This window comes from Lynx canadensis, chromosome A3 (assembly GCF_007474595.2).
Source record: "Lynx canadensis isolate LIC74 chromosome A3, mLynCan4.pri.v2, whole genome shotgun sequence".
In the NCBI taxonomy this organism is placed as follows: Eukaryota; Metazoa; Chordata; class Mammalia; order Carnivora; family Felidae; genus Lynx; species Lynx canadensis.
In genome coordinates this window covers 62924886-63041469 of record NC_044305.1, presented here as the reverse complement: position 1 = coordinate 63041469, position 116584 = coordinate 62924886, and the positions used below count along the sequence as shown (strand labels likewise).

The 116584-nt window shown below is 39.0% G+C and overlaps 2 protein-coding genes across 4 annotated transcripts; one reads left to right on the top strand and one right to left on the bottom strand.

Moving 5' to 3' along the window:
- Window positions 1-588: 588 nt before the first annotated feature.
- PLEKHH2 (pleckstrin homology, MyTH4 and FERM domain containing H2) lies at window positions 589-116006 on the bottom strand. Of its 3 annotated transcripts, XM_030310500.2 has the most exons (30): window positions 115931-116006; window positions 108506-108635; window positions 86081-86143; window positions 76588-76737; window positions 75120-75203; window positions 74229-74310; window positions 68850-69035; window positions 65217-66178; window positions 61896-61971; window positions 60356-60450; window positions 59621-59765; window positions 56743-56879; window positions 56532-56642; window positions 56288-56374; window positions 54067-54225; window positions 45842-45922; window positions 42067-42246; window positions 38082-38190; window positions 37039-37151; window positions 32142-32321; window positions 30069-30166; window positions 27948-28125; window positions 26660-26815; window positions 24724-24821; window positions 16028-16169; window positions 10890-11035; window positions 9709-9838; window positions 5487-5573; window positions 3657-3794; window positions 589-2693 (listed from the first exon to the last, which is right to left on the bottom strand). In XM_030310500.2, the coding sequence occupies exons 2-30, from the start codon at window positions 108626-108628 to the stop codon at window positions 2508-2510; spliced, it is 4482 nt and encodes a 1493-aa protein (XP_030166360.1). In that variant the 5' UTR covers window positions 108629-108635; window positions 115931-116006; the 3' UTR covers window positions 589-2507. The 3 variants fall into 3 exon arrangements, with proteins under 3 accessions (XP_030166360.1, XP_030166361.1, XP_030166362.1); XM_030310501.1 differs by lacking the exons at window positions 589-2693; window positions 3657-3794; window positions 5487-5573; window positions 9709-9838; window positions 16028-16169 and having other exon boundaries at window positions 10896-11035; XM_030310502.1 differs by lacking the exons at window positions 589-2693; window positions 3657-3794; window positions 5487-5573; window positions 9709-9838; window positions 10890-11035 and having other exon boundaries at window positions 16049-16169; window positions 24758-24821.
- Window positions 88150-89234, top strand: C1GALT1C1L (C1GALT1 specific chaperone 1 like). Its single transcript, XM_030309079.1, is given in 9 exon segments — window positions 88150-88212; window positions 88214-88308; window positions 88310-88339; window positions 88341-88379; window positions 88627-88815; window positions 88817-88866; window positions 88869-89030; window positions 89033-89173; window positions 89176-89234. Coding segments are annotated over 9 exon segments (828 nt in total).
- Window positions 116007-116584: the final 578 nt, after the last annotated feature.

Sequence of the window (116584 nt, the reverse complement as noted above, 5' to 3'; positions counted from 1 at the left end):
ATCCATGTGGCTAATTCTTCAGGATTATACTACAGTACAATTATGGTTTAAGTGTATTGTTCTAGGATCCTGGCCACCATGTATTTTTTCCTTTGGAAAAAATTTTCAGATAGTCAACTTATAAACACATTTTCAGAAGAAAGACTCTTTATAAGTTGTGACTAACTTTTCCTGTAAACTGAAAGTTAAATTCATTTCCAAGCTATGACACTATTTGACTTTAAGGACACACACACATAAAAACAAACAAACAAACAAACAAAACCCAGAACATTTACAATAAATGTTTAAAACACAGCCCATCAATTAGCTTGAAATAAGCTACTTATGGAGCTTATTATGAAATCACAGGAGAACCCCACAATTTATACATATTGTATATGTGTCAATATACATACGTACATCTTAAAGTTACAATTTGCCAAAACAGCTTCCTTTTATACGGATAAAACAAAGCAACACTGAAGACAAAGCATGAATGCAAGAGAAGGAGGTAATAACTACCATTTTCACTAGTAGTACACCTCAGCTTTGACAATGAAAACATTAGGTATTTCTCGAAGAGTATTCAAAAGATAATGCTCAAAATGGGTTTTGTAAATCATTTATTATGATTGAAAGGGAAGAAAATGATAGGAGACAAATATGACAATTAAACATGTAACGTTATTCTCTTGTAACCAATCATAATAACATACTTTGAATTTTTTAAATGGCTATATAAGTAATTTCCCAGAAAATAAAATTTTCACATCATCAGTTACAGAAAATTGATTTCTTTCCATCAAAATATTTTATCTCTGTTCTATCAAAAATAAATGCCACCATTTAAGCTAAGCCTTCACTACTTGTTCAAATGAGAAGATTTGGAGTGGGGTGTGCTTCCCCGATGGTGAAGTAGCTATTGCCTGGGAATAAAGTCCTCACACAGATGTAAGCTCTGCCAAGCCTCTCTGGCTTACCAACTAGTGATTACTGAACAGTTTCCTGGGAACTAAGAAACTCTGTTGGATGCCAGCCAAAAGACTCCTGAGAATCATCGCAAATTGGTAACTCGTTTATTCTCAAAAATCAACTTGCTTATGCAGAGAGTGGCTGTGGCTCAAAAGATTCGGGGAAATAGTAAATGGAAATCTATTTCTATGGGGTTTTTTGATCTTCTTTTTGTCATTCCCAATAAAGCAAAAATCTTAGCTGAGCAGTGTATTTCTTGGCTCTTCCCTTTCGAAGGACGCTAATACGAGATGGAATATTTTCAAAAGTCTTAGTGTGACAACAGTATATTGCCATAGGGAGAAAGCAGCAAAGAGGAAACTATGAAGGCTCTGCCAACAAATTAAATCAGCAGCTAACATTTTTTTTTTCAAATTGGTTAAAAAAAACAAATACCACACACAAAGTGATAAATACATGTCCAAAAAATAAATACAAATATTCTCCACATAAATAAAATTAAGTATACTCATGATTACTATTGCAATTAAACAGTTTTATAGTATAATTTTCATGTCTTATCACAGTTTCATTTTTATCATGAATACTAATTACTTTGTTTTGGCACATACTGGAACGAACTGACCACTCATGTATTCCAGCAAAGTAACACATTTCTAGACTCTCTCAACTAAAAGTTTACCTCCTTTGACAGAAGAATTCTTTCTCTTTTCTTTAAAAATATACTTTGGGGACATTTATACTAAAACCATAATTAAAAATGACTATACGAGGGCAAAGTTTTAAGCATCTGTTTGTTTTCAAAGATGTTATTTAACAAAATGAGGTCAAGATGACCCAGCACCAAATGCAAGGAAATGTGGGCAATATTCCAGTGAACTCGGGCCATCCAGTAATAGCCAAGGAATGTGAGGAGTCACTGTCTCGTTTTAAACTTTACACTCCAGTGATCCGAAAAGGTGACAGGCTGCACTTTCTAATACCACACAGGAGGCTCTGGTTACCTAACTCTTGTTTCTCGCGGTGATTCCTTGTGCCACAAGCACTGTGCCGGCTCTAAAACTGTGCCACTAAACAGCACCCTGCAGCTGTTGCTGACACTGTACATGTCCTTCCGAACACCATATCGTTCATTAAAAGCACACTTAATCACAGCACTTAATTTTTTGGCAGTGAGCGCTTCCAAATAATTAACTGGTTTGCCAAATGGGAGTTTGGTAGCTCCCTTTGCCAGAATATTTTTTTCAAGAGACAACACAATGCCACACTGCATGATGTGTCTGATGGCAAGGGACAAAGGAGGTGGAAAAAATGATGAATTCTAACCCATTTAATCTATGAGAATATCAGCACGTGGGCGAATTTTGTGCTTATGGTTCATTAGTCGTGTTCATTTGAATATTTAAGGATCAAGTGAAAGAGAGAAACGCCCACGTTTTTGAAGTTTGGAAAACCAGTGTGGGCGCAACACTGCCAGTGTGTCAACGCACTTATCTGCAGCTGATGCAGCCATTGGCTGGAGGACGGGAGTGAGGGTTCAGGCTCCCGAGCTTTCAGAGCAGAGTGGGGCCTTTGGTCGGTCTGCTGCTTGACAGCAGGGGCTGGCCTCCCGCTGCCCTGGCTTCCGGCCCCCGGGTCTGGGCTGAGAGCAGAGCCGGAGCAGAGAGGTGGTGAAAGGCTGCCTTTTGCTGATGGAAGTTGTTTATGTAACTGGCGATCAAAAGAGTGATTTCAAGAATCTAAAGCAAGAAAAATAGACTCGTTAATGCTCCGGAGAAGTTCAAATCACTTTCAAAAGAGGAAAGGGCTGGCGGTCTCCATATGTGCAAGTGCCCAGGCTAGCAGAATCCCCTCCTCTCCAGATCCGTGAAGTACTTACATGTTCAGCACCATCAAGGCACTGACATGTTCTCCTGCTGCTTAAACCGGTGGAAGAGTGGATCTTAACAATCAAATGTAGCGGCAATGTTTTGTGACGGTAAAAAATGTGACAGTAGCACAGGCTGCCAATTATGTGTGCATATGTGAATCAAGAACCTCAGTGCATAATATCAACTTTTTATTGAGACTAGGTGAAGTCCTGAGTATGTCTCAATCTTCTGCACTTACTGGCCTTTGCTTCAGTGTCTGCTATTGAAAAAAAGGTGTCAGATTCTAAAAAAGTAGTCTCTTTTGGTTGATAATTTTAAGACAATTTTAAAGTTTTAGGGAACTCGATGCTTCATTCTTTTACAAAAACTGGAATTACATACTAAAATGTAGCCCTTGTATTTATTGTTTTTACTTATCGACGTTAAAACTACAAAGGACAAGTAAAGTCTTAATTATAAAACCTCGCTCTTCCCACTAATGAGTCTGTAACTTGAATTACCCCAAGTAAATAAGATAATGTGTAAAAGGTACCTGACAACAACTTACATCAAGACCACTTATTTTGAACCTTCTGTATACCAGGCATTGGGCTAAGGCATTTTAACAATTCCATCATTTAATTCTTAAGCCAAAAAAAATAGGTAGCCTCCTATAATTTTTTAGAGGAGGAAACCAAAGCTTAGCAAGATGAGGTAAGCCAGAATTTAGACCTAGGATTGTCTGATTGTAAGTAAGTCTGTTTTCCCATCTGCAACCTACTTTTTGCACAATAAATGTGTTAGCATGAAAAAACTAGTATAAAAAAAGCTGGTAGAAAGGCTTCTACTCACCTTGGGTTTTGCCATGGCAAAAAGTAATTTCTCTGTTGGTTTGTCCTTTGAATGTGTATTGTTAATGACTATCATAAAATCATCTTGATGACCTCCAAAGGTCATTAGACTCTTGTACACATAGCTGATTATTAACCTCTTCAAAGAGAAGAAAAAGTTAATATCTTATATACTCTTTACTTTCAAAGAAAGATGAGAAATGATTAATAGCATATATTTCCATTAAAATGCTGATATCAATGAAACTAACTTAACATTATATGTTAACTATACTTCACTAAAAAAGAAAAATGCTGGTATTAATTACATATAATACAAAAAATTATTTCCTAAAAGAAAATCTGTTATGATTTAAAATAGTAATGTACTAATTTTATGGAGGCATCATTTACGTTTATAATTAAAATATAGTTTGATTCTGAAGCTAATAACTCACTGCAGACAAAACAGAAAATACAAAAAGAAAATCAAAAGCACCTATATTCCAGCATCCAGTAGAAGAACACGGTTAATACCTTTGTAAATGTCCTTCAAGATCTCTCTCTATACATATTAGGTTGAACCATGTGAAACTGATACTTTTTTTTTTGAAACTGATACTTTCTAAGGTAAAAAATGGTCGGTCAAATATCGGCAAAACTATATGGTTCACCCTGATATATAGATTTTGATATATATAAACAGAAATAGTATGGTGCATATTGTTCAAGATTCTGCTTCTTTTTAAATTTAACAGCAAATTATAAATATCTTCCCATGACAACAAATATACTTGTATAACATTATTTGAAATGATTTGATAGATAATCCTTTATTTAACCAATCTCTTATTGCAGGAAATTTAAATCATTTTTTATTTGTTACTATCTTGAACAATACTTCAATGCGTATATTCTGACATGTTTCATAATACACATATCTAATTATTTCTTTAGTTGTAAATCTCAATTAGAGGAATTGTTACTTCAAAAAAGTAAGGACAATTTTGAGAATATTTCCAAATTCTCCTGGGGAAAAGTTATATCCAGTTATATTCCCAGCACTGTAGTCTTGCTAACACTAGATATCACCATTCTTTTATTTATTTTTTATTTTTTTGAAGAAAGAGAGAGAGCAGGGGAGGGGCAGAAAGAGAGGAGGAGAGAGAGAGAATCCCAAGCAGGCTCCATGCTGTCAGTGCAGAGCCCAACTCCAGGCTCGATCTCATGAACCATGAGATCATGACCTGAGCCGAAACCAAGAGTTGGGCACTTAACCGACTGAGCCACCCAGGTGCCCCTACATTAATGTTATCTTAAAGATTCTCATTTACACAGGAAGCAATCTTCCTAACACTATAAATGAATAGTTGTTTTATGAATACAACCATGGTTGCAATTTAGTCATGGTATTTAGTATTTTCCTCATATGCAATTCAAAACCTGTCCAATCTTGTTTTAAAAGATTAAATAACAATCACAGTTGTATTTGTAAAAATGACTATTCATGATAGTATTAGGAAGAATGTTATGGGGGCACTTGGGTGGCTCAGTTGTTTAAGCATCAGACTGTGGCTCAGGTATTGATCTAACGGTTCATGGGTTTGAGCCCTGTGCTGACAGCTCAGAGCCTGGCGCCTGCTCTGGATTCTGTGTCTCCCTCTCTCTGCCCCTACCCCCATTCATACTTTATCCCTCTCTGTCTCTGAAAAAAGTAAACGTTCAAAAATTTTTTTTTAGAAAGGAAGGATGTTATCTGTGTATAAGAAAAAGCGTATGAAGAGATCATTACCTTCTATGTATGTACATTGAGCAATGCAAACAGTTGACTCAACGTGCAACTTAATCTTACCATGGAATTGTATTCTAAGACGCTTAAGCCATCCTCGTGGATAGCCAGCCACATGACAGTACTTCCGAGTGGTGATGGAGTTATGGGCTGTGAAGAGATGAAAACATAATAAACGCTAACTAAATCACAGAAATAGTTTTTAGTCACAATGCAGTGCAACATTTGCAACAACAACAGCAACTTATTTTTATTAAAAATACCTCCTGAAGGAGAAAAAAGAGAACACGAAACCTACAGGGGGAAAAATCTCTCCTGGGGCAGAGGCGGTGGCATGTAATGGAAAGAGCAGTGAATCTGACAGCAGGGGACCTGGGTCTGCGTTCTCAATCTGCCATTTATTAGCTGTACAATTGGAAATGCTACTGAATCTCTCTGAGGCTCAATTTCCTCATCTTTAACATGGAACAACAGTGTTTACATCTTATTTTTCTTTTGTGTTAAGAGGCTAAGAGTTAATAAGCTTGTTGGTTTTCTATGAGGACCAAAATCCTAATGAAACAAAATACATGTGTGTTTCTAAGGTGTGTAAATGCATACTTTTTCTGAAAGTTTATTGAATCTGACACTCAAATGACTCATAATGATAGAATAAAAAGAAAAGATGAAACTGTGTGATGAATGGTAATGAGAAATACCAAATTTTCCACTAAATTCCTTATTGTAAAAAACAATGAAATTATATTAATAAAAAGAATCTCTCACCACTAAACCCCAATTAAAACCCATGAATGTTTTCGAGCACTCCACAATGATTGCTCAACAATAAGTGAATTTAACAATGACTAAAATTCTAACAAAAACTTAACTACTTTTCCTAAACCTTATGAAAGTATGCTGAGGCCATAGATAAGCAACTGGGATGAATCTGTAGTATTTATACATATACTATATTTGTATAAGGTAAAAGTTATCAGAATCTCATGTATAAAAACCCCTGGGTTACTATCTACTGAGAGTCTGTTTGCTAAGGCTAGGCAAGCATTAAAAGGATGCTGGGGTGCCTGGGGGGCTCAGTCAGTGAAGTGTCCGACTCTTGATTTCAGCTCAGGTCATGATCCCAGGGATTGAACCCTGCATCGGGCTCCAGGCTGTGTGAGCCTCCTTGGCATTCTCTCTCTTTCCCTCTGCCCCTCCCCGTGCTCATGTTCTCTCTCTCTTTTTTTAAACAATTTAAAAAAATATATATGTATGTGTGTATATACACACACACACACACACACACACACACACACACACACACATATATATGATGCCATTTAACCTAAGCCATTGAACCCCCCAGTCCTTTGACAAACAAAATGTTGTTTTTATTGTCCTTTGGTCAAACAAAATATGGCATATACATGCAATGGAATATTATTCAGTTTTTTTTGTTTTTTTTTTTAATTTTTTTTCAACGTTTATTTATTTTTGCGACAGAGAGAGACAGAGCATGAACGGGGGAGGGGCAGAGAGAGAGGGAGACACAGAATCGGAAACAGGCTCCAGGCTCTGAGCCATCAGCCCAGAGCCCGACGCGGGGCTCGAACTCACGGACCGCGAGATCGTGACCTGGCTGAAGTTGGACGCTTAACCGACTGCGCCACCCAGGCGCCCCTATTCAGTTTTTAAAAAGAAGGAAATTTGGATACACGTTACAACACTGGATGAACCTTGAAGACATTCTGCATAGAAAAATAAGCCAATCACGAGGATGTAGAGAAAGAGGAACCCTTCTGCACTGTTGGGGGGAAAGTAAACTGGTGCAGCCACTCTGGAAAACAGTGTGGAGGTTCCTCAAAAAGTTAAAAATAGAACTACACTACAACCCAGCAACTGCACTAGTAGGTATTTATCCAAAGGATACAAACTTGCTGATTCGGAGGCACACTTGCACCCCAATGTTTATAGCAGCACTGTTGACAATAGCCAAATTATGGAAAGAGCCCAAATGTCCATCGACTGATGAATGGATAAAGAAGATGTGGTATGCATATAAAATGGAATACTACTCAGCGATTAAAAAGAATGAAATCTTGCCATTTGCAACAACATGGATGGAACTAGAGGGTATTATGCTAAGTGAAATTAGTCGGTCAGAGAAAGACAAATATCATATGATTTCACTCATATGTGGAATTTAAGATGAAAACAGATGAACATAGGGAAGGGAAGCAAAAATAATATAAAAAACAGACAGGGAGACAAACCGTAAGATACTCTTAAATACAGAGAACAAACTGAGGGTTTCTGGAGGGGTTGTGGGTGGGGGGATGGGCTAAATCAGCAAGGGGCATTAGGGAGGGCACTTGTTGGGATGAGCACTGAGTATCATATGTAAGTGATGAATCACTAAATTCTATTCCTGAAATTATTATTACACTATATGTTAACTAACTTGGATTTAAATGAAAAATAATAATAATTTAACAAAAGAAAAAAAGAAAAAAAGAAAAAGAAGCCAATCACAAAAGGACAAATAGTGTATGATTCCTCTTACATGAGGTTTCTAGAGCAGTCAAATACACAGAACAGGAAGCAGAATGGCGGATATCAGGGCCCCGGGAGAAGGGAGAATAAGGAGTACGGAGGTTTAATCTGGGAAGATGAAAAAGTTGTGGAGATGGATGGTGGTGAGGGGAGCATGATAATGTGAATGTGCTTAATGCCACAGAAACGTACACTTAAAAACGGCTAAAATAGGGAAAAAAGTTAAAACGGTGTATTTGATAGTATATATACTTACAGCCCCCGATGGATGCTATTAAGCAAAGGAGGTGTCTGCATAGAATAAAGAAAGAAGAGTAAAGAAAAGATGCCAGTCATGCAACAAGCAAATGCTACATCATTATTTAATAATATTTCTGTGCTAAAAAAGCACAGAGCATATAATCAAAGAAGAATATTTAGTATTCCTTCCGATGCTGAAATCAGAGTTAAAATTCAGTGTAAAATGCTACTCTACAGTTCAAATCTAGTCCTTACATTTGTAAAAAACATGTTCAACTCCTTGCAAATATATTCATTTCACAGATGTTTTAAGCATAATGACAGCACCCACTTACTCATTAGTATACAGCTTTCAGTACCAGGAGCAGAATTTCTTACCGCACAATGATACTGTCACTCATGGAATTAGAATGAGAAGATACCCTAGATTTTACTTTTCTAGTCTGAGTTGTCACTTACAGATGATAAAAATGAGGTTCAGAGAGGCTAACTGACTTGCCCAAAGTGGCACAGCTATTCAGCAAAAATGTATTACGTGGTATCTATATGCAAAGAATAACGGTGTGCACAAGATGAGGATTTTAGGATCAGTGAGTCTACACCCTCAAGATGCCTACAACTTATTAATGACGACAGACCAAACACATACACACATATACCACAAAACAAGGAGTATTTTAGGAGCCTGAGAGACTATAAAGTGACACGGTTCCACAGAAAGAAGAGTTCAAAAAGTACAGTTCTTCTCTTGGGGATTGGGCTGGCCACCTGCTGGCAGGGCTCACCTCTCCTTCCTCAGTATTCCCACAGCGCCCTGTCCCTGTCACTCTTAACCATGTTCACTCTACAGTGCTTGTTTGCGGGCCTGTTGCAACACTGGATTGTGGGGTCCCGGAAGTTTGGGTACAACCCATCTGAAACCATGGGCTTATGTATCTCTAGATACATAATGTTTGCAAACAGAAGTCACTAGACATTAAATAAACAAGCAAACGAGTGAGAGAGTAAATGATAAATGGGTGAGAGGATGCATGGATGCGGACAAGAAAGTGGAGTTCAGCTGCTGCCTTCAGTCTAGTGATGAGCCCGCAGAATGCAGGTGACTTAAGGTTGGCGGCAAGACGGAGAAGCTGGTAACACTCCTGCCCTTTCCTTAGTGTCCCTTCATGGTTTTCTTTTCTTTTCTTTTTACATTTATTTTAGAGAGGGAGGGTGTGAGCGGGGGAGAGGGGCAGAGGGAGAGAGACAGAGAATCTTAAGCAGGCTCCACGCTCAACTTGGAGCCCAATGCAGGACTCGATCCCACAACCCTGAGATCATGACCTGAGCTGAAATCAAGAGTCAGATGCTCAACAGACTGAGCAGCCCAGGCATCCCGCCTTATTTTCTTTTTAAAAGCTGGATATACTAAACTTGGGGTCACTGTGGTCACTGTTTTACTTCAGTGAACTGCACAGGGGCAACTATACAGGTGAACGTTTCTATTCCACATCTCCCTCCCATCCTTTCTTACTTTTGCAAGAAATAACTTGGCACCAAAGAATGGCCACTTCCTGGCTACTGTCAAATAAATGCGCACACAATCAGCAGCACTGTGTCCCCGGAGGGCCATCCATCTGGTTGACAGTCGCTGGCAGAGCTGCCTAAGAAAAGAACAGAAACGAAAACGCAAAAGCAAAAACAAAAACATAAACAGTGTATCCTCCTCCCAAGGCAAAGCTCTCCTTGAGCCAATCCTAGGACAATTGGGGTACTGAGGTGTCACCCAGGAGGAGCTGTGATCTTGTGACTCCCATCTCACCACTGTCCACCCTTGTCCTTTTGGCACATTCCTCTCACTAAATTCTCATACTATTAGTGCTTTCAGCATGATCCAAGTTCCCCATCTCCCACCCCCATTGGGCAAAGTTTTTAAAGTCTGATAAGCTAACATCAAACCTTAGTGTAAATTAGTTTTAAAAGGTAATTTCTCATTGGAATGGCTTTCATTTTTAAAGAGAAGTACAAGACATTGAAACCAAAGAATGAATCCCTAATGGGGGAATTTTAGGTACTACCACCCCTGGCTTAGAGAGATGTTAGCTGCAGGGGAGATGCCTTAAATAAAATCACAATGGCAACTGCTTACTTCTACAGAGAAAAGAGCCTGATCTTAAATGTTTCTATTTTGGAAAACTCATTGAATTGGATTTGCCTCTATTTTTAAATTGAATTACCCTTTCTTCATATAGTCTCTAAAACCAAAATTCCAAATTATTTGAATTCAAACAAAAATTTATATTAAAAAAATCTTGTGTAGGCAGATAGTTTGTTTTTATTCTAATCTGTTTATAATAGAATACCCCAAGAGATACAACTTTTTGGTAAACACTTCATAACACTAAACACAGTACTGGCCATTTTTTTTTTCTTTTTATTAGTAGGGTTAATTTGGACAAGAATGAATAAGATCAAATGAAAAGTAGATCTTCTAACTTAAGGTAAACATCTTTTCTTTAAAACTTTAAATACGGATTTTCAAGTTTCTAGGCCCATCTTAAATGAGAAGATCAATAACCTCTTGGTAGTCAACAGTATTAAAAAAATCTTAAGAAAATGATCACGTATGATTTTCATCTTTAAAATTTGAACAGAAAAATATCACCAAGAGACCAGTGTGACTCTACCCTTAAAGAGTCACAAGTACTTCCTTACCTTAACTGTTCTTCAGAGGAGTCATCTCTATACCTTTTAGGATAAAATTTTTCTATGACTTGTTTTAGAGTTTGATTTGCTTTGCACTGATTAGGAACATGCCCTGCTGGAGTTGAAAAGGGTCTTTCAAAATCTCCAATCTCCACCTAATTGCAAATCCAAAAAGAAAATAAAGGGTATTGAAGAGGTTTTTTTTTTTAATTAGTTTCATTGTTTCTGAACATTCTTTATAATATATAAATCTATTTGTCGTGATTGTGTGATTATGGAAATTACAACCATACATAAGTATTAATAAAATCTAAATTCCATTTGAATTCTAATTTAGAAAAAAATCTGTAATTCAAACATTTCAATTCCATTTCTACACCAACCACTCTTGGTTAATGTTGCCATCTAGTAGTATTTGCTAAGGGCCACTAATACTATTAGCTATAAGAGCATAGGATAATTTTTTGTTTTTAGGGTACTATTTTAGTTGCTAATAATAAAGCAAAATGGGAGCTAATAATAAAAGACAAAAGAGTTATAAAGCTATGAGAAATCTCAGAAAAGTATTATTTGTACTTAAGGGTCTCCACTGAATATGATGGGAGTAAGAATGACATTCTCATTACTGTCTTCCTAGATTTTCTGCATAAATGGTTCTGTATCCATCCACTTGCCCTATTATTCTGGGAATAGAGTCCTGTATTTCCCTTTCATCTTGAATGAAAGAATGTTCAATCCTTTCTCTATGAACAGACTACACAGATGCCATTCTCTACCACCCACCCATCTCTCTAACCACTCATCCACCCATTCATTCGTCCAAACCTATATGGAGTCTCCATTATATGTCAGGCACATATTAAGTGAAGTGAGAAAAAACAAACAAACAAACAAACAAAAAACAGCTGAGCACAGTTCCTACCCTCAAAGAGTTTATTGTCCAACAGAGGAGGCTGAAGTATAAACAAGTTGAGTATAAACAAGTTGTTTATATTTGTAACGACCCATGTCAAGTGCCTTATATAGGGTACCAAAGAGGGCTCAAGGAGGGAAATGGAGTGGGGACATTCAGATGAATGTCCTACTGATCATTCACATCCTTACCTACAACACTCCCCAATAAACAGATGGAGGGTTCCATCCAGACTAGGCTGGGTCTCCATCTCAAGGGGTTGTTCTGCCTCCAGGTAAGCTGTTAGCACAACCAGCCTCTGAGATTCTGACCCCTGTGGCTTCTATTTTCTAGCTCTTAGTCTGATCCATTGCCATCTAAATTCCTTAGCTGAACCTTACACTTACAGTGTATTCTACCTTTCCAGGTTCTCTGACCAGTTTCTTAGTTGTTGGTTTCTTGGCTTGGCCCTGCTATTCAATTCTCATCCTCATTTCCTACCTCCTTCCCTAATTTCCCCACACTAAATATAAGCTGTCCATCTGTTCTTCAAACATACTGAAATCCTTCCCCCAGAGCAAGCTTTTTATTGTCCTCACCTATCACCAGACCATACTTGGCACAACTATCTGTGAAACCTAAGAGCAAGCTTCATCCCCCAAGGAGATGGCAGTTGGACAACCAACAGTCACAAAAATAGGCCATTCAAGGCAACGTTTTCTCTTAGGGAACCGTACAGTGGAATCTCCAAGGTCAGTGTCAGGAGGAGCACATAAATGTTTGCAGGATAACTGAAAATCAACTCAGAGAGTTCCCAATATGACTCACATCGACACGATGCCCTACCAGACACTATGCACAATGATTAACGATCAGCTCCAAGAATTTCCTAAGAAAGAGAGTATCAACAAGGGCCTAAAGATAGTCAAATCTTCAACAGAAAGAACTTTTCTTCTACAGATCTCAGATTAGTATATTTAATTTGTCTTCACAAAGACTACTCTGAGGAAAAGAGTTTGGAGATATTATTTAATTTTCCTTTCATAGATGGAGAAATTATACTTTTCAGTCAGTAACATGTTCAGAATTTTCTAGGTGTATGCATAGTCTTACCTCCCTACTCTTTCTTCAAATTCATCTAAAACATGTTAGAAGTATATCTCTCTCAAAGACATTATAATTTTTCTCAGAAAAACTTTCTGATAAAATTAAAAATTGAAAGAGGAAGACTAACTTAAATTTTAGTGAAAATGAGAGTGATTTTAAAGAGATGCCTTTAGAGGACTAGAACCTAGAATGGCAAGGGATAGGAAATCATACCTAATCCTATAACCAAGAAAGTTTGTGACCTATTTGTCTTTTCCTTAGCTTTTCATTGCTTGCAAAATGAGAACCCTCAGTGCAGCAGGGATGCTTTAAAGTTTGGAGGACCATAAAATTGTTATAAAAAGTAAACTCAATTATTAACTATTCATTCATCCAGTGGAGAATGGACTATGTGTAAGGCACTGTGCTAGGTACAAAGATGAATAGGGACAGCCCTTTCCCTCGGGGAGGCTACAGCCAGTGGTGCGAAGCAGAAACGAATAATAATAAACCTTTGAGGTAAAGACAGTACCGTGCAGGACATGACAAAAACCCCAAGAAGGACACTTAACCCACGCAGGCAGAATTCAGGAAGGCTTCCTGGAATTAGTGACACCTCAGATGAAAATTGAAGGATAAATTGAGGGGCACCTGGGTGGCTCAGTCATTTAAGCATCTGACTCTTGGTTTCGGCTCAGGTCATAATATCGCAGTTATGGGTTCAAGCCCCATGTCAGGCTCTGTGCTGACAGCAAGGAGCCTCCTTGGGATTCTCTCTCTCTGCCCCTCCACCAATTGCTCTCTCTCAAAATCAATCAATCAATAAATAAATTTTTTAAAAAAGGATACATTGAAAGTAACAGGTGAAGGAATGGGGGTTGAGATGTTCCAGGCGGAGCGGACAAATAAGTACACAGAAGAGGTAAGAAAAAGTGACCCATACGCAAGTCAGGGAATTGTGCAGGGAACCAAAGTTTCCATTTTGCTGGAGCATAAAGTTCAAAGCAGGGAATATTAACAGATGACGCTGGAGAGGCAGGCGGAGTGCAGCTCACAAATGCCCTGTGTAAACAAGGGAATGACAGCGAGATCCACCTGTCGGCTAGACCTCCACCCCAATTCCAGAGCTTCCAAACAAAGCACCACGGCTCAGCCTCCCAGCCGGGTCTTAAGAAAATGGCGGCCCCCACTTCCTGTCCCTCTTTCCAGACGTTGCTCTTGCCACCCAACCGCCATTCTGTGCGGAAGCACACGCAGCCACATGAAGAAGCCACGTGTAGGTGTTCCCACTGATGGCCCCAGCTCAAGTCCCAACTAACAGCCAGCAGCTGATGCCAGACATGTGAGTGAATTCTGCAGCGGCAGAGTCACAGCCAGCCTTCGAGCAAGGCCAGCTGCGGCCATATGCAGCAGAGACCAGCTGTCTTTACTCATCCCTGCCCAAACTATTATGTTAAGTGGCTGAGTCCTGCTGTCCTTACTCATCCCTGCCCAAACTACTATGTTAAGTGGCTGAGTCCTGCAGTCATTTCTTTATGTAGCAATAGCTAACTAGAACAATCTCTCTAGCATCTGGGTGGAGCACAGATTTGTAGGGGATCAGACCAGAGAAAGGCTCATGAGCTAGAAGCCTGCTGCAGGAGAGCAGGCTGGACACGATGGTGGTCCGACACCCAGCAATGGTGACCAAAATGCAGACGAGTGAAGAGGAGAATGTATCTTAGAGTTACAATGGGCAGGATGTGGTGACTGGTGGGACCGAGTGAAAAGGAGGGCAGTCGGTGATGATTCCTGGACTCGAAGCTTGCATGAGGAGACAGCAGCACAGTGAAGATACAGAAGGTGAAGGAAAAGGACAGAAGACAGTTTGGTTCCTGCCAGGCCGAATTTAAGGAGTGCATGAGAGAAGTGAACTGGAGAGAAAAGATTTGGGAACCCCTGGCACAGGTGGTAAATAAAGAGATGTCCTGGGACGGTGTGCCCTGTGCAAGGACCACAGACTTCCGGACATCTAAGCCTTTGTCCCAATGACGTATCACAGAGTTGCCTTAACATTGTTCCTTAATTAAGCTGTGCAGAGACTCATTTGTGGTGGAGACTGTGAGCTGCCTCTTACGACTCTTCTCTCCTTTCCGAGTAATAAAAACCTTGGACTTACTTAGGAGCTGTGCTCCTTGCCAGCCAGCTAAGACCATATTTGCTAGTCTCCCTTGTAGGCTGGCAAGGCCATACGACCAAGTTCTGACCAGGGAGACATAAATGGAAGTGTTCTCTGGGTAACTTCTGGAAAGTTTCTCAAAGGAGGAAAGGCATGCCCTGCTTCAGCCCTTCCTCCATCCTGATGCCTGGGACACTGATGTAATAGCTGGAGCTCTGGTAGATCTCCAGGACCATGAAAAGGACATGTTAGGGAAAGAAGATAAAGCCCATGCCTCTGGCGACTCTGCAGAGGTGCCAGATTGCCTGTCTCTCTACGTGACAGACAAATACCTTTCTATTTGGATTAAGTCACTATTGATTTCTGCGTGTGTTTATAAACGTCTGAACTTAATCCTATCAGTACAATAGGTAAATAAAAGAAAGTGCTCTAGTCTTTTAAAAGACCCATTCCTTTTTTTTTTTTTTTTTTTTTTTAGTATTTATTTAGTTTTGGGAGGGCGCAAGCAGGGGAGGGGCAGAGAGAGCGGGACAGAGGATCGAAGCGGGCTCTGCGCTGACAGGCTGACAGCAGCAAGCCTGATGCAGGGCTCGAACTCACGAACCACGAGATCGTGACCTGAGCCGAAGTCAGACGCTCAACCGATTGAGCCACGCAGATGCCCCGAAAAGACCCATTCCTATTAGATTACTGAATGATTTCAGCACGGCATCTTCAGCCCTGCAGCTCTACACTGAAATTCCTTTACTAAATGCAGAGCCTAGTGGGATACTGTTAAGATAACTAAGAAACCAGGTTCCACGAGGAATACTGTCTCAGTCAACATCACCGCCGTGGTTGTCAGCAATTCAGAGTCAAACTGTAATTATATGCCTGTAAGTTTTAAGGTGTTAATCACAGCAACGTGAATTTAAAGAATTACAAGGTATATTGTTTTGCTATACTTCAATCAATGTAGAAATTAGGATCTTACGTTTAACAAAATATTACTTTATAAAACATGGAAGTTACCTGAGCTAAAAGAGCTGCCATTTCTAATGCCAGGTCCTTGTTCAGAGGAAAAAGTCCGTTTATTATTTGATCATTTGTCTGATACATTAACAGCAACTTTTCTCTATCAGTCTCTCCGCGAGCTTGCATTGAGAAATACAGTCTTAAAAGAAGAGGAAATCTTTCGTTACATGGTATTCTTACAAAGAAAGAAAGGAAAGACAAATCCAGGGGACTGATACAGGGTTATTCTAAGGTAGTTCTCTACGTGATACAAACTTAGAGCATGACTCTCAGTCCGTCTCTGTTTCTGTTTCATATTAATATTTCCAGCGAACAGAGGAAAAGCTGCTTTGAGGTTAAGGAATGCTTCTATGCTATTTTTTATGCCCTAAAATACCCAATCCTTTACTGAGGAAGGACCTAAGGTACTGAACGAAATTAAATATGCCCTTTCTTGTAAGGAATGCTGATGTAACCTTTCAATTCAATGGGCTGTATAAAAGCAATTGTCAAAACACTCATGATCTTTCCTAAATACCTTGGAAATATCACGGAAGAGAAAAATGAAGATCTGAATTCAAACTCAACATCAGGGGTGCCTGGGTGGCTCAGTCAGTTAAGCATCCGACTTCGGCTTAGGTCATGATCTCGCGGTTCATGGGTTTGAGCCCCGCATCAGGCTCTGTGCTGACAGCTCAGAGCCTGGAGCCTGCTTCAGATTCTGTGTCTCCCTCTTTCTCTGCCCTTTCCCCCACTCACACACACACACACTCTCTCTCTTTCTTTCTCTCAAAAATAAATAAACATTAAAAAAATTTAAAAAATCAACATCAAATTGGGGGTGGCAGTTTTCTCTGGAGGGTCTAAAAGATATTATTTGTACATTTTAACTTTTTTCCCCCCACATCCAGGTAAGCATCTTTAGGAGCTCAAACATAGTTTACATGTGGTTATTATTACTTGTTGAAATAGGAGATATCTTCTGTTTGCCTAGGAGGACTTCAGCATTTCAGTGATCATCTTTATTTATTCACTATGCCACTCCACTATTTGGGAGACCTCTGGGGGCTCTGACTTCAGGCTGCATACCAGGCACAGGGTGCTATAAATGCTGTAGATGTTACAACGATGGGGTGGGTAAGCAATACACTGCTATACTTGAATGTTGGCAGGACAACAGAGTGGCAGGAAAAGAGAGATTTAGATTCAGCATGTGTTAGGAATGTGCCCAATTAGCTCTAAGTGGATTTTCAGCCTTTTCCTCCCCACACCCTTCCAGGAGAGGACACACTGGCATCAGTTACAGTATCTTTCACACTAATTATCTCTGTTGGCAGGGAATCTCAGGGAAGCATGGTGGGTGGACTCTAAAAAGCTCTTCCCTCCCATGACTTTGATAATTCTTCCCACCCACCACACTTAGGAATCACCAACTCATGCAATCATTCAGAGTGGTCTCTGGAAAAAACAAATCCTAAGCCCTACTCATCTGTGACTGCATGATGATAAACTGTTAACTCACAGAAGACTATGGATGGGCAATAGAAACAGAGTCTAAATTCAAAATGCTACTAGGGTCCCTGGGTGGCCCGGTCGGTTAAGTATCTGACTCTTGATCATGGCTCAGGTCATGATCTCACAGTTCATGAGTTCGAGCTCCACATTGGGTTCTGCATTGATGGTGTGGAGCCTGCTTGGGATTCTGTCTCTCCTTCTCTCTGCTCCTCCCCTGCTTGTGCGCTCTCTCTCTCAAAATAAATAAATAAACTTAAAAAAAAAAAAGAGAGAGAATGCTATCAGCAAAGTGATATAAAACAAAGAGAATAAAGTTTAAGAAGAAAGCCCTCTCTTTTCAGCATAGCTTATTTCCTCCACTTGAAGTTAAGAACTATGTCTTACTCTGGTTTAAGTAAGGTTTTTAATAAAAGTTTGAATTGATAATAAAGGTAGAGGGAAAAAAGGACCAGATATGCAAACAGGTGCGGGCAAGAAGACCTAAAGTGCATTTTCTATTCTTATTGGCATGCTGGAAAGACGGACCTGGGAGGGGAAATGAAGCACTATGATCAAAAAGGGAAAAGCAATCCAGGGCAAGTATATAGGAAGACAATACGTACAATCGTTGACTGAAGCTCCTAAAGAAACAGTTTGCACTCCAACGACTGTACAAGGACTTGGAGAGAATGTGGAAAGGAACCAAAGAGTCACAAAAATGATCGAGAGTCAGAAACTCAAATCCACAGTCTTGGACAGACGAGGTGCCAGGGGAATGTGATGTGAGTGTCCCCAAAATGACCAGCTTCTAGGCACTCCCTAGTCCCAAAGAGGCCTGCAGCAGAGGAAGTGGGCTTCTCTTCTGCAGGCAGGGCCTGGGTTAGACAGCAGGGTATCTGCAAATGTGCACCTCCTTACTTGATACCAGGAAGCGGAATACTGTGGGATGGAAATGTTCAGGACCAGTTCTGACCCCTGGACACTGCTTCTGAACGCGGTAGGGCTCTCAGCGCTGCTGGGGAACCCTTTGTTTGCCTCCAACTGGCTCTGTATTTCGTTCCTAAGAGCATTTACATCCTACTGTCGTCTTTCTCCTCCCCTTGTTAACTTGCTGAAGGGGCAGCTTGCCTTCACCTTCCAGTTACCTTTCCGTCTCTCCTCCATCCACCATGGTCTACGGATAACACCGCTGAACTGCAGTCGTGAACCCCCCCCCCCACAACCCCTTGCCTGCCGCTGCCTCTCTGGCTACCATCTCAAGTCACCTGCTCAGAAAGCACCACTCTGCAAAGGCTTCCTCTATGGTCCCACAATGTCTTGTATATACACATGTTATATTCATGGTAAGAGCCAATATTGGTAGACGTTTACTGTGTGGCTAGATCCGAGTGCTGTACATTTGCCAACATACAGTCCTTCAGACAACCCTAGAAGTAGGCACCATTTCCATTTCATATAGAGGGCATCCGAGGCACAGAGATGGTAAGTGACTTACTCAAGGCCACACAGTGAGTGGGAGAGCCAGGATTCTAACCCAGGCAGTTTCTCTCCAGAGGCCCTATTCTTCACTACTCTGCTCTACTGTTTCTGTTACAGCATTAATGACATTGCTAAGATCTCATGTCTGTTTCTCCCTATAAACTGTAAGCTTCTAAAGGGTAGAAGCTTACACCTTTGAGCCCTCTGTTCACCTTTGAACCCCCAGGGCTTCCACAAGGTCTGGCACTGGAACACACTGAACAGATGTTTCCTGAATGAATGGGTAAATGAGTGATAGTAAGAATTGCCAATTATTTGCCAAAAAAGCCTGAAAAATCCCCTTCTGTAGTCTTGGGTAGTTTCCTCACCTGTAAGATGGAGATAATACTGATACCGGTCTCATAGGGGAGTCGTGAGGATTATATGAGAAGATGCGTACAAGGAGCTCAGCACCAGGCCTGGTGTGTGTTAAGTGGTCAGTAAATGTTGGTTATTATTATTATTATTACTACTTTTATCACTAGGGTTCTTGTCTAGAGGTCTTCAGAATCACAAAAGTCCCTTCATTCCGGAATTTTTTTGTTTTATTAAAAAAAATTTTTTTTTAATCTTTATTTTTGAGAGAGAGACAGACAGAGTGCGAGTGGGAGAGGAACAGAAAGAGAAGGAGGCACAGAATCCAAAGCAGGCTCCAGGCTCCGAGCTGTCAGCACAGAGTTTGATGCAAGGCTCGAACCCACAGACCGAGAGAGCATGACCTGAGCCGAAGTCAGATGCTTAACTGACTGAGCCACCCAGGCGCCCCTGTTTTGCTTTGTTTTGTTTTACGGTACAACAGCCTTTACTGTTTGCAACAGGAAGTGGAAGAGGACGGGACATGGGCACGACAGCTCTGGCCCCCCGGGGAAGTTTCAAAGACCTACTCTGTCTCTGTCCCCCAAAAAAGCGATTCTAGAAATTTTTTTAGTGTAAACATGGCTGGAAGAAATCGGATAAACTAGATGACCTACCAAGATGTTTCCTGGCTTAGTAGCCAATGGATGCAGGTGCTAAAGTGGCAGAGATGGGAATGTTCACCTATGCTCCAAAAAGTAAGAATTAAAAAGCAGTACTGAAAATAATCTTCTTTTTTTTTTTAATTTTTAATTTATTTTTGAGGGATCACAAGCAGGAGAGGGGCAGAGAGAGGGGGATAGAGGATCTGAAGCAGGCTCTGCGCTGACAGCAGCGAGCCCGATGTGGGGCTTGAACTCAAGAACCATGAGATCATGACCCAAGCCGAAGTTGGACGTTCAACCAACTGAGCCACCCAGGTGCCCCTGAAAATAAATCTTCTTAAAAAATGTTTATTTACTGGGGCGCCTGGGTGGCGCAGTCGGTTAAGCGTCCGACTTCAGCCAGGTCACGATCTCGCGGTCCGTGAGTTCGAGCCCCGCGTCAGGCTCTGGGCTGATGGCTCAGAGCCTGGAGCCTGTTTCCGATTCTGTGTCTCCCTCTCTCTCTCTGCCCCTCCCCCGTTCATGCTCTGTCTCTCTCTGTCCCAAAAATAAATAAACGTTGAAAAAAATAATTAAAAAAAATGTTTATTTATTTATTTTGAGAGAGAGAGAGAGAGAGCTAGCATGAGTGGGGGAGGGGCAGAGAGAGAGAGGGAAAGAGAGAACCCCAAGCAGGCTCCATGCTGCCAGTGCAGAGCCCGATGTGGGGCTCCATCCCATGAACCATGAGTTCATGACCTGAGCAGAAGTCAAGAGTCGGACGCTTCACCGACTGAGCCACCCAAACGCCCCTGAAAATAATCTTTTACTTCATAAACGGGGGTAGGAAGAGTTGTTTTCTTCAGGGAAGGACCCTTGCCGATTCCAGTTTGTTAAAAACATGTCTTGACTTTTGCAGTTTCAAATACACAGTAAGAAAGCAAATTAAACAAGCAGCTTAAGCATAAATAGAATTTAAATGTTAGTTTCCAAAGGACTGTCTATAAGAATAGGCTCAAATGCTATTAATTAGATCTTTAACCTCTGCATCTAAATAATTAAAATTCCATAACTTACTAAATATAAATACAAATTCCATGATAGAGAGCTGGTGTCTAGTTTCGCTTATTACAGGGCTGCTTGACAGATGAAGCATCGAGTCCTTGGCTGCATGATAGGTCACAGCCAGTCCCCCTTCTGTGTCACTGGAAATTAGGGCTCATTGTCTAAGCTATTTATACACATATGCAAAGTGCAACCATATTTAGAAGCATAGTACTTTCTCATAGCTGTGGCTAGCCAGCCATTTCAGACCTCTGTTAAAAATTAAACCTTTTGGTTGAGTTGCTTTTTTTTTCTGATGTCAAAGATATTGTCATGGGACTTTTTTTTTTTTTACAAGGCAATCAATCTTTATTATGTATTATTCACAACTCTCTTTGTCCCTTCTAGTGCCATTTGCTAGACTTGGATTATTACTCTAATCTCTGTTTCGAACTACCTCTCTGCATTTCATCCAAATTTAATTTGGGTTCTAACCATAGCTATCACAGACAGAATTAGTATGTATTAAGCATTCATAAGGTACACATTATTAGGAATAGTCTTAGACATGGAAATAATTCCATTTAGTTCCAATAAAACCAAATGAGAATTCCTGAACCTCTCTCCATAAAGATATATGGCAGGTCAAGTCCAGGAGCTGGCTGTCTTCAACAAAAGGTAACATTAAGAGACAGGGCAGCAATGGGGATCTCCAGATCAGTGCTTCTCGAAAGTCAGTATGTGTAAGAATCACCTGGAGAATTGCTAAAACACAGACTCTTTAATGTCCAGAGATTCTGCTGGACTCAGTAGGTCTGTAATGGTGCCCAATAATTTGCATTTCTTTTTTTTTTTTTAAGTTTATTTGTTTATTTTGAGAGGGGGGGGGGGAGAGAGAGAGAGAGAGAGAGAGAGAGAGAAATCCCAAGCAGACACCACACCATCAGTGGGGAGCCTGACACGGGGGTCAAACCTACAAACTGTTGAGATCATGACCTGAGCTGAATCAAGAGTCAGACACGTAACCACTGAGCCACCCAGGCGCCTCAATAATTTGCATTTTTAATGTGTTTCCATGGGATCCTGAAGTTGCTGGTCTAGGGCCCTCTCTTTGAGAATAACTGCTCCAGCAACCATAGGACTAAACCAAAATCATCTGGAAAGTCCAAGTCTTCCAGCCTGCTACTCTTGCCAGTCACCAAAGGACCACAGATAAAGGCTACCATCAGTGGAAATGGGTTCTTCCAGGAGAGCCTATTAGATTTCCATTAGCTAAGTAATCCTGCTTATCTCCAGGAAGTAGGATTTTAAAACCTTAGATATCAAAGCTTAACAGTCACCTTCTTGTTACTCAGAACTCTTGCAAATTGCCATAGTTCATGAGCGCCTAAACAGAGAAGCTCCAATGGCTCATGACCACCATTTATTCAGATCAAAGGAATCCATTCAAATAGTGGGTGGCCTTTAGTGGCTGACGGTAGGAGAAGAGTCTACAATAGGAATGCACCACATTTATTTAACCGTTCCCCTAGTAATAAACATGTAAGTCCCTTCCAACACTTATTTTTCACTGTTATAAAATCCATGGCAAGGAAGAAACTGGGGTATACTGGAATACTCTTGTTCATGCATATGGATATATCTGTGGGACTGATCATTAGAAAAAGAAATCCCAAATTGGATCAAAGGCTATCACATTCTTTACGTATATAGTGTCTTTACTTCTTACATTCGAGTTTTAGGCCTATGACCATCTTTCAAAAGCCTCTGAAAGAAGTAACTACTTCACCAGTAATTCTTTCATTCTCATATTTTAGATTCCTTATTTTATAGACTATAAGAGCCAAATAAAATCATCAAAATACCTTTTCATTTTTTTTGTACGGTTAATTGTCACCTGGTCAATGAACACTGTTTACTAAGTACTACCTTCTGCTGACACATGGAAGAAAAGAAGATATTTTTAAAAAAGAAGCAAGGAGGGGCGCCTGGGTGGCGCAGTCGGTTAAGCGTCCGACTTCAGCCAGGTCACGATCTCGCGGTCCGTGAGTTCGAGCCCCGCGTCGGGCTCTGGGCTGATGGCTCGGAGCCTGGAGCCTGTTTCCGATTCTGTGTCTGCCTCTCCCTCTGCCCCTCCCCAGTTCATGCTCTGTCTCTCTCTGTCCCAAAAAAAATAAATAAACGTTGAAAAAAAAAAAAGAAAAAAAAAAGAAGCAAGGAAAATCTAGTTTCTGATCATATGCCAAAGTATATTAAAATTGTATCTGTTGGGGGCCCCTGGGTGGCTCAGTCGGTTAAGTGTCCAGCTCTTGATCTCAGCTCAGCTCAGGTTTGTGAGTTTAAGCCCCACGTCGGGCTCTGTGCTGACGGTGCTGAGCCTACTTGGGATTCTCTCTCCCTCTGTCTCTGCTCCTCCCCTGCTAGCTCTCTTTCAAAACAAATAAATAAACTTACAAAAAAACTGTATCTGTTGGGAAGATATGTGCTCCAGGCCCACTGGCTTTTCCCCAGTTCCTGAAACCCTCCAAGCAGCTTTCCCTCCCTCTACAGGCTTTGGAACATCCTTTTCTATTCATTTCTATGCTGCCACTTCCAGCCCCCTTCCGACCCTGGCATAAACATCATTTCCTCAAAGAAGTCTCCCGATGCCTCCAGTCTAGGTCAGGCCTCTTCCTGTGTGCTCTTACAGGACCACATTCTTTTCTTTCAGAGAACTTAGTGTGTAATTATGTGTTCATTAGAGTTATTGTATGATTAACTAGACTATAAATTCAAAAGATCAGGAACTGTGTTTATGTCTGCTTCTGTTACCACTTTATTCAGAGCATCTAGCTGAGTGCCTGGCTTACAGGTGAAGCTCAAAAATTACAGAGAGAAAAAGAGGGAATCTGAAAGAATGAGAATATGAGTATGTGACTTCTTTTTTTTTTTTTAATTTTTTTTTTCAACGTTTTATTTATTTTTGGGACAGAGAGAGACAGAGCATGAACGGGGGAGGGGCAGAGAGAGAGGGAGACACAGAATCGGAAACAGGCTCCAGGCTCCGAGCCATCAGCCCAGAGCCCGACGCGGGGCTCGAACTCACAGACCGTGAGATCGTGACCTGAGCTGAAGTCGGACACTTAACCGACTGCGCCACCCAGGCGCCCCTGAGTATGTGACTTCTTAAAAGACCTGAGTGAACAGAAACATTTCTTCTTTTAAAAAAATTCCTTTAAGTTTTATTATTTAAATAATCTCTATATCCTACATGAGACCTGAACTCATGACCTTAAGATCAAGACTCGCATGCTCTTCTAACTGAGCCAGCCAAGCGTCCCAGAAATATTTCTTCTTACTACAGATCTCCAGTAGGGTATTTGAGTATTTAGTCTTTATGAAAAGATTGTGACGTTAAAGAAATTTTTGAAAGTGAAAAAAATTCACCCTTGTACCGACCACCCTAAGAGAGAAGCTATTCTTTCTTATAGTTTTTTTCTAATCTTTGTCCACATGCATATTTTTATAAAATACAGCCATCCATGACATGAAAAGACTAGAGCTAGAAACAAAATCTTATGTGACAGTTTCTTCTTAGAGAAGTAGAGTTTCCTTTTACAGAAAAACGAACACACAAACAAATACTGTAACTTGCAAGGCTATTCAATAGAAAGCCATAGGCGCATGATATGAGCGTAACAGTACACACATATTTTGGTGTTTGGATACGGCATTACACACCTGTTTTTATAAGTTAGACGAACAGTTCTCGTACCTTCCCATTTCCCAGGCTGCTGTTCTTTGGAAGCCTGTTCCCACTTAGAAATAATGTCACAAATCTAGAAGGGAAGTGGAAATTGGAGATTTATAGCAATTTTTAATTCAGCACTTTTGGGAGACAAGCATGTCTGCAAACTGAAAAATTTCCAATTAATATGATCAAACCAAATGGACTGAAGCCATTTGTTTTAAGCTCCGGTGTACCCTTGGTTTTAGATTTAATTATAAATTGCTCTTTGGTCCACTTATCCTTTTGGACACCCATTAACTCTGGACTGTAGCCATGAATTTCTTACTCAAAAAGGAATCTTAATGAAAGACCACATGAGAAACAAGAAGATTCCAGGAATTACTTCATAATTTAGTCACGGAAGAAGCAACTTTTCCACCTTCTGAGTTTATGAAGACTGGAATAACTGAAGTTATCTCAAAGACACTTGAAATATAGTCTTAAGATTCTTTGATTAGGAAAGAATAAAAATTCTTCAGGAACCAAATAAACGTTTGCTTGTTTTTCAACAGGTCATTTAGAGAATTATAAATAAAAGTTTTCACAACCATGTGATAAGCAGTTATTCAGCAAAGCCCCTAACGTTTACTCAGCTCAAGTCAACCAAAAATGCTAGTTTATCTTCTTGACTAATTATTAACAACAGTGCTCTAGGAATGTGTGTCTCAAAATTTGCATTTGAATTTGCTGAACTAAATAGGACATAGCTGGAGCTGAGGAGAAAAAGACATTCACTTATCTAGATTTCTCAATATGTAGCCACATAGGCAGGGGTGTAGGGGTGGGGGGATGGTAGCACACCTACCAACCAACATTCCTAATGAGCTAAGTATGAACTTCAACAGTATTCGGTGGAACCCCTTCAAGCCCCAACAGGTTGACCTGTAAGTGAAGCTGGGCTTTGATAGTTTGACGAAAGAACTGACATTTCATGTCCTCTAAACTTATGGCAGCTACTGCTTATGAGTCTGTTTCTTCTCCTATTCTGCCCCAATTCCTTCATCTTTGAATCATAGGGACACCTTCGCCCCGTAACAGGCACTTACTCCCGAGAGCAATCAAGGACCGTATCAAGTAGGGAAAGGGTCCAGACCCAGTTCTAGCTGTGTGATTTGGGGTAAATCATTTTTTGCTCTTGGGGTTCAGCTTCCTTGTTTGCAAAATAAGTGGGTTAATTCCGATCAGGTTCCTTATGGTTCCATATTCTCTATTTCTAACTGTTGCCATTGCTACCTGGAAACTGTGTTAGTGTCATTTTACTATGACCTAGGAAAGAGTTTTTAAAAGTCTTCCAATTTTCCATCTTCGTTCGTGATTTTCCTTATGTTTGGAATTCCTTCTTTATCTCCATAGGTCCATTTTCTACCCATCCTTCAAAGTCCAGTTCAACTCTTCCTTATTTTCTCGTGCTGAACTTACTCTCTCCATCTGTGGAATATTCACAGCACTCTTAAAACATTTATCACTTTCAATTCTAGTTTAAGGTTATCAGTGTATAAGGCTGCTCCTCCCGAAGCAAATCATAAGTTCACTGTGAACGGGGACTAGCCCAGCTCCTCCAACAGCGGAAAGAAGTATTGTCTTGTGAATGAGTACAATAAAAAGCTATTTTATTAGAGCTTCCATACGTCCACTCTTATTACCCTACTAGTTGGGGCATTGTTGCTATTACTAATCCTTCCCCTATCTTAACATGGAATATGTGTGTGTGCAGATTGTGTCAAGAATTCTACGACTTCAACAAAGTCCCGCAACCCTTTTTTATTGGGAAGATTAGATTACTTAGAATTTTTGAAACCTCTTGACCTAATAAGCCTTTTGCAAATAGCAAAAAGTAGCTTCTTTGCTGTTGGTGGGGTCTGCCTTCTTAAAAGGAGTCGGCTTTACCTTAACGTTTCCTTGAAGACAATGCTCTAAATCCTTGCCAGAAGGATCATCTGTGAATAATGCAAAGCCAGACTGTGTTGGCTTTCTCATGCCTGTATCCTGGTTCAAAGTATTCAAAAACTCTTCCACTGTGGTGGACGCATCAAATCCAACTACCTAAGCAGAAATAGCAACATTGTTCTCTTAATAAAAGCAACTATGTACATTTCAAACTTAACTTTCAAAAAGGATTTAAGGGAGAAACAGGCTATATTTGATGCATGATTAATGATAACGTATATTTATCTAGATGCTTAAACTCCCCCCCACGCCACAGCTCCACTGGAGAAAATTAATGTCATCTTAATTGCTAGCTTGCTGTAAGAATTCAGAAATCTTGGCTTCACCCAACAGACATGAATTCAAAATACAAAGATCATTTGACAGCTATAAACATCTTGCAGAGATATCATGCCTACCCGTTAAAAGCAAACCAAGAACTACAGTACAATATGAAATATTTAAGCAAATGAAAAAAATTGCACAAGAAATGCGCTTAAACAGTCACAGGAATGTAAGTAGAGCATAGGGAATATAGTCAATATCCTTGTGATAACTTTGTATGCTGACAGATGGTAACTAGACTTATCTTTGTGATCATTTAGTAATGTATATAAATGTCGAATCACCATATTGTACACCTGAAAGTAATTAACATTGTGTGCAAACTGCACTTCAATTAAAAATGAATAAATACAGAAAAATAAATAATGTCTGTTCCTTTAATATGCAGTTACTTATCTGAATTCTGTGATAAAAAAAAAACTCTGGCTACAAAGACTAATTGCCAGCTTTGGAACATGTTTGCTTCAGGTAATAAGCGAACATCAATATCTGAGAGCTGGAAGGGCCTGGAGGAGTTTTCCCACATAATTCCTGAGATCTGGAGACTTCAAAAAGACTAAACTTGTACACACCCACTGTCAGTAATTATTTTCTCATCTAGCAAGTACACTGGTTGGGAAAGGCATCAACCAAAGTATTTTTGATTTTTTCCATGAGAGTTGTAAGGGCAGTAAAATTCCTCCCTTATTTGGCTCAATGTGGATTGCAGTTTGAATCCTTCTTAGCACAATGGTTTCAAAACTCAGCTGTTCTGATAGAAGACGTAACATATTTGCACATTTACGGTCACTGCCAGCTGCTGACAAAGGTAGGTAGGCAGTCTCACTTCTCTGTGCCACAGAGGACACACGCACGATTCAAGGTTAAGCAAGCATGCTTTCATCAGCCAGAAAGTGTAACCCACCTGATAGATCCCATTCATGAAGTGCACGGGGATACTGAAGGGCAAAGAATGATGATAAGGGTTTCGAAGAAGGGTTGAAAGGATTTCCATCCTTGAGGGTCTTGCTTCTCTGTCTCCATTTTGTTGTGTTCTTTCTACGCACCGTTGGCAGTAAATGGCATATTTTCCAAATTCTGTCCTATAATATACAACTTAAGATAAAGCCTAGGAATAAATTTAAGACACCCTAATACATTAGGTACATGTACATTACAATGTATTATGCTAATTTTGACAATAATTTTTCTTTTTGATAAAAGTTGTTAAAGTTGAGTTGTTAAAGTGTTACAACTTTTCTCAAATTCTAGTTTCTTCACTTTTGCAACTGACTGAATCTAACTTCCGCACAAAGCATTTTCCCTCTTTATTGTATTATTATCATCACAAAATGAATTTAAGGTTACCAGTCATTATACAGTCAAAATACAGTAATTGCATTAACAAACACAAAGGAAATAATTGTATAAAAATAGTATAGGATAACTCAGGAAAAACATGATGTAGCAGAGTTCTCCTTTGAGGTTAGTGCTTGACTGCTAAACAAGGTAGGAAAAATATCTCCAAAAAAACAAATAGATGTATTTTCTTTCTTTACCCTATAAAACATGCACTTCGTAAAAAATTTTAAGCATTAAACAAAACCTCTGGAGTAAATAAATACAAAAGCTGGATAGAGATCTTATTTGCCCTCATTTGTTACATACAATTTTTATGAAAGCAGATTGATAATACCTCCAAATATATTTGTGTTGTGAAGTGCCTTCTAGGCAGACTTTAAAATGTCACCCTTTAGGGGCGCTTGGCTGGCTCAGTTGGTAGAGTGTGTGTCTCTTGATCTCAGAGGTGTGACTTTGAGCCCCAGGTTTGGCACAGAGATTACGTAAAAATAAAATCTTTAAAATGTCACCCTTTGTCTAGGGGCTCTTCAGTGACTGCAACTAAAATCACATGATGTTGGGGTGCCTGCCTGGCTCAGCTGGGAGAGAATGGGACTCTGCATCTTGGGGTCTTGAGTTCAAGCCCCATGTTGGGTGTAGAGATTACTTAAAAACAAACTCAATACATGAAAATAAATAAACAAACAAACAAATAAATAAAGTCACACAACTTTGATCACAGTCTCCAAAATATAATCTGAATTGGGGAATACTTTCCCACTATTTCCAAGTTGTTTTGTCTCACTGTGTTGGTCTGTTTTAGACCCAGAGTCTATTTAAGCACCTAACGTGAACTTGTTGCACAAAATGATCCTGATAAGCCTTGGCTGGGTGCCCTGGGTCTCACTGTAAGAAAGCTATTCTGACAGTTGGAGTTTAGATGTCTTTTCGAAGGGAGTAAAAGTTCTGAAGTAATTCAAATACACACAAGCATAAGAGGAGGGAAAACCATCAGGGAAGTTTTCCTACATAAAAGAATTCAAGTAGAGATGGGGTGCCTGGGTGGCTCAGTGGCTTCAGCGTCCGATTTCAGCTCAGGTCATGATCTCACAGTTCATGAGTTTGAGCCCCACATCAGGCTCTGTGCTGACAGTTCAGAGCCTAGAGCCTGCTTCAGATTCTGTCTCCCCCGCTCTCTGCCCCTCCCCAACTTGCATTCTGTCTCTCTCTCAAAAGTAAATAAGCATTAAAAAAAAAAAAAAAAAGAATTCAATGTAGAGAAAAGTAGCCACAGGGAAAATGAAGGAAACAAAACACTTGCTTTTATTGAATGAGCACCCACTAATGCTAAGTCATTCATCCCTGAAAAGTACATAGACTTTTCACTTAAAAATATTCTTTGTCATACTCCTGAAATCATTTTTGCACTATATGCTGATGTGGATGTAAATTAAAAAAATAAAATTAAAAAAAATATTCTTGGTCAGTTTTTCAAGCTCTTATTGCAATCTCCTGTAAGAGATTTAACATAACAAAGGAAATATTTTCCAAGCCTCATATAAACGGTAACCAAGGGCTTCCTGTACCCACTTTTGTTTCACACGTTTCTTCCACAAATACACCTGACAGGTTACTAAATACTTATGACTTATTGTAGACTTTCAGAGACCACACAAACGGTTCGGCTGGCTAGTTTTCTGCACACCTGGAATCTGCATTCCTCTTTAGGTGGAGCCTGAGGAGCCACAGGAAAGGATGATGGGGAAGGAAGAGCCCAACACAGAGAGCCAAGAGCTGCCAGCCCTGGGCAAAGAGAAGCACCATAGGTTAGACACCATCTGGCAGTCAGAGATCCACGTGAGAATCAGTGTAACTGACAGATTATGAGGAAAGGGGTGATGATAGTCTTTCTTGGCCCCCAAATGTTTTTGCTTCTTCCACATCAACATTATCTGCTTAGAGCATTTATAATATATAAAAACATAAAACCTCCTCCACATTCCATAATCCATCTAAGTCGTATATGCTATTGTCCACAACTAAGGTACCAAAGGCCATGTAGATAGGGTAGTCTTTTTTGACATCATACTCAAAGATTAGGGACATCGTTCCTTTTTTGTTCATTTATGTATTTACTCATTCATTGAAATACAGTACTGGCTATGAGGAAAGACAGACTGAAAAACCATATACCCCAAACCACAACCAATCTACTCACACATACATGCATATATATTTATATGTATATATATATATATATATATCCATATATATAAAATGTGTGTGTGTATATGTGTGTGTGTATATATATATGTGTGTATATATATATATATATATGGCCATATATATATATGCGGCAAATATAAAATATTAGCAGAGATTATCTTTTTATAATAGGATTGTATTTAGTTTTTTCTTTTGTTCTGTCCTGTACTCTCTTTTCTTCTTTATTATTTTTGATTAAGTATATTTTCAATCATTTTATGAATGTTATATGAAAAAGAAGGGGAAAAAGGTACTGTCCTCTTGAGTTACCTACAGTCTAGGAGAAGAGTTATGTATTTTACAATAATTTACAATGTAACATGGTTAATACCATGTCATAATTTTTTTAAGTATAACCAGTGGAGGGAATGACTATCTACTGTGGGAGTCAGGGAAGAATTCACAGAAGAGATGTTGCCTGGGCTGACTATAAAGTCTACAGGGTGGGAAGAGAGAAGGGGGATGCAGGTAACAGTAAAAATGGCAGGTTCAAGGTGAAGGATATGTAAACACACAGTGTCTCTGAAGAATGGGGTGCGTTTATCCTTTCAGTGTATGCTGGTTGCAGGATGCACAAAGTGAAGTGGAGAAAGAGGAGCTAGATTATGAAGGGCCCTCAATGCAAATGAAGCTTAAACTTCCAACCTCGCTCGTGCATGGGCCCTCCAGGGCCTGGGAAAGGGCCCTATGGAGTGTATTTACATGATCCTATGTTCTTTTAAAATGTGTGAAAGTAACATTAAAAAAAAGTAACACATTAGTAATAGTATAAGCTTAAACTGGATAAGCTTCAAGTCCCATTAAACCTAGATCCCCTGAGAGTACTATTTGCGAGGGTAAGAAATTTCTGTTTCATCCTGCAGTTAATAGGGGTTAATAAGCAAAGATTAAAACAGGCATTCATGGAAGAGCAAACTTCAGTGACCAAAAGCCACCTGAAAATATACTCAGCTGCACTAATAGTTAAAGAAACGTATCCTAAGTCAATAATGAAATACCACTCTTTACCTGGGAAGAATTTAAAGGAGTATTACACTGAACATTGTTCAAGATATATGGAAATTCTAGAAATGGACTCAAAGAAATTTGGTGGACTTGTACACAGGGTTTAGGTTCAAAGTTGTCTACTATAGGGGAATTTGTTATAAGAAAAATGACCGGAAAAACCTAAATGTGTAGCAATTGATATCAATACACCATTAATGTTTTTGAAGAATATTGAAGGATATAGGGGAAATGATTACAGTCTACAATTTTACAAAAGTAGTATGCACACTACAACTTTAGTAATGTGAAAAACTGAGTGTGCATAAATATACTCACATACAGCTTTATTTATATAGGAACATATAAATACATAAGTAACCTGAAAGAATACATATCAAAATATTAATAGCTACTTTTCCTTTTCATACTTTTTGTATTTTTGAAATGTCTATATTGAATATGTATCATTCTTACAGTGAGGAAAACAACATCGTCTTAAATTGCATGTATATGTATCAATATATACCTGCAGCGGTCCTGGTTGATTCTGTGGCTGTCTCCGTCTTGTCTGTTTAATGAGCTGACAGCAAATTTCATTCTGTAGCTCAGGATGTGTCAGACAGATTTGCAAAGCACTCTGGGCTAGAGATATATGGTAATCAATCGCAGGGGAGTCAACTGCTGCATTTATAAAGAGCTGGCATGTCTGAATTAAACAACAACAAAAAAGACATATTCAAGGTGAGAAATGATTAGATTTATTCTGCATGAATTATATCAATTCTCCTCAGAGCAACAGTTTTTCTTTAAAAGAATGGAATAAGATATATTATGATAACACTAACCAAAGAAATCTGGAGTGGCTACATTAATATCAATGTAAAAAAAAAAAAAGCAAAAAACAAACAAACAAAAAACAAAAACAAATCGGACAAAGTAGAATTCAGAGCAAGGAATTCTGCCAGAGATAAAGAAGGTCATTTTATAATGATAATGAGGTCAGTTCTGCTAGAGGACATAACAGTCCTGAACATTTACATACTTAATAACACAGCTTCCACATTTATGGAGCAAAACCTGATAGGATTGCAAAGGGAAACGGGCGAATCCACAATTAGAGCTGGAGATTTCAATATCCCTTTCTTAATAATTGAGAGAACAAGTGGACAGAAAACCATTAAAGATTTAGAAAACTTGAACAACACTATTAACCAACTTGACCTAATTGACATGTATAGAAAATTCCACCCAAGAGCAGAATATGCATTCATTTAAAAAGTATACAGAACATGTCGCTGTCCAGTTTTCCCAGCACCACGTGCTGAAGAGACTGTCTTTATTCCATTGGATATTCTTCCTTGCTTTGTCAAAGATTAGTTGGCCATACATTTGTGGGTCCATTTCTGGGTTCTCTGTTCTGTTCCATTAATCTGAGTGTCTGTTCTTGTGCCAGTAACCATACTGTCTTGATGATTACAGCTTCCTAATACAGCTTGAAGTCCGAGATTGTGATGCTTCCTGCTTTGGTTTTCTTTTTCCAGATTGCTTTGGCTATTCGGGGTCTTTTCTGGTTCCATACAAATTTTAGGATTATTTGTTCTAGCTCTGTGAAACATGTTGGTGTTATTTTGATAGGGATTGCATTGAATATGTAGATTGCTTTAGGTAGTATTGACATTTTAACAATATTTCTTCTTCCTATACAGGAGCATGGAATCTTTTTCCATTTTTTTGTGCCTTCAATTTCTTTCATAAGCTTTCTATAGTTTTCAGTGTATAGATTTTTCACCTCTTTGGTTAGATTTATTCCTAGGTATTTTATGGTTTTTGGTGCAACTGTAAATGGGATCGATTCCTTGATTTCTCTTTCTGTTGCTTCATTGTTGGTGTATAGGAATGCAACCGATTTCTGGGCATTGATTTTATATCCTGCAACTTTGCTGAATTCATGAATCAGTTCTAGCAGTTTTTTGGTGGAATCTTTAGGGTTTTCCATATAGAGTATCATGTCATCTGCAAAGATTGAAAGTTTGACCTCCTCCTGGCTGATTTGGATGCCTTTTATTTCTTTCTGTTGTCTGATTGCAGAGGCGAAGACTTCCAATACTTTGTTGAATAACAGCAACACACAGAAGACTGAACCTGGACCACTTTCTTACACCATACACAAAAATAAAACTCAAAATGGATGAAAGACCTAAATGCAAGACAGGAAGCCATCAAAATCCTCAAGGAGAAAGCAGGCAAAAGCCTATTTGATCTTGGCCGCAGACACTTCTTACTCAACACATCTTTACAGGCAAGGGAAACAAAAGCAAAAATGAACTACTGGGACCTCATCAAAATAAAAAGCTTCTGCACAGTGAAGGAAACAATCAGCAAAACTAAAAGACAACCGACAGAATGGGAGAAGATATTTGCAAACAACATATCAGATAAAGGGTTAGTATCCAAAATCTATAAAGAACTTCTCAAACTCCACACCCAAAAAGCAAATAATCCAGTGAAGAAATGGGCAAAGGACACGAATAGACACTTTTCAAAAGAAGACATCCAGATGGCCAACGACACATGAAAAAATGCTCAACATCACTCATCATCAGGGAGATACAAATCAAAACCACAATGAGATACCACCTTACACCTGTCAGAATGGCTAACATTAACAACTCAGGCAACAACAGATATTGGCAAGGATGCAGAGAAAGAGGATCCCTTTTGCAATGCTGGTGGCAATGCAAACTGGCGCAGCCACTCTGGAAAACAGTATGGAGGTTCCTCATAAAATTAAAAATAGAACTACTGTATGACCCAGCAAGTGCACTACTAGGTATTTATCCAAGAGATACAGGTATGCTGTTTCAAAGGGGCACATGCACCCCAATGTTTAAAGCAGCATGGGTTTGTGAGTTCAAGCCCCATGTCAGGTTCTGGGCTGGCAGCACAGAGCCTGCTTGAGATTCTCTCTCTCTCAGTCTCTTCTGCCCCTCCCCTGCTCATTCTCTCTCTCTCTCAAAATAAATAAACAAACTTAAAAAAAAATACTTCAGTATGGATCTCCAGTTGATAAAGGTTTCTTTCCCGTAACCACCATATCATATCATACCCCCCAAATTAATATTTTTTTTTGAGATGGGAGGAATGTAGGCAAGAAGAAGCCAAAAAAGAAAGACAAAAATTGAGACCTTAAGAAACTAGGGCAAAATGAAATACCAAGGTCCTGATATGGAATCAAGACCGGAATCCATGAAGGTGCATAAGATTCTGAGATTGGAGGAAAGGAGGAGAAAATAAATTAAAGAATGTTTGTCAGGGGGGCACCTACATGGATCAATCGGTTAAGCATCCAACTTCGGCTCAGGTCATGATCTCACAGTCTGGGAATGTGACCCCTGCATCGGGCTCTGTGCTGACAGCTCAGAGCCTGGAGCCTACTTGGGATTCTGTGTTTCCCTGTCTCTCTGCCCCTCTCCTGCTCACGCTCTGTCTCTCTCTCTCCCTAAAAAATAAATAAACATTAAATTTTTTTTTTAAATGTCTGTCAGGGAGAGAGCTTGGAGGAATAATGTCTGATGCCCTCTAATCTTCTCAATAAAATAGAAGTTTGTTGTGAAGAACATTATTGAGTAGGGCATTGGAGGGTTTGTGTGTGACAAAAGATAAGTAAAAGGAGAGGGAGTCAGCCCTGAGGGTGAAGACCATGGATGTATATTGGCTCTAGCCCACACCTGGTTGTTTGATGTTTTCTAGCCATGTGCTCATGATCAATGTGGAAGTGGACAGGACACCAGCAATGATCTATGTTGGGGTTTGGCTGAAGAATGCATGGAATTATGGGTCCCAAAGAACTATGAGTATTAATGAAAGTCATCCAGACTGGATAAAGAAAGAAGAAAAGCCAAGTGATGGTTACCATGCTCTCTTTTGATCTCAAAGAAAATAAATGGCTCAAAACAAAGGTCTTAGAAAAAAAATTGAAGAATAAGAAAATAAGAGAGCTCATAGGCTAAGAGATTATGGTTCTAGAAAGAGATGCTAGAACTGAAGCTTTTAGAAGTAGTGTACTTGTAAGGAGTGGTGGGGTTGGAGAATGGGAAGATGAAGGTGACTACAGGTGAAGCTTGGCATTAAGAAGGTCAGGATCTTAAGAACATGGCATTGGTGACTGAAGTGATAACGAAGTCATTCGACATCCTAATGAAATCTGAAGAGTTACCAGAAAGTGAGTGAGAGACGAGGGGATAAAGCGTGATACAGTTGAATGGCAAATTTCAAGTGATCAGGGATTTCTTTTTTTAAAACACTTTATTTATTTGTTTGTTTGCTTGTTTATTTATTTTTTGAGAGAGCGAGTGAACAAGGAGGAAGGGGAGAGAGAGAGAGAGAGAGAGAGAGAGAGAGAGAGAGAGAGAGAATCTTAAGCAGGCTCCACGTTTAGTGAGGAGCTGGACGTGAGGCTCAATCCCATGACCCTGGGATCATGACCTGAGCCAAAATCAAGAGTCACCCGATTGAGCCACCCAGGCATCCCTTCAAATGATCAGGGATTTCTAAAATAAGTTGCGTGGTAAGAATTTGAGAATAGCACTGGAGAAGAAGGATGTTGACTCCTCTGTCCCAACACTGAGGTAGGTGTGATATGAGAAATATCTCCTTTTGAGATGCTAAAGGGGAAACGATTCTTCTGACATTGTTTCACACTGCCCAAACCGTGTACAGTTTATTTCAGTAAGTCCCAAATCCTCGTTCAGAAAGCATGTTCAATTCACCTAATTTTATTTCAGAAGATTTTCTTTTTTTTTTTTTTTTTTTTTTTTTAAATTTTTTTTTTTCAACGTTTATTTATTTTTGGGACAGAGAGAGACAGAGCATGAACGGGGGAGGGGCAGAGAGAGAGGGAGACACAGAATCGGAAACAGGCTCCAGGCTCTGAGCCATCAGCCCAGAGCCCGACGCGGGGCTCGAACTCACGGACCGCGAGATCGTGACCTGGCTGAAGTCGGACGCTTAACCGACTGCGCCACCCAGGCGCCCCTCAGAAGATTTTCTTAATGAGATGATGATGATCACGTTTTGAAATTTTTTATTTATTTATTTATTTATTTATTTATTTATTTATTTATTTTAAGTTTATTTATTTTTGAGACAGAGAGAGACAGAACATGAATGGGGGAGGGGCAGAGAGAGAGGGAGACACAGAATCGGAAGCAGGCTCCAGGCTCTGAGCCATCAGCCCAGAGCCTGATGCGGGGCTCAAACTCATGGACCGCGAGATCGTGACCTGAGCTGAAGTCGGACGCCCAACCGACTGAGCCACCCAGGCGCCCCAAATTTTTTAGAGTGAAACCTTACAACCAAAATTATTTATTTTTATTTTTTCCAATTAAAATTTTAGCAACATAGAAGTCCATATAAAATTTTACCTTAAATAATTTAATAGCTTCTGTCTGTAGAGCTTCAGAGGGTAGTGTTGTCAGTGGGGAAATGATTCCTTCTTTGCTGTGACACAAAGTAGGGTGTCTCCATATCTGAGAGGCTACATACATGATAAAATGTAAACAGAAAACACAAGAATCACTTATTTTGGCCTCCCATTAATTAGCTCTTTAGAAATTAGCTTATTCAGGCCTGGCTCACAGCTTTAAGTCTTACAGTTCGTGAAAAACCTTTGGTAACATTATTTTATTTTAGTTTCCAGGTCATTGGGATTTTCATGTTTCTGTGAATAAAGTAAATCTAGAAGAATTTGGTCTTAACATTCTATGTGAAACAAGTCTACCAGGGCACTATGACATAGCTGAAATCTGCTGAAGATCAGTGACCTAGGTAGGGAAATGATTCTGAGAAGGAGCTGGAGAGAAACAGAGAGGAGAAGCCAGAGTAGAAGGAGACAGAAAGATAAAGAGAAACTTAAAGACATTCCTAAAACCAAAATTTATTAAATTCCTATACTAGATACTGCAAGTAAATATGATCTCTGTATTACATAAAGCACAGCATCGAATCTAGACTCTCAATGAGGACACCTGAGCCATAAAAAATTAATCTCAATGCAAAGCAACAAATGCTATAAAAGAGTTAAATGCAAAGTGCATTGGGACATAATTTTAACATTTATTCAGTACCTTTTATGAGCCAGATGCTGATGTGGAGTGGGCTTATTGACAAGGGGAATTCCTAAGGTAGGTAGGATTTTATCAGGTTAGTGAGAAATGTGAAGGAAGGGGAGAGTTTCAGGCAGAAGGAATAACGTGAGCAAAGGTAGAAAGGTTATAGGACATGGCATATTGGGGAATGATGGTGTCCCTGGAGCCTAAGAACCACAGTGAGAATCTTGGCCCAGGACAAACAAAGCCAATGAAAAGATGGATAGATTGCAGGGAAACAGGAACTCACAAAGTGAAAACTCCATTAGGCTAAGGAGTCCATTTCATAAATTATAGAGCCTTATATGTCGTGAACTTACAAGGTTCTCCTTCGATATTGAGCAGTTTGCAAACCAGCTGTTCAAATTCAGATCCAACATTTACATTGTTACTTCCTGCCGCAACAGTCAAATGATAAAGCCAAGTGTCCTTAAAATCAAAACACATTAATAGAGATGTTAACTAAGATATAATTTTTGATGACCTAAAGAAAAAAAACAACTTGCATAAACAGTAGAAAACTTTGACACTGAATAATTTTTTTATTTTTAAATAATAGCCAAAAGCCACTTAGTCGAACAGTTCTGAAGCAGGCTCTCTTGAATTATGTACATAGGACATTTTTCCATTGTTTAAAACTTTATTATTTTCTATAGATGTTTCTTACAAGAAGCATGATAAAATTAAGTAAGTTAATATGATGCTAAGAGACTAGAAAAAATACAACCAGTTCATATTCTTTTAAGAAACACAAAAAAGTCTATCAAATTTAAAATCTGACTCTCAATACATATGAATAACACATAAAAAATACTTGGGAAATCCAGAAAATTTAAAGAAGAAAATAATATCCAGAAGGAACTTACCTCAACACAATAAAGGCCACACAAGAAAAACCCACATCTAATATCACACTCAATGGTGAAAAACTGAAAGCTTTTCCTCTAAGATCTGGAACAAAGCAAGGATGCCCACTCTTGCTACTTTTATTCAATATAGCACTGGAAGTCCCAGCCAGAGCAATAGGGCAAGAAAAAGAAATAAAAGGCATCCAAATTGGGAAGGAAGAAGTAAAATTATCTGTTTATAGATGATATGATCTGACACATAGAAAACCCTAAAGAGTCCACAAAAACATTGTTAGAACTAATGAATGAATTCAGGAAAGTTGCAGGATACAAAATCAACACACATAAGTCAGTTGCACTTCTATACACTAACAATCATGGAAAAATCTCATTCGCAATGGCATCAAAAAGAATAAAATAGTTAGGAATAAACTTAACCAACTAGGTGAAAGACTTGTACACCAAAAACTATAAAACATTGATGAAAGAAATTAAAGCAGACACAAATAAATGGAAAGACATCCAGTATTCATGGACTGGAAGAATTAATATTTTTAACATGTCCATACTACCTAACCTCCAGATTCAGTATAATTCCTATGAAAACCCCAATGGAATTTTTTACAGAAATAGAAAAACCAGTCCTAAGGAGCCACAAAAGACCCTGAATAGCCAAAGCAATTTTGAGTAAGAAGAACAAAGCTGGAGGTATCACACTTCCTGATTCAAAATTATTACAAAGCTACAGTGATCAAAACAGAATGGAACTGGCATAAAAATACACATATAGGCCAATGGAACAGAACAGAGAGTCTGGAAATAAACCCAAGCATATATGGTCAACTGACCTCGGGCAAGAGTGCCAAGAACACACAATGGGGGAAAGGACAGTCTCTTCAATAAATGGTGTTGGAAAAACTGGATATCCACCTGCAACAGAGCGAAATTGGTCCCTTATCCTACACAAAACACAAAACTCAACTCAACATGGAATAAAGACTTAAACATAAGACCCAAAAACACAAAAGTCCTAGAAGAAAACATACGGACAAAGTTTCTGGGCACTGGCCTTGGTGATGATTGCTTAGATATGGTATCTATGGTACAGGCAACAAAAGCAAAAATAGACAAGTATGATTATACTACACTAAAAAGCTTCTTCACAGTAAAGGACACAATCAATAAAATGAAAAGACAACCTATGAAATGGGAGAAAATTATTTGCAAACCATTTATCTGATAAAAGGTTAATATCTAAAATATATAAGGAAATCCTATAACTCAATAGTAAGAAAAAAACCCAATTAAAAAATGGGCAAAGGAACTGAATAGACATTTCTCCAAAGAAGACATACAAATGGCCAACAGATAACACGAAAAAATGTTCAACATCACTAATCATTGAGGAAATACAAATCAAACCATAATAAGATATCACCCTGCACTCATCAGAATGGCTTTTATAAAAATAACTTTAAAAAAAGATAACAAATGCTGGTGAGGATGTGGAGAAAACATTTATCCACTTCTAGTGGGAATGTAAATTGGTACAGCCACTAGGGAAAATAGTAAAAAATAAAACTGAAAATAGAATTACCATATGATCCAGCATTTCTGCTTCTGGGTACATATCCAAACAAATTGAAATCAGGAGCACAAAGAGGTATCTGTACTCACATGTTTTTTTGTGGTATTACTCACAATAGCCAAGACATGGAAGCAACCTAAATGTCCATTAAGAGGGGTGCCTGGGTGGCTCAGTCGGTTGGGCGTCCGACTTTGGCTCAGGTCATGATCTTGTGGTTTGTGACTTTGAGCCCCGTGTTGGGCTCTGTGCTGACAGCTGGGAGCCTGGAGCCTGCTTCGGATTCTGTGTCTCCTTCTCTCTCTGCCCCTCCCTGACTTGTGCTCTGTCTCTCTCTGTCTCTCAAAAACAAATAATTGTAAAAAAAAAAAGTAAACAAAAAAAGGAGTAATTTATAAAAGCTGTTTATATGTTAAAGATATTGTAGCCATCCATGGAAAGTTTTTTTTTGTATTATCCTTTTGGTTATGTTTGTAATTTTATTTGATATAGACAAGTATTTCAATTTTTTGTAGTCAAATCTATTGACTATTTCTATTGTGATTTCTTACGTTGTTTTTTTTCAGAAAGTACTTTCTATTCAGATATCAGATAAAGGCCCTTTAAAAAAATAATTTCAGGGGCGCCTGGGTGGCTCAGTCAGTTAAGCCTCTGACTTCGGCTCAGGTCATGATCTTGCAGTTTGTGGGTTCGGGCCCCGCGTCGGGCTCTGTGCTGACAGCTCAGAGCCTGGAGCCTGCTTCGGATTCTGTGTCTCCTTCTCTCTCTGCTCCTCCGCCTCTCATGCTCTCTCTCTCTCTCACTCAAAAATAAACATTAAAAAAAATTAAAAAAAATAGTAATAATTTCATTTATCTCTTTAAATTCATTTGGAAACTATCTTGCTATATGTATGAGATGAAAAACTAAACTCATGTTTTTCTAAAGAGCCAATCTCCTCAATATATAATGAGCATACCATATTATGTACTGAATGATCCATTACCTCCCCACTAATCTGTGATGCCTCTTTTATCTTTTAATTTTTATATTTTAATTTTATATTATGTTAATATAATATATTAATATTTTACTATCATATTAACTCTTTTATATATTAATGCTTATATTAACATTAACTATATGAACAGGGGAGGGAGCAGAGGGAGAGAGAGAGAGAGAGAGAGAGAGAGTGAGAGAGAGAGACTCTCAAGCAGGCTGCATGCTTAGCAAAGAGCCAGACACGAGGCTCTATCCCACGACCCTGGGATCATGACCTGAGCCGAAACCAAGAGTCAGACGCTCAACCTAGTGAGCCATCAAGGTGTCCCTTGTTTTATGTTATATTAACTTTTATACTGTTTACTTATTACATATACACATAATACATACAATAATTCATTTTTAATTGTATCTAAACCAAAATTTTGTTGAAAATGAGTCAAAAATATAAGGGAGAGGTTTTAGAGTCACCCTGAAATACCCAGTCTGAGACATCCACATTTTGATCTAACTAAAGCAAACGTACTAATTTCAGACTTGAGATTACTTTATTTTTACTTTTTTTTTAATGTTTATTTATTTCTGAGAGAGAGACAGACAGAGCATGAGCAGGGGAGGGGCAGATTGAGAGGGAGACACAGAACCTGAAGCAGGCTCCAGACTCCAAGCTGTCAGCACAGAGCCTGATTGAGATTACTTTTAATGAGAGGATAGAGAAATGACACATTTGAACAAGGCTCATTTCCAGGGACATGAAGAAGCTCTGCAAATAGGGCTGAAAGTCTGACAAGGTCTCTTCTTTGTGTCCATAAAATTGATTTGAAAATCATTACCAGATCTTAATGACGTCAGTGTACTTCATTCAAATTCAACCAGTAAGTCCCTAGGTACCTTTTCATGCTTGGATCCAATTAGGAGGTAAGTCGGACCTTGGTCTTTGGGATGGATCACGATGGTGTAATGTGTGGATAATAGACTTCGCCCACTGGCTTCATAATCTTCATCTGAATCACAGGATCTGTCAACCTCTTCAACTTTAGCTTCCCAGAGTTTGATCTGACCTAAAGGAAACTAAAGTAAATGTTAGTAATTTTGAGGAAGGTACTTTCTAGATCTTTTCCTACTAAAATTTTTCATAGTCCTTTTCATTCTTACCTATATAAAGCATACTTTTTTTTTTTTCAATGAATGCCCAAAGACAATTGGGTTATCCACATTGTTACAACAGTAGTGGTCACAAGTAAAATACCCAATTATAATATAAAAGAACAGTTTGAATAGCAGACAAGAAGCTAGTTCTGTACGGTGGTTTGGATTATTCATTACACTGAAATGACCCATTACCTACTCAAACAATTATGTAACTCAGTCAAACTATTCATTTGACTTTCCCCCCACAGAACTGATGTGATGATTAAGGTATTGGATCAAAAGGACAAGCGTAGACCAAGTCTCAATGCTATTCATAGAAAAAGTGACAAGGTTAGGCAGCTGATATGAAGAAGTGTGATTAATTACCATCTTAAACCCAATGTGTTTCAAGGATATTTATTAACATATGGAATCTATCACGAAGCAACGCCATGATTTCTTCCATTTTACTTTAAGAGTAAGAAAAACTTCCTAAAACTGATTTACATTAAATTTTTACCTACTTTTATTGACAAAAGCCATCCTATCTGCTGTGTTGAATATTTAGCACATTTGTTTTAAAACTTTTGTTTTAATTAAGTACAATTTATTCCAGGAAAACAAAAGGTCTGCTTCAGATTTACAGCTTCTAAAATATTTTATCAGGTTTGCAATTGCAGTCTGAAAATGTTTGTTCTAACCTAGGGATATTTACCAATATCCATTTTCATGCTCAGGCCCAGGGCTCAGTGTGGGGCTCTCTTCCCACCTGCACTCACTTTCCAGGTGGTCTCATCCAAGCTCATGGTTTTCGTGGCAGCATAATTAGCTGTCCACATGTTTATAACTACAGACTCACTATCTCTACTTAGCTGTCTAACAGCATCTCAAACAACTTACTCTGCTCAGTCTCCTCTAAGTTGTTGGCAACATTATCTTTCCAGCAATTTAGGTCCCAAACCTTGACATCAACACTGACCGTCTCACTACTCCTCAAATACATGACGCATGCTCCCGCCTCAGGGCCTTTACACTTGCTATTCCCTCTGCCTAGCATGTTATTGCCTGAAATATCCACATGGCTACTCTTTTACTTCCTTCAGAGCCTAATTAAAACATTAGCTTCTCAGTGAGGTCTTACCTGTATATCTTATCTTAACTGAAATATTATCTGCCTAATAGCTGATTAATAGTAAAAAATGATTTAATTCATTTAATTAAACTTGTTCTCTTTCATGAAAGCCATGACTTCTCATTAAATTAATAAGTATTTTCTCAGTAGTCACTCTGTGCAAAGCACTCTGGGCACTGAACGAAGAAAATTTGCTTTTGAAGAAAAAACGCAAAATTAACTTACCTACACTTTCAGAAAAAGACAGCAGTAAAAGAAAAGCCAAATAAATAAATAAATAAATAATAAATACTATTTTTAATTTACTGAATAAATACAATTTTATTTATTAAATATATTTATTATACATTTATAGCAGAAGATTTGTAATAAGTAGCAAGCTTTTAAAAATGGGAAAAAGAAAACTAATTCTACTGTGATAATATATGACAATCCTACCCTAATTGTGTGCTTTAGATATATCCCTATGAAAATCGAGGTTTCATCCATCCGAATATTTAAAGACCATTATTCACTTTAACCAAAGGATTCACCAAGCCTCCATAAACAGTAAACAGACCTAGTGCTTTTAACTATTTTGACTGAATAAAAGAAGACGCTAATCCAGATTAAAAACAAATTGTTTCTGAAACATCTCTCGCACAAAAAGAAGTAGGTCTATATGGATTCACAAGCATTCTCAATACTTTTCTAGTGATTACAATGGAATTCTACTCATCCATCTACTTCTTCTGACTCGTTTCTTCTGTGACCAACCTTATCCACTTTTATTACATTATTACTAATTATTAGTGAGAATAAGTTCTCTTTTAGCAAAATTTAAATAAATTTCTATGTTTAAAACAAATGCTTATTATAGGAAGTATAGAAAGGTATAGGAAAAGAGAATGTAAAAAATCATCCATAAATTCTACCATCACAGATAATTACTCAATATTTTGGGACAGTTCGTTCCCATCTTCTGCTATGCATATTTTTACATAGATGTGCCGGCCTGAGAATTATAAACTCAGCATCCCAACCATCCACTCCTAAAATCTCCCTGTAACTGCAGAAGAGAAGTTGGGAACTACATCTGTTGGAATCCCCTTCCCTCCAGGGTTCTCAGCTAGAGCCTGCCTCTGAGATAATCTACATGAGGTGTGGAGTGTAAGGGGAAGGAGAAGTTGTTACTCTTTTGAGACACTTGCAGTCAGATGTGTGGGCTGATGTGAGAGTCATAGAGCTTTCTCCTAAACTGTTGAGGACGAACTGCCTCTGTGCTTTGGGTCAGGATTATACTGAATGTAGAATTTTATATTGTGCTTATTTTACATTCTTATGGAAGCATTCCCTACATTACTTCGGAGGTATAATTTTTAATAGCTCTGTTAATTCCCATCCCATGAGCAACACCGAGAACAAAGGCATGCATTTTAAATATAGCTGGTTGGAACTGAGAGTGCAGTCTGAAAATGCAGCAGAGAAGTAACTAACTGACCTACGTGACGTGGTCACTGGATCAAGAAGCCTGGTCTCATTGATGTAGAAATTAGTCACAGGCTGCCATTCTGTGGGGCTCGCATCAGTATTTTATGCAAGTACTTTCGGCACATGTTGATCCAATTTTTAGTTTCAGTAATCCAAAGGTGATGAGGAGTACCCACAATGATAGCCAGGCATACACTTCACCTGTGAAAGCTATCCCATCTTTTTCTTTTTTTTATTTATGTATTTTTGAGAGAGAGAGAGAGAGAGAGAGAGAGAGAGCAAGGGAGGGACGGGGGAAAGAGAGAGAGAGAGAGAGAGAGAGAAAGAGAATCCCAAGCAGGCTCCACGCTGTGAGCAAAGAGTCTGATGTGGGCCTTGATCCCATGAACCATGAGATCATGACCTGAACTGAAACCAAGAGTTGGATGCTTAACTAACTGAGCCACCCAGGCACCCCTCCCATCTTTGTACTCTGAAAGTGTACTCATGACTGGAGATAACTCAAGTTCTTTTGGGGATGAGATGAGTTTAAAAATGAATACAAGGATATAAACAGGTAGAGGATGGATAGATAAGTGGTATCTAGGGATTTGAGAGCCTGGGACAGGACTGGAATCTTTTCCCTCCCCAGATTTTCTTTCCTATCTTGCTGTTCCCCTCATTCAGAACCTGGGCAAATATAAGAAATTGACAGCTTAGAATGGGAAGATTTTTCTCTTCTAAGACAAAGATACATTAATTAAAAGTTGCCAAGAGTTATAATTAAGAGTCAAGACCCTTGTGGGTGTGTGGTTACCCCAGTAATAAATTTTTGCAAGATTTCAACCTTATCAAACACTCTGAAGTTTTTGTTAGCAACGGAAGAGTGAAAGAGAAAATTTAAGCCACAACAAAGAAATGCCTCTAATCAGCTTATTAAAAAGACATACATACCTTATCTTCTTGACTACGAAAATAATACAATGTTTTTCCTATAAGCGTACACCAGACTCTCTTGGAGTAGCCATGCTTTACCTGAAATCATATTTCAAAGAATTACAAATGTAGCTCAGAACTCTGACACCGTGAAGTGTAGCATATACACTCCACCTGAAACTGTACTCGTATCCAGTTCGCTCAAGGTATAGATATTCCAACTAGATTGTCCAAATGCAGTTTTTTTTTTTTATTTTTTTTTTCAACGTTTATTTATTTTTGGGACAGAGAGAGACAGAGCATGAACGGGGGAGGGGCAGAGAGAGAGGGAGACACAGAATCGGAAACAGGCTCCAGGCTCTGAGCCATCAGCCCAGAGCCCGACGCGGGGCTCGAACTCACGGACCGCGAGATCGTGACCTGGCTGAAGTCGGACGCTTAACCGACTGCGCCACCCAGGCGACCCTGTCCAAATGCAGTTTAAGATTTACCTGTTTGGCTTTAGTGCTCACCATTCAACACTTAACAAATTTTTGCTCTATGTCAAGTACGATGCCTCTAGGGCTAAGAAGTCAAAGACGAACAAAACAAGATGCCCATTTCACAAGTAAGTTTATGTCATAATTTCGGTGTTTTACAGATTTTCAGTAATCTTGTGGCTCTCTGGGTTAACCCCCTAATAATGTTAGAAATGAGAAGATTAAAACCTAAAAAAATTCTAGTGCTTTCCCAAATATTAAAGATTCACTCTTCAAAACATCTGATGCCTTCTCCAGAAGGATTCATGCTAAATATTAAAATCTATAATTATATACTGAGTACTGCCTATGTGTCAGGAAATATGTCAAGTGAGTGGGACAGAATTTGATTCTACCTCTTGACTTTGAATAGTTAGAGATTGCTCTAGGGTCTGTGCATTTTATAATTTAAGCTAAGGGACTCAGGAAGGCCTTGCTGACATTGAGTCAAGGCTCTGAAGGAGGTGGATGAGCCATACAGTCATCTGAGGGAAGAACACTGGACAAAGGGATATGGTATGGCCGGGAGATGGTGTGTCTGAGACTGAGCAAGTGAGGCGAGAGGTCGCCGTGGAAGGGACATGAAGGGTGGGGGTGGGAGGCATGCATGTCTTACAGGGCCCTTGTAATGACTTACACTGAAATGGACTGTTCTGACAGGAATACACTGAGAAGAAAAGAAACAACTTCCATAATAGAGTTTACAGGAGGCAAGTCACCCGAGTAGAAAAGGCCTGTTTTTTGAGGTCAAATGGACCAAAGCTTCAACTGCAGTTCTGCATCATGCTAGATGCATGTCCTCAGGCAACTGACTAAACCTTTCAGCCTTCTGGTCCATAATGTGGGAGTATTGTATACCTTATTGGGCTGATGTGATGACCAAGGGAGAAAAGTAAATAAAGGATAATAGTAGTTACTCAATAAATGCTTCCTTCCTCACTATGAATAAGGCGCAGTAAAACCACATGTTATTTAAACCCACACACATAGCCAGACTTTGGGCTGTGGTCTTAAGCAAACACCACCATCCAACAGTTTGATGGATTTAGAATTCGCTCGAGCAAAAACAAAAAAGGTTTCATTTGGCAAGACATATTTCAGTTTAATTAAAGTTAGAAACAGATATTTACAGATAAATATCCTGTAAGTTTTAAACAGTTTGTATCACCCAGTTGGTTCTTTCTTTCTTTCTTTCTTTCTTTCTTTCTTTCTTTCTTTCTTTCTTTCTTTCTTCTTCTTTTAAACAAAACCCAGAAGGGCCTCTCATCAAAACTGGAGTACAATGCATCTGGCTGTAGAGAGCATACTTTTGAAATGATTTATCTTTAGAGTAGCACAACGTGTACCTTTGAAGAACTACAAGTTAACAAAGGCCATTGCCAATTCACTGTAAAAACTGTGTTTTAAAAACACAGTCTATCTTTATGTGTACGTCTGATTGTATTAGAATTTCTTAAAACTCTAACTTATTCTGAAAAACTCATAGTAAAGCAAATTATGATAGAAGAATCCTCATAAAAATTTAAAGGCAACCTCCAACCCTAGGGCTTCGGCAAACAAAGTAACTGAGTCATTTTTTTACCTTGAATCTATAACAAAGGGACTTCCTATCAGTTCTGTCTGAAACTTTAAAGACACGGTATATCATACCCTGATTAGCCTCTGTCATCACACAAAATATAAAATGCCACAATCGTCTCTCCTCTCCTAAACATTCATGCCTCCAGCATTCTCCACCATAAATCCTGTCACCAGTGTTGCTGACTTCCAAATTGAGGTGAAAGTCTTGTGATAATAATGCCTCGCATTTTGGGAGTGTTTATGATGTGCCAGACACTGTTCTAAAGCACTTTATAAGCTTAAATAATTCATTTCATCCTCAGGGCACCTCGGTGGTTCAATTGGTTAAGCATCCGACTTCAGCTCAGGTCATGATCTTGCAGCTCGTGGGTTCGAGTCCCATGTCAGGCTCTGTGCTGACAGCTCAGAGCCTGGAACCTGCTTCAGATTCTGTGTCTCCCTCTCTCTGTCCCTCCCCCGCGCGCGCATACACACACACACACACACACTCTCTCTCTCTCTTAAAAATAAACATTAAAAAATTAAAACAAATTTCAATCTTCCCAACACCCTGTGAGGTTGTCACTATGATTATCCTTCCGCTTTACAGATGAAGACAGTAAGGCAAAGAGCCTGCAAGCAACCTATTCAAGGTCACACAAGGGCAAGTGGCGAAGCCAGGACTTGCGCCCATGCTCTTGCCCTAGCCTCTTTCCCTCACTGCCTCTCTACATCCTTAACTCACAGTTTCATGCTCTCTTCATTTCCACTAACTTTTGGTGTCCCTCCATTTTTGTCCCTCCATCCCCTCCACCGCACCCTCGACTTTTTTTCTTCACTGGAAACTGCTCCACTTTTGAAACTGACATTTTATTCTCTGATTTCAACCTTCTTCCCCTCCTTCCTTCTCTCCTTATTCACACCACTCCTGTTCTTTGACCTCTTTCCAAACAGTAAGTCCCCTGATTCTTCCATTTTATTCCAGTTTATCAGTTCTCTCCTGGCCTCTCTTCCCTTCCTCCCAATCTTGGGTCCTGGTTTGGTCACAAAACACCTCTTGCTCCAAGGGCTGGGATTGTGTCGCATTCTCTGCTTCGAACATATACACTCAATACAATTTCATCTCCATTTGCTTTTAGGTAATCCAGTGAAGAGTGTGGGAAGAGAGAGGGAAGGTTATGGGGGGCTTTCTGCCATAACATTAGCCATAGTTAACAACTTAAAATTGGGTAATAAATATATGAGGTTCGTGTTATTATTCCTTCTACTTCCACACATTTGAAAATGCCCAGAATGAAACATTAATTTCAAATCATCACCTTGATAGGCATGTATAAAGCAAGTAAAGTTAATTACAGAATCTAGGTGGTGGGAATATGGGTGTTCACTATAAAACTGTCTTCCAACTTTTCTGCATAATTGAAAATTTACACAATAAAATATTAGAAAAAAATGACTATCCTCACATTGCTACAATGTGAATTCTCTGCTCCTATTTCTGGGCATCTGAAGATGTAAGAGAAAAATAACAAGTTCCAATCACTAAAGTCAGGTGGGTCCTAGTAACACTTAGCAATCTTTCTATTTGCCCTTGAGTATATCCCTATGTCCCTGATTATTCTCAATCCTTTCCCTCATTCTCACTACATAATTTTGTCTTATGGAGTAATCTTCATCAAGAAAATTGATGATATCAGGCGTGATCTCATTCAATCCCCGACAAACTTAGATATTCATCCTTCCTCGCCTTTCTGCCAGTCCAGCCCTTCCACCCTACCCACCATGCCCACTCACCATGCCTCCCCACTTTGCCTACCACCACACTTGCCCACTATGGTCTTCCACCATGTCCTTCTGCCATGCCCTTCCACCATGCCCGCCCACCATGTCCTTCCACCATGCCTGCCTACCATGCATGCCCACCATGATCACCCACAATGCTTGCCCACCATGTCCTTCCACCATGTCCTTCCACCATGCCCACCTACCATGCCGACCAACCATGCTCGCCCACCTACTTCTTTTGAGCTTCATTTCCCACTTCTCCTCATCCTGGCTTCTTCCTCTCAGTTTGCAAACTCAAGGTATGCCTTTCCTGTCCTAAAAATGCCTCTCCTGACACCATGTTCCCTTCAGCTTCATTCCCTCTAATGTACTGGACCAGGTGGACAGTACTCTGAACTCAAATACTGCACTTACTCATCTACCCTTTGTCCTTCAACACACTGCAATGTGCCTTGCTTGCGAGCACTCCACTGCCTGCAGACCCCTCCCACCCGGTCACGCACTCCACTTCCATGATCCCATTACCTACTTTCCAGGGTCTCTTTGCATATCTCCTTTGTATGCTCTCAGCTTTTGTAAAACCCAGTGTTCCAGCAGGAGGCCCCCACTCTTCCACCACACACGTGTCCCTGGGAGACTTCTGTCATCGTCATGAATTCAACCACGACATTCATGCTGAGAATTCCCCAAATTCTTCTCTCCAACCCAGCCTCCTCCTGTGATGTAGACTCATTGGCACTGCTTGACGGACTTCTTAATTCTTAACTCAGGTGTCCTCAAAGCTCTAAAAATTGGCATGGTCCAAAATAACCTTTGAATTATCCTAAAACTGTTCCTCCTCTCTGAGCTGTCTTATGTGGCACCATCTTTCACCCAGCCAACCATTTGCACTTCCTAACCCTGAATTCAACCAATCTAACTGAAGACTTTACCTCCTCTCATTATTTAAATTCACCTTCTCCTCTCTTTCCCTATGACCAGCTCAGCATCTCATCCCCTTCACAAGAACAACTTCTGCTAACTGTTTTTAGAACTTCTTTCCACCTTGCCCCCTGCAAATCCACCTTCCTCTCAGCAGAGTGATCTATTAGCAACATGAACATGCCCCTGCCTCTGTTACAAACCTGAAGGGTTCCACATCACATTCAGGGTGAAGAATAAAGTCTTTAACAAGACAAAAATCCCTCCATGACCAGGCCCCTCCACCTTGTTCTCCAAAGGACATGTTTCCAGCGTATATGGCACCGCTTTGAGATACTGTCTTTGTTCCCACTGTCTCCTAGCCTGGGATACCTTCCCTGCCCATTTCCATTTGGTGTAATGATTCCTTCTCTTCCCTGAAGACTCACCACAAATAAATCTTCTCTGAGAAGTTGTTCCTGATCCCACAGCCTAAATTAGATTTCTCTGTGACCTTACCATGCCTCTCATAATTGCACTTGGTACATATTATAATATGCTAAGTCCCTTTCTTTCCCAATAGATTATGCTCCTCTTTGAGGAATGGGGGGTGGGGAGGGGCCAATGGCCTATTCATGTTGATATCCTCCAGCCCATTGGCTGGCATGTGGTAACTACTCAATAATTTTTGTTTTTTTAAATAAATGACTTTTTATAGAGAAAATGTTCTTCCTAAATATTAAAAGTTGCAAGAGTGAATATCCAGAATCAAATTAGTCAAGTTCTTAATATCTACCTACATATTTCTGTACTTAATAACAACGTGACAGCCTGAGAAAACGTCCTCCCCTGCAAAGTATTCAAGTGCTGTTCTGCAGTAGCTTAAATTGTAGCCTGAGTGTGAGCTCAGAACAAGTCACTCAGAATAACTGAGGCAAGAGTTTCTCTTATAAGGCTCTGAGGGCGACAATATGGGGGTGGACATGAAAATGGTAGGAAGGAAACCTAATAAGCATCCTGTCTATAAACCCAAATGGTTAAGTCATCTGATAATCACATCTACTTATACTCATTTAAAACGCAAGTATGAGATGGGAGGCAGGGAATAGCAGAAATGTAATATGCAGAAACTGACAATGCCATGTGGATAAAGTAAAAACAATCAAACAAACACACGGTGGAACAAGTAACCAACCCTTAGCCACAGGATCATATTAAAGTCTAAGGGTTTGATACACATGGTCCTTGAAACAGGAAGACAACTAGTTATTATGAATTATAGTAAGAATATGATTTAAAGCATCACTGTGTTCACTGGAAAGTATATATTTGCATAATACTAAGAAGTTTCTAAGTCATCAGTAACTGAAAAAATATTTTCATGGTACTGTAACATTTTGGAAAAAACAGAGCACAACTCGGTGAATTTTTTCTCCTACTTTTGGTGTAGCTGGTCAATCTTTGTAAATATTACTGAATAGCACCCACATTAATGCTAGCTATGGTGACATAACTCTTCTAAATCTAAATTTTTAACTTATGTAAACAAAGCACATGAAGGATGAGTGGTTACTCAGAGGTTATTTTTGTGTGTAATAATTTATGTGTAAATATTTTATTATATTTTTCTAAGAGTGACCAATTTTTAAGTTTAAAAATAATATTTATCTTAGGATTCTTACTCTTTCTTTCTTTTTTTTTTTTAAATTTTTTTTTTCCAAAGTTTATTTATTTTTGAGACAGAGAGAGACAGAGCATGAACAGGGGAGGAGCAGAGACAGAGGGAGACACAGAATCTGAAACAGGCTGCAGGCTCTGAGCGGTCAGCACAGAGCCTGATGCGGGGCTCGAACTCACGGACGGTGAGATCATGACCTGAGCCGAAGTCCCGAAGTCGAATGCTTAACCGACCAAGCCACCCAGGCGCCCCAAGGATTCTTACTCTTTCTAAAAAAACTTAGAAAACAGAATTAAGCAAGAATAAAATCACATAGCACTAACCAATATGTCTTGGTATATTTCATATTCAGACCTTTTTCTATAGATGCATATAATAAAGTGGGATAATAATATAATACTGCATTCTATTTATTTTATCACCTAACAGTGTGTCATAACATATTCCTATAGCACTAAATATTCTTTTACAATATTTAAAATGGCTGCATAGTAGGAGTGCCTGGGTGGCTCAGTTGGTTAAGTGCCTGACTCTTGATTTCTGCTCAGGTCATGATCTCATGGTTCATGAGTTCGAGCCCTGCAGTGGGCTCTGAGCTGACAGCACAAGGCCTGCTTGGGATTCTCTCTCTCTCTGCCCTCCCTCACTCATATGTGCTTTCTTTCTCTCAAAATAAATAAACTTTAAAAAATAAAAAATAAATAAAATGGCTGCATAGTAGAGCATTATCTGATTATATGTACTTATTTAAACTATCCCTACTCTACATTTAAGTTGATCCCAATTTGTTTTTGTTATAAACCATGCCATGCATGTAATCTTTCTGGGGCAATGGAAACATTCTGTATCTTGACAGAGTGACTGTAAATATTTGTCAAAACTCATCAAACTCTACATTTAAGATCTGCATTTTAGTGTATGCTAGTTATATCTCATTTTTTAAAAATAGGAAAAAAACAAACCATGCTGTGATGGACATTCTTATACTTAAATATTTGGCAAATTAAAACCATTTCCTAAGTATAAATTTCTTGGACTGAGATTGCTGAATGAAAAGGTCTGTATAAATGTTTTTAAACATTTAATATTCATTCATTTGTTCATTCAAAAGCATTCACTGAATTAACACTTGGATCAAGACACTGCCAAATTCCTTTTTTTTTTTTTCCAAATTGCCTTCTAAAGTAATAAGCTCACTCATTTTGTGTCAATACTATGTTTCATAATTTTAAAAAATATCCACCCTTTGACCAGATTTTTTTTAAGTTTATTTATTTATTTTGAGAGAGAGTGCGCAAGCAGGAAGAGAAAGAGGGAGAGAGAGAGAATTCCAAGCAGGCTCCTCCCTGTCCGCGCAGAGCCCGATACGGGGTTAAAACTCACAAATTGTGAGATCACGACCTGAGCCAAAACCAAGAGTCAGACGCTTGACCAACTAAGCCACCCTGGCGCTCCCAGAGTTTTTAAAATATCGTTTGTATTTTTTCCGTCTACCAGCTCTACTTCTTTCCCATTGTGTCCTTCGTTCCTTTCCCCCCACGATGGTATTTATCCTTTACTTATTGATTAGAAAAGCTTGGTTTTTACACATTTTAAATGCTTTCCCAAGCTTTTCAACTGTCTTTTCAAAATTCTGCTTAGGGAATTTTTGATGGTTAGAACACTTGGCATCATAAGCAAAAGACACTTCCCACCCCAAGATAATATAAATATTCAATACACATACCCTCTGACACCCACTTACGATCAGTGGGGCTGACTCCCCAGATGCCCAGGACACTGCACTGTACTAAAGTTCCTACCTTGGTGAGCAATCCCTTCACTGTGGGTTTGCCCTCAGGCTGCAGAAAATGTGGGTCGGCAGCTTGTACTCGGAGAACATTCTGCAATACTTTAATCCATTCTTCCAATATATTGGGAGAATCTGCAGTCAGATAGTAGGTGTGTTTTTCAGTGGTCAGCTGGAACGGGATGAGAAAGAGATAGGAAAGGAAACTCTGAAGATTTAGGATTATTAGCATTTCCCTGTCTCTCCTAAAAACAACATTAATTAACATAGAAACAAACATGCCATACCTTGAATCCTAGGTGCTAAATAAATGACTCCACAGATAATTTAGAATGGTTTAACCAGATTGTGAGAATTACAATAATTAACTTTGTGTTGAAATCATTGTTTTCACTTTAGTTTAAAGTTTTTCAGAGTGTTAAACTTTTGTGTCATCATTTTTTATCTTGCTTATTTGTTACATTTTCTTTTTCTCCTTTAAATGTGCTACAGTCTCCCAGCTGTTGAAGTGAGCAGTAGCATGACTGGAGACCGTAATAAAATATTTTTTGCAAATAAAGAGGAATTATTTGTTATAGAAATAAAAATTAATTATAAATAAAATAAGAAGTCCTTGCTTATAAAGAAGAGAAATTCTTACAACTAACATGTGATCGGATATTATGAATTAGCAATTTTTCAGTCTCAAATGAACCACATTTTGAAATTTCCAAATATTTCAGAACTTTGTAGATTTTTCTTATCTGCCATGCTTCCAGACAAAGCTTTCCTTCTACTTTTCTCCCTTCTACTTTTTTGGGTAGTTCTCAGGTATTAATTATCTCCTGAAAACATAGACAATGAGCCTTTCTGATAAATGTTCATTATACCCTCTGAAGGAGCAAGATAAGAAAATAATAATAATTATTATTTTTAAAATATTTTTAAATTTATCTATTTTAAGAGAGAGAAAGTTGGGAACGGGCAGAAAGGGATAGGAAGAGAAAGAATCCCAAGCAGGCTTTGCACTGTCAGCACAGAGCCCAACACAGGGCCTGAACCCACGAACCATGAGATCATGACCTGAACTGAAATCAGAGGGTGGATGCTTAACTGATTGAACCACCCATGAGCCCCAAGAAAATATTAATTATTGAAGGTATTTCAGATAAAGTATCTGAATTTATTTATTTAATTTTCTTTTAATGTTTATTCATTTTTGAGAGAGAGAGAGAACAAGCAGGGGAGGGGCAGACAGAGAGGGAGACACAGAATCCGAAGCAGGCTCCAGGCTCTAAGCTGTCAGCACCGAGCCCAATGCAGGGCTCAAACTCACAGACTGGGAGATCATGACCTGAGCTGAAGTTGGACACTTAACGGACTGAGCCACTCAGGCACCCTAAAGTGTCTGAATTTAAATCACATATGCCAAACTATCTCAACAGCCTGTGTTTTAAATTTAACAGATTTCTAGCAAGACTGGTTTTATGTGTGGGTGAATGGCCAGCAGCTATGTCTAGGGTGTGATTTGGTAGGAGGTAGGACAGCCTTCTTCTCACCAGTATCTTTCCCACTTAGGTGTTATAACAGCTGGAGTTCATAGAAGAAATGGCATTTTCCGGTTCTTTATCAAAATGCAAACCCTCTTGAATTTAGTAGTACATCAAACTAATAACATCTTATTGGTAATTCATTTCTCAGATAAGCCTTCCCTAAAATAGCCGGACAGGTTAAGAGCTGAGAATAGCTGGAAGATGAAGTATAGGGGAAGAAGAATGTAAGGGACAAGGGCAAAGGAAGGGTAGTGGACAGTTACTTAACACAAACCTAGTTTATAATGTAGTTTGAACTGAGAAGACCTAGGGTTTCACACATTTTTGAGGAATCACACTTAACACAAAGTGAATAAAGAAACATTAAATCGGGGCGCCTGGGTGGCTCAGTCGGTTGGGCGTCCGACTTCGGCTCAGGTCATGATCTCACGGTCCGTGAGTTTGAGCCCTGCGTCGGGCTCTGTGCTGACAGCTCAGAGCCTAGAGCCTGGAGCCTGCTTTGGATTCTGTGTCTCCCTCTCTCTCTGACCCTCCCCCGTTCATGCTCTGTCTCTCTCTGTCTCAAAAATAAATAAACATTAAAAAAAAAAAATTAAAAAAAAAAAAAAGAAACATTGAATCATCCAATCTCCTATTAGCTTGGATAACCAAGAATTGAATTTTACATGATACAAAAAAGAAAAAGGAAAAAAAAAAAAGTACCTGAACTGTTTGTTTGTTATCTCCTCTTAAAATACTGCAGGTTGCACTAAGTTCAATATGGCCCTGGGGTTTTCTAATTACGTCACTCTGTAGGAAAGGAAGAAAACGAAACGTAAAGGGACTGCCTGTAATAGTAATAGTAAGAAATGCTTTGTATAATTAATTGCATTACAGGAAAGAATATCAGGAGCTTGATTTACAGTTTGAGGAATTCAGTTCTAAAGGGTAAGTGCTTTCCACTCACCGGAGATTTATAGTAAAGTAATTCACCACCTTTGAGAACAAACCACCTCCTCTTCCAAGTCTTGACTTTACCACTCATTTTTAATAAATAGCCAGATTTTTCCAGGGGTTCCTAATTAAAAAGAAATTTTAAAAATTTAAATTTCATTTTAGAGGCTCAAACTAATAAGATTCATTGATTTTTTTTTTTTTAAACTTGAATCAGTGTTTACATTTTTCCCGTTATCACTGGAAGATGAGCAAGTTTTAGGAAGCTTCTGCTCTGGCTGTGAGTATTCTGTGTCTGTGGGGTAAGCATCTGGGGGAATGGCATAGTCACTTTCAGAAGCCACAGAAGAAAGAGACACACCTAGATGAATAAAGAAATAAATTAGGTCGATATTTAATAATCAGGTGGTCCAAATGCCAGCTGTGAGTTCTCCTAAGGAATACAGGTATTCCACAAAATCATCAGCCCTCCTAGACTATATTTATTCTCATACCTTCGGCCATAAAGAACTTTTAAAGCAAAAAACAGAACTAGAGGGTAAGGATTATCATGCAAACCTCCAAGGAAGTCATAGGCATATAAATAATATTCTTGTATGATCACAAGCACAGCTAATTTTACATACATAAACTATGTGCAATATATATACATAATAAAATACACGCAAAGATACTAATGTCTTTTATTAAAGATTAAAAACATGTGTATTTACATACTGACTTATATAAGGCAAGCAAATGTTTGATTTCAGTTTATCAAGAGTTGTACAATCACATTTTAAACCACTTAGTTGTTGAAATCACTTTTAATTTATTTTACTTTTTAATGTTTATTTTGAGAGAGAAAGAGAGGGTGTGTGCATGTGCAATAGTGGGGGAGGGGCAGAGACAGAGGGAGAGACAGAATTCCAAGCAGGCTCCATGCTGTCAGTGCTGAGCCTGACACAGGGCTCAAACCCACAAATTGTGAGATTATGACTTGAGCCGAGACCAAGAGTCGGACGCTTAACTGACTGAGCCACCCAGCAACCACTTCTAAAGTAATTCACATTAAAAAGAACTTCACAGGGGCGCCTTGGTGGTGCAGTCGGTTAAGCGTCCGACTTCAGCCAGGTCACGATCTCGCGCTCTGTGAGTTCGAGCCCCGCGTCGGGCTCTGGGCTGATGGCTCAGAGCCTGGAGCCTGTTTCCGATTCTGTGTCTCCCTCTCTCTCTGCCCCTCCCCCGTTCATGCTCTGTCTCTCTCTGTCCCAAAAAAAAATAAATAAACGTAAAAAAAAAAAAAAAAAAAAAAGAACTTCACAATTTCAGTAGTGTTTTTCATGAAAGTCCAATACTATTAGCTTATAAATTTTAAAAATATTTTGTAAAAAAGAAGCAATAAGACTTAAAGATATAAACAGACTATTTCATTTGGCAGCAGCTACAAAGTAAAATTCAAGGGAACATTGTCACAATAATTCACTTGCCTTTTTCAGAAAATGACTAGCAAGTTGCAAGCCACATCTGGAGGGTCAATACAATTGGAAATTTTGAACATAATAAATAAAATCAAAGATTTGTATCATTATTCATTGCAACATCTAGCAATTTTTCAACGTGTTTATTAACATTTAAGGGACTTGTTAGGATAATGTCACTATATCAATTTCTTGTCGATTTGACAAAGACAAGTAATAGTTGTTATAGTAGCAATACCTTTATATTTCATAGAATAACAGAAACTTAGACTTAAAAGGGACCTCAGAGATCATCCTGATTGGTGCCCTCATTCTCTAAGGAGACTAAGGTCCAGAGATTAAACTAAAACATTTATCCCAAGTCAAACAGCTGGGCAGGAGCAATGCTGGAGTGCTAACCTGGGGCGCCCGACCCCAGGGCCAGTGTGCTAGGCACTACCCCAGGTGTTAGGGAGAGAGCAGACAATAAAACAGAAAAATCTCTGCCCTCATGGAACATAGAGTCTAGTTGGTAGAGACAGAAAAAAAAAAAAAACAGGCAGTAAGTGCTATGAAAAAATAAAACATAGAGCAGACTAGAGGGAATAGAAAGAGTTAGTAGATGGAGAAGAGCAAAGGACTGCAACTCGAATGCTGTGCTCAGGGTAGATCTCACTGAGAAGGCAGCGTTGGAGCAAAGCACCGTAGGATGCGCCCAAGTCAGCCCTATAGACATCTGGGGGGAAGAAAAGCAGGTAAAGGAAACAATCAGTGTGAAGGTCCTGAAATAAAAGCATGCCTGGCCTGTTCTAGGAACAGCAAGAGGGTGTAAGGAAGGAGAAAGGAGATGAGATCAAAGGCACAAAAGAGTCGGGTAACACCTTATAACCATTATGGGTCTTTGCAGTGTTTTGAGCGAAAGTGTGATGTAACCCAATACCAGCTGCTGGGAGCTAAGATAGGAGGAGTAAAGACCCCAATGACAGCCCCGAAGCTTAATAAAACCTATGGAAGCTGAGCAGTTCCAGTTGAAGTTGAGGGGCTGGGGATTACCTAAGGGTTCCGTGGAACATAATCTGAAAACCAACAGAGCACGCCGCATTACTTTTGTAAAATTCAGGTGTCATTCAGTGTGATTATCTCTTTCTGTAACCTCTACCTATGCCAAAAGTTTCTTCAAAATCCACTAAAAATCATAGACATGCCTAAAGTAAAGTTTTTGTTGGTTTCCATCTTAATATCAGGTTAACCACCAAATTTTTAGGTGTATTTTCTCCCATTTAGCAGCATAACAAATTTAGCTGAAATAAGTCTATCCCATAAATTATGCAAAATGCCACACAGTAACTATAAAAGAGAAACCTCATTTTGGCCAATTATTTCACTCTATTCCCATAATAAAGTGATCTCTCTCTTACAGATAGGATAAGGTTAAAAAAAAAAAGATCATGTGGCTTATATGGAATAAAAAAAAAATTAAGAAGAGAACTAGGACAAGAATATAAGCATCTCAGTCTTGGCTAATTCTCTTTTCACTTTGGTTTCAAGCAAGTACTTCAGCTTTTTTAAAAAGTCCTATTAGGTGGATGAAATTCCAGAATATCCTGAATTAAATACCCTGATTTATTTGGAGTTGTCTTGTGTGCCTGAGATTTTCCCTCACCTCGTTTCATTGCTCTGGGGCTGCCTGGCCCGCTTCGATTGCGCGTGTCTGACTCCGAAGTCCGGGAGCTGGATCTGGAACTATCTTCTTCCTCTGACCCAGAGGAGTCATCCAGGAACGGGCTGCTGCTTATTTGGGTTGCCTTCTAAAGAAAAGCACAGCGGCCTATCTGTGTCCCTCTCTTTTTAGATATAAAATGTTTCACCAGGAGTCACAAAATAAGATTTTTTAAGGGAATACAAGAATATCTTTTAGTATTATCAAAGTCATGTGGTTAAATCCCAAATTCTAATTAGCAAGGCGTTCGTCAAATATAAAAGATTCCTGGAAACATAGGCTGTTAATAGTTGAAAATACTTATTTTAATTAGGTACTTCAAGCAAGGAGGAGGGAACCCTGGCAGTGACAAAAAAATCTTGCCAAATTAGGAATTTTCCCTACATCATTAATAGTGGTATTTCCTTTAAACAATTAACCACCGTGGAGGAGGTGGAAAATCACACGGGGTGTAACAAAAATGAGCCCAGACCTCTAATACTCTGAGAAGCATAAATATCTCCTCCGGATCTTTCCATTTCTTCTCTTTTTATGATATATTAGAGTGAGTGTCTAAAACTCCCTATAAAGGGAGAGTCTGTGTAAAATGTCAAGAATGGGATCTGGAGCTTAAATAAACAGTTTTCTCGATCCACCATGAAGAGAACCACATGTTTAGCAGTAACAATAATGACTTACCCCCTTCAAAGTTGTATACACTGGGGTTGTCATATTCTTGTATATCAGGGAGGTATAGAGTCCTGATGTGGTATAGGAGAGCAGAGGGGCAGAATCTGAAAGATAAGACAAAGTGATTTAAAAAACAAAAAACAAGAAACTTCTCTCTAGCACTTAGGTCTATTTCTTATGAATGTGAGCTAGCAAAAGTTCCAATTAAAGAGAAGCTGGATTAACACACATGACTGTTCTCACATAGTCTGTTGTAAGGATATACTCTCTTGCATGGTTCATTATTTCCTCATGTATGTTACTTCCCCAACTAGACTGCATGCTCTTTGAGAGTAGGGATCATAGCTTTTATTTCTTCGGCAGGCATTTCTATGCAGGTCAGGCTGGGCAGAAATAGCACAAACATCTGCTGATTCAGTGAGCAGTACCCAATGAAGATATTCTCCAATTATTCATAGCCATGTTACTGACATGGTGTTAAAACATCATCATGCTTAAGTTTTTATCAGGTAAACCTCATGTTGAAAGTTTAGGAATATAATTTCCTGAATGGTAAGAACAGAACATTGCTGAGAAGAAATAGAACATCAATGGTTGCCTCTAAGATAGGCATCAGTAGTAGGAAAGGGAGGGAGCTAGTGGAAAGAACCACAGGAAAACTTCTCTTTTTATTCCATACAGTTTTCTGTTGTTCAGTTTTACTTTTCATACTGGGAATACATTGCTTCTTTAAAAATTTTTTGAAGAAAGGAAAGAAAGAAAGAAAGAAAGAAAGAAAGAAAGAAAGAAAGAAAGAAAGAAAAGGGGAAGGGATGGGAAGGGATGGGAAAGGAAAGGAAAGGAAAGGAAAGGAAAGGAAAGGAAAGGAAAGGAAAGGAAAGGAAAGGAAAGCAATGGGAGAGTGAGTTTTAAACTCTGGAAAAAAGGACATAGAGACTGATATTTTTAAACAGCTGAAACTCACAGTTTGTTTGCTTTACCCTCTTTTAAATAAAAAACAAAAAGAGGTACTTTCTGCATCAGAATTGAACATATATGTGCCGCTATATTGGGTAACAATAAATTGCAATTTAAAATGTAAATCAGCAACCTTAGAAATAATTTTCTGAAATACATAATTCTATCTACTCCAATGGCTTCAAACATTTAGGCAATTCTTGGTTAGTGAAATGGCAATATAAAATCACTTATTTGTTTAAACATGTTTTATTGCAGTAAAAAACACAACATAAAATTGACCACTTTAACTATTTTTAAGTGTATAGTTCGGTTAGTGTTAATTATAGTCACATTGTTATGAAGCAAGTCTCCAGAACTTTTGTATCTTGCAAATCTGAAAGTCCATGCCAATTAAGCAACTATTCCCCCCCACCCACAACCACCCAGCCTGGGGTCACCACCCCTCCACTTCCTGTTTCTATGAATTTGACCACTTCAGAGATCTCATAGAAGTGGAATCACACAGTATTTATCTTTTCATGACTCGCTTATTTCCTTTAGCATTATGTCCTCAAGGTTCATCCACATTGCAACATGCAAAATCACTTACTTTTATTAACATTCTCCATATTGAAGGCCTCAGACATTCGAATACCTGATTTGGCTACAGCATAAATTCTGCTCTCCTAATGTAAAAGAGAGATTTAAACTGGATATTTAAAGCAAAGAAATGATTACTTTCAATACACATGTTTTTCATTTGTTCTTCATTTAATATTCACCAGAGCAGAGCATTATTATAAAACTGTCATCGGTGCCAACACAAATATGCCACCGTGAACAGCACTGCAGACGTTTTCCATCCATTAGTCATTCCATTATTTATCTTTGTTCCCTAGTTTTTGCTTGGTATTTTGAATTCTTTTCAAGAGATAGGAAAAAAAGTAAGAGAAAACTTATTCATAGTCACTGATTGCACATAAACACCACGTTTAGTATTCTACCATTCTAAACACGGTTAAAGAAAAAAATGCAGAAAACCTTGAACGGCTGTAACATGAGGTTAGAAAGCATTCATAATCATTGACTATACATGAATATTACCTTTAATATTCTACTATTCTAGAGTATGCTGAAAGAAAAGAGAAAAATCTTCAAGTCAGAAATCACAGAGTAGCTTTAAGTGCTTTCATCTTCTTATTTCAATGTCCATTTCAATCAAGTACAAGAAATATGTGAGGCTCGGGGCGCCTGGGCGGCTCAGTTGGTCAGGCGTCCGACTTCGGCTGAGGTCATCACCTCACAGTTCGTGAGTTCAAGCCCCGCATCAGGCTCTGTGCTGACAGCTCAGGGCCTGGAGCCTGCTTCAGATTCTGTGTCTCCCTCTCCTCAGCTCCTCCCCTGCTCACACTCTGTCTCTCTCTCAAAATAAATAAAAATTCAAAAAAAAAAATAAAAAAAATACCCGAGGCCAAATAATAAATGAATTTGAGAATGGCAATGGAATTTATCGTATTATCTTATTCCAAAAGCAGGTTATTATTTTGCTTTCTCTTCTTTGAGAGAAATCTCTGAAATGGGTACTGGAGAGGTTATTCACCCTGCACTCTGTGAGAAAAGGGATTCCAAGTTGTTCTTCATGGATAATCACCGTGTCCTGAATTGTGCACCACATCTAACCTGGACACAGTTGCCTGAACCAAGGCAGGGCAGGTAGTAAGGCTGTGCTCTTTGGGACTGGACTGGCCAGCGGCCTGCTAGGTAACAGGCATGAGATCCCTAACTGTCTGAGACACTTTAGTTTGGAGAGTGGCTGAGTGAACGAACCAGATGTGGTTTCCTTGAGAATGAGATATACACACAGCAAAGAACAGCAGAGTTGGTGGAACAGAAAGATATGTAAACACAGGGCAATAAGCAGGAGATGAGAGGCAGCTGGAAGCATGACAGCGTGGAGGAGAGGAGTTAGCAGTAGAGGACAAGGAGAGTCACGCAGATGGGACAGGACAAGCTGAGACACTGGACCAGGGGCAGTGGGTGTCTGTCACCTGTTTCTAAGGAGTTGGCTATTAGAGGTGCTGCTGACATCACATGTTTTCCCACTAGAGTGACTACTGTATTTTGAATGATATTCCAGTTTGGTAAGGATGGGCTATGCCTTCAAATAAACTCTTAAAAATCCTTAAAATAGGGGCGCCTGGGTGGCGCAGTCAGTTAAGCGTCCGACTTCAGCCAGGTCACGATCTTGCGGTCCGTGAGTTCGAGCCCCACGTCGGGCTCTGGGCTGATGGCTCAGAGCCTGGAGCCTGTTTCCGATTCTGTGTCTCCCTCTCTCTCTGCCCCTCCCCCGTTCATGCTCTGTCTCTCTCTGTCCCAAAAATAAATAAACGTTGAAAAAAAAAATTTAAAAAAAAAAAATCCTTAAAATACACTCTCATAAATTGAGGCAACTGGAATACATCTCTTTTCCTTGAAACCTGAAAATACCTAACAAACGCTGAAATAAAATCTCAAACTTGGCCAGCCTGCCAGAAGGCTTTTGAAAAGCAATACTACTTTTTCAGGATTGAACAAATTGAAGAGAGAAAGGCAAAAGAGTAGGAAAATGGTTTGCCAAAAAAAACGAACTTGAAAAGCCTAACCTAAATCTCTGAAAATCTCAACATAATAAAAGAAGCAAAAATTTCAAATCCTCACTGCCTGAAGGATAACATAATTGGAATTCCAGAGATTCACATGCCAATAACGTCCACTTTTTTGTGCTATCCAGAATTTAATAATGAACTGCAGACAGTTTCATGTGGACACCACAATGAAATGTTCTTTTGAAAGTAAAAGCAGATACATCTCAAGGTCTGAATTTATAGTAGGAAAACATGGCTGCCTTCATTTGCTTAAAATCACATGGATCTCTAAATAAGAAATAATATCACAGAAGATGACCCCCAAACAAAAAAAGTCCTGCAGCCCAGACGCTTCTCTGGAGGCCAGACTATGGCAATATGTGAGGAAAATGTTAAATCCACAAAACAGATAATTTCAGTTTGTTTCAAATATAAGAGTATTTTTTTAATTGAGTGATGTGTAGATATTCCTATAAAGAATCATACAGTTGATGGGCTAACTATTGTATTAATGGTCAGTGTTTCAATGGAAGGAATTTCAATCTACTCCAGATACATAGGAAGATGCTTTTGATTAAAGCAACAGATTTATAAGCTCGTGAAGAGTAACATTAAATTTCTCTTAAAGCCAATCAAGTAAATGATTAAGCACAAAAACTGATGACCAATAAGAGTTAGGTGTCCTGGTTGCGAATTTGTCCAAGGTATCACACAGGTAGGAGGAACACTTCTTCCCCACCCCTGATGTTTCCTTCCATGTGCAGGGAACTCTAGTAACTGAACACTCTGGGTCCCTCTCCAACCATTCATTTCTCCTTCCCAAGGAGGGATGGCTTAATGTGACTGGCAAGCTTAGAATGAGAAACTGGACAGGCAGAGCCGAGCACCCTCCTTGCTCCTTTCTCTTGAGAAGTAAAGGCATGCAAGAAACACCATTTGTTCTTTCCCTGGGCTTTAAGCTACCCAAGAGGAACAGACGTCTAGCGGTCTAGGGTTACCTGGGACTGGATGAATAAATCTAGCAAATTCTGAGTTCAGTATCAAAAGCTCATTTGCCGACCAACTCTCTAAAATCAGTTTTATCAGTAAGAAAGGTAATGTTTTGATCTCCTGCCTGTCTTCACCTTCCCTTATTTCTCAATTGACTCAGAACTCAGTAGGGAAAGAGAAAGGGAAATGGTACTCTGAACACCGAGACTTTTCAGAACAATCTGGACCTGAAAAGAAATAGGAGAAGAAAGTAAAACATAAACGCCGGTTTAGGAAAAAGCCAGCATGCATGCGTTGCACACGGCAATGTCATTTACCCAAGAGGGAAACCGGTGCAGGGGTGGAGTTGGTGGTTTGCTGCAGGCCGGCTTCTTGGCTGAGTCACAGCTTTCCTGGTCGTCAGAGCAAGGGGACTCCAGGGAGTCATAGGAAAACAATCCGTCATCACAACTAGTGTCCATATTCTCTAAAATTTCTGTACCGTCGTCATCAACTAGATCAAGATCTGTTTCCTGAGGTCTGAGCGGCCGGATCATGCTGATGGCATTTCTGTTTGTACCAAACATCCTATCAGAACTTAACTGTGGCTGGCTTAAGTGCCTTTTGGCTAGTGCCACACTTATACTGAAAACATTAGGAATCCTTAACTTCGGGGTTGGCAGGTTTGATGAAGGCACTAATTGTGTTCCTTTTCCAGAAAGTGAGTTAGGATGCTTTGGAGTCAAAGCTGGGGTCAAAATAGGGCTTGGTGTATTAGCCTCGCTGGACGAAGATGAATAATCCAGTCTTTGAGACTGAAATTTTTTATTCAGTTCATCCGATGAACTATCGTGCTCTTTTTTATCTGATTCAGAATTTCCCTTTCCAAGGGGACAATTCTGAGCTTTCCACTGTGCCTCCTGTTGCCAAGAATACAGCTTCTTATGCTCTGGTCTCTTTATGCCAAAAGTTTCTTCTTCAAATATGGAACTGCTGTCATCGGATGCTGTCAGATACGCCTCGCTGCCCATTCTGCTACCCTGGACGCCTTCCTCTGACGTGTGACTGGAAAGGGTGGACGTGTACCTGCTCTTGGATCTTCCTTTGCTCCCACCTTCCTCGTCCGAACTCCAGTCACTCCCTGGAGCCCCAGAATTCTGGGACGTGCCACCATCTGTTGCAAAGCTTGTTCTTGTTTTCCGATTCTGTTCTGAGACACAAGTGGTTTGATGCAATGTTCTCGGACCCCGGTTGTTTTCCTGGATTTGGTTCTCGCCTGACTTTTCTGGAATTTCCATTTCTAGAAAAGCATACATCATATTGGCATGTTGCCTTTAATAATGTCAACTCTCTGTACACGAAGCTTTACGTACCTACACTATAAAAAGTGGAATTTTCCTATGAATAAGGTTAATTTACATTATCCTTTAGTTGTGTGTCTTGTTGAAACCCAACTTTGAAAACTGTAAGCTCTATATAGAATACGAGTCCTAACACTTCAATAGAATAGTATGAAAATTAAACCCCTTTTTACAAAGAAACACGTTGGGTAAAAGGAAACCGACAATGGTTTAAAATGAAAGAAGCAAAATGTGAAACAGGGCAACTCTGACTATCAAAAAAAGCAGCCACCAAAGCATACCACTGATTCTGTTTTAAAGCAAATGACAGCCTTCTTTCAACTAAATTTTCAAAATCATAAGTAAATTTAAACATAATAAATACAAAGCTATAGTTTAAAAAACAAACAAACTTTGTTCCCAGGCTTCCATACATGAAATATGCAAAGCCATGAAGAAACATAAACACAGAAAAGCCCTCCTCACTCTACTTTTGGTTTATTCATATATACAAATGTGTTTTTACAACAAAAACAATGTTTTTTAACAATGTCTTTCCACACGGCTTATTTTTGTTTATCATATAATTAATGAAATGAACCAGGGGCTTCATAAACAGCGAGCTAAAAATTTAGGTTCAAGAGTGTAAGAGGAGGTGCCTCAGCGGCTCAGTGGGTTAAGCGACTGACTTTGGCACAGGTCATGATCTTGCAGTTCGTGAGTTGGAGCCCCACATCGGGCTGTCTGCTGTCAGCACAGAGCCCGATTCGGATCCTGTCTCTCTCGCTTTTTGCCCTTCCCCTGCTTGTGCGCGCGCGTCCTCTCTCGCGCTCTCTCAAAAATAAATAAACGTTAAAAAAAAGAGTATAAGAGAAACTTTTAAATGTAGATATGACCTTAATAACAAGGAAATAGAGGCTGAACAAATAAACTCTGTGATTTGGCATCAGACAATTTGTTAAATTTGCATGTGAACAAGAGCTTCAGGACAGGCAACCCCCACTGTACTGAGCTATGCTTAACTGACCATTAGAAAGTAGAGGGGAAATTAAAATGACTTCTCAAAAAAGAGAAGAAAATTGCAACTAACATCAGAAAAGCAAGTAGCAAAGGAGAACTCCGACTGGAAAAACATTATGTAGTTTTCAGGATTTTAAAACCAAGCACAGAGACAGCTTTTGGGGCTGTAGTTTTTCTCCTTTGGAGGAAGGAAGCAGGAACTGAAAAGTGAGCAGATGCAAATTCAAGCCTTTAAAATATTTGGGCAAAGTCACACTACAGGTGGCAAAGCCAGCAGCTGACAACAGAGCAAAATTTAAAGGGGCTTTACAAACAAAAGAAGGATAGAAATCTGCACACAGGTCCAGGACTTAAAACATCTATCAAATATTTTCCTCTTTGAAGCAAAACGGAAAAGGGAAAATCAAAGCAAGTATTCTCCTCTTTGAAGCAAAACGGGAAAGGGAAAATCAAAGCACTCACTGAATTGTCCCCTGGTGTTCTTTTTCTTTGTAAGTTTACTATGCCATATTTAACTTTATATTTAACATCAAGTAATTTTAAAATGTTTTAAGTAAATAATAGTAAGTTCATTGTTCTAATGTGAAACTCAGCTAAAACAAGTACCTTATAGGTGTGAAGGTGAACTTTTTAATTTTAAATATCACTGCTACTGGGGCACCTGGGTGGCTCAGTAGGTTAAGCGTCCAACTCTTGGTTTTGGCTCAGGTCATGATCTCATGGTTTTGTGGGTTCAAGGCCCACATCAGGCTCTGTGCTGGCAGTGGGGAGCCTGCTTGGGATTCCTTCTCTCTCTCTCTCTCTCTCTCTCTTCTCCTCCCCTGCTCACATTGTCTCTGTCTCTCTCAAAAATAAATAAATAAAACCTTAAAAAAAATTAAATATCACTGCTACCTACTTCAGGAAAAAGTACCAAGAGAGGAAAATCAGTGTCTCCTATGCATTCTTGGCAAAGACTTTCAAAACAACACACAAGATAACTAGCTATACAGATTAAAGGCTGGATTGCTCTTTAAAAACATTTTCAGGGGCGCCTGGGTGGCGCAGTCGGTTAAGCGTCCGACTTCAGCCAGGTCACGATCTCGCGGTCCGTGAGTTCGAGCCCCGCGTCGGGCTCTGGGCTGATGGCTCAGAGCCTGGAGCCTGTTTCCGATTCTGTGTCTCCCTCTCTCTCTGCCCCTCCCCCGTTCATGCTCTGTCTCTCTCTGTCCCAAAAATAAATAAACGTTGAAAAAAAAAATTAAAAAAAAAAAACATTTTCATAAAACATCAACTTGTCAAGAAAAAAAAACAACAAGGAAAATCAATCTATATTTGGATGAATCTTAACAAACTATTTTTTCTTTTTAAAAAATGTCAAAGTAGGGGAACTTGGGTGGCTCAGTTGGTTGAGCGTCCAACTTCGGCTTAGGTCACGATCTCACGATTCGTGAGGTCAGGCCCCGCATCGGGCTCTGTGCTGACAGCTCAGAGCCTGGAGCCTGCTTTGGATTCTGTGTCTCCCTCTCTTTGCCCCTTTCCCACTCACACTCTGTCTCTCTCTCAAAAATAAATAAACATTAAAACAAATTTAAAAAAATGTCAAAGTAGATTCTTCTAATCCATAAATACCTTCTATGTCTTTTCCCTCGGTGAAGTCAGGTTCTTTAGATGATATCTTGCTCATTTCCACAGATTTTACTACTTGAGGAGGACTCCTTGCTCGGGATAAAAAGCACCCAAAGGTCAAACTGCTTAGGCGCTGGCCTTCCGAGAACTTTGGTGTAGAGACAATGGATGACTTCTTCCCCTGAACTTCTGCAAGATCATTAATCAAAATCAAGATTGGAATTTTTTTACAATAGTTTATTAAACACAGAACCAAAGCATATAAGATCTGGACAACTTACTCTTTATACCAGAAAAAAGCCTGCAGTTCATCTTAATTTATGTACAGTAACATGGAAACCTCAATGTCTGGCATCATATGCTAATGTTTAAACCTGTTTATATACTTTGAATGTTCTAAATATTTTTTAACTGCAGAGAGAAAAATATTGAATCCCTTTAAAAGTAGTTCTCAATAGGGGCGCCTGGGTGGCTCAGTCGGTTGAGCAGCCGACTTCGGCTCAGGTCATGAACTCACAGTTTGTGCGTTCGAGCCCCGCACTGGGCTCTGTGCTGACAGCTCGGAGCCGGGAGCCTGCTTCAGATTCTGTGTCTCCCTCTCTCTGCCCCTTCCCAGCTCATGCTCTGTCTCTCTCTCTCTCTCAAAAATAAACATAAGAAAACTTCAAAAAAAAAAGTTCTCAAACAAAAACACAAACAAATAAAAAACAGATTGTAAACAAGTAGAGGTTGTTGCTTCTTGCAAAGTCACGTACTGGTAAATAGCAGTCAAGAACTGGTAAAATTTGATTAGGTAGTAATGCTACTAATGGTGAGGAAAGTTGCCAAGACAACTAAAGGAAATTCAGATCATCACTGGGGCAAATATCACATGATCACTGTAATAACTTTTGCTATCTTAGTTTTCGGTTTGCTTCTTCCAAGAGAGCAGAAAGAGGGGCTTGATGTAACATGACCACAATATGGCAAGCCTTCATCACTGCGTTAGAGGAAAAAAAAGGAGAAGGGGCGGTTTCTAGACAGAGAATTTAGATAGCTCATGCAGTGATTAATTACAGATTTAATCCATCTTCTAACACCCCTGTTTACAAGATTAAAAGCATGGAGATCCCAGTGATAGTAAGAAAAGTTTCCAAAAAAATTAAATTGTTACCTCTGGGAGAGGACCAAAGGGTTAAATTAAATAGCAGCTGATAACTGAGTGGAGCATAAGAAAAATATCTTATCTATAGTGTATTCTTTTGGGTGTACTTTTATTATTCTCATGTTGATTATCTCTCACAGAACTAATCCACAGTATTTTAATAATCATATATTTGCATATACATTTTTAAAGTACTATACTATATCTACATGATTGTATCTATTCTTCTCCAGTCCAAGCCTAGGCCCCAAGGATTGATACCCCTTAGTCTACAAGACTGAAGAGACTGCCACTGAAGACTAGAATTACAAGCTAAGAATATCAGGTAAAATATCAGCTTTTTCAGAGTAGGCTTATTATATTCAATCTGTGTCAATGATTCCATATGTAAATATGGAATTCCAAATCAACTAGGTGGACACTGACTTCTCATCATACAGGTGGAGAAACTGTGTGATAGAAGAAATATATATCTTGGTCTACATCCATGGTTCCCGGCATTCAGCTCCTAAAACCCTTGGGATTTTCTAAGTGGTAAGAGCAATAAAAGTGTCTTTTGTGGGGCGCCTGGGTGGCGCAGTCGGTTAAGCGTCCGACTTCAGCCAGGTCACGATCTCGCAGTCCGTGAGTTCGAGCCCCGCGTCAGGCTCTGGGCTGATGGCTCAGAGCCTGGAGCCTGCTTCCGATTCTGTGTCTCCCTCTCTCTCTGCCCCTCCCCCGTTCATGCTCTGTCTCTCTCTGTCCCAAAAATAAATAAACGTTGAAAAAAAAAAAAAAGTGTCTTTTGTTTTCAGAACGAGCTCTTTCAACGACATCAGAGTTTGTGTTGATGAGGTGATTTTTGGAAAGCCCCTAAATAGCCTCAGGATGGGGGCTGGTTGCCTGGGAACCAACCACGGGGCGGGGGGGGGGGGGGCGGTTAGAAGGTTGGAACATTGAGCCTCATCCTCCACCCACCCTACCTCTGACCTCAGGGGAGCAGAGGATTGAAAATTGACTTAATCACCAATGGCCAATGATTCAGTCAGTCAAGCTGACATAATGAAGCCGCCATAAAAACCCAAAAGGATGGGCTTCCAGGATGATGAACAAGTGAAGGTGCTGGGAGGGTGGTGTGCACAGAGAGAGCATGGAAGCTCTATGCCCCTTCTCTAAGCCTCGCCCTCTACATCTCTTCCATCTGGCGGTTCCTAAGTTATATCTTTTGTAATAAACCAGTAATCTGGTAAGTAAAGTGTTTGTTTGAGTTCTGTGAGCTGCTCTAGAAAATTATCAAACCTGAGGAGGGTCGTGGGAACCTTTGATTTAGACCCAGTTTGGCAGAAGTGGGGCTGAAAACCGATACTTACAACTGTGTTTGAAGTGGTATCTGATGTGGTGGGGGGTAGTTTTGTGGGAACAAGCCTTTAAGCTGTAAGATCTGATGCTAATTTTAAGTAGATAATATCAGAATTGAGTTAAATTTGTAGGACACCCAGTTTGTGTCTTCTGGGAACCGGAGAATTGCTTTGTGTGGGAAAAACTTGCACACATCTGGTGTCAGATGCATTGAGGGAAAAGGAAAACAGGAGCTTTTTCCCTTACAAAATGAGAGCCATAAGTATTAACATGCATTAGACAAAACAATTTCATAGGTCTTAAAATCAACAACCTCTCGTGGAACCAGGAAGGCACTATTACCATTACCATTTTACTGATGTAAAAAAAAAAAAAATCCAGAAATGTAACACAGTTATGAAATTGTAGGGTGTTAAAGTTGACTTCAAAGCCCATGCACCTCTACAATGCCAGTATTTTTCCAATGAATTCTGTGAAATCCCAGGGCTTTGTGGAAATGTCATAGTGGGTGAAAGAAGAGGCATGAGTACGGACTTCAAGCTGTATCAGAAAGCTGTAATCATCAAGACAGTATGGTACTGGCACAAAAACAGACAGTCAAATCAATGGAACAAAATAGAGAACCCAGAAATGGATCCACAAACATATGGCCAACTAATCTTTGACAAAGCAGGAAAGAATATCCAATGGAAAAAAGACAGTCTCCTCAGCAAGTGCTGCTGGGAAAACTGGACAGCGACATGCAGAAAAATGAACCTAGACCACTTTCTTAAACCATACACAAAAATAAACTCAAAATGGATGAAAGACCTAAATGTAAGACAGGAAGCCATCAAAATCCTCGAGGAGAAAGCAGGCAAAAACCTCTTTGATCTTGGCCTCAGAAACTTCTTACTCCACACGTCTCCGTCTCCAGACGTAAGGGAAACAAAAGCAAAAATAAACTACTGGGACCTCATCAAAATAAAAGCTTCTGCACAGTGAAGGAAACAATCAGCAGAACTAAAAGGCAACCGACAGAATGGGAGAAGATATTTGCAAACGACATATCAGATAAAGGGTTAGTATCCCAAATCTATAAAGAACTTCTCAAACTCCACACCCAAAAAAACAAATAATCCAGTGAAGAAATGGGCAAAAGACATGAATAGACACTTCTCCAAAGATGACATCCAGATGGCCAATCAACACATGATAAAATGCTCAACATCACTCATCATCAGGGAAATACAAACCAAAACCACAATGAGATGCCATCTCATACCTGTCAGAATGGCTAACATTAACAACTCAGGCAACAACAGATGTTGGTGAGGATGCGGAGAAAGAAGATCTCTTTTGCACTGCTGGTGGGAATGTAAACTGGTGCAGCCACTCTGGAAAACAGGATGGAGCTTCCTCAAAAAATTAAAAATAGAACTACCGTATGACCCAGCAATTGCACTACTAGGTATTTATCCAAGGGAAACAGGTGTGCTGTTTTGAAGGGGCACATGCACCCCAATGTTTATAGCAGCGCTGTCAACAATAGCCAAAGTATGGAAAGAGCCCAAATGTCCACTGATGGATGAATGGATAAAGAAGATGTGGTATATATACACAATGAAGTATTACTCAGCAATCAAAAAGATTGAAATCTTGCCATTTGCAACTACGTGGTGGAACTAGAAGGTGTTATGCTAAGCGAAATTAGTCAGAGAAAGACAAATATTATATGACTTCACTCATATGAGGACTTTAGGATACAAAACAGATGAACATAAGGGAAGGGAAGCAAAAATAATATAAAAACAGGGATGGGGACGAATATATAAGAGAGTCTTAAATATGGAGAACAAACAGAGGGTTACTGGAGGGGTTGTGGGAGGGGGAAGGGCTAAATGGGTAAGGGGCATTAAAGAATCTACTCCTGAAATCATTATTGCACTATATGCTAACTAACTTGAATGTAAATTAAAAAAATAAATTAAACAAAAATTAAAAAAAAAAAAAAAAGGTGAGGCATGAGTAAAGCGAGTCTGCAAAACTATGGACCCATCACCTAACACTGCTTTCACTGTTTTATATCTTGATAAAAAAATACTGTTTTGAAAAGGGTTCTGTTACTAAATAAGTTTGAAAACCACTAGACTAGCCCAGGGTCTAATAACCCTGTGGATTCATCTTGTCTTCAGCTCAATGTGCACTTGAGTGGTGATCACCAAAATAGCATACTAAGTAAATCTCTATCTCTAACTCTACCACCCATCTTTAGGCTTTTGAGTTGAAAAGGAAGAAAGTAACCCAAAGCATTAAAAAATGCAAAGAGTTTATTATTCTTATTATAAAATGTTGCTCAAAATATTCAGGGCTATAAGAATTTCAATCACTATTGAATATCACTGCAATGCAAGTGAAAACAGAAAATAAAATAACTGATGTTTTTTAAGCAAACACACCTGAAATTAAACATTCAAATTAATATTACCCCTGTTGGGTTATCTCCAATTGGCTAGCTGTGCTGATATGGACATGTTGGCTATTTATTTTTTTTTTTAATTTTTTTTTTCAACGTTTATTTATTTTTGGGACAGAGACAGAGCATGAACAGGGGAGGGGCAGAGAGAGAAGTAGACACAGAATCAGAAACAGGCTCCAGGCTCTGAGCCATCAGCCCAGAGCCTGACGCGGGGCTCGAACTCACAGACCGCGAGATCGTGACCTGGCTGAAGTCGGACGCTTAACCGACTGCGCCACCCAGGCGCCCCTATGTTGGCTATTTAAATTAAAATCCACTCAAATTAAATAAAACGTAAAATTCAATTATTTGGTTGTGCTAGTCCTATTTTAAGTGCTCAACAGTAAAATTCCATATAGCCTAATAAACCCAAACTAAGCTATCTTAGTCAAAATACTCATACCTTGTAGTTTTGACTGTATTGTTCTTATCTCTTCAGTTTGATTTTGGTTGATCAAACGAAGATTCTGATTCTCTACTTCCAGCTGAAAGGACATAATTGTATTCTTTTATACAGGAATAACATTTCTAAAATGTACTAATAAATTATGAATTTTTAAAATGTTACTACCTAGTTACATGTAAGCAAAATATGAAAGAAATGATGAGAAAATATCAGATGAATTTATCAGCATGTTATCAACCTAGATCATCATGGCTTTATATTTATTTTTTCCAGAACTGTGACTTTTTTTTTTTTTTTTTTTTTTTTTAGAGAGCACAAGCAGGAGACAGGAGCAGAAAATCTCAAGCAGGCTCCGTGATCAGCAGTCCAACAAGGGGCTCAATCCCACGACCCTGAGATCATGACCTGAGCCAAAATCAAGAGACAGATGCTCAACTGACTGAGCCACCCAGGTGCCCCTAAAGCTGAGAGTTTCAAATATTTTCACCCCCATGCCTTTCCCACTGTAAAATTATTTTAAACCAAATTATTTCAGCATTTAATGTGCCATATAAACTAATGTGTTCTTCTCAAGATGATACTGAACACATTAATTTTATGATATACACACATATGTTCTATAACTATTTAAAATTAACTAATTAGAACTAAAATCAACTAGTTAGAATGGGGCTACTTAAGCTGTTTACTACGAGCCTATCAATATTTTTAATTTTAGAAATACATTGGACATAAAAATAAAAGCTACCTGTCTCATGTTTACCAAAAGACAGCAGCACCACCAACTGATCAGAATTTTGTTTCATTCAGAATGATCAGATATTCTGATGACTTATCTATTCAAAAGAAGTAAAAGGTAAAGAAAAGGCAAGATATAGCAATAAATACCTCATTTAATTTAAGTGTTACCCATTCTTTGATCTTAGCTGCTTTCTCTTCTATTATTTTAGCTTCTTGTATCCTTATTTGTTTCTGAAATAACATTAGCAGTTTAGTTCAAACATAGGCTCAGTGATCTGGAAATTTTACATCATAAATATGATAGACAAATTCACTTAAAACCTGTTACCAAGTTAACACATTGACCTTCAATATACAGTAAAATACTTCAAATAGAGTAAAAAATAAAACAATTGTCCAGCAGATATAATAACAAACACAAAGGCATATGCAAATATTATTAGTTTGAACAACTGCTTTCTCTGAAAGATCATATATTGAAATCCATCCACTGAATTTATCAATAAAGTAAACGATTTCTGTAAATGGTCTAGGGTTTATAACAGTGGGATAGCAGTCAACCAGGCTAGGGAGAGGAAAATAAGAATCTCCCCTGGAGCATGGTTTGTTTTCCCCTCAAATGCAAGTTTTTATTTGTTTTTTTTAATACCGTTTTAAAAGACCCAGAAAAAAAATGAAAGAAAAAAACTCTAGCTCACATCTACCAACCTTAAAATCTGGTTATGGTCATAAAATTACAAGAATATGACTGTCATATAAATCACAGTGGGTGGGAGGTGGGACGTGGTGAAAGTTAAAAACCACTGAGCTGAACAAGTACTGATCCCCCAGAGAAATGAAAATAAATGGTTAAGATAAAAAACAATTTAAAGTACTTAATAATTTCATAGTGGTCATATTTAAATGATGCTAAATGATGATTTAAGCAAATAACCCTTTATTTTTTATCTTTTAGAGGGGGTGAGGAGAAGCAGGGGGAGAGAGAGAATCTTAAGCAGGCTCCATGCTCACTGAGGAAGCTGTCATGGGGCTTGATCCCATGACCCTGGGATCATGACCTGAGCCAAAATCAAGAGTCGGGCGCTTAACCAACTGAGCCACCCAGGTGCCCCTAAACAAATTATGTCAATGCAATTTTTTTTCTTAATAAAATTTTAAAATAAACTAGAAACTATACTTAATCTCAATAAAGTGGTTTAAAACAGTATGCACATTTTTAAACAGAAGGATTAGCATCAAACATACATTTAAAATACAATGTTCCATAAATATTTCCAACACCCTAAAAATGTTAAGGCATCTATTTCAAACATTTCACAGACAGAAATGCCTGCTGCTAACCAAGTGTTTTCAAGTTAAAAGTCTAAAGTTTGAATGTTAAGGAGCACAGTCACATCCAAAAAGTGTTAGATATGGCCTTGGAATCACCCAGACTTAAAGAGAATGCCATTTTACTTGTACCTTTCACCAACAAATGTGATTAGACTCCATGAGTTGACCAAATAAATGAGATTTCTGACCCAAATTCAGAAGTATGGGCTCTCTCTCTTTAACCTCTGTAAGAATGCATTTAAAATGCATGTATTTAGACTGTAATGATCAAATTCTTCCCAACCTGTTCCTCAAGTTGCAATTCCAAGTTTTGAATAATGTCATCTTTTTCCTGTATTAGGGTCTCCAGATCTTGACACTTTTTATACAACCTTGTCTCTGATTCACTGGTTTGAATATTAGCTGCTTTTAATTTCTCTTCCATAACTTGTACCTAAATTTAGAGGATAGAAAATTAATTTCATGCATTTAATTTTTTAGATATATGTTTTTTTAATTTTATTTTTTATTTTTAAAAATTTACATCCAAATTAGCATATAGCGAAACAATGATTTCAGGAGTAGGTTCCTTAGTGCCCCTACCCATTTAGCCCATCCCTCCCCCCCAGCCCCTCCACTCCATACGGAGTTTGTTCTCCATATTTATGAGTCTCTTCTGTTTTGTCCCCCTCCCTGTTTTTATATTATTTTTGCTTCCCTTCCCTTATGTTCATCTGTTCTGTGTCTTAAAGTCCTCATATGAGTGAAGTCATATGATTTTTGTCTTTCTCTGACTGACCCATGTCACTTAGCATAATACCCTCTAGTTCCATCCATGTAGTTGCAAATGGCAAGATTTCATTCTTTTTGATTGCCGAGTAATACTCCATTGTATATATATACCACATCTTCTTTATCCATTCATCCATCGATGGACATTTGGGCTCTTTCCATACTTTGGCTATTGTTGATAGTGCTGCTATAAACATTGGGGTGCATGTGTCCCTTCGAAACAGCACACCTATATCCCGTAGATAAATGCCTAGTAGTGCAATTGTTGGGTCGTAGGGTATTATGCATGAAATTTTTATGTTAACATTAAATAGATTCCTAAAAGGTATCATCATAAAACAAAATATTGAACAGCACGATTTAACGTATTTAATAAAGTCTGAAGACCATTTTACCAAGTGGTATTACCTTTGAGGTACACAAGGGCACATAAGAGAGTCTCAGAATATTGCTATCGTCTAAAGTAATGTACATGTTTACTAGACACAATGATAATATTCAAGGCATTTCATGTGAGTATAGAATCAGAAAGTTTGCAGCCTTCAATTTTTCAAATTTTAAGTGAAGCAGGAATATAAAGAAGGTGAGTAGTGAGAGACGATCAGATTGGATGACCTTGTATAATAGCACATTTGGGGAAAACAAACTGAACTTAGGTGAAAAAGAAACACATACATGATGGAAAGGAAAAGGAAAATAAAAGAACTTGAAAGCTTCAAATGATGGAATCACAAAAAATTTAAAAAACTACGAGAATCAAGATACAGGTAGGAGAGTGCATTCAGTGAGGGTTTATTGATTCATTCATTTAACAAACATTCAGTGGATAGCAGCCAAGTGCCGGGCCCTGGGAAGATATCAGTGAATAAAATCTCTGCATAGAAATTACATTCTAGTGGATAAGACAGATCACAAATACAATAAAATGTAAAAATCATACAGTACGTTATACAAGGCGATAAAGGCAATGGGAAAAAATACAGCAAGACAAAGAGACTGGTGTGTGACCCAGGGTTGAGTTAAGCCTTAATTTTAATATCTAAGAGGCACTGATTTCTGCTTGGATCTGTTGCAAAACACATCTGGGCATATGAAATCTTAGAAGGAATGTGTGAGATATTAATGATAGTAAGAAAGAAAATAAAGTACTGAGCACTGTAGATTAAGACTTTTATTCCATGTGCTAAGAATAGGTAAGAAAGTAATTTTTGTTTAGATTGCAGGAGGCAAAGAAGAAAAATATGCAAAAGCATTTGAGAAATTAACAATGATAATTTAGATGAAAAAATCTTAAACTATTAAAAACACATCTGAAAGATCATGATGAATCCACTTAACGTTCAAAAATACTTGACTAATGAGGGCTTCTAGAAGGAGGGTGTTAAGATTAGTTTTGTTTTGTTTTTAACCATGAATACAAGGTTTCATCTGTGGGTTCACTGCAGAATTGTAAATTCAACTGTAATGCCAAATGTGTCCTACTTAAATACCACCCAGATATCTGAAAACTATAAAAATAAAAGTAGATTTAAAAAATAAAAGAGGGGCACCTGGGTAGCTCAGTCAGTTAAGCATCCGACTGTTGATTTTGGCCCAGGTCATGATCTCACAGTCATTGAGTTCGAGCCCCAAGTCGGGCTCTGCACAGACAGCGCGGAGTCAGCTTGGGATTCTTTCTCTCTGCCCTTCCCCTGCTTGCATGCTCCCTCTTTCTCTCAAAATAAAGAAATAAACATTAAAAAAATAAAAACACAAAATAGGAGACAAAACCTGTATTCTACTATCCAAGTGATAATTTTAAGTTACCTCAAGATTTATATTTTTAACGTAACATAGCAGGCTTTCTGCAGGAAGAGCAGACCAAAAGGTCAAGGACAAAGGTCTACATCAGAGATGTTATCATGAAAAAGCCAGAGGAGGACATGGGCTGGATAGTAAATACGAAGAAACATTCTTAAGATGGCACAGCCAGTTCCACACAGGGAGCTCGACAGCTGTCGAAGCAGAGAAGAGCAGGGACCAAGTTCAAATGGTAGTTCAGGGACAGAGGAATAGATGATAAACCTGACAGGGAGCAGAATTGGCTCGCCAAAATGTGCTACTTTGGCATCTGGATTATTTTGAATTAAAGTTACCCGAGGGGCGCCTGGGTGGCACAGTCGGTTAAGCGTCCGACTTCAGCCAGGTCACGATCTCGCAGTCCGGGAGTTCGAGCCCCGAGTCAGGCTCTGGGCTGATGGCTCAGAGCCTGGAGCCTGTTTCTGATTCTGTGTCTCCCTCTCTCTCTGCCCCTCCCCCGTTCATGCTCTGTCTCTCTCTGTCCCAAAAATAAATAAACGTTGAAAAAAAAATTAAAAAAAAAAAAAGTTACCCGAGAAACAGCTGGTATAAAAACACTCTGATGCTCCTTTGTCCCCCTGAAAGCAGGAAATGTCCCCCTCCTCTACCAGGAGGGAAGAAGGCATCCTTATCACCAGAGATAGGGAATTTAAGGCCTGAGAAGGCTGTATAAACAAACCTTGTTACTTCTTCACTAATTTACTACTCTAAGCCCAAACCCCCTTGTCTTGTCAATTCTTCATAAATGGATTGCCTTCCTGTCTAAAAGGTATAAAAGTTGCCTGCTTTGGTCACTTCTTTGGAGTCTCATATTTTTAGGAAGCTCCCATATGTATGAATTTAAACTTGTTTTACTCCTGTTAATCTGTCTTATGTCAATTTAATTATTAGACAAGGCAAAGAAACTAGAAGGGAAGAAATTGTTCTGCTCCTACAAACCTCAAGAAAAGTTGAAGATTCTGAACAAGAATATAAACAACTATCACCAGATCTATACCTATAGTCTCCTTTTATTAAGTTGGAGCAAGCTACCCTACAAACATTGGACTGCCACATAAAATTGCCCTAATATTGGGGTGCCTGGGTGGCTCAGACGGTTGAACAACTGGCTCTTGGTTTTGGCTCAGGTCATGATCTTGCAGTTTCGTGAGTTCAAGCCCCACATTGGGCTCTGTGCTGGCAGCAGGGAACGTGCTTGGGATTCTCTGTTTCTTCTCTCTCTGACCCTCCCCCACTCGCTCTGTCTCAGTCTCTCTCAAAATAAATAAAAATAAACTTAAAAGAATAAAAATAAGACGTGCCTGTGTGGCTCAGTTGGTTAGGTGTCCGACTTCAGCTCAGGTCAAGATCTCGCAGTTCCTGAGTTCAAGCCCCACACTGGGCTCTGTGCTGACAGTTCAGAGCCTGGAGCCTGCTTTGGATTCTGTCTCCCTCTCTCTCTGCCCCTCCCCAACTCATGCTCTGTCTCTCTCTGTCTCTTAAAAATAAACAAACATTGAAAAAAAATTAATAAATAAAAATAAAATTGTCCTATTATTGCTTAGGAAAGGTCTACAGTCCTAGAAAACTATAATTTGGGAGTGCTCTTATCCCCTGAAAAATATGTCCAGTTTGAAAAGAGTTCTCACTTTATGAATGAATGCTACAGTTAGAGCTCCTTAGATGAATCTTTGCCATGTGCAACTGTTTAATTCAACCATTACTTTTAGATAAACAAAACTTCTCTAAGCAAGAAAAATACTGACAAAAATGACAAAACCTCTTAGGGAGAAGGATCACAAAGTAGTTACAGGCAACCAACTTGCCAAGTGGTCTTGTTAGGATCAAGTTCTTCAGGATTTACTAACCTTCCTTGGTAATTAGTATGAATAATAGGTCTTCCGAAAAGATAAGAGGCCTACAGAAAAACCAAGCAGCCTTTAAAAATAACTCACTACAAGTACACAGAAAATAGCCCAGTTCTTTTTCCATTCATTTAACCTGAACCATGTAAGAATTTTAACTACTCAGAGACTGGCCAATAACAAACATCTGCAAATTCAAATTGTTCGCTAAAGAAACTCTTGTAATTACTTATACGTGGATATCCTCTGGTGAAGAATGCTTTGCACTTTAGGCTACCTTTCTCCTTTTCTTCCAGGAGAGCCTCTGGTTGCATCCACACATCTCAGCACATTCCTCAGCCATTATCCCAAAGCCTTTATTTCTTCTGAGGTCCCTGAGCTATTTTGCAGTAAAGGGTTAACTCAGCAGACTTGGGGTACTCAAACCTTGCACATTCCCAAAAAAGAACTGGTCCTTGATTAGCTCCTGGAAAAAATAACCTCTGAGACCTGGTAATATCCTGCCTGATAAGACTCTACATACCTGAGATATTGGACCACACCAGATATTTTATGTCAACAATGTGATTTAAGGTGAATACCTTTTTTTTTTCCCCCACTCACCCAGGGTCCTGGGCTACATTGTATCAGTTTGACCTGTGCAGGGATGGATTCTGAGTAGCTAAGGTCAGTCTTGCATGCATTCCATGTCTACAAGACTGACACCACCACCACCACCCCATCCCCACCGCCAGGGTAATAAAAATTCTGGATACCAAAGCTCAGGTGAGCTTCCCTGGTTGGCAATGCTTTGTACGTTGTCACATATCATTGACGGGAATCAAGTGCACCCCTGTGTAACTCCACTGGGAGAGGACAACTGGAAACTCATACCTGGTTTCTCCTGGACTCTGCTCTACATGTATTTTTCCTTTGCTGATTTTACTCTATATCCTTTCACTGTAATAAATCATAACCATGAGTATAACGACTTTTCTGGGTTCTGTGAGTCCTTCTGGTGAATCGTCAAACCTTGAGGGTAGTATTGGGTACACTGACACGACTCCTAATGCTGTTTTTCATTTTCCCGCCCACCCTGAAGAAAGCAGGAGCTGCAAATATTGTTCCTGTTGTAATTACCTACGCTACTCTTTTCTTCTTCCCTGTTCTAACCTCATCCCTCCCTACCCCACTACAGATAATTAAGATGTGACTGTATTTTTGAGTGGAGGTTGAAAGTTTCTCTTTCTATATATATGTTGCAATGGCATGACAAAAATACCTGATCATTCCAACATGGAATGAAGAAAGGAATTATAAGGGCATTTTGAATCCCAGACTGTTTACCAGTTATTCAAAATTTACTGCAAATTAAACAATTATTCTAATCATATCTTTTTGGAGGGGGGAGCACAAGTGGGAGAGGGGCAGAGAGAGGGGGACAGAGGATCCGAAGCAGGCTCTGTGCAGACAAGCTGACAGCAGCGAACCATGAGATCATGAACTAAAGTCGGACATTCAGCCGATTGGGTCACCCAGGTGTCCCCCAATCACATTTTAAACACAATTATTTTGGAGATAGTGCTCTAGAATTTATGCAGTGAGGCCAGAACCATTCTCACGGAAGGTGAAAAGGAATAGCACTGGATAAAGTATGTTTCCACGTAATGAAGCAAATCATTATAAGGTCCCATAGATTAGCGTGAATGAGTAGTAATCATTTATTAAGAACCAACTTCACAGAAAAACATATTAGCCCACATATTAGAATGGTCAGAGGGAACTTTAAAAAAATGTTTTTATTTTTGAGAGAGAGAGCGAGAGAGGGCACGCGTGCATACGTATGAGCAGCGGAGGGGCATAGAGAGAAGGAGCCGGAGGATCCAAAGTGTGCTCTGAGCTGACAGCCTGATGTAGGACTCGAACTCACAAACCATGAGATCGTGACTTGAGTTAAAGTCAGATGCTTAACTGAATGAGCCACCCAGGAGCCCCAAGAGGGAACTTTAAAATCCAGGTCCTACCAGGTCTGCATCAAACACAGGCAAGGAACTGAGACCAGAAGGACAGAATGACAACACAAATTTCTATGGGGGAAATTATGTGCCCCTTACTGGTTAGCATAAACTGGTGTAATAGATTGGAATATACACCTAATCATATACTTGGGAATGAATCCTCTGTATCAGTATCTCCCACATGTGCAATTTGCTGTTTATCCATCTCCCAGAAATACAAGTACAATGAGATTTACACATTCTGCTTTCAAAACTTTAAACAACTACAATGAAAAGGTGCTAGAGTATTAAGAATAAAGATTGCCAAGATTTCTCTTGGAAAAATGTATGATTTCTTTTCTATAGCCAACTTATTTAAGGGTTGCATAAGTAAAGTAATGCCAGTCATTAAAAACAAGAGGGAAAATGAACACCACTAAGGTGCAGAGTTGAGCTGGTTTAGCTGACTACTGCTTTTAGCAGTGAAATGTTCCTTTTTGGTTAACATAAATACAGTTTAAGTCTTAGGATCTCACTAAATGACAAAGGACAAGCTGAATTTAAGCAACACAAACAGCAGATAGGGCACAGTCCTATGGAAACTGTTAAAGATAGCAAAGGATTCAGTTACTCTACATTAATAACATTTACTTAGTCTTAAGAAAGAAAGGTAATATAATCAGTGCATGAGATTTATTTGCTGTCTGTTTGTATTTCCTATAAACTTTTAGAATCATTATGTATGTAATATGATGTATAATGTGTGATGTACAGAATGTATAATATGTAATTTATATAATGTATAACATACAATGTATAATATGTATAATATACAATAATATATAGTGTAATATAAGTATACAGATACCTACAGATTTTGCTAAATTACATAGAAATTTTGGGAGATTTGCAATTCTCACTCTTTATGGGAGGAGAGGTTTGATTTAAGGCCATTTAGCCAATCACAGTGTCTTTTTGCTGTAAAATGTAGCACACAGAATTAAATAACTTTATACGTGATATCCTCAAAGGACAACTTCAAATAAGAAATTCTTCCTGTTAGTTTATGAAGATCAGTGATTGGGCCCTAATGGTTACAAACAGCCATGGTTTGCTTCCCTTAAATTGGGAATGGGGATGCTTTTTTTTTTTTTTTTTTTTGCTCTTAAGATCTAGTGAATCATAGAAGAAAACCCCAAAAATCACAAATAAAAATACTTAAATTTTCAGAGCTAAACAATTATGCTGCACATATGAATTAAGAATTTTAATTTAAGAAAAGGCAAGACAAAACCATCCTCGGTTTCCTTCTATTTTTCCTATACTATGAGGTGTTAAAGGAAAGAAAGGGAAGGGAAAGATAGGGAAGAACAGACAGAGAGACAAGCATGGATATACAGATAAAGAGAGATGTCACCGAGAAAGGCCAAAGTCAGAAACGGAGGTAAAGAGGAAGACAAGAGAGAGAAGTAGACAAACTGCCAAATGCGTGCTGTAGGGTGTCGGGCTAAACAGGTACATATACATACAGAGCCTACAATAGAAAAAGATGAAGACATTTAGTACAGAATGACAGAGAGTGACATAAACATAGAATGTAAGTGACCTTTTATGAGTTTACTGGTAACTATTGGATTTTTGTAGCTATAAGTGGAGATATTACTATTCGGTCTTACCAGCTAAACGATATAAAAAACCAAGCACAGCATCAATCCTTACCATTACTACTCATACTTCTACCAATACCTAAATTTGAGGTTTTAAATAATTACTGGTGTGATGATGGTACTATACTTGTGATTTTAAGTCTTTATTTTTGGATTAGTTGCTGATATACTCATGGGTGAAATAATATGATGTCTAGAATTTGTTTCAAAATAACTTGGTGTGGGGGTGGAGAAGAATAAAGTGGATGGAGGTATAGATTAGCCTTGAGTTGTCTAATTGTTAAAGGTGGTGATGGGGGTTCATTATACTATTTTCTCTACTCTTGCACTGGTTGAAATTTGTCATAGTAAAATTTTAGGAATCTCTTTTAAGTGTAAGTATTTTTAAAAATTTATTTTGAGAGACAGAGAGACAAAGGGCCAGGGAGAGAGTGAGAGAGAGAATCCCAAGCAGGCTCCACACTGCGGAGCCCAATGTGGAGCTTGAACTCACAAACTGTGAGATCATGACCTGAGCCAAAATCAAGAGTCAGATGGCCAAATGACTGAACCACCCAGGCACGTCTGAGTATAATTAATTAAAGAAAATCAAGGGTTAGGTTAGACTGGGTTTATTTAGAAATTTATCAGGCCACTAAATCAATCTACTATACAAGATTAAATCTTTTAGGTGAAAACAAGATTTGGTAGTACTTATGTTTGGGAAGAAACATGACAAATTTAGAACATGTATAAGAAATTAAATATATACTTCCTAGAAAAAAAATAATAATTTTGAAAATCCTGACTTGCCTGAACCTGACAAGGATCTTTTCATAAAATGTGAAGGTATGGATTGAGACTCATTAGACAAACTTTAAGGCTCACTTGGTGAGCTCACTGAAAACACTCATTTTAATGTTAGCAAGGCCCAGACAGGACTAAGTGACTTATCAAAGGTTTGACTTTTCTCCCAAATACCTATTAACATACTAAGTAAAAATTTGTGTTCATATTTTCCTAATATAACTCTAAGCATTTTTCTATATTAGTATGTCTTTTGTAATAATTATTTTTTAGTGTTTATTTATTTATTTTGAGAGGGAGAGCACATGTGCACACACACACATAGGGGAGGGGCAGAGAGAAGAAGAGAGAGAATCCCAAGCAGGCTTCATGCCATCAGTGCAGAGCCTGATGTGGGGCTTGAACCCACAAACTGTGAGATCATGACCTGAGCTGAGATCAAGAGTCAGATGCTTAACCGGCTGAGACACACAGGTGCCCCTGTAATAATTATTTGTAATGGTTGTTTACTATTTCATGGAATGAATACAGTTCACTTATTCATTCTCTTGTAATATGGCATTCATATTATTTCCAACTCTTTATTTCTATCAAAGAAACTGCTATGAACATATTTATATTTAAAACCTCATTATGGTTACGATTGCCTTGAAAGTCATATTTGGTTTTTCCGGGAAAGAAGACTTCCTAATGGACGCATTTTTATCCTTTGGAACTCTGTTAAGGGACAAAATAACGTTAGACTCTCCTTTTTCTCTCTAGATCCAGCTCACAGAACGGTCAAAGAGATAAGATGTAGAGAAGGGTTAAAGACTATTTTGAGGACTGTTTTGGGCAAAACAAGGTTTATACTGGTAGAGAGAGAAAAACATTTAACTAGAATTATACCCTACCTGTTGGAAAGCTTTTTCTGCTTGACGCTCAGCATCAATAACTTGTCTCTCAAGCTGTTGCATCTGTAAAGTGAGGAAAAACAGAGAAAATCTAAAAATTCGTATTTCTCTTTTGAAAGGGACTTTAAAAATCTTGCAATGTCATAAAATTCTTTTAAGAATACTTAAAGTAGCTTAATGCGTATGAATGACATACAATTGATCACACTGAGGCCTCTTTCAGTGCATATTTAAACATTTAAAAATTAACCAAATAACATACCAAATGTTTCATACTTTTAGTACAATGCAATCTATACTGCATGAGTGCTCATCCATAGGATTTTCTTCATTGACTTATGAATTACTGGTCAACACATATTAAGAACAGTAATTTAAATCTAAGAGAATAGTGAGACCTCAAATATCATATTTGATTTGTTGATCGAAAAGTCACAATGATATCAGAAAGTGGTATATTCTCACAAGCTCTGTAGGTGGCATGTTTAAGTAGAAACTCTGTTTTTTGGGGTTTTTTTTTTAAATTAATTTGTTTATTTTGAGAGAGACAGAGATAGCACGAGCAGGGGACAGGCAGAGAAGGGAGAGAGAGACAATCCCAAGCAGGCTCTGTACTGCCAGCACAAGCCAGATGCAGAGCTTGAACTCATGAAGCTGAGACCATGACCCGAACTGAAACCAAGAGTCAGATGCTTAACTGACTGAGCCACCTAGGGCACCCCCAAAAAACTCTAGCTAGTTTTAATTCTCATACATTGTAGAGTACAGAAGAGACTCATGTTAGCACACACACGCACATCCACCAAAGTGTAGAGCACAAAGAATCAAAAAAAAAAAATCTCCATATTTTTTTTTAAGTTCTGTAGAAAATAAAAAGTTCAGAGATTTAACAAATTGCAAGAGACTCTTAACGACAGAGAACAAACTGAGGGTTGCTGGAGGGGAGGTGAGTGGGAGATAGGCCAAATGGGTGGTGGATACTAACTAGGGCACTTGTTGGGATGAGCACTGGGTGTTGTAGGTAAGTGATGAATCACCGAATTCTACTCCGAAACCAATATGCACTGTATGTTAACTAAAATTTCAATTAAAAAAAAGGGGGGGGGGCCAAAAGCTTGGAGATTTAAAGTAAATTACTCAAATAACTACTATAAGTAAAATAAAGAAAAGTCTTAAAAAGGACCCAGTGCAAACTAACATAAAAAATGGGTACTAGGTAGTGAATACACAACTGTGACATAAAACTCAATTTTAAATTCTTTTCTTCTGAGTGCTGAAATATGGTCAACATTATAGCTGTCTGTCCCTCGATATTTGCTCAATCTCAGTTTCATTGTTGCTTGGTGTTCCAGAACTTCCAGCGCACCTCAAACCACAGCACCTCGTCCCGCCCCAACAGCTGACGCCTAGCTCCAGCCCCACCCACTTCTCAGAACCACAGAGAAGTGGCTTCTCATGGCTAAAGTGTCCCAGCCTGGAGGGCGACCCTAGCCTCAGACTGGGTGGGCTGCAGGGATCCGGTCCAGGGTGTTGCATCCACACGACTCCTGAAACAGAATGCTATGGGCACCAGTGACAGTCACAACAAAGTTTATTACAATGAGAGGCAAGGCCAACCGATCGGGACCAACACTCTTGATAAGAGTGCAGCCTCGAACAGCCGGGGTACAGAGTTTTTATAACCGATCACATCGTTTTATCATCACCTGGGAACAAAACAAAGAAACAGTTTCCAGATGAGTTAGAAACAGTTGCCTAATGAGGTGTTTATTTTAGACTTTCTGCCTCTAAGTTGCAACCAGTGGATCTCCTTGACCCTGCCTCTGATGCTCTTTTCTTTGAACTTTTGTTTCCTTAATTGGTGAAGCCTAATTTACAAGAGTATGAGGCGTAGTTTACAAGAGCAAAGCAAGGCTGTTATCTCTTAACCTTCAAGGTCAACACAAAGCTGTTATTTTTCAAGCTAAGCGTTAGCCCTACACTACAATTTAACCCTTACAAGGGTGTGTCTTTTTTTGTTTGTTTTTAAACCAGTATGCTGCTGGGAGCATTTACTGTGTTTGACAACTATGTGGCCAGGTAACATTCAACACAGAGGTAAAGACCCTGATCACCATTACCTTCGCCCCCCAAAAAAGAAAAGATTTCTTAAATATTTCAGAAGTGCAACGCGTGGATATTAATAACAGTATCCGTGTTGACTGTATCAGCCTTGGACAATCCAAGATGAGCATTATTGAAAGAGACTTGGGCCAAACACTGACAAAGCAGAGCCCTACAGTCCTAAAAATGATAGATTGTTAGGTTGTTTAATATTTTTAAAAGTGACATGTGGAGGGGCGCCTGGGTGGCTCGGTGGGTTAAGTGATGGACTCTTGATTTCAGCGCAGGTCATGATCTGGGTTTGTGGGATCAAGTCCCCCTCTCCCCCTCCTTGGGCTTCATGCTGGCAGCGCGGAGTGTGCTTAAGATTCTCTCTTTCCCTCTCTCTCTGCCCCTCCCCTGCTCGCGCTCTCTCTCTTTTTCTCTAAATAAATAAATAAATAAATAAATCTTTTAAAAAGTGACCTGTGGATACAGATGAGGACAACTTACAAATATGTCTTTGAAAAGCACAGCGACAACTACAACTGGTTCTTTCCTACACGTCCCACTACATTTGCTGTCTTTGACAATTCAGCGTGTTTTCTGTGTACCGGAGCTTTATCACAACCTTTCTATCTGGGCCACACTATAACTTGGCAAGCTCCAATACATGACCGTGGAAGGAGAAATTGTCAAGTATAGAATCTGAAAGACAGCCTCTTCAGTAAGTCTGAGAAGTGTGCAGATTGAAGTGTCATTTGGGAGTTATCTGAAGATATGCAGCTGGCAGCTGGCCTTACATAAGCTGGAATTCTTGCAGAAAATGCAGAGGATTCTGAAGGAAGAGTTGTATTTAATACAAGACCAATGCACATCTTATTCAAGAGACCATGTGTAATAATCTTCAGGAAGTGGTACAAGGCTGCTGTTCAGATATGGCTATTACTTTTAAGGGACTGACACCCAAAAAGATGATAGTGATGATGTACGGTACGCACTGGCTCAGGGCATTCATTATTTCAACAGCACACTGGTCTTCTTGCCTCCAAACGGTTCAGAAAGTGACTGACGGCTGGGGAATAATAGCATTGTGCTGTCCAAAAGCACTTAAAATGTGGATTCACTTGAAGTGTGAACTGAGATGTGTAAGTGTAAAATACACACTTAATTCAATAATACACATATTATTTGAAAACCAATACAAAAAGTATAAGCTATCCCAGTAATTTTATATGTTGACTCACATTGAAATAATATTTTTAATATGTTGCATTAAATAAAATATAAAATTCTGTTTCATTTTATTAATTTGTTTAATAGAGAATTTTAAATTACGTATGTGTCTCAGATTATATTTCTATTGGATAACAAAAGTGTAAAACATTCCATTGTCACCATATGTATTAATTTAACTGCCTGTCCCCAGAGCAGCATTTCAAAGACCATTTATTGCAGGGATCTAACTTCTAGAAAAGGTTTCAAGTATTTGGGTACATAAATAGATATTTCCTAAGTGCATTCTCTGGACCCCATATCATCTTTAATTTTTGTGAAAATATTTCAAAATTTAATAAGCAAGTACTGTTGTCTAAAAGCATTCTATTGAGTTACTGTTATGGACTATGGCACTGCATAGAAGCAGCTGGACAAGCACTGTCTCCAGTCTAGGATATTCTTTAAACCAAAACAAACCAAAACAAACAAAAAAAACCAACTGGCAGGTACACGCCAACACTACATTCTTCCACTACTGGCAGTGGGCTGACAATCATCGCCTCTACAGTGTAACTACATTATATTTTTAAGGAAAATTTTGCACTCATGGAGACTTAAGCTCAATTTTGAATATTGCTGAGGTTGCCAAGAAAACCCACAAACAAGTTGCTGATCTGTAAAATTTTGCTAGCGGAAAAAAAAAAAAAAAAAAAAAAAGATTACTGACATACCTGTTCAAGTGGCCAAAATCCAGAACACTCACAACACCAAATGCTAGTGGATGTGGAGCTGAGGATGTGGAGAAACAGGGACTCTCATTCATTGCTCACGGGAATGCAAAATGGTATAGCCACTTTGGAAGACAATTTGGCAGTTTCTCACAAAACTCTTACCATACTCTTAAACATACTCTTACCATATGATCTAGCAATCGCACTTCTTGGTATTTATCCAAAGGACTTGAAAACTTATGTCAACACAAAAACGTGCATACAGATGTTCACATCAGCTTTACTCATAACTGCTAAAACTTGGAAGCAATCAAGATGTCCTTCAGTAGGTGAACGGACAAATAAACCACGGTACACCCAGACAATGACATTATTTAACACTAAAAGGAAATGAGCTATGAAGCCATGAGCAGACATGGAGGAAACTTAAATGCATATTAGTCAACGAAAGAAGCCAATCTGAAAAGGATGCAACTGAGGTGGGGGATGAATAAACAGGGCACAAGAGCTTTTCAGGGCAGTGAAAATACTCTGTATGATACCCTAGTGATGGATACATGTCATTAGACATTTGTCCAAATCCATGGAATGTACAAACTTTGGGTTATTATAATGTATAAATGTAGGTTCATCAATTTTAACAAAGGTACCAGTCTGGTGGGGGTTGTTGATAATGAGAGAGGTTATGCAGGTGTGGGGGCAGGGAATATATGGGAGATTTCTGCACCACCCAATTTTTTTGTGAACCCTAAACTGCTCTAAAAAATGGAAGTCTTGAGAGAGAAAAAAAAAAAAAGGAGTGAATACTTTCCTAAAAGGATTGCTATGGTCTGAATGTTTGTGTTCCCCCCAAATTCACCTTGGAATCCTAACGCCCAACGTGAGGGTGGGACTCTAGCAAATGGGATTAGTACTTTTATAATGGAGATCTCACAGAGCTCCCCAGCCTCTTCCGCCAGGTGAAAATACAAGAAGTCTAAAACCCAGAAGAGGGCCCTAACCTGGCATTGCTGGCACCCCGATCTCAGACTTCCAGCCTCTAGAATTGTGAGAAATAAATTTCTATTGTTCATAAGCTATGCGGTCTGTCGTATTTTGTTACAGTAGCATGAACAGACCAAGACAGAAATTGGTCCCGAGAGTGGAGTGCTGCTGTTAACAAATAACTAAAAATGTGGAAGTGAGTTTGGAGTTGGGTAATCGGTAGAAGCAGGAAGAATTTTGAGGTGCATGGTACAAAAACCTACATTGCCACGAACAGACCATTTAAATTGCATGTAAAGCAATTCCAGTGAGAACTCAGAAGGCAAAAAGGAAAGCTGTAGAGAAAGCTTCAGTCTTCTTAGAGAATCCCTGAGTGGTTGTGAACAGAGTATTAGTAGAAATATGATGGATGGTAAAGGCCATTCTGATGAGGTCTCAGATGGAAATAAAGAACATGTTAATGGAGACAAGAGGAAAGGTGATCCTTGCTATAAAGCAGCAAAGGGCTTTGCTGAATTGGATTCTTGTCTTGGGGTTTTGTGGAAGGTAGAACTTGTGAGTGATGAAACTGGATATTTGACTGAGGAAATATTTCTAAGCCAACTGTTGAAGGAGTGGCCAAATTCTTCTTGAATGCTTATAGTAAAATGCGACAAGAGAAATGATTTAAAGATAGTTGATCAAAGAGGAAATAGAACCTAAAAATCTGGATACTTTTCAGCATTTCCATATTGAAAGAAATGGGAAAGTCTGTTCAAGAGAGGACAGGGTGTGACCAAACCACCTTTTGATTAAGGGGTCAGTATGGGTTTGAACCAAAGAGTTAGGTAGCGACTGAAGAAGGAAAAGTCCATGTGAACTGAAGAGGAAGGAATGAGGCTGGCTGTTGGACTTGGACTTTACAGGATGGGATCTTAGAGCTATGGCTATGACATCGGGCAATTCTTCAAGGCAAGGAGGAAGGACCCTAAATGCAATTCAGAAATCATCAGAGCTGCCCCTTCAATTTCACAAACTTGCGGTGGGGCATTTCCTGGGTTTCAGCAGGCCACACAACTTCCAACCAAACCAAAGTGCTGTTTCCCAAAGCCATGGGGGGCTGACCCCTGCCCAGCAGAGCCACTGGGAGCATGGCTACCTCCACCTAGATTTGGAAGGATGAAACTGCCCAGAGCTGCGAGCGTACAACCCAAGCACAGGGCCACTTCAAGGGCAAGGCCACCAGAGAACCCCAACCAGGGCAATTCCCAATCAAGGCCATGGGGGTGGGGCCACCCCTTGGACCCCAGACTGGTAGAACCATCAGTGTGCAACTGCAACCCATGAGAGCTGCCCTGCAAAGCCACTGGGCTGCAAATGCCACTCAGGGTCTAGAAGGTGAGATCCCTCACCCCCAGCTGATCCAGAAGCTAAGACCTCCATCCCAGAGGGTTGAACATCTCAAGATTATTCTCAAGTCTTAGGATTTAACGTTAGTTGCCTTGTGGGGTTTTAAACTTGCTTGGAACCTGTTGTCCCTTCTTTCTCTCCTATTTCTTCTTCTTGGAATGAAAATATCTATCTTATGTCTGTCCCACCATTGTATTTCAGAAACACATAACTCGTTTGGTTTCACACGTTCACAGCTGGAAGGGATTTCCTCAGAATAAATCATACCTTGAGTCTTACCCATACATGATTTAGATGAGACTCTGCACTTTATAGACTTGTAAGTGGATGCTGGAAGAGCTATTAAGACTTTTAGGGCTGTCGGGAGGGAATGAATGAATTTTGTTTGAGAGAAGGACATGAATCTGAGGGGCCAAGTATGGAATACTATGATCTGAATGTTTGTGTCTCCCCCCAGAATTCACATGTTGGAATCCTAACACCCACTGTGGTGGTGTTAGGAGGTGAGGTCTTTGAGAGGTGATGAGGTCACAAGAGTGGGACCCTCCTGAATGGGATTAGTGCCCTTATCCTTATCAGAGAGATCCCAGAGAGCTCCCTAGCCGTTTCCACCATGTGAGGATACAATGAGAAGTCTGCAACCTCTGAGGGAAGAGAGCCCTCACCTGACCTAGCTACACCCCTGACCTCAGATCTCCAGCCTCCAGAACTAGGATAAATGTCTGTTGTTAATAAGCTATATAGTCTGTAGTATTTTGTTATAGCAAAGCAAATTAAGGCAAGGACTATAGAGATATCTGGTCAAATTTCTCTTTCTGAAGTTGGGTTTCTAGTGTTAACAGGGCAGAAGCCTTCTCTCTTTGCCTCACTGTTACATACCCTAATACAGGTCTTTATACACAGTAGGTATTCAGTATATTATAGGTTATTAAATAAAATTACATCTGTAAAACACTATGCATATATGAAGGATAGTGTGGTTACTGCTGCCAAATAACTTTTCTTCTGCTCCTATGGCATTGACTCTCTACCTTGTACTATTTTCCCAACTAAAGTTGCTTAAAGACAGACTTCACGTGTGAGGACCCTTTATATCCTCCATAACATGTTGCACATACCAGCCTTACAGTAAAACTCTAAAAGCTCAGTAGCAAGCAATAAATAACCTTACCAAAAAAAAGATTTTTATACTTTCCACTATAAAAGGCATCACACAACACACACACTATTTTACAAGACTTGGGATGTAAGGTTATAAATGAAGAGGCTAAATGTGCTGGAAATGAAAATTATGTGTATGACTTTGAATACAAGTTAATTAAAAGCACCTATTCAAAGAGTCATTTTTGGGTTTTTTTAATTAAAAAAAAAAAGGTAGCCCTTGGGGTGCCTGGGTAGCTCAGTTGGTTAAGTGACTGACTTTGGCTCAGGTCACGATCTCACGGCTTGTGGGTTCAAGCCCCATGTCGGGCTCTGTGCTGACAGCTCAGAGACTGGAGCCTGCTTCGGATTCTGTGTCTCTGTCTCTCTGTGCCCCTTCCCATTCATGCTCTCTCTCTCTCTCAAAAAAAAAAAAAAAAGGTAGCCCTTGGAGCAACAGGGTGGCTTGGTTAAGCCACCAACTTAAGTTGCTTAATTCAGTTAAGCATCAGACTCTTGATTTCAGCTCAGGTCATAATCTCACGGTTCATGGGTTTGAGCTCCACGTTGGGCTCTGTGCTGAGAGTGCAGAGCCTGCTTGGGATTCTCTCTCTCCCTCTCTCTCTGCCCATCCCCTGCTCTCTCTCAAAAAATAAATAAAATAACTTGGAAAAAAAAAGGGCAGCCCCTGAAATATTAATGTAGGGAAAAGTGGAAAGAGCACTGAAGTTGGAGGCAAGAAGACCTAAATTAGAAACAATTCCACTGCTTATGAGCTATGTAATGATGGGTAAGTCATTAACTTCTCTGAGCCTCCATTCCTTATCTGTAAAAGCGGTAACCTTTATCTCACAATACTTAACAGGAAAGTGTCCAGCATGTATCTAATACTTAATGGGTGTTCAAGGGTTATTTATATAGCAGTATATTTCTATCATACACATATATTACTTTTATGAATAAGTTAGCAAGTGAAAAGTGAACAAAGTAGATTCAAGAGATCTGGGTTCTAATTCTTTTAAGATTTTATTTTTAAGTAATTTTTACACTCAGCGTGGGGCTCGAACTTACAACCCTGAGATCCAGAGTCACATGCAGTACTGATTGAGCCAGCCAGGAGCCCCCTGGGTTCTAATTCTCACTCTACTATTCAACAGTTTGACATTGCGCTCTAAAATTCTTGTTGATAAAATAAGGATAATATAACCTGCTCTACTTACCTTACAGGAAGTTGTGAGGATAAAAATAAGAAAACAGGTCAAAGTGATGTCAAAAAGCTGTTAGTATTTCATCAATTAAAAATATATGGTAGTGATTGCAGTGTTACAATTTGAATGGTAAAAATAAAAGCCACAAATGTCCAAAAACAGAATTATCTCAATATATAAATGGATATTTCCATACATATATAAATAGATACCATACATTCTATTTTTGAATACAAAATATTCAAAATATATTTTATTTTATATTTGGCATTTGCCAAATAATATATTTGGCATTTGCTTCAATATAAAATAAGAAAGGAGAAGTGAGTCCGGGTATGATGAAACAGGACTGATATTGAGTTAATAATCATTAAAGCTGGGTAATGATTTCATTATAATATTCTGCTTATTTTGTATGTTTGAAAACTTCTCTAGTAAAAAACACTGGGGGCATCTGGGTGGCTCAGTGGATTGGTTGAGCATCTGACTCTTGATTTTGGCTCAGGTCATGATCCTAGGGTCATGGGATGAGCCCCATGTCGGGCTCCTTGCTGGGCATGGAGCCTGCTTGAGATTCCTTCTCTGCCTCTCCCTTTGCCCCCCTCCCTCTTTTTCTCTCTCTCAAAAAAATTAAATATAAGTAACATATTGAAAGATACATGTAAGTAATATGTTGTAAGATAAATAATATATGCAAACATATGCTAATTAGGTCATTCATGACCTTTGTGAGGTCAGCTGCAGTGTAGGGGAGGGAGCAAGGACATAAGCAGGAATGCAAGAGTCTGAATGAATAAAGTAACTAGTCAGGCTTAGATAGCTACCAAAGATGGCCACCACCAGTTCCTTCCTCCCTATACGCACATGCCACTTTTCCTATTGAGAAGTGAGGTCCTTTGTCCCTCCTTTGGACTCTGGGATGCTTTGTGACTTGCCATGACCCACAGAATGCAGTGGAAATGACACACTGCCATTTTGGGTCTAGATTTCAAAACTGTATTTTTTTGTTTTATGAAAACATGCCTATATTATGAATTTTAAAAAGCCTGCTGCTGTTGCAAAGCCATGGCAGACTAAGCCATTGGGAGCTGAATTATTCTCCACAGTGCAAGATCTCCTTCAGTTTTATTAATCATCCTACTCAAAATGTGAATTCAGCAAACCCTGTTGCAGCCCATTCCCACACATCCTCAGGCTTTCCAAGGAGGTAGTTTTGTGATAATGATGGAAAAACTACTAGTTCTAGGACAAGATGAGACAATTGAAGTCTTTCTGATTGCCTGACATTTTTCCATTATATGGCTTCTAATGGTTTTATACAACATTTAGCAACTCCTAGGATCCGCCAAAGCTGAATAATTACCTAAATTTCAAGAGCTTAACTCAAAGTTTAAATTGAAGGAGGTGTTTCTGTTTTAGAAAATGCCCAGTTTCTAAAGCCTATTCTCTAAAGAAGACTCGGTGCTGGCCATCCTAACAGTTGTGGTACTTGCTATTTTTGACGCTCAGCTCCCACAGCTATGGGTTTCCCATCCTTCTCCTCACCAAACCACCCACCACAATGCTGCCCTATATAGAAATTATTTTTTTGTAATTACCACCAACTCCCTAACCTTTCCTTATTCCCATACCACATTCAGTTTCAAGTTCTATTATTGCAATATACAGTATGTGTACTGGCCTTTCTTTTTAAAGAGTTAAGGATAACCGCTTACAGAAATTCAATCTATAGCGTGCAAAGCATCAGAAGGGGAAAAAGGCAGGGAAGGGGAGGAGATAAAGAAAACTTCAGCATCATGATGTGTAGAAACAGAATGCATTTATTATTATTTCAGATATATTTAAAGAGATTATCTCACTATTTGGAAAAAGAAATAAATCTAGCTATATAATATTTAAAGGGGCATACTGAAAAAAATGACATTAAAAGGTTGAAAGTAAAGGAACAGAAAAATATTTCAAGCAAGTATTACCTACAAGCAATATCAAAATCAGACAAGAGATCTTAATGCCAAAAGTTGTATCAGCAATAAAATGTCAACAATTATAAATGGGATAATTCATCAAGGACATGTAATAATGCTGATCCTGAATGAATCTAACCTCAAAATATATAACCCAGAAAGTTTGATTCTTTTTGATATACCCTGAAAACTCAAAATAAATTATTTTGGTTAGATAGTGATTTCATGGAAACATTCTATTATGAAGATTTCCCCTCAAAAGACTGTACAAGTCCATTTACTTCACAATTTGATTTAATTTTTCTTTTGTTTTTATGTTTATCAAAGCCATAAATACACATAAAGTACCGACTAGTTCCATAAGATTTGCTAATAAAAATAATTACACTCTTTTGGCAATTCTCTTTATATTTACTTTCATGATCTAAATAACATGCTTCTTTTTTGCTGACTTTTTTTAGTTTAGTGATTTTCTACTTACTCCCTTAAGGAGAATGAGGATTTGGCTTGTTGATCTCCTCACCATCAACACAGATACACTCCCATTCTTCCAACACCTTTACATCTTACCTTTGGTTAATTCACTATTCAGTATTAGTGTTACTGTGACTGTGGATGATACCCAGAGATGAACCACGTAATAAACCATAGTTACTTTTTCCTATGCTATATAGCTTTTCCCCCTAGAGTTAAGTGTCTTGTTCTTTTCTTTATCTAGCTATGAACTTAATTATTTAATTATTAAATTTAATTACTGAACTAAATCCCAAATTAAATCATCTCTCAAGATGTTCATTCATGCCTGATTTTCTACCAATTTCATCTTCTTTAAGCTGCTTCCAGAGTCTCTGACCTGCACTCATCTGGACTGATTCCCCTCTTGCCAAGACACAGCTGTCTTCTTTGGAAGGTCCCTCCACTTTTCCCCACACTGGGGCTCCTGTTTCCCGAATCCTGTGGCTTCTTCTCTTGGTTTGCTTTCTCCTTTTCATGGAGCACATCCTTCTGGAGATTCTTCAAGAAGGTTATGTGAGAACTTGCATGTCTTAAAAATCCCATTCTAATTCCTGATTGTTCACATATAACCTGTTTTCCCCCCACCTGGAAGCTTGCAGAATCTTTTCTTTGGTCTGTAGTAAACTCTCATGATGATGTGTCTTTGGGAGAAACTATTTTTATCTGTTGCGCTAGGTACTTGGTAGACCTTTCAATCTAGAATCTTGTGTCCTTCAATTCTGGAAAATTTTCATGCCTCATTTCATTGATTTTGTCCACTCCAGAGCCTTCCTATCATTCAGGTCTTGGACATGCTGGACTAGTTCTCTAAATTTCTAATCTTTTCTCTCTTGTTTTCCATCTTTTTAACATTTTTTGCTCTACTTCCCAGGTATTTACCTTAAGTTTATATTCCAACCTACCTATTAAGTTTACTGTTTCTTCTACCATGTTTTTAATTTGCAAGAGTTCTTATTTATTCCTTGAATATTCCTTGTTTCAGGGGTGCAGTATCTTTTCTCTTTGGGAATATTAAGTGATAGGATTTTGTTTGTTCTGTTTTATTTCCTTTTCCCTGCATAAACAATGTTGTGTTTTGTTCTGTTTTCTGATTGTTCTCTTTCATGTTAGAGGCTTTCCTTAGATGTCTGGTCATTCATGAGCTGCTTGCTTACATTTAGGGTTAAGGGACTAAAAAGCTGCCTAGATGTTTTAGCACATATATGGGGCTTATTGACTATGAACTTTAACATTAGATGATCTGGCTGGGCTTTCTGTTGGGGAACCACTGATTGTCAGCATTATTTCCTCTTTCCTCCTGGGCTGATAAGATTTCCAGAGGCTTTTAATCTCCCTGCATAGGATAAATGTTTGTGCCGGCATTTTAGGAGCTACGTAAGACAGGAAGGTTGGGAGTGCAAGGACAAGCTCACCATAAAATGTGCATATGTTCATTTAATCCCCTTGTTTTTGATGAAGCAGAAACCACAGTCTAGAATTAGGACTGGAGGGTCCTGGGTTTCCCCGGGGAGCTAATTTCCCCACAGAATCCAGCAAAGACCTAGATCAGGAGTGATGGGGATGGGGTAAAAATAGGGGGTATTAATGAAACTATGTAACCTTAGAGTCAACTAACTCCTTGGAATCTTCTCACTTATCCCCATGTGCCAAATGTCCAGCAGCTAAGCATTTACTTCCTGTTGAAAATGGGAATTGTTCTTCTCTTACAAAACTGAATAAATTGTTTGGAGTGCACCAATCCAACAACTGTGGCATTTTTGGGTTCAGGGTGTAATAGGCAGTCTCCCACCCCCTCACTCTAAAACAAAGGTTGACAGTTGACCAGCACTGACTATTTACACACAATTCCTGGTCAACTTTTCAGATGTCCCATTTTTAAATATGAATGGATCACCAAAAATCATCAGAAATTTGAGAAAAGTTTACAACCTGAAAAAAAAATAACAAACATAAAAGTGGGAAATAATCTCAGAGGAAAGAAAAATAATTTGGGGAATAGAAGAGAACTTTAAAAAAATTTTTAGTTAGTGCTTAGGAACCAGAAACTTCCCACTACATCATTTCACAGCCACACCATAAGACACAAATTGTTATGCTCATCCTGAAGATTAGGACGTTGATGTTCAGAATGACTATGCCTTGTATTAGCCTATGCTCCCAGCCAGTGACATGGTTGGGATTTGAGTCTTCCTTCATGTTCTGATTCCCTAGTGCTCTTTGAGTTGAACCACAACTTCTTTGGTATTTAAAAATTCCACACAGCATATCGTTATACAGAACCATATGAAAATAAGTCCCCAATACATAAAACCACAGAATTCTTAGTTGGAAAGCATTTGTCTTTATTTCTATCCCCTTTATGCTATGCTTTTTTTTTTTTTTTATTTATTTTTAGAGAGAGAGAGTGAGAGCACAAATGGGGGAAAGGGACAAAGGGAAAGAAAGAATCCTAAGCAGGCTCCATGGTCAGCACAGAGCCCAATGTGGAGCTCGATCCCATGACCCTGGGATCATGACCTGAGCGGAAACCAAGAGTCGAATGCTCAACCAACTGAGCCCCCCAGGCAGCCCCCACCTCTGTATGTTATTCTTTTAACCTAGGCATCTTTTATTGGTAACTTAAAGTCACACTAACATTCATAGCAGGAACAATTTTAAGTTGCATGTTCTCAAGGAATATACCACAGAACGAAGCACAGAGACAGAGATACAGCCAAGAGAGGCTAAATTTGGAATTTGAGATTCTCACATAATTCTACCACTAGATAGTAAGTAAGCCAAGAAGTCTCCCCCCAGATTTTGTGTGTATTCTTTACTTACATAGCAATGATTAAGGCAGGAGTAATGAATACCATGTAACAGAAATTCAATAAATGTACGTTGAGCAAATGAATGAACAGATGAAAGTGTCAACTCTGTCCAAAAAAATTATTTACAACCAAAGATAAGCTTTGACAAAAGGAAAAAACCCTCTGTTTCCACAGTCTATATAACAGATCATAAATACTGAGCACTTCACACTGCATAGAGTAAATATACATTAAGTACATCCAACAACGTTTACAACACTTTAAAATGAGTTTAAACATAAGGGTAGTAGGAAAGGCAATACTTTGATTTGGGGTGACTGTTTTTATAATCATTCAGGCTGGAAAATAACTTAGCAAAATACAAAAAACAAAAGCAATGCGGGAAATATTCAAGTAAGTTTTTACTTTCACAACGTAGACTATAAGGTAAGCCTTGGGTCCATTCCACAACCAATCCACACCAAGTCACTAAAAGAAACGAAATAATCTGCTGCCCTATATCAGGCTTTGGACAAAAATAGGAATTTTTACAAACAGGCTACTTATTTAATAATAAATGCAGTAGCAAATTCTAAACCTAGTATTTGGACTTAATACCAGAGAAGTGTCCTCTGTAGCCAGAGTAAACCTAGCAGCAAGTGGCAAAAGACAATATGTCACTGATGTTGGATCCTAACACCACCACTCTTAATACTCAGTGTTCTAAGCACCGTATACAAATACACTTGTTTAATAGATTGATCACTTTAGGCAGAATATTTTAGGACCTTCACATTCACCGATGTGGACAGCAATTCCTGGCCAAGTATCTCTTCCCGATTTTCCCCAACAGAACCCATCACTGTTAGAAAGACTCTATCACCATTTTTCTTTATTTTCTTATAATAAATAATATCTTCGGTCAATTTCCCCCCCTCCCCCCCAAAAAATGACATTTAAATTAGCCTGCAAAGTCTCATTGTTAGTATATGTATAATTCCTGTCAGGTAGTGAGAAATATTAGGTGAGGCAACAGAGTGACTGAGGGGATGTGTAATTTAAATAGGATGATCATGATGTTGTACTGGACCATTATATGAAGGCAAATACTATGCTGTCCAGGGACTCCTCAGTCCTTTGAGAGAATCATAGCCCACCTCATGGGAATCATATACACAAAAGGAAGGTCAAGTGGCAGTCATGGCAGGGAATCCCAGACAGTGATGCTGTATCAGGTAACAGCAGCACTAGTTTATGTGGGCCATGCTGATGCCTAAGATGCCTAAAGGGAAAATTCTTCATATTTTCATCCTTTTTTTTTTTTTTTACTGAAAACCTAACCCATTGGAAACAGCATTCACTTCAACGTAAAAAGAAACTTTCTCTTTTCCCTCCGTAACTCAGAACACTAACCAGTAATACTGTAAAGTAGGAAACCTACTTAAATCTCAGCTTCCCTGAAGAGTTTATATTTGGCATACTAGAGATATTTCCAACACCATTCCTCAAATTCCTCTAAAGACCTCTCCCACTTATAGCAGTATTTGCCCAAGACTTCAATAAGGCCTTTTTCTTCACAAGCTTCAATATTCAAAGTTACTTGGAAATTGTGATGGAAAAAAAAAATGGTGCAAAAATAGTTTTTTTAAAAAAAAATCTCATGTATTCTTCTACTCCATCTCCAAAAAACATAAAGTATATACAATTGAAACCCATCTTTAACTATAAAAACACTTTGAGATCATCTCATATATTTTCCTTAAAAAAAACTGACAGAGATGTCTCCTATTAATCAGTAATTACATTTGTTAAGTCACCTCCTTGTACACTTAGCCAGTGTGTCCCTTAAGAAAGATGTAGGAGGGGCGCCTGGGTGGCTCAGTCGGTTAAGCGTCCAACTTCGGCTCAGGTCATGATCTCACAGTCCATGAGTTCAAGCCCCGCGTTGGGCTCTGTGCTGACAGCTCAGAGCCTGGAACCTCCTTTGGATTCTGTGTCTTCCTCTTTCTCTGCCCCTCCCCCACTCACACTCTGTCTCTCTCTCCTTCAAAAATAAATAAACATTAAAAAAAAATTAAAGAAAGTTGTAGGAAAATGGGGCACCTGGGTGGTTCAGTCAGTTGGGCATCCGACTTCGGCTCAGGTAGTGATCTCATGGTTCATGAGTTCGAACCCCATGTCAGGAGCCATACTGACAGCTCAGCCCTAGAGCCTGCTTCAAATTCTGTGTATCCTTCTCTCTCTGCCCTTCTCCCACTTGTACTCTCTCTCCCTCTCAAAAATAAATAAACATAAAAAAAAAAAGATATAGGAAAATAATGAGTTACTTCTATGTTCCAGTCACTCTCCAAGCTGCATCACAAAAAGTATGTAAGATCTAAAGTTTAATGCCCACTCTGCTATTTGTTAGCTCTACAATATTGGGCATATTACTCAAATATTCTCAATCTTTTTTTTAAATGTTTATTTATTTATTTTGAGAGAGAGAATAAGAGAGTGCACATGAGCGGGGGAGAGTCAGAAGGAGAGAGAGAATCTCAAGCAGGCTCCATGCTGTCAGCACAGAGCCCAACCCAGGGCTCAGTCCCACAAACCATGAGATCATGACCTGAGCCGAAATCAAGAGTCGGATGTTTAACTAACTGAGCCACCCAGGCACACCTCAAATACTCTTAATGTTAACATCTTGAAATTGGGGATAATAATAGTTACCTTATAGGGTGAGTGTGGGTTTTGTTTTTTTTTAATGTTTACTTATTTAGTTTTGAGAGAGGGAGGGAGCAGGAGAGAGACAGAGAGGGAGACAGAGAATCCCAAGCAGGCTACACATTGTCAGTGCAAAGCCTGATGTGGGGCTCGAAGTCACGAACTGTGAGATCATGACCGGAGCTGAAATCAAGAGTTGGACACTTAGCCAACTGAGCCACCCAGGTGCCCCAAGTTACCGTGGGGTTTAAACTAGCTAATGGTTGTGGTGAAACCTTAAGAACCATAGTTGGCACCTAGCATAAGCTGCGTATAGCTAAGAACCAGAACTATTGCAGGAAACAAAAGTTGGCCAGAATTCCTGGCAAAAGGGTGAAGAATCAAATTAGTATTCTCTCAAGAATCTTCAGTCTTGGGCCTGCATCCATTTGAGGGGAAGGTCTGGAGAACTATTCGGGAAAGCCTTGGGGCAGACTGGTCCAAACACAAAACCAAAGGTTATGGATGGGACCAGACTGGCCTCTGGAATGCAACATTTGACTCAAGTTGGCATGTGGAAGCAATGCAATAGGGTTTGCTTCAAAAATATGTAGTGCTATGTAAATTGTTATTACTACACACATACACACATCCTAACACACACAGATACCTGCTCTCAAGCAGAGATGGATTTAAATGTTGCATGGTTGAGGAGAAGACAGAATAGATGAGTGGCTAAGTATATCAGAATGGTAATAAAGCCAGATTAGAGAGGCCATATAGGGCAGTGGCTAAACATTCAGCCACTAATTGCAGAATACTCAGTTTCAGTTGTCTCCATCACTCACTTTTCAGCACAAACTCGGGCAAGTTAAGTAACTTCTATGCACCTAAGTTTCCTCTTGGATAAAAAAAGGATAATATTAGTACTTACCTCATAGGATTGTTACAAGAATTAAAAAAGTTAATATATATTGGGGCGCCTGGGTGGCGCAGTCGGTTAAGCGTCCGACTTCAGCCAGGTCACGATCTCACGGTCCGTGAGTTCGAGCCCCGCGTCGGGCTCTGGGCTGATGGCTCAGAGCCTGGAGCCTGTTTCTGATTCTGTGTCTCCCTCTCTCTCTGCCCCTCCCCCGTTCATGCTCTGTCTCTCTCTGTCCCAAAAATAAATAAACGTTGAAAAAAAAATTTAAAAAAAAAAAAAAAAAAAGTTAATATATATAAAGCACCTTATATATTACATAAATATCTAATATATATCTATATATATAATTTATAACATACAAATAGATGTATATATTAACTACATATATATATATGTATGTGTGTGTGTGTGTGTGTGTGTATATATATATATATATATATATATATACATATGGCACTAACAATGTGTGTATAAAGATTGCCTAGGACACGGTAAGCATCAGTTTCCCAATCTGTAAAATGGGAACAATAAAATGTCTTACTTCACAGCTTGTTATAAGAATTAAATAAATTATACTTATAAAGTGCTTAGCACATAATACATCAATAAATATTTGGTATTTTTATTAGAACATAGGTGGGGTACCAAAAATAATTTTTAATCCAGAGAAAAATATTTTGTAATGGAATAGAACGGAAAATATCGTGAAAAACATTATTCCCATTTTAGTGTTGAATATATTTACTGGGAAACCATGAGTAACTTGGCATACTTGTCCACTTTCCACTGTATAAAACACATCTGAATAATTCCATCTCCTAGATCTGTCATGGGATCTAAGTCACAGATAAAAAATACAGAAGACGAAGAAGGAAGAAGAGGAGAGAAAGAAACCATGACTACAAGAGCAATTTGGAAATAATATTCCTCTCAATATTCATTCACTGACAAAGAAAAAATAAACCCTAATAACATAAACTAACAACCAAAAATCTATATGTAAATGTACTTACAGAAAACATGACACTTTTAAAATTTGAAAAATGGGCACTCATAAAGAAATTTGTTGCAACATGCCTTCTAAAGGACAAATGTTGCCATAAAATTAGAACTTAAAGGTCAATTCATTAAAACTCAAATAAACATAACTCCTGTTTAGTCTACAAAGAAACCCAGAGAATACAGAAGTCAAGGGAATCAAGAAAACTTTAAGGAGGCTGTGGTCAACAGTGTGCTAATTGCTAAAAGGCCAATAAGACAACACCTGGAAAGTGTCCATGAGGTTTAGCAGCAAGGATATAATTGGTGATCTTAACAAAATCACCGTATGGAGTGGCTGGGATTGCGGAAAATACTAAATAAATCAGCACAGTCTGGAAAATGATTTTCATTGAGAGAGGAACAAAAGACTAAGCATGAGTCACTAACTTTGAGTTAGAATAAGCTTCCCTAACTTGGGAGATATTCAAACTGGAATTTTTTTTCAGACTATAATTTTTATTCTAATAGTGGTAAATAAAGCAAATTGATACTGGAGATTTACTCCACAAAGCATTACTGGGTTGTCCTTTGACCCAAAGTGAATAGAATAATTTTAATCTTTCCACCTAAAAGATGTTGAAGCACAAAAATTTAAGATGATATATATATGAAAGTTTAACCTGAATGATGTTTTCCTGAATTTTATTAGACTACTTCTGTGCCAAAAACAAAATACCAAAAAACCAAAAAACTTCTGTGCTAAGAGATTCTCAGCAGGCGCCTGGCTGGCTCAGTTGGTGAAGCATGCAACTCTTGATCTCGGAGTTGTGAGTTCGAGCTCCACATTGGGTGCAGGGATTACTTACAAAAATAAAATCTTTAAAAAAAACAACAAAAAGAGATTCTCAGCCAGCGATGGAAGGAAGATTTAACATCTTTTTTTAAGGTTTTTGTTTGTTTGTTTTGGTTTTGGTTTTTTGTGTTTCTTTGAGAGAGGGTGAGAGCATGCATGAGTAGGGGAGAGGCAGAGGGCAAACGGGCGAGAGAATCTTAAGCAGGCCCCATGCCCAGCCTGGAGCCTGACTTGGGGCTCTATCTCACAAAGGTGAGATCATGACCTGAGCCGAAATCAAGGCTGATCTTAACCACTTAACCAACTGATCTATCCAGGTGCCTCAAGATCTTTTTTGAAGATGTGATGCATTTACCAGTCTCTGTCTCAAAGGATAATGCAGACAAGTGTTTAAGAAACCACCTGTAAGTTCTTCTGATTAGTTATGGATGACCAGTAATATCATTTATCTAACCATCTAGACATCACTGTCAAATAGAAATATAATGTGAGTCATCATATCAGAATGGCTAAAACCAAAACCATATGAAACAACAAGCATTGGCAAGGATGTGGAGAAAAAGGAATCCTTGTGCACTGTTGATGGAAATGCAACTGGTGCAGCCACTGTGGAAAACAGTATGGAGAGTCCTTAAAAAATTAAAAATAGGACTATCCTATGACCAATAATCTCACTACTGGGTATTTACCTTACAGAATATGAAAACACGAATTCAAAGTGATATATGCATCCCTATGTTTATTGCAGCATTATTTACAAAAGCCAAACTACGGAAGCAGCCCAAGTGTCCATCAATAGATGAATGGATATAAAAGATGTCGTATGCATATACAATGAAATATTATTCAGCCATAAAAAGGATTGAAATCTTGCCATTTGCAACAACATGGATGGATCTGGAAAATATTATGCTAAGTGAAATTAGCCAGTCAGAGAAAAACAAATACCATATGACTTCACTCATATATGGAATTTAAAAAGCAAAACAAATGAACAAAGAAAAAAAGACACACACACACACACACGCATACACACACACAGACTCTTAACTATAGAGAACAAACAGAGGGGAAGTGGGTGGGGGAGTGAATAAAATAGGCGAAGGGGATTAGGAGTGTACTTGTCTCGGTGGGCACTGAGTAAGGTATGGAACCGTTGGATTACTATATTGTACACTAGAAATTATTCAACTGCACTGGAATTAAATTTTTATATATGTTACAAATAAATAAACAATTCTTTTTAAAATTTTTTTTAGTGTTTATTTATTTTTGAGACAGAGAGAGACAGAGTGTGAGCAGGGGAGGGACAGAGAGAGAGGGAGACACAGAATCCGAAGCAGGTCCCAGCTCTGAGCCATCAGCACAGAGCCCGACGAGGCGCTCGAACTCACAAACCACGAGATCATGACCTGAGCCAAAGTTGAATGCTTAACCGACGGAGCCACCCAGGCACCCCAAAAAATAAATAACTCTTAAAAAAAGAAATAAATATAAGAGTAAAAAGAAATAGATGTCATTAATTTTAATATTTTCTATTTAATCTAATATACAAAATGTTATTTCAGCATGTAACCAATATAAAAATTATTGCTAAGACATTTCACATTCTTTTTTTCATACTAAATCTTTGAAATCCAGGTGTATTTTACATTTCTAACACACCTCAATTTGTCCTAGCCTCATTTCAAGTGCTCAGTGGTTGTTTATGGCTAGTGGTTGCTATATTGGACACTACAGGTCTAGAATCCAGATTCCCTGCAAACAGGAATATGAGTTTTCTTGTTCACAGATGTAATTTTAGCATTCAGAAGAGTGCCTGGCATAAAATGAGCCCTCAGTGAATATTTGTTGAATGAATGAACACATGAATGAATTAATCCATGGGTTTTATATACATATATGCAAAAAAATTCCTGTGACATAGATGAAATTTTAATTACATGACTAAAACTATTAAGAGAAGCATGTAATTATATTAAACTCAATTCCAGCCCAGGCAATAGTTTAGCAATATAGGGTTAAGTCAATACGAATTCTTAAATGGGTGCATACTTTCAAATACACTATAAACATGTGTTACTATCCATAGGGAACATTCTTCTATAACCACTTTAAACATGATTTTCTTAAACATTTAGTAAATTAAAATGCTGTCACACTCCTCTAGTAAAATCAAATAAATTATAGCTTTTCTTTTTTTTTTTTTTTTAATTTTTTTTTTTCAACGTTTATTTATTTTTGGGACAGAGAGAGACAGAGCATGAACGGGGGAGGGGCAGAGAGAGAGGGAGACACAGAATCGGAAACAGGCTCCAGGCTCCGAGCCGTCAGCCCAGAGCCCGACGCGGGGCTCGAACTCAAGGACCGCGAGATCGTGACCTGGCTGAAGTCAGACGCTTAACCGACTGCGCCACCCAGGCGCCCCTAAATTATGGCTTTTCTATATGGAATGAATGAACTCCACATTCATCAAATACACACAACTCTCACATATCCCACTAGTTCTGCAAAGAAAAGTGTTTTGGCTTAACGTTCCATTCCCTCTAAAAATTGGCAAAAGAATATTTCAAAAATAGCTTTAAAGCCCTGACAAAAAGTTAAATATGTTCTTTATGTTAAAAATGTTTACCCCCCAGGGGCGCCTGGGTGGCGCAGTCGGTTAAGCGTCCGACTTCAGCCAGGTCACGATCTCACGGTCCGTGAGTTCGAGCCCCGCGTCGGGCTCTGGGCTGACGGCTCAGAGCCTGGAGCCTGTTTCAGATTCTGTGTCTCCCTCTCTCTCTGCCCCTCCCCCGTTCATGCTCTGTCTCTCTCTGTCCCAAAAATAAATAAACGTTGAAAAAAAAAATTAAAAAAAAAAATGTTTACCCCCCAAAAGTACTGCAATTATTTAATGTAAATGAAATATGCCCCAAACAGGTGATGTTTAGTAACAAAGGTTGGAGAGAAAATCATACCTTCTCAGCTAAAAGCTCTCTTATCTTGCTTGCTTGAACTCTAAATTTCATGAGCTGGGACTCCAGAGCCACACATCGTTCTTTCCAATCTACTGGTCCTTCTGTCTCAGTAAGCTCTGCCATATTTATTCTAGAAAAGAAAGCATAAATGGCATATAACCCATGAGCATTCAGGATAATTCATTACGTCATCCTGTATACATATTCACGTTACCATCTAATGATGTCATCCACATACAAATTTTTGAATTCTAAGACAAATTCCATAACTGGTTATATAGCTCATGGAAGAAACTTAGTGGGAGACAGAGGTCAGGGTTGGAGGCCCAGTGTGTTATTCAGTCTTTATATATAACACATCCTTTCCATGTCTCAGATTATCCAATCTAGAAAAAGCAGGACACTGATAGTAACAAACCATTGTTCTTCATGAGTACGTTGTGAGGAACAAATTAAATACTGTTATTTTTAATAGCACTATGGACAGTATAATAGCACCATCTGAACACAGAGAAGTAGTATTATTTTAGCTCTGCCCAATAGATAAAACATTGTTTTAATCTTCCAGCTCAAAATTTTACCCCACTCCTAGGTTTACAGAACTATCATAATTTGATTCAATTGGTACCATGATAGTTTCTTAGGTTTAAGAAACTTCATTACCAGTGCTACAATTATAAGTTAGATTTACATTACAATTATTACTTATCATCATCCTAAAATCTAAAATCTAAATCTAAATCCTAGATCTAAAATTTCTTTTAAGCCAAAAATCCTTTGGCATATTTAACCAGGCAAAGTATTATGACCTTGGATACATTTGTATAATATTTTTTTTTTTGGTCCAAGAAGAGAAAAGATATAAATATGAATTTGTAATCACCTACATTAAGTACATCTGGAATCAGTGTTTCCCATAATATTAGCTTTCCTTTGGGGAGATTAATCCCAGGGAGAAGCACTGCACTCCACCAAGGGAACTGGTCTAGAAATTTTGAAGTGCAAAAAAACGACTCATTTTTTCTGGTTCTGAGATTCATAAGTAATGTTTTAAATGTTAATGTTTCACCAGGTCATTTGAATAAATGGCCTGATGATATATTTCTGAATTGCCCTTGCTATGAACAGATGAAATCTGTATTAGGAATGGATCTCCTCAAGGAGCCAAGCCCTGGTCTCGGCATATACGTGAGAGCAAAACTCTCAGAACCCCAGGATAGATCTGCAGTTGAAGTGTACTATTCCTTCATTTTCTAAAAATATGTCTCCCTCACATATTATCCAAGTTGATTTTCTCACTATTGAGTGTAATACAACACTTCCTCATCCTATACCAGTTTTTAAAAACTTTGTGTTGCTAAAAACCCACAGAAGACTATTTTCCTAGTATAAATATTGTTTTATGCTTAAACCAATTTTCATATTCATACTGACATTATCATTCAATAACTTAGAAATAAATAAGAGCAGAGTTGCTCTACAAAGGCTACAACTTTATTGAGCACCCCAACCATCTCAAAGCCTCCAGATGCTCCTAAGTTCTGGCCATGATTTAAGGGAAACTTATAATTGTAAAACTGGACATCATTCTCTTTTAATTTCTTTGTTTTTATAGAAGCCTCATACCATTGTTGTCTGTTTTTTCCTAAGGATATTAGCCTTGTTAATGACACTTATCACCCACATTAGCATTTACTGTCAATGATTTACGAGTAGACCATGCACTTTGTCAGTCGCAAGCTTTTTCTCAATTCTGCTACTTCAGTTCTTTCCTCCTTAGCTTTAGAATGGACAAGGAAAAAAACATATGGACTAAAAATTATAAAATAAAAAGCTGTCCTGAAACAAACACTGTTAAGTCTTGAATCACTTGTACCTTGCAGAGAAATGTAGAAACATTGTTAAGCAAGAAGAGTCTAATTCATGCTGGTAAGTTTCCCTACAATTAAAATAACTTGTGTATGTTCTACTGAAAATTTCTACAGTTGTAAAAATAGCATAAAGGCAAAAAAACAAATAACCTAAAGGCAGATATTTTTCAACAGATAAAAATCAATCAATACAGTGAACCATATTAATAGACTAACAGACCAAAACCACATGATCATTTCAATCAATGTAGGAAAAAAAATCTGACAAAATTCAACACCCTTTCATAATAAAAACATTCAATAAGCTAGCAATAGAAGGGAACTTCTTCAGCCTGATAAAAAGCACTTAGGAAAAGCCCACAGCTAACATCATACTTAATAATAAATGACTGATCTGCCGAAGACCAGAAATAATACGAGGATGTCTGCTTTGCCACTTCTGTTCAACACTGTACTAGTGGTTCTAGTCAGGGCCAGAAAATAAAATAAAAAGAATCCAGTTTGAAAACTAAACCTAGGCACACCTGGGTGGCTCAGACAGTTAAGCATCCAACTCTTGGTTTCATCTTGGGTCATGATCTCTTGGTTTGTGAGTTTGAACCCTGCATCGGGCTCCGTGCTGATGGCATGGGGCCTGCTTGGGATTCTCTCTCTCTCTCTCTCTCTCTCTCTCTGCGCCTCCCCTGCTCATGCTCTCTCTTTCTCTCATGCTTTCTCTCTCTCTCGAAATAAATAAACTTGAAAAAAAAAAAAGAAAACCAAATCTCTATTTTCAGATGTCATGATCTTGCATACAGGAAATTCTAAGGAATTCACAAAAAATCTATTAGAACTACTTGAGTTCAGCAAGGTTTCAGGAAACCAGATCAATATACAATCAACCATATCAATTGTTTTTCTACGCATTAGCAAAAAAACAAAAAAATCAAAAATGAAATCAAGAATATATTCTATGTACAATTAGCATCAAAAGAACTAAACACTTAGGAATAAATTTAACAAAAGAAGTGCAAAACTTGCACTCTGAAAACCACAAAACAACACTGAGAGAAATTAAACCTAAGTAAATGAAAGACATCTCATGTTCATGGATTAGAAGACTTAATATTGTGAAGATGCCAATACTTGCAAATGGATACATACATTCAATTCAATCCCTCTCAAAATTCCAACTGCATTTTTGGGCAAAAATGGCAATCTGATTCTAAATTCATATGGAAATTCAAGGGATCCAGAATAGCCAAAAAAATCTTAAGAAGTTGTAGGACTCCTATGTCTCAATTTCAAAAATTACTACAAAGTTTCTGTAGTCAAAACTGTATGGTATTGCCATAAAGACAGACATATGATCAGTGGAATAAAATTAAGAGTCCAGAAATAAAACCTCAAATTTATAGTTAACTGATTTTTTTTTTTAATTTGAAAGAAAAAGAGAATGTGAGTGGGGGAGAGGGGCAGTGAGGGAGAGAGAGAGAGAGAGAGAGAGAGAGAGAGGAGAGAATCCCCAAACAGGCTCCAACTCAGCACGGAGCCGGATGCAGGGCTTGATTCTACAACCCTGGGATCATGACCTGAGCCAAAATCAAGAGTCAGATGCTCAAAACCAACTGAGCCACCCAGGTACCCCTATAGTCAACTGATTTTTGACAAGGGTACCAAAATTGTTCAATGGGGAAAGAAGAGTCTTTTCAACAATGGTGCTAGACAACTGGATATCCACATGCAAAAGAATGAATTTGGACCCCTCCATCACAACATATACAAAAACTAACTCAAAATGGATCAAAGACCTAAATGTAAGAGCTAATGCTCTAAAACTCTTAGAACAAAAGATAGGCATAAATCTTGTGACCTTAAATTAGTCAAGTTTCTTTGAGTTGACATCTAAAACATGAGTAATCAAAAAGAAAATAGATAAATTGGACTTAACATTAAAAACTTTTATTTCAGGGGCGCCTGGGTGGCGCAGTCGGTTAAGCGTCCGACTTCAGCCAGGTCACGATCTCGCGGTCCGTGAGTTCGAGCCCCGCGTCAGGCTCTGGGCTGACGGCTCAGAGCCTGGAGCCTGTTTCAGATTCTGTGTCTCCCTCTCTCTCTGCCCCTCCCCCGTTCATGCTCTGTCTCTCTCTGTCCCAAAAATAAATAAACGTTGAAAAAAAAATTATTAAAAAAAAAAACTTTTATTTCAAAGGACACCATCAAGAAAGTGAAAAGATAAGCCACAGAAGGAAGAAAACTATTTGCGAATCAGGTATATCGGCCACTTTTATCCAGAATATATAAAGAACTCTTACAACTCAACAATATAAAACAAAACAATTAAAAAGTAGGCAAAGGATCTAAATAGACAGTTCTCTAAAGAAGGTATACAAATGGCCAAAAAGCCGTGAAAATATGTTCAACATCATTAGCTATAAGTGAAAATGCAAATTAAAATCATGACAACCACTGCACACCAAACAGGATGTTTAAAATAATAAAGCCACAATAACAAGTGTGAGTGAGGATGTGAGAAATTAGAACCCTCATACTTTGCTATTGGGAATGTAAAAATGGTATAGCTGCTTTGGAAAATAGTTTAACAGTTCCTCAAAGGTTTTAACATAAAGTTACCATATGAGCCAGCAACTCCAATGCTAACTAACTATATACCCGAGAGAACTGAATACATAAGTTCACACCAAAACTTACACACAAATGTTCACAGCAGCATTATTCAAATAGCCAAAAAGTGGAAACAATCCAAGTGTCCATCATCAGAGGAATGGATAAACAAAATGTGGTATATCTGTACAAAGGAATATTATGCAGCCACAAAAAAGGAATAAAGTACTAATACATGCTGTGACAATTATCCTAGATGCCAAGTGAAAGAAGCCTAAATAAAAGGCCACATATTGTATGATTCCATTTACACAAAACAGGTAAATCCAAAGAGACAGAAAGTAAGTTAGTGGTTGCCAAAGGCTGTGAAGAAAGGGCAATGGTGATCAACAGCTAATAGTTTGGGGTTTCTTTTTTGAATGATCAAAATTATTCTAGAATTAGTGCTGATAGTTGCACAACCTTGTGAATATACTAAAAGTCGCTGATATGTACACTTTAAAGGAGTAAATTTTATGGTTCACTAATTATACTTCAATTTATTATTTTTTTTTTTAAATTTTTTTCAACGTTTATTTATTTTTGGGACAGACAGAGACAGAGCATGAACGGGGGAGGGGCAGAGAGAGAGGGAGACACAGAATCGGAAAACAGGCTCCAGGCTCTGAGCCATCAGCCCAGAGCCTGACGCGGGGCTCGAACTCACGGACCGCGAGATCGTGACCTGGCTAAAGTCGGACGCTTAACCGACTGCGCCACCCAGGCGCCCCTATACTTCAATTTTAAAAAGAGCAATGATTTACAAATGAATAAAGAAAAATAACAGTTTTATAGAGCTGTTGAATCACAATGTTGTACACCTGAAACTAATGTAACATTGTGTCAACTTTATTCAAATAAAAGTAAATAAAAATTTTAACAAGAAGTAATGCAGATACAAATATTCTTATTACACATTTATTTGCACAATTGTTCCCCATACATTTGTTGTCTTTTAAAACTTGTTTGTGATGCACACAAAGAAAAAAAATTTATTTAAATATGTGGTAAAGTGTAACAATCATTTTCTTCATGCAATCTGAGTTTTGTTTTGTACTTTAGAAAGATCTTCCCCACTCCAAAATTAAAGAATAAAAATGATTTTTTAAAAAGTAACAATTTGTGTGGATGTATATTAACTCAACATTTACAAAGTTAATGATCCATTGTTTGTAGTTATCCCTGCCAAGAATTCTACCGTTAACTCAAATAATTTAGAGGTAAATGCTAACTAACCTCAAATATGGCAAGTGCATACATATCTTACCCAAGACTACTTTGCTATGAAAATGACATGATAAATAAATTCCAAATTAAACATACCTACTTATGTCTTTAGTTATGTTAATTACATATTTTACAACGAAGTAGCAGAACCTTAATAATATTACTGAATTGGCATCTAATGTCTACATTCCCTACTAATAGGATCATAATTTTAAAAAATTCAAAACTACAGATTGGCTGGCTAATGGTCCACCAAGAGGTCTAGACACCTGATTTCCTCATTTCATTCTGTAATTTCAGTTAGTATAAAGTAACTGTTGTGTTAAGGCACCATCTTGAGTAAAGATTCGAACTTTGAACAACATCCACCATTCTTTTCCATTACCATTGATTTTATAGAACTGTACAGCTTTGGGAGGTATAACCACTTGCTAAATAAATAACATTTCTAGATTTTGAATTTTAAAGTAACCTATCTTCACTGCGGTGCACGGGAAAAAAATCTTGGTTTTCCAAAAGCCACCCCCCACCCCCATGACTTTTGGAAATATTTACTGACACAAAATAAACTGTTTACAATTATGGAGTGAATGCTCTTTTCTCCGAATCTCTGACTTCCTGTTTCTCTTCCAAATCCCAAAAGAGAAAGAAAAAGAAAAAAAAAAAAAAAAGAATTCATCTATTGAGGCTTATCCTGATGAAGCTCAGGGTTAGCCACTCACATTCTTTAATTCGCTCCTCTTAAGGGACGGCTTAACTTGGCCAGGTAACTATTTCTCTTCCAAAGCAGAAAGGATGTCTTTCTTGACCACACTGAGGCTTGCCTTGTTTAAGAAGGCTCCTGACCACCAACCAGCCCCATTTGGGCTACGCCTGCCCATCGCTGGCCCTGCCAGGAGCAGCCGTGCTCCCCACCCCACAGCTCTTCGGGGACCCACGCGGCGGTGCGGTGGAGGCTTGCGACGGGCATTTTCACAAAGAGAGCAGTGACCTGCAGGTAGCACAGCACCAGAGCTCTGACGCGTAAATCGTTCAACTCGCTCTTTGCACAGAGTTTCGCACATCAAAATCGAGGGCTCGGATGTTCCGTCTTTTAAAAAGTGGTCTAATAACTTCAGGGCCAGCGCCGTTTCGTAGTAGGTCACCTAAGGGCACTTTGACATTCCGGCAACTCGAGGGGCAGAAAATGGTTCTTGCAACTTTTGGGAAGTTTCACCCAAGAGATTACAGCGCGACTCCCAGGAAGCCGAGGCCGAGCCGCAGCATCCCTAGCTGCTCGGGCCCCTGGGGCGGGGACGCGGGGGCGCCGGCTGCACACCCCCCCCTCCCCAGAACCGCCCCTGCCGCGCCACACACCCAGCCCCGCGTTTTCAAACAAAATGTCACGGGAGACCAGGGGGCGAGGAGCCGCCGGCCACCGACCTCGGCCGAGACCCCAGTCCTGGAGGCAGTGAGGGGGCGATGCCGAGTGCCGGGGCTGCGGCGGCAGGCGCGGGGGCGAGTCCCGCTCCATCCTGCTCCAGCCGGCTCCACCGCCCTGGTCCCCGCCCGCCGGCTCTGCCCGCCGCCCCCAACCGCCGCCCGGCAAGCCCCCCGGGACGGCGCGCTCACGAGGGGGCGGGGATCCCGGGCATCCGAGCCGCTGGGCTCGCCCCTCAGCTCCGGGCCCTCTCCATCTGCCTACCTCTGCTGCGGGACCCTGGCTGCAGTGCCCGAAGTCCTGGCCGCGCCTGGCGCGGGGTTACGGGGACTCTCCGCGGGTGCCCGCCTCGCTCCAAGCCTGGAGAGGGCCGGGGCAGGGCACCGCCTTCTCCTAGGACTGGAGGCCAGAGTAGCCAATCGGATGCGCAGCCGGCCGCCTGACGTCACTTGAGGGTGTGGCTACGACTTTGACTCCTCCTAGGCCCCACCTCTGGAGGGAGTTGTGTCCTATTCTATCTGCCCCTAGTTTTCAGCATACCTACAGCTCAGAGGTTGTCACCTCCGTTCCATCCTCCCTACCTCGGCTCAGCATCCACCGGTTTGGTCTCCCAGCCTGAAGTCTCTCCTCTTGCCAATCCGTCCTTCGCCCTCTTGCCAGGTTGCCTGTCCTCAAGTGCACTTTTGAGGTACACCCTGCCAAAGACCTTCGTTGACTTTCTTTCGCTTAAATTATCAAGAACAGACTTCCCAGGCCAGTATTCGAGGCCTACAACCTACTTTTTCAGGTTTATTTTTCACAACTGCCCTTCACACCAGAGTCTTGCTGTGCAATTCCCCCACCCCAGGGAAGTCCATTTGGAAAGTTCACCTACTATTTCCTACGTCCCCTTTAAAAGTTCTAACTGTTCTCTAAGAC

What these genes read in the sequence shown, in the direction of transcription:
- PLEKHH2 (XM_030310500.2), bottom strand. Translation starts at nt 108,628, where the DNA reads ATGGCAGAGCTTACTGAGACAGAAGGACCAGTAGATTGGAAAGAACGA. An exon ending in TAACACTTAAATTAAATGAG is followed by an intron (nt 74,311 to 75,119) that starts GTATTTATTGCT and finishes ATGTCCTTTCAG; the next exon opens with CTGGAAGTAGAGAATCAGAA. An exon ending in CGTCTAACTTATAAAAACAG is followed by an intron (nt 16,170 to 24,723) that starts GTGTGTAATGCC and finishes TCTTCTTTTAAG; the next exon opens with ACTGTATTTCTCAATGCAAG.